General features: G+C 38.8%; 10 protein-coding genes and 1 long non-coding RNA gene across 21 annotated transcripts in view; 4 read left to right on the forward strand and 7 right to left on the reverse strand.

Moving 5' to 3' along the window:
* The first annotated feature begins 18,158 nt into the window (after positions 1-18,158).
* atp5if1a (ATP synthase inhibitory factor subunit 1a) lies at positions 18,159-20,857 on the forward strand. Its single transcript, XM_077590683.1, has 3 exons — positions 18,159-18,327; positions 20,417-20,529; positions 20,609-20,857. The coding sequence occupies exons 1-3, from the start codon at positions 18,256-18,258 to the stop codon at positions 20,748-20,750; spliced, it is 327 nt and encodes a 108-aa protein (XP_077446809.1). The 5' UTR covers positions 18,159-18,255; the 3' UTR covers positions 20,751-20,857.
* A 438-nt stretch (positions 20,858-21,295) lies between these two features.
* Positions 21,296-30,269, forward strand: LOC144066762 (heterogeneous nuclear ribonucleoprotein R-like). Of its 5 annotated transcripts, XM_077590071.1 has the most exons (15): positions 21,296-21,463; positions 22,145-22,308; positions 22,382-22,500; positions 22,591-22,701; positions 22,790-22,903; positions 23,308-23,484; positions 23,840-23,975; positions 24,979-25,184; positions 26,117-26,266; positions 26,339-26,460; positions 26,540-27,078; positions 27,815-27,853; positions 29,170-29,231; positions 30,018-30,139; positions 30,255-30,269. In XM_077590071.1, exons 2-13 carry the CDS (start codon positions 22,149-22,151, stop codon positions 29,199-29,201), a joined length of 1,905 nt encoding a protein of 634 aa, XP_077446197.1. In that variant the 5' UTR covers positions 21,296-21,463; positions 22,145-22,148; the 3' UTR covers positions 29,202-29,231; positions 30,018-30,139; positions 30,255-30,269. The 5 variants fall into 5 exon arrangements, with proteins under 5 accessions (XP_077446197.1, XP_077446200.1, XP_077446199.1 ...); XM_077590074.1 differs by lacking the exons at positions 27,815-27,853; positions 30,255-30,269; XM_077590073.1 differs by lacking the exons at positions 29,170-29,231; positions 30,018-30,139; positions 30,255-30,269 and adding an exon at positions 28,100-28,122.
* A 1,954-nt stretch (positions 30,270-32,223) lies between these two features.
* On the forward strand, positions 32,224-37,575 carry dnajc8 (DnaJ (Hsp40) homolog, subfamily C, member 8). Its single transcript, XM_077590075.1, has 9 exons — positions 32,224-32,385; positions 32,796-32,897; positions 32,997-33,053; positions 33,132-33,198; positions 34,960-35,054; positions 35,780-35,851; positions 35,925-36,016; positions 36,086-36,161; positions 37,242-37,575. Exons 1-9 carry the CDS (start codon positions 32,317-32,319, stop codon positions 37,359-37,361), a joined length of 750 nt encoding a protein of 249 aa, XP_077446201.1. The 5' UTR covers positions 32,224-32,316; the 3' UTR covers positions 37,362-37,575.
* On the reverse strand, positions 36,836-40,724 carry LOC144066764 (uncharacterized). The gene is made up of 4 exons (XM_077590076.1): positions 40,600-40,724; positions 40,249-40,513; positions 39,098-39,185; positions 36,836-37,884 (listed from the first exon to the last, which is right to left on the reverse strand). The coding sequence occupies exons 2-4, from the start codon at positions 40,464-40,466 to the stop codon at positions 37,738-37,740; spliced, it is 453 nt and encodes a 150-aa protein (XP_077446202.1). The 5' UTR covers positions 40,467-40,513; positions 40,600-40,724; the 3' UTR covers positions 36,836-37,737.
* Positions 40,725-43,249: 2,525 nt separating this feature from the next.
* clk2a (CDC-like kinase 2a) lies at positions 43,250-52,857 on the reverse strand. 2 transcript variants are annotated; one of them, XM_077590463.1, is made up of 13 exons: positions 52,679-52,857; positions 51,804-52,009; positions 50,316-50,607; positions 48,685-48,775; positions 47,951-48,017; positions 47,281-47,397; positions 46,928-47,094; positions 46,662-46,756; positions 46,335-46,464; positions 46,082-46,164; positions 44,835-44,914; positions 44,652-44,742; positions 43,250-44,570 (listed from the first exon to the last, which is right to left on the reverse strand). In XM_077590463.1, exons 2-13 carry the CDS (start codon positions 52,007-52,009, stop codon positions 44,382-44,384), a joined length of 1,608 nt encoding a protein of 535 aa, XP_077446589.1. In that variant the 5' UTR covers positions 52,679-52,857; the 3' UTR covers positions 43,250-44,381. The 2 variants fall into 2 exon arrangements, with proteins under 2 accessions (XP_077446589.1, XP_077446590.1); XM_077590464.1 differs by lacking the exons at positions 48,685-48,775; positions 51,804-52,009; positions 52,679-52,857 and having other exon boundaries at positions 50,316-50,432.
* Positions 52,858-53,066: 209 nt separating this feature from the next.
* mcm3ap (minichromosome maintenance complex component 3 associated protein) lies at positions 53,067-78,150 on the forward strand. The gene is made up of 29 exons (XM_077590213.1): positions 53,067-53,137; positions 53,237-54,822; positions 55,504-55,751; positions 56,842-56,923; positions 57,174-57,303; positions 58,625-58,803; positions 58,890-59,023; positions 60,288-60,485; positions 61,935-62,203; positions 62,275-62,437; positions 63,006-63,163; positions 64,294-64,511; positions 64,827-65,065; positions 65,141-65,241; positions 66,082-66,213; positions 67,204-67,317; positions 67,397-67,549; positions 67,629-67,826; positions 67,914-67,982; positions 68,071-68,205; positions 68,763-68,913; positions 69,928-70,192; positions 70,306-70,403; positions 71,609-71,999; positions 73,257-73,547; positions 74,184-74,313; positions 74,930-75,115; positions 76,118-76,268; positions 77,423-78,150. The coding sequence occupies exons 2-29, from the start codon at positions 53,325-53,327 to the stop codon at positions 77,588-77,590; spliced, it is 6,249 nt and encodes a 2,082-aa protein (XP_077446339.1). The 5' UTR covers positions 53,067-53,137; positions 53,237-53,324; the 3' UTR covers positions 77,591-78,150.
* Positions 75,657-93,531, reverse strand: setdb1a (SET domain bifurcated histone lysine methyltransferase 1a). Of its 2 annotated transcripts, none has more exons than XM_077590215.1 (9): positions 93,363-93,531; positions 91,647-91,796; positions 89,868-89,971; positions 89,159-89,749; positions 86,825-86,992; positions 86,521-86,716; positions 86,375-86,448; positions 85,813-86,003; positions 75,657-78,859 (listed from the first exon to the last, which is right to left on the reverse strand). In XM_077590215.1, exons 2-9 carry the CDS (start codon positions 91,688-91,690, stop codon positions 78,773-78,775), a joined length of 1,455 nt encoding a protein of 484 aa, XP_077446341.1. In that variant the 5' UTR covers positions 91,691-91,796; positions 93,363-93,531; the 3' UTR covers positions 75,657-78,772. The 2 variants fall into 2 exon arrangements, with proteins under 2 accessions (XP_077446341.1, XP_077446340.1); XM_077590214.1 differs by having other exon boundaries at positions 91,622-91,796.
* LOC144067253 (uncharacterized) lies at positions 82,048-85,750 on the reverse strand. The gene is made up of 3 exons (XR_013297874.1): positions 85,161-85,750; positions 82,143-82,200; positions 82,048-82,060 (listed from the first exon to the last, which is right to left on the reverse strand). It is a non-coding gene; the product is annotated as an uncharacterized LOC144067253 (long non-coding RNA).
* Positions 93,532-95,822: 2,291 nt separating the features above from the next.
* On the reverse strand, positions 95,823-111,394 carry LOC144067003 (histone-lysine N-methyltransferase SETDB1-B-like). 2 transcript variants are annotated; one of them, XM_077590467.1, is made up of 8 exons: positions 111,161-111,394; positions 110,037-110,120; positions 109,639-109,926; positions 105,007-105,174; positions 103,686-103,887; positions 102,681-102,754; positions 101,026-101,216; positions 95,823-100,946 (listed from the first exon to the last, which is right to left on the reverse strand). In XM_077590467.1, exons 2-8 carry the CDS (start codon positions 110,113-110,115, stop codon positions 100,842-100,844), a joined length of 1,107 nt encoding a protein of 368 aa, XP_077446593.1. In that variant the 5' UTR covers positions 110,116-110,120; positions 111,161-111,394; the 3' UTR covers positions 95,823-100,841. The 2 variants fall into 2 exon arrangements, with proteins under 2 accessions (XP_077446593.1, XP_077446592.1); XM_077590466.1 differs by having other exon boundaries at positions 110,037-110,123.
* A 10,447-nt stretch (positions 111,395-121,841) lies between these two features.
* cers2a (ceramide synthase 2a) lies at positions 121,842-139,395 on the reverse strand. Its single transcript, XM_077590739.1, has 11 exons — positions 138,955-139,395; positions 133,094-133,264; positions 132,893-133,010; positions 132,634-132,752; positions 130,953-131,010; positions 130,303-130,353; positions 130,111-130,203; positions 125,108-125,236; positions 123,809-123,915; positions 122,645-122,798; positions 121,842-122,577 (listed from the first exon to the last, which is right to left on the reverse strand). Exons 2-11 carry the CDS (start codon positions 133,261-133,263, stop codon positions 122,431-122,433), a joined length of 1,146 nt encoding a protein of 381 aa, XP_077446865.1. The 5' UTR covers position 133,264; positions 138,955-139,395; the 3' UTR covers positions 121,842-122,430.
* Positions 139,396-140,880: 1,485 nt separating this feature from the next.
* celf3a (cugbp, Elav-like family member 3a) overlaps positions 140,881-142,701 on the reverse strand; it is a 56,863-nt gene continuing 55,042 nt past the window's right edge. For 3 of the 4 annotated variants that reach the window (XR_013297756.1, XM_077590236.1, XM_077590235.1), the window contains one exon: positions 140,881-141,754. The gene's annotated coding sequence lies outside the window, so the exon portion shown is untranslated. Of the gene's footprint in view, positions 141,755-141,862; positions 141,912-142,701 lie in introns of all 4 variants that reach the window. The other variant, XR_013297757.1, reaches the window with a different exon arrangement.

A 142,701-nucleotide genomic window follows, 5' to 3' on the forward strand; every position in this document is an offset into this window, starting at 1 on the left:
CCGGGCCACCCTCTGAATAATTTATTCATTCATATATTTTCAACACGGTGTAGTATTCTGGTTTTGGTGCCTCCCCAAAAGTCAGGCAAATTACATATTATTAAATTATGTACAACATTGGTACTTGAGTTACAAACTTTTGGACAAAAATTCCATTGGACTGTTGCCTCCCAGGTGCACCGACAAAAAAAGGTGAGCAGAAACCTGTATGGGTAATTCACAAATTCTGCTATTGTTATAGTTTGGGAAACTTGTGGTACACTTGTTTTGTTGTCACTGGTTAAATGGGGATTTTTTTTGTTTATTTTATTAAGAATAGTAATCACTTCAGCCCCACCACCACCCCGCCCCCGCTGCTAGCAAATTGATTTTACCCCATTTTGGTGCAATTTTTGCCGTTTCGCGTATGGACGTATCGACGTTCATCGCTGTCTTATTTTTTAAATAATAATCCGGGCCCGGTTCTGATGTCTAAAAAGCTCCAGTATTTGTATTTAATCAATAAATGCTATTTTCGGCTGGATTTTACCCCATTTTCGGGCAATGTTTGCCGGTACGACATTGACGTTCATCGCTGTCATTTCCCGGGAAAATCAACCTTTTGGCCCTGTTGTAATGTCTGAAAAACTCCAGTAATTGTATTTAATCATTAAATGCTGCTAGGAAGTGGATTTTACCCCATTTTTGTGCATTGATTTATTGATTATTTTTTATGTGTCGCAGCTGTAGCTGCAGTTGAGGTTTTATAGCCATAAAATTGGATTGATTCGTTTAAGGCGCTACGAGAAAATGTACGGACCGCCACTGCGGTATACGTTAGGGATTTTGGGACCACCAAAAAAGGGTTGATCATATTAGAAGAATTGAAAATCACCAAAAATGATTGAATTAAAATGATGGATTTGTGTTTGTATTTTGTGACTAGTTTAGAGAAGATGGTGATAAAACAGTAGTGTACATTGATTTGAGTTGATGACTTAAGTTTGTTGACTTTAGTGAATGTGATATCTTGCTCGTGAATATCAGAGAAAATATTTGTTGGATGATTTGTAAGAAGAAATAGAAACTCAGTTGTCAGGAATTGAGAGAGAAGCAGAAAGGGAAGCTGAATGAATTGGGAGAAGTGTGATTTGATGGAAAATGGAAAGGAAAGTTGAAAGAGAGAAGTGTAGAATTTAGTGTTTTGCATTTTCACACAGAAGATAGGATATAATTGAATAATGGTGAAACAATAAATAATTTATGATTTGTTTGTAGTGGCATATTCAGATGTTTGTATATGGCTTATTCATCATGCATAAAAATGAGGCTTTACCGCATATGTGAGTTTTCTTATCCTGTTCTGAATTGAATTGAATCAAATGCTTTTATTGTCATTATACAAGTATAATGAGATTTAAAGCTTTCGCCACATAATGCACTGTGAAATATATTTAATCTTGCACCTTTCTGCACTTCTAGAAATTTAGTTACTAGAATAGAATTTTTACTGACACCTACAGGTCAAGGCCTGTCATCACTTTGTATGTACACACCCCTTTTTTGTGTGCCCGCCTAAAGTTTGTCTCCGCCTAACTTCTATTAAATACCACCCTCGACCGAGTGAACGGCGTATCTGGATGGGAGGCCTCGAGGTGGTCGCTTGGCTCTGTCCGTCAGCTGACCCCTTCTTAGGAAGGGTGGGGGCTAGCCAAGGGGGCTAGCCAAGAACAAAGAGAGAGGAGCGGGCGGCGACCATTTTGAGAGCCATCGAGATGGGGCCTTCTGTCCAGATAACCTCCATTCGGCCGGGAGCTAAAAACTACCACGTGTTTTGCTGCTTTCTCTGTATGAAGATGATTGTCGAGGCAACACAGCTTTGACATTTTGGTGCCTGAAACCCGAGATTCTTCTCTGCTTTCCGGCCACGGCAGATCGACAGAAGGATGGATGGCTTGACGTCGGCTACTCCAGCCTTGAGAGAGGGCGATCTGGCCTGCTGGCCCGGGAACAGATTACGAATTATCCTTTCGTACAGAGGAGGCACCAAAAAATGGTAAGGCACTTTTTAAAATTAATTTGTAGAATCTAACCCACCAAGTCCCCGTTTCCCTTCGAGGATGGGAGATGCTTAAAAAGAAAAGTTGCGTATACTCTTCTCTGTGTGTCGGAGATTCTTCTTTCTGTGTGTCGGAAAGACATTTTTCTGTGTGTCGGAATTATGTTTTAATAGTATACAGCACGATAAAAGGCTGTGTGTCGGCCTCTGCCTGGAAAGCAGACAAAATGGGAGGTAGCGCCTCCCCGCGAAGGGACTTCGAGGGTTGTGTTAAAAATATAGAAGAAATATATTGTCATACAGTGCCAAGATAATGAAAGAGCTCGATATAAAGAAAAAAAAAAGAAATAGAATAAAACTATAAACGCATGCAAGTAATCTTCATATGAATAGATATATAGATATATATAAGTACGCTATGACGCGTTCATAAACGATATAAGTATGATTGCCGCGAAAAATAGGAGTTTAATCGGCGAAAAAGAATATTTAGACGGATAAAAATAAGTATTTAAGAGAGGGTGAATTGGAACAGGATGGTGGGGGGGGTTGAAAAGCAGACCACATGTGAGAGGAAAAATGGCCGAGCCCACAGACAAAGAGAAAAAATGGCGGCGAGCCAACTGAAGTTAAAACTGCCTTTCTTCCACAGCCCACGTTTCCACTAACCCAGGAAGATATATATATATATATATATTAGGCCTGTTCAGAAACAGTGCCCCCCTTTGCTCAGCCCACTCTTCGTGCCAGGTCCCACTCGCAGGGGCCAAGAGCACGAGGGGGGGGATTGGGGGACTGGAATGCAAGAAATCTCAGGTTACATCTCACATTCCACACGATGAGCAAGGAGGAGGAGTGATGAAGAGACATGAGCAGAGAGAGTAATAGAAAGAAAAGAAGACAGTTAGAGACAGAAAATTGACAATATAACATATTAGTGACAAATTATGGGTCCTCTAATAAACACTGAAATTTATCATTAGGAAATGATTAAGAAATTGCTAAGTAGAAGGTTAGTTTCTCTAAATTTTAATCGTGGTAAGAGTGAGCTACAAAAAATGGCTCTTATATTAAATAAACACAATCTTGGAGCAGAATAGCAATTCAACAAGTGCAATTTAGCTATCTTAGCAAATAGAGAGGGATTTGCGATTTAGACTTAAGGATTAGGAATCATCCAAATTATTAATGATATCAAACATGAAGACAATGCAGAAATGGCATTGATCCAAATTATTAGGTAAAATGTAGCTGGCAAGTTTAGATAAAATAATTAATTTAGGATAGGCATAATTTCGCTGAGATGCAATAAACATCATGACTTGTCACCAGTGCACGGGTGGCAATTCATTGTTTTGCCCATCAACAGGTGGAATATGTTTTAGCGTGGTTCATATTAATGACCATTAGAATATTAATTGCATTAGAATCGAACAATTGATGCCAACCAAACAACATTGACCTATTTCCTTTTAGAATGACTTGCCATGACACAGCGAAAGGTGGTTAGCTGCCAAGAAGCCCCAGGACTGGGGATGGCGCTCTTCACCAGTGATAAAAAAAATTTGCAGACCACGGATGTCTGAAAATGAGTGAGCGTGAATGGTTGTTTGTCCTTTTGTGTTTTTGATTGGCCGACCACCGAGATATGATCAATCGGTTAGGTATCAAGGTGGAAAATGATTTAGCAAATTGGAATCGATTTCAGAATTTGCCAATAAGCCGTTTCACGGATGGCAACGCCAAATTATGGAAAAATATTTCGTCCAAGGAAATTTTTAATGAAAAAGCAGCAGTACTCCAAATGTGAAATTTGAAGTGGAGAAACAAATCTGCTATGCAAAATTTGGGAGCACTGGGAAAAAACAGACAGTGCTTGATACCAAATTCCAAAGTACTATTGATTTATTGTGATAATGGCATCCAAATTGTGTTAACAGAATAATTGACTGAATTGAAAAAAGGTTCCATATTTCGTTATGAAATCATTGCGCCTACATAACGAGGTCAACCGGACAACAAAATATGGACATCCTATTTAGTAGACCATACCAAACGCCATTATTCACTACACGATTGGAACTAGAGGATGAGGCTAATCTGGCTATCTGCATAAAAGAAAAAAACTTTAAAGGAACACACTGAATTTGGGTTAGCAGGAGGAGACTGTGCTTCCTAACAGAAAACAGACTGGACCAACGGCGGTCCCGGGAGCCTGGGTGCTCAACACACGCGTTCCTGACCAAGAGCAGACATGAAAATAGCGGGATCCATTTTGTGCACTATAAGAAGGTTCTCTCAGTTGAAACGTTTATAAGAGACAGGTAAGATAAAATTTTTGACGTAATCAGACGAAATGGCAAGCACTCAAATATTGATTGGAAAGATTATTGCTCGGGGAGCGATGCTGTAAGCCATGAGGAACTTTTTATATTGGTTTTATTGTCTCCATAAAAAAAAAATAAAAGCGTTTCAATTGAGACTAAACCTTCTTATAGATAGTTAAAGTAAACAATTGAGATTAGATCTTCTTACAGATTTTTAAAGTAAACAATTAGAGAGAAAATAAACTACAATGGATAGAAATGTTACTAGATTTTAATTTTATGCCTGACTATTGAAAAATATTGATTAAGAAAGTTTTATAGGAGATGATTGACAAACTCCAAAGACAATTGAATGTTACATTTGATAAAAAGACTACTAGATTGGGATATTTTGAATTTCAAACAACTGAGTTAATATGCAACGCAATGCACATTGTTAAATGAATTGGGACTTGATTAGTATGCATTTTATAAGTAATGAGTTTTAATTGCTTTAAAGGATACAATTATGCTACAATATTAACCTTGACAAACAAGGGGTGATTACAATTTAGTGGGTTCAATTATATTCAGAATTATAAATGTGTGCATTTTGTTTCTGAATATTAATTTATGTGAATCTAAACTGTTACAGAGAACGGGAAAGCTGTTTTCCTGAGGAGAAAGCAGCCTGGTTTACTTTTTGTGTTTTTCCTATTTTTAGTATGATTAGTTAATTTGTGTAATTAGAGGAAAGGGAAAAACAAATATGGTTCTTGATCTTAACAAAGAAGCAGTGATCATAATAGAATACCAGCTAGCATATTTGATTTTGACTGATAAGGCATTTAAATTTTCACAAACTATAGTGATGGAATAAGTAAGATTGTTGCAATTTTTGTTCATTGGGGTATTAAGCCCAACAAAATAGCCGTAAGCAAATGTTAAGCACGTGTTAAAGACAACGACAGAATACAGCAGCTAAAGCAGCAGCGCAAACACTACACAGCAGCATACACAACAACAAAACTGAGCCGATCTCAAGAACAGTCAGCAGACGAACTGTACAAAGCTAAAGGCCTACCGTGCCTACCAAAAATTATTCCAAAATTGAGCCATAAATGCCTCAAAAGGGAGGAAGATATGATGGACATCGAAATACCTACTTTTAAAATTTTTGAAGGAACTGTTTAATTTGTTATTTTATTGATCTGTAAAGAACATGGGATCTCCAGAATCAGCTGGAGTAACAATGGAGCTCATTTTGCAAACAGCATAGTGCAAAACATGGCAAAACACCTAAGTAGAGCGAACAAATGGTACGATAAAACCAAGGCTTAAGAAAACCATGGGGGAGATAAATAAGCCATGGCCAGAACGCCTAACACTGGCCAAAACGTATATGAAGATAGTACCAACTAGCTCGGGATTAACACCTTTTTGAGATAGTTCATGGAAGACCATTTCAACTTCCTCTATGGGAAGAGTAACCATGACGAGAGACTAAGGAAGGAGAGAAACTTATCCAAAGAACATGTAAGCTGCCGTGATCTTTTTGTCTATCTTGCAGGAGGTGGTGTAGCCAGGTGACTGGATCCTGATCCGAGTCATAAAAGGAAGTCCTGGTTCTCTCCACGATGGGAAGACCCATTCGTGGCCCAACTCACCAACCTCCACAGCAGCAAAGATCACTGAAAAGTCAAAGTCGATTCACCAAGGTCGGTTCAAGGTCGTTCGAGACAGGTGACTCTGAGTGGACTAAGTCGGACGGTGTCAAAACCCTTGTCCGTGAAGAAACTCATCTGACGTCTACTCACCAGCCACGAGCACCCCTCACTTAACCCTGACCTCCCATAGACTTTGCACCTCTATACAGAAGCCACAGTGAAAGCTGTTGCCACCCACATCACAGTGACTGGACTGTCAGTGACTGCACTGTCAGTGACAGCCTGGGCGTGTCTGAACGCCCCGCCCACAGAGACTCGAGTTGGAAAACAAGTGCAGGAAACGTCCTGCCTCATCACTGGAAAGGCAGAGCCAAGCGGTCCGCTCTTGGATGGGGACCCAACCTACATCAACATCGGGGTTCCCCGCAGCATATCAGATGAGTATAAACTCGCTGACCAAATTGCACGACTCCAGAACAGGACGGAGGAAAGGTTTGCAGCCATCCATGAACAGAGCTGATGGCCTTCCAGAACAGAATTGCTGTTGACATGCTCCTGGCAGAGAAAGGTGGCGTGTGCTCCATCTTTGGCGACCAATGCTGCACGTTCATCCCGAACAACACAGCAGCTGACGGGAGGTTAACCAAGGCCCTGGAGGGTCTTCGATCCCTCAACAGCAAGATGAAAGAACAATCTGGAGAACTACTATGAAGAAGACGTGTGGTATAATTTCATGGTGTTCCAGAAAAAACTGATTGTTGCGAATGAAAGTTGTTATGTGTGTAGCCGTATACCCATTTCCACAGATCCTGACATCCTGAATTCACTGGGTCGAGGCGTCACATTTAAATCTGCAGTCGTGCAGATGGTCTAAGATGCATTCCTTTTAAGGAGAGTGAACATAACAGTAAGATATCAAAATCAGTGCAAAATCAGTGCAATTCAAACCACGTGATTCAATCTGGGGCGATGATGTTCCTGTTGACCAAAGGTTGTGGTCCACCCCCCCAGAAAATCATGTGTAAAGACATTGAGCTGTTACATGAGTGTTCATTAACCAAACTGTCAAGGCCCTACAGGGTATAGCAGATGATTTAAAAGCCTTTAGGGAAGTTGCAGGACCAATAGTCCTGGATCTGATAACAGCCAAAGATGGAGATGTGTGTGCCATGATGGGAGAACACTGCTGCACCTTCATCCCAGATGAAACCAGTACATTACTCGTGCCATAGCTGAAATAAAGGCCCTAGTCAACACCATGGCCCAGGATCATTCAGCCGTAGGTGTATCATTGTGGTCGTGGTTAATAACCGGGTCATGATTCTAAATTCTGTTTAAAATTGCAACCTTGCGGTTTTTGCTACTGTTCTGTATTTTCTATGTGTGTAATCCCCTGTATGAAAGTTATGATTCAAAACACAATCCAGCACACGCTAGTAGCTTATAGTGACACAGTATCACCGCATGACAGACCATACTGGAGATTATCGCATTCTTTCGAAGTGTGACGAGTCCTCTATGCAAATGTGTTTGTCTTGATTTAAATATTGGGTTCGCTCATTAAGAGGGACGTAGAGGAATTTTTACCACTGATTACATCATTTCTCGCCTCTGCTTTGACATGTGATTTTGTTATTTTCCATACCCTGTTGAGTAACTGTCAATGATATTTGTATTCTAGAACCTGGAGGGGAGGGATACAAATTGATATGTTTAATGAAAATTCTTTCAAGTTACAACAGGGGGGAAATGTGAAATATATTTAATCTTGCACCTTTCTGCACTTCTAGAAATTTAGTTACTAGAATAGAATTTTTACTGACACCTACAGGTCAAGGCCTGTCATCACTTTGTATGTACACACCCCTTTTTTGTGTGCCCGCCTAAAGTTTGTCTCCGCCTAACTTCTATTAAATACCACCCTCGACCGAGTGAACGGCGTATCTGGATGGGAGGCCTCGAGGTGGTCGCTTGGCTCTGTCCGTCAGCTGACCCCTTCTTAGGAAGGGTGGGGGCTAGCCAAGGGGGCTAGCCAAGAACAAAGAGAGAGGAGCGGGCGGCGACCATTTTGAGAGCCATCGAGATGGGGCCTTCTGTCCAGATAACCTCCATTCGGCCGGGAGCTAAAAACTACCACGTGTTTTGCTGCTTTCTCTGTATGAAGATGATTGTCGAGGCAACACAGCTTTGACATGCACAAATAACAAATAGACAGACAAATAAATAATCAGGGCGGCCCGGTGGAGCGAGTGGTTAGCGCATCAGCCTCACAGTGGGGGAACCTGAGTTTAAATCCAGGTCAGAACACCTGTGTGGAATTTGCATGTTCTTACCAGGCCGACAAGAACTGAGTGCTCAGGTTTCCTCCCACATTTCCAAAGACATGCATGGTAGGCACCCTAACCAGAATACTATACGGTTTTGAAAATAAATGAATGAATAAATCATTCAGAGGGCGGCCCGGCGGGCCAGTGGTTAGCTTGTCGGCCTCACAGTGGGGGACCTGGGTTCAAATCCAGGTCGGTCCACCTGTGTGGTGTTTGCATGTTCTCCCCAGGCCTGCGTGGGTTTTCTCCCACATTGCAAAGACATGCATGGTAGGCTGATAGGACACTCTAGATTGCCCCTAGTTATGAGTATGAGCATGAATGGTTGTTTGTCTCCTTGTCCCCTGCAATTGGTTGGCCACCAATTCAGGGTGTCCCACGCCTCTCGCCCGAAGTCAGCTGGGATAGGCTTCAACACCCACCACGACCCTAGTGAGGATTAAGCGGTTTAGAAAATGAGAGATAGTTTCTTCTTATATTTGACCCACTTATGAATCTTCCCACCAGTTATAAATAAAATGTACTATAGTTTACAGCAACAATAGGCAGTTTTGTGTTAAACAATCTCTATGTGTTTTTTATTAGGCTTTTGAGGAATTGTTAATTGAAAAAACACTGATATTGTGATTATCCATCTTTTGCTCATTGCATTTATTCAAACATTTTTAACAATAGTTCTCCTTGTCAAGGTGGCTGGAGCATATCCCAAGACTGATTGCCAGTCAGTCACAGGGCAACCATTCGCACCCACAATCGATCCCACGCTGCACCCACCCAAATCCAACAAAATAACCACTGCACCATCAGTTTATCAAATTGAAATTTGTACATGGGAAAACCGTGTCCCTGTAAATTGAATGATAGCTTAAAAGAAGAGAATTTATAGAAGAGACACAAAAATACTGATTATGCATTTGTAATCTTTTTAATAGCCATATTAAAGCCTCTGGCAGCATTTCTCGATCTAAATATAGTCATGATTTGTTACCAAAAAAGCAAGCCCTTTATTTGATGAAAGAGCAACTTTCTTCTGTTCTATTTCCATGCTTTTCAAGGAGGCCAATCATTACAAAAGAAACTATATCTACAGTCCAAAAAAACAATAGAAGGTAACCACATTTGACAACAACCTGTATTGAAGCCTGCTTGGTTTGCACCATTATTACTGCAATATTCATCATCATCATTTTCTGAACCACTTACCCTCACAAGGGTCATTGGGGGTGCTGGGGGCATGGCACAAGGAGACGGAAAAACATTCACGCTCACTCAAACCTAGGGGCAATTTAGAATGTACAACCAGCGTACCCGTAGAAAACCCACACAAGCTCGGGAAGAACCTGCAAACTTGACATAGTGAGGACCGACCTGGGGTTGAACCCACTCATCCACTGGGCTGCCGCATTACTGCAATATTTTTAGCAAAATTTATCTGCTGCATTGATTAAGTGAGATTTTCAATGACCTGTTTACTTCCCTAGAAATACCAAGAATTTTAATATAGTTTTGGGGAATAGCTATTGCTTATAGTGTGTTTGTGAAGTGTGGGTGTGCTTATTTTTTCTGAAGATTCTGAAAGTGCAAATTATATTGACATGGTAACAGAGCAAAGCCTATGTTGACTATATGGCCTAGTAAATCGGTCTGAATGAAGATAATTAAATGATTTATGTAACATCATTATCTTCTTAAATAAATGGAAATGCACTTTGCTAACTAAGGAAAAAAAGCGTTTTGGGATGTGGGAGGAACCTGGAGTACCCGGAGAATACCCACGCAAGCCCAGAGAGAACATATACTCCACATAGTACGGACCGACCTGGGATCGAACGCTCGAGCCCATAACTGTGATGCTGACACGCTAAGCATTCTTCCACCGGGCCGCACAAGTCTCATATCAAATTGTGCTTAATACTACATTTAGTGGGAACTAATCTATCTATCAGGATTAATCAGGAGCATATCAAATCATGACTAGTGAATATGAGGCATTAACCCTAGAATTATCCTCTATTTCAGGGGTTACCCTTCACGCTTCTGAAATAGAGGGTTACCATGGTTACCGGGGGGAAAGAATGGGTCCCAAGCAAGACGGTGCAATGAAGGGTACCCATTTTTTTCCCCGGTAATCATGGTAACCCTCTATTTCAGAAGTGTGAAAGCAAACCCCTGAAATAGAGGGTTACCATTCTAGGGTTAAACACCCCGAATAGGTTCTAGCAACTTGTTTGCAGGTTTGAAAATGAATGGTTAAGTTGAGTCACATATCACATCACAAGACGTGTGTACATAATATACTTCTACAACACAAAAAGGGCTGTGCATTGTTTCTTTCTTATGTTTTGAACAGGCTGCAGATGTCATCTAGCAAGAACATTTTTGTGATTTCTGCTGATTTTTTCACCAAAGTCTATCTATATACTTGGATGACAAGCAAGGCCCTTTGAGCCCGTTTTGGAGCATCATAAAAAAAGAGTTTCTAAAATAAACTTAATGAGCTGTTGAGAGTCATTATTTTCTTCTTTTAAAGTCATCACTTGCAGATGACACATTCAGACAGTTGCTGGTAGTGAATATGATGTCAAGCTGACTGACAATCACACTGCTAAACACCGGGGGTGCTGGAGCCTATCCCAGCTGACTTCAGGCACCAGGCGGGGGGTCATCCTGAATTGATGCCAGCCAATCACAGGGCACAAGGAGACTGACAACCTTTCATAGTCACATTCATACCTAGGGGCAATTTAGAGTCTACCCTGCAAGTTTTGGGGAAGTGGTAGGAAACTGGAATATGTGGATAAAAGCCACGCAAGCTCGGGAGAACATGCAAACTCCAAACAGGAAGATCGGACCCGGGATCGAAATCTTGACAGACCTGTCAGGGTGACGCACTAATCACTTGGCCCACCAGACCACATGCTAAAGAACCATGGAAATAAAATATGAAGAGGGAGAACAATTGATGCATAATTGTGTTACACAATTTATGTAACTGGTCTAAATATGCACATAGACACCAGGTATTAAGTCTTTCTTAAACCCTAATCCCCATTCAACACCACTAATGTGAAATGCATTATCAATTAGCACCTTGCTGGCATCAGGATCTTGGGTTGATCTCAAATGAAGGCAGTTGCTATGGAAACAACAAATGCCATCTGTGAAAATCAGGCAGCTTTTAAAGAAGATTTTTTTTCTTCTTTTAATTATTATGATTTCATTTTTTGCACAATGAGAGAAATGTGAAACTGATAATAATAATTGTATTGGCACTTCCAAATTCAGTTCACCTTAGTGATACTGGTTAAAATCCTTGTCAAAGGCCCAAAATGTCAAAGATTTTAGAGAGGAGCAAAATATTGTTTGATTAAACCTTAATTAAAGCAAGAAATAAAATTACTTATATCAGGATCAGGATATATTATTTTGTCCATATCACACGGCTCTGTACCGTACACATGTTTGGTCGCCCGGACGTTTGGTCGCCCGGACCCAAACGTCCGAGTACCAAACAACATGGTCTACGCATCAATCAAAGCCAACAATGACCCTGAGCAGTTTCACTGAGCGGACGTGTGAGTGTATGAGTGTGTATGTACATGAGTTGTCCCTTTAGTAAGGGACGTCAGTCAGGGTCTTAACAAGTTCTCCAGCAAAACACAATATAGGTCACATAAAAGTACGGGAAATTTGGAGCTTTTCTTTAGCCTAATAATTAATAGGGCATTAAGTATGACAAAATAATAATTTGCAGTTTGTACTTAGGGAATTTGAGCAACAATTTTAAATGGTAATTATCAATAACCTTCCGGGCGACCAAACGTCCGGCGACCAAACGTCCGGCGACCAAACGTCCGAGTACCCTATACTCAGGGTGTTACGTTGAGTAAGTGGAATGTTGCAGTAGGACCCAAATGCAGAGAAGCAATCACAGGGACAAAGACGTGGAGTGCTCTAACAACATTTTTAATAAAACGTGGCAAGGTTATCACAAAAATAACAAGGACTTAGCATCAAATAACAAAACCAAACCTGATGGGAAGACACGGGGAAACGAGCAGCATGGAACTTGGCATGAAGGAAACAAGGGGGACGATCCCACCAAGACTAACGTCCAAGCTGCATCACCGTACCTCGCCAGGGACATCCAGCATCTGGAGCGGATCCAGAGACTTGCAACGAGGATGGTCCGCGGCCTCAGCACAATGTCCTACGAGGAAAGATGCCAGCGACTCAATCTTCCGACCCTTGAGGCTAGGCGTTTGCGAGGGGACCTGATACTGGCCTACAACATCCTCCACGGTAACTACAACATGTCCCGCGATCTCTTCTTCACGCCCGCACCTGATCGAAGTCTGAGGGGTCATCCATGGAAGATGTATCCTCGCAGGTTCCGGTTAAATCGGCGGAAGGCTGCTTTTTCGGTGCGCATCGCCGGACCTTGGAACCGGCTTCCGCAGAGTGTGGTCGAGAAGCTGACGGTCGCTCAGTTCAAGAGAGCTCTGAATGACATGTTGGCCGTGAACCAGTGACAACACCGTGTTTGTTACACACTTTTATCTTCTTTACATGGCCTTTAGCCTTTGTGCTTTTCTTTCGCCAATAAATTGAATTGAACACACACACAGGGTTTAAGTACACAGACAAGGGTTGATTACTAAATACACACCTGATCACACGGGGGAAGGGAAACCATGAGGGACATATTAGGCGAAAAGCAAACAAACCAACCAAAACCCCAACTAACCCGAACACACTGTCGCAAGTTCAAGTTGTAAGGTAAAGTACAGCATGTTCCCGTTTCAAGCTCTACCTCCAAGTGCCCTCTCCACATTCTTAACTTTAAGCACCTGACCCACCAAATATCCCTGCAGGTCCCTGAAGGATTTCATGCAAGAATAGTCAATTTACAGTTATTCATATATACAGCCAGCAAAATCTCATCAGAATTTTGTTTCAGGCATGTTTCATTTAGAGCTGGGACCGCAGTCCTCAAATATTTAAAGGGCCTGAAGAAATCCCCCATGAGCAACCATTTGGCAACAGTGACAATGAAAAGCATAAGAGGAGGAAATGTACCTTGATGAAGCATTTAGGGCATGTGATGTCAGGTTAGGGAGCACTGATGGACTGCTGGCATCCTTCATGGCTGACTTACTTGGTGCAAACTAAGTGATTTTAATTGCAGTCAACCTGCTGGTGAATCTGTTAAAAAATGTATGCCAGATGTTTCTTAGCTAAAACGACCTTGTGTGTTCAGAAAACAAAGACGGGGTGGACCCCGATAGCGGCACTGATGGTCACCATGGCAACACCGAGGCAACTCTGGAGGCTATTTCAATAAGTGAGTCGCAGCACCAGCTGTCATATAAGCATGTGCGCAAAATGCATATAAAGTTAGGAGCTAATCAGGAAGGTATAGCAGAGTTGATTTTAACAATTTTACGTCAATTTAACTGTGTATATAAGACAAATATCATTTAAGAGTATTTTAAATATGTTCATTCCAATTTAATACAATTATAGCCATATGCAATGGCACTTTTCATTACAATTTTCCAAGACAAACACAATGCTGTGCAATCCTTTAAAAAAGACAAGGCGATAACCTTCCCCAGAGATATTAATACATACCACATTGTACTATTTTGAACAATGCACTGGCATAAAGAGGCTATATAATATTAGTGTTGTGTTCTAGAAATCTGTTAAATTGAGCAATGTGATGTAAATTTATTATTGCATTATATTAAATGAGATACTGTAAACTGTAAGCACATGGATGGGATCATGTTATAACTGTACATTTCAGCAAGCAGAGATTATGAAAAGGAATTAATTGAGATCAAATCTTGTGTGCATGACCTTACCTTGTCTTTGCACAGGTTAGTGCTGTTGCCAGGATACTATTTCCTATGGCAACACTTGAGCAGTTGAGGTGCAAGGATGCAGGTAACTGGCTACTCTGTATCCTGTGAACTGGAAGTCTGTAAATGGATGCCCATTTAAGCATAATGTAAAAAATAAAAAATCCAGACAAACAACAAAACAGCATTGCAACGGATGTTTTTCCCCACCTTAAATAAATTGAAGGGAAATACTGTTTGATCCTTGTGCAATTTCCATTTCAACTATGTTTTTATTGCGGAGTGCAGTACCCAGAGGAAAAGGGAAGAGCTCCCTGGTTTGTAACGTATTACCACATTGATTTTTTTTTCCGTATATATAATTACAATAGTAGTTTCTCACGTTAAGTCATATGCATACATTAAATCAGGTAAATTGGCAAAAAAATATTTTGAATTGATGACTCAATTTTGAGTGAAACATCATTTAATCATGTTGAAGTGCTCAATTGTTGAAAGTGAAAAATACTAGCATCATAAATGATATATGGAGATGTATATTTATTCACATCATAGTAGTTTATCCACTCCAGAACTGAGGGAATGATGTTTTCATCCTTGCAAGTATACTGCCACCATTTGTTGCAGGACTGTTACTACTATGCTTGCAATAACTTAAATAAAACCTATTTATTGTAAGTGGGTCAGTACTTGGAAAATTGGGTTCACAACTCAAATGTTTACACTGATTATGTCTCTGCATTTCCATCCACAGTGGTCATTGCAGAAAAAAAAGGTGAATTGCAGAACTGTGGTAAAGTTATAAATATTTGCTCAGCATCTGTTTTTTACTTTGACAAATTGTGTATGAGGTCCAAAACTGCTTGATAAAATGCTATTAGATACATTTTCCTTTGCCACAACAGGTGGGATGGGGCTGTTAAGTATTGTTTTTTTCTAATACATAGTGTAGGTTTAATTTGTTATAAATGGGTGATTTTATATTCAATTTAAAGGGCATAGAATATTTACAGTTATGTAGGCTCCGGGACAAGGAATCTATAGTTAAAATTGATGGGAAGATGAATGGTGCCAAATACAGGATTCTAGTAGAAAACCTGTTGTTGTCTGGAAAAAGACCTGAGACTGGGATGGACATTTATCTTCTGTTACTACTCCCAGTGATGGTAAGATATACCAGGGAGTCACAACTACCACAGCAGAAAGATTCAGTCAATGACAAGCCAGACACACTGCAAGTAGCCTTCAATGATAATTTATTAACAACAAAGTCCACCAAAACCTGGACTACGGGATAACATATGGGAAGCAAAAGATACTAAAGTGGCACCCTCAAATAAAAACAGTAAAAAATCCACCCTCCTAGACAGGTGTTCGAATCAACACCCACAAAAATACAGGAAAGAAGGCCTAAAGGTGCCACTGTCAAACTGATGTAATAAAAGTCTATACAGGGGAATAAACTACATGTATAAATGCAACAAACTATATGTATACCCCGGGGTGTCTAAACTTATCTCAAGTCCCGCTATGCAGCCCAAAATAATTAACTTTATCAACATATATACTCACTATAACAATGAGTAGCGTACTGGCAATACCAGGTGAAGCTGGGGCAAACAAAACTTACTTAACTCTAGACAATAAGTGCGATCTTTGAGAAACTAAGGACTCCACTACCTCAGCATCTTCAATCACAGGCAGTCAAGGGAGTCGAGGGCTGAACAGAAAAATAAAAGGGTTTAAATAAGGACAGGAAGTGGATCCTGATTGGAGGATGGATGATTGGGAAGTAGTCACAGCTGTGTTGGCCTGGCCAAGTGGATGGAGCCACAGCTCCCAGAAGAAAAAGAAACCACACACAAAACAACACACCCTACTATAGTGTGTACCCAGGCTGACAGCCGTAACATCTTCCAACAGGACAATGATCTTAAACATAAAGCCAAATCTACAATGGAATGGTTCACAAATAAATGTATCCGGGTGTCAGAGTGGCCAAGTCAAAGTCCAGGCCTGAATCCAATTGGGAATCTATGGGCAGAGCTGAAGACTGCTGTTCACAAATGCTCTCCATCCAACCTCTCTGAGCTCAGTGGCGGGCCGTCAGGGCCTTAAGGCCTTCTCTGCTGGCCTAAGAAATATCTGAATCATATATTATATTTTGTCCCTCAATACTTATTAAATAATTCCAAATTGTCTGTTAGCTTCCTTTCATTGTTTTCCCCCTAGTTGCACTGCTTCCAGATGTGTGTTTTCATATTGAAGTATTTAACCAATCACATTTCAGCCATTATTTGTTGCCAGGGTCAGAAATCTGCCTCAACGCCTTCACAATCAGTTCTGCGGGCTCTGCTGCATTAAACAAGCGTTGATAAGACTGTTGCTTTAACCAATCAGATTTCGAGTTGGCAACACCACAATGCCTTGTCGCAAGCGTAGGGATACGTCATTGCCTTCTCGCTGGCGTATGGATATGTCATCGCTTTCACCAACTTTGATTGGCTGGTGATAGAGTAGGGGGGCCAAAGCTACAAAACTGTATCTGGAGCGAGGTGCACAAGCAAATATATTGTTGTGTTGATTTAAAGCCATTTTGAAGATGGACTTTTCAAGAGAAAAAAGCTGGACAACATTAAGAAAGGTCGGACAACTCCAAAGCAAGCAAATCTGTCACAACCGGCAACGAACATTTTCAGCACTAAATCGAATAAAAAAGTATGCCAGAAATACAACAGGACAGGCTCGACTTTCAGCATTAGCTTCGATGGCGATAGAAACGAAGGAAGAAAGAAAGGAGGATGGATATTGTGTACAGTTAAAAAGGATTTTTGGTGAGTAAAATATGGCTATATTCCTAAATAATATTTTAATTGTATGAGGTTATTATTGACTATTTTTATGTGTCGCAGCTGTAGATGCAGTAGAGGTTTTATAGCCATAAAATAGTTTTTGAGGGTTGGATTGAAGGTGTCGCTAGAAAATGCACGGACTGCCACTGCCTGAGCTCGAGCTGTTTTGCAAGGAAGAATGGACAAAAATTGCAGTCTCTTGATGTGCAAAACTGATAAAGACATACCCCAAGCAATTTGCAGCTGTAATTGCAGCAAATGGTGGCTGTTTATATTGCAATGAAAACAAAAATGGAAAGTGGGTCACGCAATATGAAATGATCGTATAATTAAGCTTTGACAAACTAGAAGTCTCCTTTTAGAATTTAATAGGCCTAAACATAGTGTTGAGTGCAGTGCAGTCATGTTAACAGCAGTGAGTTGTGACAAAGTGTGAATACTTTTCTTCAATTCTTTGTACTTTTTTCTGCAGTCTAGATTTAAGATTATACATACTAGTTGGGTTTTTTTCACTGCCACCCTAAATTTCCATATTTTTACTTATTTTATCAAAGATGATTGTTTTACTTTTGAATGCTTAAATTGTCATTTTACAGGTATAATGAAATTTAAATATTTTACCGCGGAGTGCACAAATAATAAAAACCAGTGGCAGGCCGTCAGGGCCTTCGAGGCCTTCTCTGCTGGCATAAGAAATAGCTGAATCATATATTATATTTTGTCCATCAATACTTATTATTCCAAATGGTCTGTTAGCTTCCTTTCATTGCTTTTCCCCCTGGTTTCACTGCTTCCAGATGTTATTTCACATTGAAGCATTTAACCAATCAGATTTCAGCCATTATTTGTTGCCAGGATCAGAAATCTGCCTCATCGCCTTCACAATCAGTTCTGCGGGCTCTGCTGCATTAAACAAGAGGTTTTATAGCCCTAAAATAGTTTTTGAGGGTTGGATTGATACATTGAAGGCGCTATGAGAAAATGCACGGACCGCCACTGATAAAAACTCAACACAATTTTTCAAATATGAAGTGACTTTTTTAAATTGAAAAACAGATCTGCAGTTCTCATTTTGGCCAGATAGAGGCAGTAACATCCAGACTTCCGCCCAGATGCGTTTACAAGTTTCCGCAATTTTGGCGAGACCACCAGCGTCTGTAAAACTGCATCGGTGGCAAGGTCTGCAACTGCGAGCAATATGTCAAGGCATTTATTAAGATTGAACCCCAGGGTCTTCATCTCATCTCAGATTAGGATGGCATCCGATCAGGTACACCCGTGTTGGATTGTTGACTTAACGTCATTATTTACAATTAGCTTCATCTTGCTAAAGGTTTTAAAACAACCTTGGAACTTTGACTCAAAGTACATCCGGAGGCAGACATGTCGTTATAGCAATGTAATGTGAAATGACTTACACTAATCGAAAGAGTATGACTTAAGTGCAAATAATACTGGTTGTTCTGGCATCATGCCAACAAATACTATACGCCGTTTAAACATTTGATAAGTTTAGATAAACAACTCTGACAGGAGTGAAAATAAAAACGAGTTTAGGTATAATACAACCGCATTACATTTTTCTAGTTTTGTTAAAAAAAATGGATTGTACAACACAAGGGTGTGGGATTTTTTTTAATTTAAAAAAAAGTAAGAAATAAATTTCCAGTCTAGTTATAGTTATAATTACTGCGTTGGCAATCAAGGGGGATTTAATAAATTGGCAGTGGCTCCTTAGCCGGTAACCGGTCAAATAGTCCCAGGGGCTATATAGCCGGTAACCTATTATTTAACATTGAGTGAATAGGGGATTTTCTAAACCATTCAACCAATCTTATTGAAATTTGATGTGTTATTGCCAATGGATAGATTTTAACATTAGGTTAATAGGGATTTAATGACTATTATTTAGGCAGTGGCTACGTAGCCATAGTTTCTTACTATTTACCCCACACAGAATTATTACCGGCTAAATAGCCATATGGGGCCATATAGGCTATTTGACCGGTTACCGCCTAAATAGCCCCTGGGACTATTTGACCGGTTATCGGCTAAGGAGCCACTGCCGTTTTTTAACATTGAGTGAATAGGGGATTTTCTAAACCATTCAACCAATCTTATTGAAATTTGATGTGTTATTGCCAATTGATAGATTTTAACATTAGGTGAATAGGGATTTGATGGATTAAGTATTAATACAATTTTAATCAAACAGGAGACATCTTTAACATACATTGATTACAACTTGCAAGTGAAAATCACTCCCGATTCGTCTTCATCCAGGAGGATTCTGAAGAGCGGCATACTCTCCATTTAGTCGCGCCATACTCAAAACATTTAATGTAATCTGATTCAAAACAATTGCATAAGCTAACCGAATAACACCATTAAGGTCAAAAAATAACTGCTCATATTAGATCGAAACCAAAACACCTGCGTAAGAATTTGCAGTACAAGCATAATAATTTCTTTATAAGGTAAACTGCCGGCGTCCAAGTCAAAGCAATTTATGAGTCCTTCGCAGATCTTCATTGCGAACTTGCATCTGGGTGTCTGGGTTGCATCGAGGTGTATCTCCCCGTAAACAGTCCTTGGAGCCGAGGATACGGTGAGGTGTTACCTCAACAAGCTGGAGCCACCTCGAGTTTGCCCCAGTCTCAAATTAAAGACACTCTAATACAAAAGTAATTAAAATGCATACATCTATAATATTATCCAGGATAACCCCAACATGATTTAATGACTATTATTTAGGCAGTGGCTCCATAGCTGTAGTTTCTTACTATTTACCCCACACAGAATTCTTACCGGCTAAATAGCCATATGGGGCCATATAGGCTATTTGACCGGTTACAGGCTAAATAGCCCCTGGGACTATTTGACCGGTTACTGGCTAAGGAGCCACTGCCTAATAAATTTGGGGTCCCAGGAAAGGCGTAGAAACACACCTTGCAGATAAATATTTGAAAAGAAAATATGTTATTGAAATTTCATGATTTTGTCTGCTCCACTGGATCTCTGGTTATGTATTTTAAAGCGTTCCTACTTTGTAAACACCAAATTCATCTGGAAAAGGATTATTTCATGATGAATTTAAAAGCAGTCTTCCCCCGATTATCGCGACTTCACTTATCGTGAATTCACTTCTTTGCAATTTTTTTCTGCAATTAATTATTTTTTTAAATGTGAAAATCCACGGTGAAAGTCGCAAGTGGAAGTCACTCCCCTGTCTTCTGCTTGCTACTAAGACTCGGCACTGAAGAAATGAGTAAGCTGGGTTGGGCTCCAGCACCCCCCGCAACCTTACTGAGGATAAAGCGGTTCATAAAATGAATGAACTTTAATCTATTCCATTCCAGCTTGGTGAACTTGGCAAGGGAGCAGGAAAAGGTGGAGGTGGGGGAGGTTCTGTGAGGGAAGCAGGAGGTGCATTTGGAAGACGACAAGCAGCAGAAGAGGAGCGGTACTTCAGGTGAGACCCTTTTTCTTCAAAACATTCTTCCCTTTCACCTTTCTGTTGGTCGTTTACCAATGTCCTCGTACAATCATAGGCAAAAGGAGAGGGAACAGATGGAAGCCCTGAAGAAGCATCACGGAGAGGAGATTGAGCATCACAAAAAGGAGATTGAGCGCCTAAAAAAGGAGATTGATCGCCATAATGGCAAAATTAGGCGGCTCAAGCATGATGACTGAGCAAACATTTTAATATCAAAACAATATCAAATAATATTTTACCCATATCTATTATAACATCCTTTAAAATTTAAAATTTACCAATAAACTCAGATCAACAACTCAAATTCAGTCTGTTTTTTAAGAGAAAACTTTTTCAAAATGTGATTATAATTGATTTAATTACAGTCCAATTTTCTGTTCATGTGAAAACAATAGGTGGCCCAGTAGACAAGTGGTTAGCGCGTCTGCCTCAACGTTTCAGGGTTGAGAGTTCGATCCCAGGTCAATCCTAACTGTGTAAGGCCCCACTTGTGTATTTGGTAGCTCATTGATTGTTGACTTTAGAAATTAAACGTTAACTCATTGACGGCGCCAGACATCCAATCCATTTTTATTGGGCTAAAAAGCATTCACAGCTGTTTCTACAAGTTTAAATATAATGGGCGTCTGTCGTTGTCAATGGTAGGAAGTTTATTAAGGACGCCGTTTGTTCCGTTTCTTCAATTGAAAAAAAAGGGAGGGACACGCCCATCCAAGTATTTCATGCAGTTCTCGCGATATTTGCCTAGCGTTGTTCACGCTCACAGACGACGAGACTCTTGTCTGAAAATTTGACTCGTGGGTTCGACACAAAAACATTGTTCTTCGAGTATTTTTTTTATCCCTTCGCCAGAGACGTTAGGTTTTCAAAATTATAAAGCGCGATTGTGTCAATTTCCGGAATCAACTTGGTAAGTGTTGCTAAGTATTGTTTTTGCAGTCTTTATGGCTCGTTTATGTTAGATTTTGAAGGTATCTATTGCAGAGTGCGGCCTACCTACTAGCTAGCATCCTCAAACCCTACTCTTCGGCCTGAAAAAATGATATATTTGAATATCTAGATAGAACTCGAATATGCTTTCATGAACGTGATAATATGTTTTGGCTATATGTCCGTGGATTTTGTCAAAATCAAGCATTATTCATCTCGATTATTAATAAGCGAGTCGCGAGGGGGGCGGGACGGCTAGTCTGCTTTGGTAAAGAGATGCAAGTAGGTTCCAGTATATTGTACTAAACCGAAATCTTTCCACCGTTGTGTTAAGGAATCGTTTTTAATGTAATAATAACTGATATAATTCTGTAGGGAAATATTCCAAGACAAAATTCGCATAAATGCCGCGCTTCATTGTCATCCTGCCGCTGCCTATAGGACGCCTTTGAGTTTCCATATTTTTTAAGCTATAAAAATAGCCTTGTTATATTGCGCATATTATTTTGTTTTTTTAATCTGGCATTTTCTAAAAATATATATTTAATCACCTTTGAAGTACACTCTGAAAATGTAATATTTTTGGAACATGATTCTTACAAAACACTGGGGAGAGAAAAGCCCTCACTGAAGGAACCCCATTCAATCAACTTTAAATCAGGAGAATGGCTGCCGCTGAGGTGAACGGTAGTTCTATCGTGCTGAAGGAGGACGAAGAACCCATGGAAGTAGTAACAGGACAACTCACGGAGAGCTATCAAACGCTCGTTAACTCAGGACTCTCACAGACTGTTGCTGAAAATCTAGATAACATCTTTCAGTCAGGTAAGCGGCTGTCCTGGTGGTAAATCTAGCTTTTCTCGCAACGGGATGGAACTAACTTTGCCGTTTATTTCAGGCTTGGTGGCATATGCTGAATTGGATGAGCGGGCCATCGATGCGCTGCGTGAGTTCAGTCAGGATGGAGCACTCGCTGTGCTGCAGCAGTTCAGAGAGAGTGACCTATCGCATGTACAGGTACTGAAAAAAAGTTTAACCCCTGTTTACTTTGCTACTGTCTTTTTTTTAAATGGATGTGCCTTGTTGATGGTGTCCTCTTTCATGTAGAACAAGAGTGCTTTCCTTTGTGGCGTGATGAAGACTTACCGGCAGAGAGAGAAGCAAGGTAGTAGCAAAGTACAAGAGACCACTAAAGGCCCTGATGAGACAAAAATAAAGGTATAGGAGTGTCCTTGTTTTTTTTGTAGAAGTTGAGTACATGCTATGCAACCAATTTCATGTTTTTGTTTTGTTTGTGCCTTTCAAGGCCCTTTTAGATCAGACAGGATACACTTTGGATGTTACCACAGGGCAGAGGAAATATGGAGGCCCCCCACCTGAAGAAGTTTACAACGGTGTACAGCCAGGGATTGGGACAGAGGTGAACAGCAAATGTCCAACAAACTAAAATATTGATGCCATTAATTGCCTGAGGTTTTGATGTCATTTCATGCTTCAAAAAAGATGATATTCAAATTCAAAAATATAAAATGCAGTATTGGGGTGCGTTTGTAGTTTTGTGAGCCTGATCTCCTCCTTTGAAAATCCCCCAACTAGGAAAACATTCTACTTAATCCTTAGTTGCTCGGCAAAAGAAAAAATGTTACAAAGTAACGAGGTTGAATCTTTAATGTTTGTTGAATTGCACAACAACAGCATTCCAATGGAAAAGTGTCATCTTTTAATTTGTCCGTTGTGTCACATTTGTGTTGGTTACCCAATTCAACTGATTGTTAGGTTTGTTTTTTCTATTTTTTACCATGTCTATATTTGTGACTTTGTTAGGTCTTTGTGGGGAAGATCCCAAGAGACTTGTATGAAGATGAGCTGGTGCCACTCTTTGAGTCTGCTGGACCCATTTGGGACCTAAGATTAATGATGGACCCACTTTCTGGGCAGAATAGAGGTTATGCCTTCATCACATTCTGCAATAAGGACGACGCACAAAAAGCTGTGAAGCTTGTGAGTATTGAGGTTGAATCCTAGGGGAAATACAGCAACTTTGTTGTAAGGACAGAATCTGCAAGGTTTGCTAAATGTCTAACCTTTAAGGTGAACTACTTATTGTTATTACAATAAAATAAGATAGAATTAGTGACATGGATCAAGTTAATTATCAAGTACAATTACGTACAAAGGCTATAAATATTGGTAAAATTTCTTATCATTGTGAGCTTCAAATACGAAGTTCGCTTCAAAGGCCTTCATATCCAAAACTGCCTTACATTGTCAAACTTTGTTATTCTTACTCCAATATTAGTAGCCAAGTTTTGAATGAGATGTTTACTTAGTTGTTGACATTTTTTTCTGGTTTCAGTGTGATAACTATGAAATCCGTCATGGCAAGTACTTAGGAGTGTGCATATCTGTGGCCAACAATCGTCTGTTTGTTGGCTCTATCCCAAAAAACAAGACTAGAGAAAGTATATTGGAGGATTTTGGTAAAGTAACAGGTCAGTTGAGGATCTTTGTTGTGATACAAAGAACTACCGTATTTACTCGCATATAAGTCGCATTTGTTGGACAAAAAAAGATGACCGAATCGAGGGTACGGCGTATATGCGCATAAAAAGACGACATGCCCGAAACTGCAAGGTAACAATCCCATAACGCCATAATGCCATGACGCAAGACAATGCGGCTGATACGATCATTTATTTACAAATAGAGAAAATATAAACAGATAAAACGCTAAACAACATTTATTTTGAGCTCTATGAAAGAAATTAAAGATTTAAAAAAAAAAAAGAACTCGTGCCTGTCGCTGCTCACTCAGGGCGCCGCCATCTTACCTAGGGCCGCCATCTTACCTAGGGCGCTGCCGTCTTACTTAGTTAAACGTGCTCTGACTGGCCAGACGCGAATAGCCTTGATTTTTGAAATAAAACAAAATTCCGCTTTAATTTTTTTTCCCGTTCTCTTTCTTGTTCGAAAGTGACCACTATTGCCATAATATATGAACCATCGAAATAATTGAGATATTTTGATATTAGAAACGATATGGCTGCCACAGCATCTTAAACTTCTGGTAAGAAAATAGTCATTTCTGTCATTAGAAAGCATTAGGTTCTCATCAAGATAGACTTATTTCTTTTTTCATATTGAATAATTTGATATTTTGCATTTACAAAGACCGCCATACTAACTTTATGATATTGACCCTAATAATGTGCTTTTGATTCATACAGTATCTCAGAAATACCACTTGTGATGGTTCTTAAGATTTTCCCTTCAAAGTAAAACATTTGTACTCCCTATTAAAACCATGAATATGGAGGTGAAGATTGTGAATCGGGGGCGGCTTATACGCGAGAAATTGTAAAATTCAACAATTTTAAGGCTATTCTAAGGGTGCAGCTTATATGCGAGTACATGCGGTATTCTAATCAAAGGTGACATTGTGGTAGCCTTGAAACCTGACGTGTTTTTTATTTTATTTATTTTTTAATCTTACAGAGGGTCTTCAAGAAGTGATCTTGTACCACCAGCCAGACGATAAAAAGAAAAACAGGGGATTCTGTTTTCTGGAGTATGAAGACCACAAATCAGCCGCGCAGGCTCGTCGCCGCCTCATGAGTGGCAAGGTCAAAGTTTGGGGGAATCCAGTAACTGTGGAGTGGGCTGACCCTGTCGCTGAGCCCGATCCAGACGTCATGGCAAAGGTTACCCAGTTTTATTTTCCCTCTTTGAAACAGCCTAACACAAAATAACAGAACAGTAATCCCTCGCATATCGCGGTTTATGTAGACCAGACATGACCGTAATGATCGAAAAATCGCGAACTAGGGTCACCCCTAGTATAGCTGCCTGTTTTTTTTCTCTCCTTCAGTGCTGAGTCCTAGTAGCAAGTGGAACTTACGAGTTTCATCGTGGATTTTCACATTTTTATGAACATTAAAAAAAAAAAAAGAATAAATAATAGCAGAAAAAATCGCAAAGATTTGAATTCGCAATAAGTGAAGTCGCGATAATCGAGGGAATACTGTAGCCGATTCAACTTAACAGCTATGCTGCAAATTTTGCCATAAATTAGCTACATTTGTGATGCTACTGCTTTAATGCACATAATAGGCCAGGGGTCGGGAACCTTTTTGACGAAGAGAGCCACAAACAATTCATATTTTCCAATGTTATTCCTTGTGAGCCATACTACCAATTTAAAAGTCAAAATACATACATGTAAACAAGTGCCTTTTCAATTTTTTGGGGTAATTTCACCACTTTTAAAGTGGAAAAAAAAACTGAATATTTTTTTAAAAGATTCTCAAGCTGTCGCTAATCAATGAGAGGATGCATTCCCGAAGAGTCTACTGCAAAAAAAATGAAGATTAAAGCAGTTCTAAATGTAATATCTCAGTTCTGTCAACAGCGATTTCCATATTTTAGCTCACAGGTTGGCAAAGAGCCAGATGCACCCATCAAAAGAGCCACATGTGGCTCCCGAGCCATAGGTTCCCTACCCCTGTAATAGGCGTTGTACTTGTTATTCTCCTTTCCTCCCCTGATTATACTTGCATATCTTGGATTTTTGGGGACTGAAATTGATTTAGATCCTATGTTGACTGATGTGGTGACAAAACTGTCTGTGGTGCAGGTGAAAGTGCTTTTTGTAAGGAAGCTAGCCACGGCAGTGACCGAAGAGCTTCTTGAAACGACTTTCTCTCAGTTTGGAAAGCTGGAACGAGTCAAGAAATTAAAAGACTACGCTTTTGTTCATTTCGAAGACCGGGATGCCGCTGTAACGGTGAGTTGGGTGTCCTTAAACCGTGACTGCCTTAAGAATTAAAGTGAGATGACCTCCCCTAATTCTGAATAGGCTATGGATGAGATGAATGGGAAGGAGCTTGGCGGAGATGAAATTGAGATTGTCCTGGCCAAGCCTCCTGATAAAAAGAGGAAAGAGCGCCAAGCAGCTCGACAGACCTCAAGGTCTACAGGGTGAGTTGGAAAGGGGCGGAGGAGAAAGATGTCTGACCGGTTCTCCGAATGCAAAACCTGACATTATTTGTCTTTGTAGGTATGACGACTACTATTATTACCCACCTCCACGCATGCCTCCCCCAGGGCGTGGTAGAGGGCGTGGTGGCCGTGGAGGCTATTCATATCTCACAGATTACTATGGCTACGAAGACCAATACGATGACTACTATGGCTACGACTATCATGACTATCGTGGTGGTTACGAAGACCCATACTATGGCTACGAAGATGTATACAGCAGTAGGGGGCGTGGCAGCCGTCCTAGCAGGGGTGGGCCATCACCTTCCAGGGCCCGCGGTGTGCCTACCACCCGAGGCAGGGGAGGCTACTCCCAGAGAGGCCCTCTCCTTGGAGCGCCGAGAGGTAGCCGAGGCGGGCGTGGAACCCCATTCCAGCCGCAGAGGGGCCGCGGACCTCGCGGGGCCCGGGGCAATCGTGGGGGCAATGTCGGAGGCAAGAGGAAGGCGGATGTCTACAACCAGCCCGACTCCAAGCGCCGCCAGACCAACAACCAGCAGAACTGGGGGTCCCAGCCCATCGCCCAGCAGCCTCTGCAGCAAGGGGCCGACTATTCCGGTAACTATGGTTACAGTAATGACACCATGGAGTTTTCACAGGATTCTTATGGCCAACAGTGGAAGTAAAGACACCATAAGATTTTGGCTATGTGAAAAAAATGATTTGGCCGTATTTGTTGATTGACTTTTTATTCATTACCCCCGATTAATTACATTACAAAACCTGTGTAGTTTAAGTTGAAAAAAAAGCACCCACAATTGGCTTGATATGAGTACTCATATTTTGAATGGTTAAGTTGTGGTGAATAATTTAAAAAAGGAAAAAAAAACCAATCCTGTTTAATGTTACTTTTTCTTCCTGATTACCTAAAATCCAACGAACATTACCCAAAGTGGACATTCATTGTCATTGGTCTGAGAAGACATCCAAAACAAAAAGACATTGCCTTGCAGGACATTGGTGTCCATCTCCCTTCCCTACTCTCTCTTGTACTCTCTTTTATTTGTGCTTCTTGTAGCAAAAAAAAAATCACCAGGCACGTAGTGGCAGGACACGGTTGTAATTGAATACATCTTCCATTTTTAATAAAATGGACTCACTACACTACGCAACACAAGTACATGCTACTCTGGACTAGTGTTCCAAAGAGGAAACTAGTCCAAAAGTGATGGTGTTTGCTGTGTATGCTGCGTATGTGCCTGGTGTATTTTAAGCATCATAGTTGTTTAGGGACTTGCTTGTATATAAATGCCTATGGTTAGAGCTTCAGAACTCATTTTTTGTTTTCGCAAAGGTGGAGAAAAGAATCCACAGAGGACGAAATCGACATTTTGTAAGTGTATGCTTAGCATTTCTAGACTCCATTCAATTGTAATTTTTATTTTGAATTGATACCGTCATTTCCTGTTTTCTTTCAAATTGCCCAATAGAATTTGGTTTGGCTTACCTTAAGAGCCAATAGCCGTTTGTTCTCTGATGTTATTTGTATTTATAACTTCTACATTTGTTCCGTTTCAATAAAACTCAGCTGAGAATCATTCGATTGTCAAATTTTCAAATTCAGTCTTTTCCCATTCAGCCACATGATTAAAGCTCAACCTCAATTCTCATATTGGATGAAGATCTTCAAATTCTTTTGCCTCAAGGAGAATCAGAAACCTGCAATTGGTATGCAAAACCGGACAAGAGAACCTAATTGTGTTTGGATACATCTTTAAAGAGGATTTTAACCCTTTATTACTGCCGTCAATCTTTGTGCTTAAGATTTTTTTTCTTAGCCCAGTTCTTAAACCATCAGCGTCCTTTGTGGGCACAGATGTACAGTGTATTTAGTGAGCTTATTTGACTTGGTACCAGTGTTGAATTCAAAATTCTTTGGATAATAAAAGGCCACAGCTATAGTAATCTATAATTGCACTTTTGAAGTTTTCAGTAATACTGCCAAATTAAAGCAGATCATTTTTGCTGTTGACTAATTGTTCTAAAAGTTCGCTGCGCCAAATGGATAATTATTACAAAAGTTGAGTACTATTTAGTTGTACAGTACTGGTACATCTAAATATACTTTAATATTTTTGACAAACAGTTGTCAAATCAAAACTCAAATCTTGATCTGGACAGCGTGTCAGTTATTTTTTAAACTTCAGAAATCACAATTATTTTGTACTCTTGTCTTATCAAAACTATTATCCCTGATTTACAGATGAGTACATTTTATAATTGAACCGTGGAAATAAAAGCTTCTCTAATTTCAAATTTATTCAGGTGAAGCTACATGCGGGAAAGAAAGTAAAAGACTGCTCTAGTAATCAGATACATTATGCAGTGTGAAACAATTCTTAATGTAGGAGGACAGTCCCTTAAAGGAAATATCATTGGAAAATATGCATTTCAATACTGTACATCTGTCCACAATGGCAAGTTTTGACAAGTTCATATTTAAATACCCATTGATTTTACCTTCATATGAGCTTATCCATTCCCTTGAAGACACCAAGGATCTGACTATGCCAAAAAGGGTTAAAATTCTTCAAATTCACAGGTTTTCAGAAACAATGCACTAGTGAATGTTTGCGTTTTGATTATTGTGGGGACCCACCATTTTTTCTTTTGTTTTACATGACTGTCCTCTTATTCCAACTTACCCAGGTGGCGGAGCAATGGGAAGGCTGCGCCGCTAGAGCGAAGGATTCACCGAACGGTACTCCAGGGTGAGCTCGCCGAGTCTCCCCTCCTGTACCTTTTTACTGTACACTCGCAATCATGCTTTTTTCTTCCCCTTTTTACTCTTTCTTGCACTCTTTGAAGGCTTTTTAATTTTGGAAATCAGTAAGTCTGTTGGGTTTTGAAAATCTGGGAAAATTATCTTACCCACCAATGAGAATCTAACAGTAATTGAGACCTAAACAATGTTAGCAACTGTAATTATGAATGAGGTACAGTTTAAATAGGGTGGCCCAGTGGTTGAGTGGTTAGTGCTTCGGCCTCGCAGCTCTGGGGTCCTGGGTTCAAATCCAGGTAGGTCCACCTGTGTGGAGTTTGCATGTTCTCTACGGGCTTGTGTGGGTTTCCTCCGGGTACTCCGGTTTCCTCCCACATTCCAAAAACATGCACGGTAGGCTGATTGGGCACTCTAAACTGCCCCTAGGTATGGGTGTGAGTGTGCATGGTTGTTTGTCTCCTTGTGCCCTGTGATTGGCTGGCCACCGATTCAGGGTGTCCCCCGCTTCTGGCCCGGAGTCTGCTGGGGATAGGCTCCAGCACCCCCCGCAACCCCAATGAGAATAAAGCGGTTCAGAAAATGAGATATGAGATGAGTTTAAATGGGGTGAGGTACTATTTTCTGTCTTTTGCCGCTAGGGGAAGCTGTTTAACAGGCAATGCTTTCATTGTCCCTTTATGAGATGGTGCATTTGCTGTGCGTCTTCAATTCCGGTTATACAATGATTTATGTGCTCTTAATATGAACTAAATAAGCTGTTCTTCCATTTGCTCAGTTTCCGTGCTTAGGATTCTTGATGAGAAGGGGCTAAAATGGAGTCCGTGTGAAACAGGATGTAGCTCAAGATGGTGGTTGTTCGCTATATTGCCACAAGATGGCATAAGTCAGCTGCACAAGGTAAGGTTCCTTTGGTGCCAGTGTAACGCGTAGCTTCACATGTTTTGTTGCTGTTAAGGTCATATCTCCTTTTAAAAAATGGAGGAATTGTCTTTTGTATGCTTTATGCCACCAGGTAAAAGGAGCACAACTTATTGGACCTACATGGAGAAGTTTATATTAAAACAAGTGAGCAATGGGTAAGATGTAGTCTTGATTTAGACTGCAGTTTTTTTGGGCCCAATTCCATTTAAATTGATATATACACTCCTGGTTATGTAAACTCAACCGACTCATATCTGATGTTGCTGTTACAGTACAGGTTATTAACCAACCTGCAAACCTACATGCCCACCTGGCTGTGAATTTTGCATAAGGTACTGAAAAAAAACATGTACGTACACAAAAGCCAGATGGTAATTTATCAATAATATAAATAATCAATGTTGCATATTTTTTGTTAGTTCAGAGCCATCCACCAAACAAGCATATGCATACCTAATTGATTTTAAACTAGGGTATCCTATAAATTACTCTGAATTATCTTCTAATTAACTGATGCATGTAGTACATCTAATGTCGTATAATTACACTGTTGAGCGCAACAAAGGTTAGATTAATTTGCATTAGAGGAATATATGAAAAACCTTCAGACTTTAATCTGAATCTAGAAGAGGCTTGATTCTTTTATTTTTCTAGACCGTTTTTGCATTTTTGTCTATGAAATTACAATGACATCCCGATTGTCCCACTTATGTCAAAAGTCAAAAATAAGTTGGATTCTCACTTCAACCAAGCGATGTAAATCCAGCGTCAGACAGCGAGACCCATGTTGATGTAAATTTATATTTCAGTAGTGATTAAAGTATACCTTTTTTTGTAGTGGAGAATCTCCGCAACATCCAAGAAATCGTCATTCTTGACAATATGTGCCGCTAATGACGGTAAGGTAAAATTATGGTAAGGGAAAAAATGCTGAAAATTGTGATAAATGTAGCTTTCTACCTTTCTACCATTTAAAAATATTTTATCCACTATAGTCATAACTGCGGCCCAGCAACTTGAGTGGTTAGCACGTCGGCCTCACTGTTTTGGGGTCTTGGGTTTGAATCCAGGACAGTCCACCTATGTGGAGTTTGCATGTTCTCTCTGGGCCTGTGTGGGTTTCCACAGGGTACTCCGGTGTCCTCTCACATTTCAAAAACATGCATGGTAGGCTGCTTGGACACTCTAAAGTGCCCCTAGGTACACCCTCAGATAGATTGTTTGTCTCATTGTGCCCTGCGATTGGCTGGCCACCGATACAGGGTGTCCCCCGCTTATGGCCTGAAGTCAGCTGGGATAGGCTCCAGCACCCCCCGCGACCCTACCGATGACAAAGCGGTTCAGAGAATGATTGAATGAATAGTCATAACCATTTTGTGTATCCTGGCTGTCTTTAGGGTCACAGGCAAGCTGTGGCTAAGCCCAGGTGATGTACACCCGTGATTGGTCACCGGTGCTGTCCAAGCAGCTTCTGCAAAGTGCAATCATCTTGTTAAAATGTAAATACTTTTTTCTTATATTTTGACTGGATTAAACCGAAATTTATTTTGTCTCTTTTGTATTTGTGCCACTTATACTGACTAGGTATTCAAGTAAAAAGAAATTGCGCTAATATTGTTAATTTTGTAAAAATATCTGTTAAAAACACAGGCCTTCACTTTATCTTCACGTTATAAAAGTTCTGTCCTTTCTGCTGTTCAAAAAAATTGTAGGCAATTGCAGCAAATTAGGAATCCAGATACCTCAAAATGGCGAGTTTACGTTTGCTGGCCAGCAGGAGGTGCTACACCTGTGTCTTTAGTATGAAGTAGTTTCAGAATATTACTGTTTTAAATAAATTATTTTTGAAAAACAAGAGCAATGTATTTATTAAGAAATCTAGCATACGCTGGTTTGGAACAATGCTACAAACAGAATGCAGGACTGCCTTGCTGTATTCGTAGTTCTATTGTATTGACGCCACGTGGTGTAAAAACATGCTTCATAATGTGTGTTCAACATCACAATACGGCTCATCTCATGTGGTTGGAAGAATAAATCGCTAGTCGTTTTGTTATCGACGTAGAACCGCCATGAAATGCTAAATATGGACAATTTGGGGCGGGAACGTCGTGATCATGTGACTGGTACGTTCAACGTAAATCGAAGCAAAGATGGCGGCGAGCGGTGGCGAGTCTTCTCAGGCTGTGTCCGATGACTTATTCCAAAACTTTTATACAGAGGTACGAGGAAACAATGAAAATATATGCGTTATTTCGTCGTTTTGATAAAGTAAAACACAAACCAAGTTGAATTGTTTTGTTTTTAATTGGAAACCAGTGGGGCGTCGGGTAGGCATGAGAAACCGCTAGCGACGAGCTAAATATTGCCAAAGGTGGAGTAGTATATCATCACAAATCAGCGTTACACCAGACTTTTGTGCAGTTTTTTTTATAACGCACTCTTGCTGATTTGCGTCTTCAAGTCTGTAATCAAATGAAACCGCGCAAGCTTGTTTAGTCACGTTGATCGATGACTCAGTTCAGCGTTTAAAAACAGTCATGTTTTGGGATAGCGTGTTGTTTGTGCTGCGTCTTTGTACTCTGAATTACTCTGTTTTTATGTCAATACATGTTTGTGTGTTGTATCACAGGTGAAACAGATCGAGAAAAGAGATTCCGTGTTAACCTCCAAGCAGCAGATAGATCGACTGCTTAGGCCTGGCGCGTCCTATTTTAATCTGAATCCCTTCGAGGTAAACCTTCGTATTCATTTAAATTGCCTTTTGAATGGTCCATTCTTCTTTTTACATTTCACCCAAATTCCCCATTTGTCTGTTAATTGCTGTGTTTAGGTCCTGCAAGTTGATCCCGATGCAACAGATATTGACTTGAAGAAAAGATTCAGAGCGGTAGGTAAAATACTCTTGCATTAGGTTTGTAGTATTTCAACAAGATGCAATTCTGCACATCTATTCTGTTTTCTGCAGTTATCCATTCTAGTCCATCCAGATAAAAATCAGGATGATGTGGAGAGAGCACAGCAAGCATTTGAAGGTATTCAAATACAGTAATATAGGAGCTTAATGCGTTCCGGGACTGAGTTCGTGTGTCAATTTACTTGTATCTCAAATTAATTTTTCCAATATAAGAAAACTAAATAGGGGAGGCCCGGTGGCACGAGTGTTTAGCACGTCGGCCTCATAGCTCTGGGGTCCTGGGTTCTAGTCCAGGTCGGTCCACCTCTGTGGAGTTTGCATGTTCTCTCCGGGTCTGTGTGGGTTTCCACCGGGTACTCTGTTTCCCCTCCCCACATTCCAAAAACATGCATAGTAGGCTGATTGGACACTCTATTGCCCCTAGGTATGGGTGTGAGTGTGCATGGTGGTCCGTCTCCTTGTGCCCAGCGATCGGCTGGCCACCAATTCAGGGTGTCCCCCGCCTCTGGCCTGGAGACAGCTGGGATTTGCTCCAGCACCCCTGCGACCCTAATGAGGATAAAGTGGTTCAGAAAATGAGATGAGAGAAAAACTAAGTACAAATTAATCCGTTCCCTCTTTCAAACACCTAAAATACAATATTACAATGGAAAAATATGTTTTTATTTTTTCTAACTCACCACCTATGCTCACAAAGCAACAAATACCTATCTGGTGGTTATGATTTGCAATAAAATGTGACATTATCATGTACAGTATTGTATGGAGTTCTTACCTTTGAAACAGACAGTAGCAGCTAACGGCGGAGGAGAGATATTTAACACGTTCAGTTCGCTTCACTTTTGTCACACTACGTAACATAACATAAACTTTAAATTTAACTTAAATGAACTTTGTATACACACACTTAAAATGGATGTAACCTTGTGCTATGACCGGGGCAAAGGTGTTAATGTATCCCGAGTCAGAACTAGCTGCTTCCCCATGCCTCACAATTGAGTGTATCTCCAGTTTGTTTTTTAAAGTTACCGAACCAGCCACGACCCGCTTTGAAGGTTTCGGCTGGCGTCGAACTATCCCCTTTCTCATCTGCTGGCTTTACTTTCAAGTCCTCGCAGATTCCGCTAACTGTTTCTCCTTTATCCATATTAAAAGAAACCCCCTCCCTCTCGTCATGAAAATTACTATACAGCTTGGACCGTGTGCGGTTGATTGGTCGCCGGTCTTTTGGTCGCCCCGACCGCGACAACGGGCGACCAAAAGACCGGCGACAAAACAAGGTAAAACAACACGGTCTACGCATCAATAAAAGCCAACAATGGCCATGAGCAGTTTCACTGAGCCGATGTGTGAGTGTATAAGACTTTGTATGTACATGCGTTGTCCCTTTTAAGAAGCTACGTCAGTCAGGGTGTTAACAAGTTCTCCAACAAAAAACAATAAAAGTCCGGGAAATTTGGAGTTTTTCTTTAGCCTAATAATTACTAAGGCATTAAGTATGACTAAATAGTAATTCGCAGTTTGGATTTAGGGAATTTGAGCAACGATTTAAATGGTAATTATCACTTACCTTCCGGGCGACCAAAAGATCGGCGACCAATCGACCGTGTACCGCTTGGACCACCTAGCTAGCGGCCGCATCATATGCTTGTATGTCAAATTTGTCTCGTATCTCAGGGCAAAAATGTGCTTGGAATTTTCTTCGTATCTCTAATTTCTTGTATGTTGGGACACTCGTATGTCAAGGTATTACTGTATAAATATAAAATATTACATTTTTCATAATCCTTCATGGTGCACATATTTTACTTGGTGTGTTAACACAGTGTGTAGCGTCAATTTTAACAGCTGTACATTTTTATCTTTGCTTGTTTATTAGCGGTGGACAAAGCGTACAAACTCCTTCAGGATCCAGACCAGAAGAAAAGGGCTTTAGATGTGATTCAAGCTGGAAGGGAATATGTGGAGCATAATGTGAGTGGCCGCCATAATGATTTATTGTGCACAGTGTTACCTTTACTTCTGAAATTAATTGGTTCCAGAACTTGGATTCTTTGTAAGTAAAGCTACATTTTACATGTAAATTTATAGTTCGTTTCTCTGTCTTCAAAAAAAAAAAAACTATAACGCTAAACCCTTTTAAAAGTGATTAGTGTCCCAATTTTGTATGAAAGATGTGAGAGAAACACAATGATAAAACAATTATTAATGTATTAAAATTAATAAAAAAAATGCAAAATTATCTCTTTGTGTTGAAGGGCATGTGCATAAGTGTAAGGGGTAAGCTAACATTAGGCGACAGACCAACCATATAAACATCTAAAAACAACTTCAAATTATGAATTCAAAACCGCATTACATTTATGAAAAATCTTTTAACATTTTTCTGTTTTCAGAATTTTTTTCCTTCTCTTAATTTTTCACCCATTTTATTTCCACTGCATTTGACCTTTTTAGCTTTGTGTTCTTCTTCACAGCTTTTTTTTTTAAATAGTTGACTCCGTCTTCTCATTTGGTGACTTTTTTTTAACTCAGAGAGCCCAGTATCTAACAGTAATTTGCATATCAGTGTTTTGTAACCTGAAATTTTCATTTATTGAAGCATTTGTAAGTAGAGGTACCTCAGTATATTCAATCAAATAATTCTCCTTAACAGTTCTTAATCTAAAAGGATGACTGTTTTTATTTGCCAAACACAGGTGAAAGAGAAAAAGAAACAGCTGAAAAAGGATGGGAAATCTCAGATAGTAGAAGAGGATGATCCTGAACTTGTGAGTACCAACTATCAAATTTATGATTTTTAAATCAGTCCTCTTAATGTTAGTAATACATTTCCCCCTCCAGTTTAGCCAAGCTGTGTATAAGCAGACAATGAAACTGTTTGCAGAGCTTGCTATCAAAAGAAAGGAAAGAGAAGCTAAGGATATGCATGAAAGGTAATTCAGTCAATGCCACTTTCTAGAGAGGGAGAAAAAAAATTCAACACTTTTTCTCGTCACCTGCAGGAAAAGGGCGAGGGAGGAAGAAATTGAAGTAGCAGAGAAAGCAAAGCGAGACAGAGAATGGCAGAAAAATTTTGAGGTAATTTTACAGTTTGATAGGTTACCGTATTTTCACGACTATTCGGCGCATCATATTTTTACCTGCAGTGTCAATAACGAGTGCTATTTCTGTATTTTACACACACAAAGGACGCACCGTTCTTTTAGACGCAGCCAGGCATGGCATATATATTATTTATGGAGGATTTTCGAACCATAATAGCGCTGTCTAAGGAAGCAGCCCCAGACGCTATTTCCGGTGCGCAGTGACTGCTGGGATATATAGTCCTTTTGTCAATACATCCAGGTTGACGGCTGTGATAACTTTGCACTAATAGTATCAATAGTATACTACAACGGCGAACACACTAATCTGGTGCTACATGCACCAAATGCACGCTAAACCCGCACGCTAAAAACACGTTTTTAAAAAGGCAACAGAAGCAAAACTGAGTTCGGTTGTACTTTATTTAGCCATTTTACAATGAACTCACATCATCATCACCCACAAAACCATCAAAGTCCTCATTTTCTGTGTCTGAATTAAACAATTCCCCAAATGAGTCTTCCAAAACACCGGGTCCCCTCTCCACTGCTCCCATGCTGCTCGCAACTTTGCTTTGAAAGCCCGGTTGATGCCAAAGTCCAGCGGTTGTAGTTCTCAAGCCTCCAGGAATGACGGCAAGCACTGAGTTAATATATATAATATATATATAGTTCGCAGTCTAGCTTTGAATGCTCTGTTGACGCCAACATCTGGCGGCAGGATTTCTTTTGTAAACACAGCCGAAATGACGGCGAGCACCAAATTAGTGTGCTCGCCGTCATACTGGGTGTATTAAGAACTCTATATCCCAGCAGTCACTGCGCAGTACTTTATCTACGGGAAAATAGTAGAGTTGGGGGCTGCTTCCTGTAGATGTCCTATTGACTGATTTATTTTATTTTATCGTGATAACAATTTTAGTATTGGTCCATATATAAAGCGCACTGGATTATAAGGCGCACTGTCTATTTTGGAGAAAATTTAAGACTTATGTGCGCCTTATAGTCGTGAAAATACGGTACTTGACATTGTCCTGTGCTTTTCATTCTGGTAATCATTTCAAAACACTCCAAGGAAACAAGAGATGGGCGTGTGGACAGTTGGAGGACGTTCCAGGCTAAAGGCAAGAGCAAGGAGAAGAAAAATAGGTCATTTCTCAAGCCCCCCAAAGTAAAGATGGAGCAGAGGGAATAATGTAAAAACGGGACTTGAATAACTTAAAACCATGTGTACCCTTCCTTGTATTGTATCCCTTACTGTCTCATTTTGATGTTTTTCCATTCACAATTTTGGATTATGCTGCCTCATGTAAGTAAAGTATCTTCCATATCATACAAAAGAAGCAAACGGTTTGTGACTTTTTTTTTTATTGCAAAACACAAAATAAAAGTAGGTTTTGAGATGCCAATCTCCTATGTGTCCATGTCATCACTACATGTACATGTCAGCTACTCATCAATGCATATTTAATGTCTTCTCGCAGCAGTTTGGCATTTGTTTAACTGACGTCAGGCCAGACGAGGTGGATTTTTTTGGGTCCTCTTTTGGAGCAAAAAGGATTGTCTTTGGGTTACATGATTTTGCATTGGTCTCCTGAAGCTACTGCAACAGCTGATCCATTGACACCTCCAATCACACCATCCAAACTGAGACCCTGGAATGCTCCAAAGAGAGAATCTTCCTTCTTTGACGCTGGCTTTCTGGTGGTGGTTGTTTTCTGTGTGTGAAAGAAAATCTTAGGAAAAAAATATGGGGTGCACAAAAGGTGTTTTTGTTCGGTATATTTGCTCTTCCAATGTTAGGTGGAGTCATTTTTAGAAAGCATATTGGTTTATAATTATCTGTGGGTGATTCACCCACATGCTCTTAAGGCTACTACTGTATTTTCAGAACCATAAATTGCACTTTCATAATTTTGCTGCACCTGTGATTAATACTCAGTTGCAACTTATGTTCCCCCCCCTGAAAAAAGAGCCATTTTTGGCCAGTTATTTGAAAAAGCTATGATAACTGATGCTTATTTAGCCATTTTACCAATGTTACTTTAACGTATGTTTGTTCTTGGTTTCCGATAAAATATTGCCCTCCCCCCAAAGAAATTGCGACAGTACTGAGTTATATATACTTTACTTTGTTCGTCTTCATTTTGTGGACTTTAGTTAGTGCAATTTATGTTCCAAAAATATTAAGTTATATATAAATGTTTTTTTCTAATGACCAAAAACAGTCACTTCTCTATTTACTCAACTTTTACATGGCATATTTTCTCGCGTACAAGCCGCACCCTTAACATTGCCTTAAAATCGTTGAATTTTACATTTTTTTGCGTATACGCTGCACCTGATTGACAATTTTCACCTCCATATTCATGGTTTTAATAGGGAGTACAAATGTGTTATTATGAAGAGAAAATCTTAAGAAAAATCATCACACATGGTATTTCTGAGATACTGTATGAATCAAAAGCAATTAGGGTCAATATAAGGAAGTTAGTAATTCATCCATTAATGGTTGTTTTACTGCAAAACAGAAAATAACCAACAAATAGTAAATGTTACTTTGCCTGAAATCTACTGGTTAAAGAGTATAGCAACACAGTCTTGTTCGCATATAAGCCATACCCTTGATTGAGTCATCTTTTTTTAGTTACAAATACAGCTTATATGCGAGAAAATACGGTAGCTTCATTGTTAAAGTGACCAAACATTTTTTTATTTTACTTTTAAGCAACTTTATGTGTTTTGAATGCTCCTGCAAACAGGACGATTTCCCGGGAAAGTGGTGAAATTGGCTGATCAGAACAGACTTGGAAGAGTCATAGAAAAGATCAAACATTTGTTGTACAAAGAAAAGTGCAAGTTATGCTAAATAGCACTGAAACATTTGAACAGTTGAGTTGGTGAAGAGCCATGCAAATAATTCCCACGTACCCGTGGCAGGCAGTGATGACTCCTGAAGTGAGTTTTCCTGACAAATCGCTCAGCGTTCTTTTTGGCGAGCACGGCTTGCTGTCGTTTCCTTTGAGACAAACAGCAGCATTAGGTACAGCACGTGGCCAAGGGGATTATACGTGTGAGCAAAGACCTTGTTAGGCTAAGACTGTCTGGCCAAAACATTTAGCCGAGTCAACAAATATAAATAACCTAAAGCTTGTGGAAACCGCAACTCGGCAGTCACTCAAATGCGGCTAAGGGGTAAATTTTCTGGAATGCTTTGGTCTTCCTAGGAATTAATTGGACCTTGCAGTCACGTTTTTTTGTTGTTGTTGCTTAAAACACCAAAACTACAGATTAATACTTTTAGAAGCACTTGATTGAGTAATACACACATTTTTTTGTGAACAATGTGTTAATTAAATAAGGTTTCCAAACCCACTTTTTTGTATATCATGTAATATCAGAGGATCAGACAATTACGTATATGGTTTCGCAGTTATAATGACTCAGTGGCAAAACGTGGGACAAGACAAACATTCATTTTACATCCATTTTAGAAGGTTTAAATATTAAAGAAAACATTAGATGAGACAGTCTCTATACTGTAAATTATCAATTGTGAGTTTTTAACTTTATCACAATTATAAACTGGGGATTTACTGTAAGCAATTTTCTTTTGAGGTACCTTTACTATATTTTAATTCGCCCGTCATTCATTTTCTGAACCGCTTATCCTCAGATTACAAACACCTAAATTCCACCAGCAACTGTGTTTAAAGCAAAGTGGAGTAATTGAGGACTACAATAAGTACATATGTCCTCTATTTAAATAACATTGGAATCATTTTAAAATACTACACAATTACGAGCAGCAATAACAACACCCGATTTATTGATTGGGGACTTGAATAAGTTAAAAAATGCAGTAAAGTTAGAGGAATAAATTGTATTTATAACATTTGTTGTGGTGATTTAATATTTTATCTCCATTTTACACACTCCTGTAAAGTTTCTTAATCAAGTTATTAAATTATTCTATTATATTTAAAAAGCTGAAGTTCCCCTTTGGGATAGTTGATTTTTTTTTTCTTTCAAATTTTCATTTGCGACATGATCTTTGGTTTAAACATGTTGAACCACTTTACCTCTCTCTCTTCAAGTCAGCCTGGTAAACTCTTAACCAGTGTGAGTCTTGAATTTTCTGGCCTCCGCAAGGCAGACTTCGCCGCCTGCTGATGCTTCTTCTCCGAGTGAAGCTGCTTCTGCGGCCCATGTCTACTTTTGGCGTCGAGTTGCTCTTTCCAGGCGTATTTGTGCTAGCGAATTGCTTGAAGGGGGAACTCAGTGACAAAATGGAATCCATTTTCAACTGTGTCTGCTTCCCAATCTGCGTTTCAGATTTTTTGGGACCTGCAAAAAGGCAAGCATAGGAAAGAGAACACACATTTTCAAAAGTGGTTTCATTACAACAACACAAATATAAAGGGTATGTTTACCGTCTCATACGCTATAGTCAATGTAACTGAACTGAAACTTGTCCATTACAAAGCAGTCCAAGGATTGAGTGTGTGTGTGTGAACGTGTGCAAGTATCCTTTTAAGGATTCGACCAATAGCGTCAGTGTGTCTTAGTGGCTTAGCAGAAAAAGCAATCCTGCTTATCCAATTAAACAGCATGACAATTAAAGCAAAAGCATTCATGGCACGGTGGATGAGTGGTTAGTGCATGAGTGGTTAGTGCATGGGCCTCACAGCTCTGGGGTCCTGGGTTCAAATCCAGGTCATGTCCAATGGGGTTTAAGTCAGGACTTTGGGGAGGCCATTGGAAAACCTTAAATCTAGCCTGTTTTAGCCATTCCATTACCACTTTTGATGTGTGTTTGGGGTCATTGTCTTGTTGGAACACCCAACTGCGCCCAAGACCCAATCTTCGGGCTGATGACTTTAGGTTATCTTGAAGAATTTGAAGGTAATCCTCCTTCTTCATCATCCCATTTACTCTCTGTAAAGCACCAGTTCCATTGACAGAAAAACAGCCCCACGGCATAATACTACCACCACCGTGCTTGCCGGTAGGCATGGTGTACTTGGGGTTAAAGGCCTTACCTTTTCTCCTCCAAACATATTGCTGGGCATTGTGGCCAAACAGTACCATGTAGTTTATAATTACATACAATTGTTTGCACTGTTGCTCTTGGGACCTGCAGCTGCTTTGAAATGGCTCCAAGCGACTTTCCTGACTTGTTCAATTCAAGGATTCGCTTTTTCAGATCCATGCTGAGCTCCTTTGACTTTCCCATTGTAGCGTTTGTGGGCGTTTGCATCCAATGAGCCCTATTTAAATGGCCTCAGAGAAGTCACCAGCTGTAGTCAGTCACTCATAATCACTCACAAGAAGTTAAGAAGCCATGCTATGAAGCTCATTTCACTGTCACAACTTTATAAGTCACCAAAATTGCTAATTCGTGTTGCTGTATGTATATTTTTGACCCAGCAGATTTGATCACTTTTTCCGTTAACCCATATTAAAGTCATAAAAGAACAACACTTCATGATTTTTTTGTGACAAAGAAGTATCTGTTCCAATCACTCTATCAGAGTTCTAGAAATAACTGGAAACTCAAGAGAGCCATGACATTATGTTCTGCACAAGTGTATGTAAACTTTTGAGCACAACTGTACATATATACGCACACAACACATATAGAACCAACCACCTATACACACACAAGGAAAAATGGGGGCAGTGGTTGACCTCATTACAGCGTTGAACTGACAATGTAGCAGATGGGAAAGCTTACTTGAAAGCCGCACCTGTCCAAGCAGATCTTCTTCCTATATTGAAACTTCCGGTGCTGATTAGGTGAGAGCAGTACCTTAAAGACGTAGATGAGGCAAAATTAAAGAGATGTAAAATGGAGTACTCTGCAAAGATTATCAGTTCACCCGAATACTTGTCATGTTAGTGAATGCATGCAGAAAATAAACACAAAAAATGTTAGTAAAACTTTGGGAATATGATTTCAATTCTGCTGAGTGGAATACTGGTCATTCTGTCTCCTATCTTGACGGATTAAAATGTATATGTAATAGTTTTTAATGTCTGTTAAAGGCAACCTTTGTCTCATCTCACTTTCTAAACCACTTTATCCTCATTAGGGTTGCGGGGGGTGCTGGAGCCAATCCCAGCTGTCTCTGGGCCAGAGGTGGGGGACACCCTGAATCGGTGGCCAGCTGATTGCAGGGCACAAGGAGACGGACAACCATGCACACTCACCCACACCTAGGGGCAATTTACAGTGTCCAATCAGCCTACCATGCATGTTTTTGGAATGTGGAAGGAAACCATAGTACCTGGAGGAAACCCACGCAGGCCCGGGAGAACATGCAAACTCCACACAAATGGACATGATCTGGATTTGAACCCAGGACCCCAGAGCTGTGAGGCCGAAGCGCTAACCAGTCGCCCCAACGGGCTGCCCAGCAACCTTTGTGTACTAATAAATCCAATTCTCTTCTGTTAGACTCTTGAAACTCCTTACAATAGTAAAACCAATATTCACGCCTGACGCCGTACTTTGAGGGATATTTCTATTGTAAACATTATTATTTAAAATTTAGTAAGAATAATAGAGCCAATCTTGACACTGAAAGTTCTTAGAAACTAATATACAGTGCAAAATTTCCCTTTTATCTTCAAAAAGCAAACCACAGCAGAGTATCACTTCCTCCCTTAGGGATAAAACTAAGGAAGTTCCCACATTAGAAAAATAAAGGAGAAATTATTTTGAAACTACAGAGTAAATGTTAGTCTCACAATGACAACGCAAATTGCCTTTGAAAAGGGTCGCAAAATTAATATTTTTTTCCACCTTGTTCAATAAATTGCTTCCTAATCTATTAAAGCGATTAGTGTGGGCATGATTTATTATACTCACAATAAAACTAAGATATTTTGCCTACAAGTGAAACCCTAAAATACACTGCAACCTATTTTAACGTTCCGTACACCTTTGACCGCACAATTTCAAGTCTAATAAAATTTACCTATAATTTTAGTTTAATCCCAAAATGTTACCCCAAAGCAAATATGACCAGTTTTAAATGGGATTAAGACAAGGTCATCACAAAAAGTCCCCAACAGCAGTTTACCTTTGCAAAGAAGGACTTTCACTTTAATCCTACATCTTACATATATACAATTTTATAGGCTTTAATTTCATACAAAACAATATGTGTATGTGTATGTGTGTGTATATATTTAACATATAATATATATACACACACATATATATATGAGGCAAGAACAATGACCTTTTTGAATCCCACCCACCAAAACATACAGAAAAAATAAATATCAAACAGTTGTGTGCGGCTCATTTGGACACCCCACAGGACATGTGCTTTGCTTCAGTGGGGAAAACCAAAGAAGGCAATTGAATTTTTAAAAAAGTATGGAGATAATCCCACATTTAAGGATGCATCTAAATGCATCATACCAGGCGCACACGCAACCATACATCACCATGTCAGAAAGCAATGCATAATGTAGAAACAAACCAGATAGTCACACAAAAACAAACAGATGTAACAAGCATTACCTTCAGTTAGGGTGGAGTAGAGTTGACAAACAATGGGACTAAATCAAGTGTCGACTTTGTCTTATTTGGAAATAAAGACTTTCATGGGGGAACATTTGTATCCTAAAAATATACTGCCAAATGTCAATTTGATGCGAGTGTTCACTTGAACGCCTGGATAAGTTGAAAATTCCCTGCGAAAAAAATGTTGATCAACTTTGAGAACGGTAACTACATATTTAAAGATGCTTTCTAAAATGGCTGGTTCTTGTGGGTGATGTCATCCAAATGATGACTTGCGACTGCATGTTTGTCCCGACCCCTCTTTTATCGCCCTCCACAAGAAAATGCCATTCCTTCTCCGTAAATGGCTTCAGGTGGCACTGACTTCCTCCAAAAAGTCTCAGATGTTCCCTCAAGAAAAACCGTAGTTGGACGGAAAGAGGGTACTTTCCAGAGGACGAAATGAGCTGCCGGAAGGGCTCCTTTTGCGTCATCTGTTCGGCCTCGTTGTCCTCTTGAAGCCTTGACTGTTTGGAGATTCCTACATGAGACCTCAACCCATTCCTGAAGAGATCTCTACACCAATCCCTGAAATAGCAGGAAGGTGTCCGTGCGTATACAGAAACAATAAGAGTTCACAGGCCCCGTGTATAAAAAAATACTGCTGTAACCAAACTATGGAGAAGGTGCTCCGGATCACCGGCTAATGTCTCTATTTGCTTCCCAGCTCTTACTGCAGGTAGCTTCGCCACTCCCCCCAAAGTTAAAGAACGGATGCTTGAGGGAGTCTGCAAGAGCCAGTCTCTTGGATGGCTCGTACTCCAGCATGCTTTCTATCAGGTCAAACAACTGATGATGCTCTTCTGCTTCTGAAAGCAAGTACCTCTGAGAACGCATGGAAAAAATGAGAAATAAAATTATTACGTTAGAGTCTACACTTTTCCCCCCTCCACCTACTCCACTTACCCTCAGAGGTTTACAGTTTTCTCTAACGTATTTCCCGGCTGAGGAGCACTCATCCCAGTCGAGACGGCCTCGATAGAAATACTTCTGCTTCCTAAAGAGAAGGGAGTAAATGTTAGGAGTGTGGATTAAAAAGATTTTGACCCAGATATTAGAGTATGAAAGGTGTGTGCACAGAACACTCACCTCGTCTTGCGGATCATTCTGGAGGGGACAGGTCCAAGAATTCTCTCCATCATGGCCAAATGCTCCCTGTTGTCATGTGTCTGATGGAAACAGATTTTAAGTAATGGTTCAGTCATTTTGATGATTTTTCTTCGAAATATATGAAATATGTTTAAATGCTGAGAACAGCTGAGAAGAAATGCGTTGAATCTCTGAGTTAAAGCCAGAAACTCTTTGTCTGGATTTTTGCCAGGATTTCTTTTAGGCAGATCTAAAATTGATTTAAGTGTTGTCACAGATCCATAAGTCGCCATGTCCTGCTATAGCCTAAGCGCGCCACTGTTGGCTCCTCCAAGATTAGTCAGTTGGTGTTCCTTTTTAACTTTTTCCCAAAATGTCCGTCAACCAGCAATGCAGAAAGGGAAGTTAAAACCAAGCAAGGTAAGAACTAATAGCGACTAATAAAATTACATTCCAAAGAAATCATAAAACGTTAATATTTGTTGTTTATTAATGTTGCTAATGTTGTTGTCTGAATTCTTAATGCTGGGTTTATTAGATGCGTGTTCATGTGTTCGCGTGGTCTCTCTATGTTGCCCACCGTTAGCTTCCTCTTGTTCCCCTGTGTTTCAACACGGTTAGATTTTGTATATACTTGTTATTCATTTTAAGGCATTAATAACTCATTTTATGATAATTTTCTCTCATTTGTGTGTTTCTCACATCTTTCTTACAAAATTGGGACATTTTGACCAATCTTAAAGGGTTTAGTTAGTAGTTGTGTGAGGACTGTGGAACGAATTAGAGAATTTACATATAAAGTACTGCTCTACTTACAAAATTTTCAACTTACAAAATAAGTTCTGAAACCAATAATTTTGTAAGTAGAGGTATGACTGTATTTCAATTTTAATCTCATAATTTTAGCATGTTTTCTCAGAATATTACAATGCATGACACACTATCTTCTTCAGAATTGTATTCTGGCTAAGATGGTTCAAACATGCTTTGTGCTAAAATTCATAATTTGCCTGCCCTTCACTTATGGACAAAGATTCCTCACCCTAAAAAAAAAAGACTTCTCTTACCCAAACATTTGCAGTTAACTGCAAGTTATTTCAACTAATGTAGAAGACTCAGCCTTCCACGGTTATAACTATAGATTGGATTATTCCGCGATATCCAGTTTTGATAACAGTGAAGATGGCCTAATACTCTGGTCTTCATAGTTTACTTGTAACCAATAAATTGTGCAAAGTGTACCATACCTGAAATAAGGTGAAGCCCAGGTAGTACTCAAACAGGATACAGCCAATGCTCCACACATCACAGGGATGGCTCCAGCCCATTTCTAAACGATGAAAACAGAGTATAAACAATGTATCCCAGCGCATACATAAACTCGAGCACAAATGACTACTCAGACAAACTCAGTCATCTTCCCTCGTGGATATCATGACAGCAAATTCAATTCTACAGAACTTAATGAATTTCAATTATTTTCATAGCAGTCACACTTACCTAAAATGACCTCGGGGGCACGGTAATGTCTGGTGGACACAATAGTGCTGTGATGCTCGTGGTCGAAAGTGGCACTGCCAAAATCCACCACACGTACTGCTGTGCTTTTAACTGTCCTTTCTTCTCGTTTCTGGAATAACAAAACATTGTGTTCTGTATTTTGCTGACCAAAACCTGAATTTCAAAAATGAACTTAAGTTTGCTTTCACTATATAACAGAAAGGGCAACATCTGATATTTTGTTTTTCTACAAAACTCAGATTATTCTTACCAACAGTTGCTGGTCAATTTAAAACAAAAATGAAGTCTTATTCTACTATGTCTTACCTTCTCCACATTGTAGGACTGGGTGAAATCCGAGTTGACGAATAGGATGTTTTCAGGCTTTAGGTCTGTGTGTGTCAACTTATTGTCATGGAGAACTGTGAGATAGAACAAAAATGTGCTCTTATGTAAGATAAGAATCAAATTTTAAACTTAGTTTATGTATCTAAAGACAGCATAATAGGCCCTAGCTCACTCGCATTATAATAAACGGTATAGAAAATGGATGGATGCAAAAGGTGGGGTTTATTTTAGTTATTTGAACTCACACTTTACAGCTAGACAGACTTGGTAAGCCATGTGTCGGACTTGACCAATGGAGTAGGGCAGGTAGTTGTTTTCTTTGAGGAAATCGAACGTGCTCAGAGCGAGCAGCTCAAAGGAGATGCACATGTGACCATGATAGTCAAACCAGTCATACATCTGCACACACAGGCTGCAAGACAAAATGGATTAAAAGACTTCAAAAGTAGATCATTGATGGCAACAATGTTTACAATTTCTGAGAATATTCTGAGAAAATGTGAAGATTAAACCACAATTATTCTGATTAAAAGCACAAAAGAGTTTTGCTTAAGCCCAATGACAATTTTGTAGTTGTTAAAAATGCTGTTCAACTTACAATTTATTGTCAGGATCCTTCTCGTTAATCTTCTCAAGTACATTGATCTCAAGGCGAGCTGCTTCTTTGTACTTCTCCACATTCTTGATAATTTTCAAAGCAACACTTGCTGCTCCCCTTGAAAAAAAAAATCAAAAAATTAAATACAAAATCTGCATTTAACATAATTCATTATTAATGTTGTTTAAGTTGTTGTCTGAATTCTTAATGCTGCATTTATTAGATGTGTGTTCATGTGTTCTCTCTACGTTGCCTACCGTTAGCTTCCTCTTGTTCCCTTTCGTTTCAACACGGGTAGATTTGTTATTTATTTTGAGACAATAATAACTAATTTTATGGTCATTTACTCTCATGTGTGTTTCTCACATGTTTCTTACTAAATTTGGACATTTTGACCAATCTTAAAGGGTTTAGTTGGTAGTTGTGTGAGGACTGCGGAACGAATTAGAGAATTTACATAGAAAGTACTGCTCTACTTACGAAATTTTCAACTTACGAAAAAAAGTTCTGGAATCAACTAATTTGTAAGTAGAGGTATGACTGTATGTTGCAGAAAACCAGAGAGGCGAAGGTCTATTTCTCATGAATTTTGAAGACAAAATGCCCTCCAATTCTGGAATGACCCAAATCGAAACATTTGTATTAAGATGTGAGGTCTAAAATGACAAACCTGCGATGGTCAACACACTGCATCACCCTCCCAAAGGTGCCTTCACCCAAAGTACTGACAATTTCATCTGCATCATAGCACAAAAAAAGAAGGGGAAAAGGGAGCAACAGTGAGGGAAGAGAAAACAGGAGAATTAGACAAGGGATCTACTTAGGCGAACACATCCTAAAACCTATGCTGTTTTCACAGAGCTGCTTATTCAATTGGGAAGTCTTTAAGTAGAATACTCTATTATAAATAACTATGCGATACAGAAAGGGTAAAATGGGGGGGTCGGCAACGTGCCGCTTTGATGACCCTTTTGCAGCCATCAAAAAGTGAGCTCCGCCCCCTTCTCAAATTGGAAATATAAACTAAAAAATAAGTTTTTGAAATTCCGTGTATGTCTACTAGAAGTGTTAATTTTTGTTAAGAAGGAAAATATCTGAAACCACCTAAAACTAGCTAGCTTTCCAATTCGACAGAGAAACAATTACAAATGAGATTCTATGGGTTTTTTTCCCCCAAAGGTAACCTGTGAAACATAAAAAAATGCTACACATCTTAAATATCCAATAAAGAAAAACTCCAAACTAAAGTCCCTCAAAGAATCTTCCTTCTTGCAATCCACCCTAATTCCACTAGAGCAATGAGCTTTCTAGTATTTCATCATCATCAGGCACGCCCAGTTAAATGCTCTAAGCTTTAATACTCATTATGGAGAAGGGTTACGATAGAGTAGTGGCAGTGAGTACATCTCTCTTGCAGGACGTCCCCACTCCGACAGATCAGGTGCCCTTCCTCGTCGTCCCTCACACTCAGTGCCCGCGTCCGGCTGTTGCTCCGCTGTTTTCACACCCAAACCGCCATCAGCAGGTCACGACACAACCAAGGGGAACATGGGGGTATTCAGGGGCAGCCGAGGAGGGCGTTGGTGTAGTTGTTGGTGGGTTTGGTGGTCATGGGGCGATTCACGCATGACACCACGTGAAGAAAATATATAACGATAGGGATATATTGCAAGGGAACAAGTCAAAGATCACATGATGTCCTCTGCTTCCCCCCCCTTCTACGTTTAAACCACAGCTGCTTAGAAACAAGTAAGCAACTGGTACATCTATCCATTCATTCAACGCAAAGCCCAAATAGGAAAACATTGAAATCAGAGCTTATTAGCTTGACTTGTCAGCTTTCATAAGATGGTAAATAACAAGGAGGGGACCAAATGCAAGTGAGTAGGAAAGTTACTACTTGCTCACTTGAAATCTAGATTGTTGGATAGACGTGTGGTGATATAAAGATGACATTTAATAAATACATCTTCAGGACCAATAAGTCCAAAAATAAGAACATATTGAATTATATTCAAGCATTTGTATTTTTGGGTGGAACATTTTCACTTTTTTGCCCAACACACAAAACATCAAAATCTGTGAAAAACTACAGCCACAAATTTCCACTTGACTTAAGCCCAAAAAATGATTTTGTAAAAATAAAAAATAAAATGCAAAGGTTCATTATTAGCTAGAAAATAAAGCAATTTGTCTAAAAACTGCATAGGGAATGCACATAGTCATGACTGAATATGAGGTGTGTCGAATAATGCAGAAATACATTAATGTAGAATGGTGAATAGTAACGCTCTGAATGATCAACAGCACTGGACACTTAAAGTACTTAAGTGGAAGTATGGCAAAACAGAATGGTACTGGTCTTATATTGTATAAGTGGAGTGAGAATCAAATAACTTTAATTGATTGAAATGATTTAGAATGAATAATGTAGAAAAATTATAAACAGTAAAAAAATGTGAATGAATTATAATTAAAATGGTCAAATAATGTTGATTGAGGTCAATTGAAATTAAATTTGTGTTGATTTATGGATGAATTTAACCCGAGTATCCAAAATCCACCATTCAAATGTACATGTTTTCAATTGAAAAATGTTAAATAGCATGAAATGTACAAATATATGAACTATAAGTGGAAAATACACTTTCTATGGTGTCAAAATGAAGCTGTAGAAGCCAGCCAAAAAGGCAGCAGAAGTCGTATTATCATAATAATTTGGGGAAATAAATATATGTACAATAGTTTTTAATTAATTGCATTCCAGCAAAAATGTGTTAAGTCTTTGTGCATTAAAATGAAAATGTTCTCCCAAAGTGAACCACCTAAATAAAGAGAAAACAAAATAAAAAGCTTTTGGCAGAAATAAAAACAAATCAGAAAGATTGCACTACTTACCAAGTCCAGGGGCTGTGAAAAGCAAATGGTTAAAAAAAGAAAGAGGGGTAGAGAAAGCTGAGCGCAAGAGACAGAAATAGAAAAAAAAAGCAGAATGAAGAGACTAGAAAGACCCTCGCAGGTCTGGCTGTACTCACCGAGGAGGATGGGCTATAGGACCTGGTTCTACGCCGCCTTCGTTTGTGCTTACGCCTGCTGCCCTTTCGCCTGTACGAATCAGCCCGCTCCCGTTCCCTTTCACGGCCCCGTCGGTAGTCGTACATGTTTGGCGAGGCGTCGCGTGGATAGTAACTTTCGGCAGCTCCATGTGGCTCCCTTTCTCTGTCATGGTCACGATCTTTATCTCTGCTCGGTTCCAATCGTCTGTATCCCTCGCAGAATCTTCGGTCAAATGGGCGGTGATCTGTTGAGCGATTGTCGTAGCTCCGACTACATCAGGTCACCAGAAGAAAAGAAAAAAAAAACAGATGAGTGACTACTAAATTTGAAGAATAATGCTGCGTTGCGTTTAGGATCGGGACTGGATTGGATAACTTTATTCATCCCGTATTCGGGAAACTTCATTGTGACAGTAGCAAGAAAATGCATAGTTATAAGTTAGACAGTACAGATGTCCCGATTACCGTATTTACTCGCATATAAGCTGGTTTTGTCGGACAAAAAAAGATGACTGAATCGAGGGTACGGCTTATATGCGCATAAAAACACAATATCCCCGAAACTACAAGTTGATGACGCCATGACGTCACGACGCAATGACGCAGGCAAATGCGGCCGATACGGTTATTTATTTCAAAATAGAGAAAAGATAAACAGATAAAACGCTAAACAAAATTTATTTTGACGTGTATGAATGAAATTCAAGAAAAAAAATGTACATATCTTTCATAAAACATGAAAAAAAAACTCACATTCCGGTCACTGCTCGCTCGCTGCATAGCCATCTTACCTAGGTCCAAATTGTAAAATTCAACAATTTTAAGGAAATTTTAAAGATGCGGTTTATACGCAGGGGTGGCTAATATGCGAGAAAATATGGTAATTGTTGCACGACTCTAACATTATGAACGTGGACTGATTTTCTATCATGGGTCAGAATAATGAGTCACTTGCATGGTTTGTAAGGCACTGATTTTACACTGGATTCTCCCCTAGGCAATGTTCCCTCTAAGATGCGTGCGTGCACAATTGCGCACTACTCTCGTCTTCTCTGCGCACAGCAAATCATATGGAGCGCACAAAATAAAATCCCATTATTATTTTTTATTTTTTTTAGCTGTGAGGCCGACGCGCGAACCACTCATCCGGCGGGCCGCTCATTCATAGATATTAATCATTACATTTTATTATTACTAAATCATTTATGTGTAGTAGACATGCTTATGGCAGGTGTGATACTGGTGTGTGCCCATAACAAGCAATGATGATGTTGCTCACACCGGTACTCAGTGTGCTCAGGGAGGTTGTCTTTCTGCCCAGACAAACAAAAAATTAGAGGGACCGCACTGATTTTACACTGGATGCTCTCCTAGGCATTTCATCCTTTATCTGGGTTTGGGACCAGCTATATCTGTGTGGATAGGCAGCATTGGATACACTAAAAGAAGGTCCAAACACAAACATACCTCCTTGAGCGTACATAACTTGCATCCTGTCTCTGAACTCGTCCTCTTCGGTCCCGATCCCAGTCTCTGTCGCTGCTTGAAGAGTACGTGGGTGATCTTCGGTGTCGGTGTCTGCGCCATCTATCCCTTTCTTTCTCTCTGTAACGATCATGATAGCTGCTGCCGCTGTCTCCCTCAGAGGACGTGTACCGTCTGGTGTGAGGCATCTGGTAGGTATTTGAAATGACAAACATCTGAGGAGACGGGCCCACTTAGCTCAACACTTTGAAACCACAGCACATTCAAGTTAGGTAAAAAAATAAAGCAATTGATTTACTAAGGAAATTTATATTTTATATATAATGCAAAAATAATGACAGTTTTTTTCCTCTTGTTATTCTGAGGTGCAAAATAGAAGTAACTTTTAGCAAACCTATCAGAACAATAAAAAAAAATATCAGCATGCACGATGTGCATTAACATTAAAATAGACAACACAAATGCACAATCACCCACGGACAGTTAGATCTGGTACTAAAAGTCCAAACAACTAAAGCTAAAAAGACTCGTTTGCAAAGAAAGTTTGGATTGCATGCTGTGTTTTAAGCTACATTGTAGGACGAAATGGCATTTACTCACGATAGAAACACTGCAAACAATGACTCCGATATTTTAATCATGTCTGCCAGATATGCATATATTAGTAATTTGGTCATCGAGCAAACAAGTATGGAAATGGGAAAAGGTATTAATGAGCAAATCAGCGAACAGCTTCTGCCCATGTAAATAATTTGACCGCCATCTTAGCAGCTATGCTTGAGCACTTTAGCATTTGTGCTAAACATTAGGACTGGACGTTTTTTAACCACACATTTTTTCCCGAGATCAAACCCTACCGTTTTAGCAGCGAGCCCAGTACGTTTGTCCCACAAGAAGTCCGTGGTGCAGGCGTTCTTGTCACATGTATAGTTTCACTAATTCGATATTCCAACCTCCTTTGCTCCCAAATAGCTTTATGTGAGTCCAGCTAGTTCTAGCTGCGAATAGTGGAGCAAATGCTGAGTTCCATGAAACTGGGAAAATTGGCTAACCCAATTATTCACAGCAACAACAAAAAATGTATTGGCTAGCCGAAAAGATGATTTGCAACCTGAATTCACCGATATTTAAAAATATGACCATAACAATTAAGTATCTTAAGGTAAAACTTGATTAAAATAACCCATGTCTTGTTTTCCCGGAAATTTTAAATTTTCCAACTTCTAGAAGATTTGAAAGCATCGCTGGACCGGAACCGGATGTTCAATATGTGTTTTGTTTGTTCGAAGTTGAGAAGGAGCTGATTCTTCACTTGGGTAGGCGAAATAATTAGATGATTTTTGAACAGCAAATATATAATGCGATATTTGCTTTTTTGATCTTAACTGTAACTATGGCACATGTTATTTTTTCAGTTCGTCTGATCGGCGCCAAGCGGGCTTCATCGGCGTTTAGCGTGTTGTAGTTTTGAAGAAAAAAAACGGGACACAAAGTGTTTTCGACATGAATCCATCTAACCCATTTGGAAACCCACAAGGATTTCAACCGACAAACAACACTAACACTAGTTTGTTCCAGTCATTCGGGCAACCACCCTCCAGCAGGCTTCCTCAGAATGTGGGTGGCTTTCAATCATCATCGTTTGGCCTACCCACACCGTCAAAGTTGCCTGGGAATACAATGTTTGGACAGAGTCCTGCATTTGGACAGCAGACAACACAAACATCATCAATTCCCAGCCACACTCCAGTTTTTGGACAGCCTACTTCGGTAGGAAGCAACTCTGGCTTCGGTAACAGTGCAGGACTAACGTTTGGATCAGTTAGTGGATTGAGTCAGACTTCCTCTTTTGGACAGACACCTGCCTTTGGACAGCAGACTACATTTGGTCAGGATTCAAGTTTTGGGAAGGTTTCTTCAGTCTTGGGACAAAAGCTCACAAGCTTTGGACAGCAGGCTCCAGGATTTGGAAATACCCAATCAGCTTCAGGAGCAACAATTTCTTTAGGGCAACCCCAGCAGATAGGTTTTGGACAGTCTGTATTTGGGAAACCAGCAACTACCACTGCTGCTAGTAGTATTTTTGGTGCAACTCAGACGCAGAGTAGAGGATTTGGATCTGAATTCAATTTTAAGCCAGCCAGTGAAGTTCTTTTCAAACCCATTTACAGTGCCAGTCCTGAGCCAATTAATTCTCAAACTATGTCATTGTCAAGCTTACCTTTCAGCAGTACCCCTGAAAAGACGAGTTCAAGCACTACTGGTAGTAGCACCATCACTGGCTTCTCAGGGACGAAGGCAGGGCCGCTGGGCTTCAGTTATTCACAGTCTGCTTCTACTCCATCCATTCCCATCACAAACAACTTACAAACCACTGCCATCAATAGTGGCCCCACCGGTACATTGAAATTCACCTTTTCACAGCCTGGTGCACCCTGTAGTTCAAATACCAATGATACTATCACCCCGCCCAAAACACCTTCCACTTTTAGCTTTTCAACCAAAACTCTCCAACCCCAAACAGCACAACTTTTTGGAGGAACCGGGATTATTCAACCGTCCGCATTCGGTGGCAATAAACCTAAAGCAGAGTCTCCTTTGGACGATAAAATGCCGCAGGATGGTGACACGAATATATTTGGGCAATTTCGTAAAGGTATGAAACGTAAAGAAGAAACTGCAACAAAAGATTTCAATGCTGTTCCGGAAGCTGTGGCAGAGGAGAAGGAAACGACAGAAATGTCTGCACCGAGACAGCCCCAAAAGAGAGCTTTGTTGGGCGGTCGTGCTCCTGCAGGTTTATTCAGCAAAGCACTAAGTGGACTGCGAAAAGGTTCCACTCCCCCAAATAGAAAAGAGGCAAAGGACCCTCTGGGACAGAAACTACAGCCACAGGAACTGAAGGCCGAGCATCCCCACGTACAGCATGAATACGTAACTGCTGCCGCATCTGTCGCACTATCCCCAAACCCTGAGGTCTTGGAAAAAGCTAAAGAGTCAGGTGAGATTTAACATTGAATAGCATTTTCTTTTGCAATGGTTAAGGTTTTAACTCGTAAATCATAGATTGCTCATGAAATAATTACCGTATTTTCTCACATATAAGCTGTATTTGTAACTAAAAAAATGATGACTGAATCAAGGGTACGGCTATGCGCACAAGACTTATATTACATACCTAAATTAACATTTGCTATTTGTTGGTTATTTTCTGTTTTGCAGTAAGAAAACAAACATTACCAGATGAATTAGTATAAAACCGTTTTTTTTTCTGTATGCAGACGTATTTGTTTTTTGTGCCTATATTATTTTTCTGTAAATCCGCATGTGAATGAATATATTGCTTTTCCATAGTCCTACATATTTGATGTTTTAAACAAAAACAAATTGTAAACAAATGGACAATTGCAGTTTTATCAGGTACGTCTAATTCAATGTCTATTGTTGTGGCTGGCTAATAAGAACTACGCACATGTGCGACTTTAACATACGACATCACATTGTAAGTTGCTGTTTGGGGAAAATAAACGACAAAGATTAAAAAAAAGGATAATTGTGTATTTTCCCCAAAAATATTTGCACCTTATCTTGGAAACTGAGATTAGCACTGCAATATGCTGTTGTGTCACTTAATATTGTCATATAACAAGAAATTCATAATGCCTACCAATCCGCATTTTAGATTTGGCACACCCGGATGAACTAATGGGTGAAATCAAGACGCCAAGGAGAACTGCTAGACGAAGTGAGAGCTCGGACAGCCTCAGTGGAGAATCACCTACTGATTGCACCATCATTCAGTGCCGAAATATCCCTCCAGCCCTCAACAAAAGAGACATCATCGTAAAGCATTTTTCCCGTTTTGGCAAAGTGTGTAAGGTTATCTGCCGACCTGCAAAGAACTTGGCAATCGTACACTTCAACAATCACGTGAGTTAAATCCATTTTGACATCCCCTGGTGCATTCCTTCCATTAATGCATAAATATAAAAAACCTACAGCTGATTTATGCATCTAAACATTCGGTTTAATTAAAATATATTCATGTGGATTACTTTGTGATAGAGCTCTCCCATTCTTGACAGCTCTTGAAATAAGTATCTTTTTGAATTGAATGGTTTTATCGTCATTATACAAGTATACAGTGGTACCTCTACATACGATCTTAATTCATTCCGGGACTGAGCTTGTATGTCGATCTCCTCGGGGGACTTTATCCACGGCAAAGCACTCGTATCCGAACAAACAAATTTAAATTAACTTGGATTAATATATACAAACACACTCAAACATACATTTAATGTAAATTTACACAAAACTGAATTCTAATTTTGTTTTTTTTGTTTTTTTACCTTCGTTCTGCGGGTTAGCCGTTTGCCACGCCTCCACCCTCACGTTTGCTAGCGATGGGCTGTTTGCTGTTGTATTCCCTTCAAAATATTCCGAAAAGGATGCACACAAATGTCCTCACAATAGGATAACGCACGACCACTTGCCAACAAGAAATCGTCTTTAAAGAACGATCGCGGGAGCTAACAGGCTAAGGAAGGAAAAGCAGGAAATGCAACAGCTCAGCCTACCCACGTATTGATTGTGGGTAATGAAGTTTTATTCTGAGAAAGGGTGCCATTGGCTATCGGTGTTTTGTGCACGAGTATACTTCATTACCCAGAAAGCCCTCCTTTTGCCTGCGCATGTGCATTGTGCGTTTTCTTGTCCATCTGTAGGCGACAGAAACCGTTCAGTGCTCGTAGATATCTGTTATACACGAAAGAGATGCGACAAAAAAAAGACAATGCGCTACAATGATAAACAGCCTCTCATGTCATGGCCACCTGCCTTTCTCGCATCTTGAAATTTTTCTCGTATCTAGAGCGAATTACTTGCTCTAAATTTTTCTCGTATCTAGAGCGAATTATTTGCTCGAAATTTTCCTTGTATCTCGAGCATCTCGTAGGTAGAGCTGCTCGTATGTAGAGGTACCACTGTAATGAGATTTAAATGTATTTTTTTCCAACAGGCATCTGCAGCCAAGGCAAAGAAGAGAGGGAAACACTTACATCAGCATGAACTCCTTCTCTTGTGGCAGAAAAAGAGGCAAAGTGCGTGTCAAACCAGAATAATAAACAAGTTCATTAATAAATGCTACGTTACAATATTTTAATGCTTTCCTCAATTGGCACAACATTATTAAAAGTATGGATCCACAATTTAAATTGGATTCCTATTTTTTTCTTCAATTGGCACAACAGTATTAAAAGCATGGATCCACAAATTAAATTAGATTCCTATTTTTTTTTTTCTTACTTAACCCTGAAATAATTTGAACTATTTTCCCCCCCGGTGCATCAGGTTCAGGGGACAAAACCAGCAGACCTGTGGCAGGAAAACAGGAGGATGAGAGTAAAATCGAGGATGATTCAATAATCAAGGTTCCATCTCCTCTAAGACGGCCCTTACTTGGCAGCAATTTCAGTCACTGGTAAGTGCCAACACAAATATTATTTTTGCTGCAGATAGTTAACGTCAGATGTAGTGATTTCTCTTAAAAGTTAAGAGAAACGTGAAACGATACAAAGAATCACAGTACAAACGCTCCCCTACTTACGAACGAGTTACGTTCCGAGCGATTGTTCGTAAGGTGAATTTGTTCGTAAGTTGCTCAGTGCTATATTTTGTATTATAATTTATGTTTAAGGCCTATATAAGTATATTGAAGGTTTATATAAGTATGTTTAAGGCTTGTATAGGTAACACACAGTATGTACATGTACGTAATAAGATAAATAAAATGAAGTTGAACTTACTTTTGGAAGATGTACTCGATGCTTAAGGAGATGATGGAGGAGGGCGAGGATTTTATATCATGAGCGGGTCTTCGTCGTCTCTGGAATGGGCTTCAAAAGTTACTTCCTCCTCCGTAACTTCAATGTAGGAAGAAGTTGAGGGTCGAGGAGAAGAAGATGAGGGTTGATGAGTAATCCTTGGAGGATTTACTAGAAACTGGCCGAAAGAAGCGATCTAACGACGATTGCACAGTTTTCTTCTTTTTTTTCATCATAAATGATGAGGTAGCGCTGTATGGCATCATTCAATTGATTTGCAACCTTTGTGCAATGTTCAATATTTGGGTCTTGCTGCTCGAAGAGTGCGATGGCTTTATCTATGAGCGAAAACCCCTCAGCCAAGAGTTTCGTCTCGAATTTCTTCATGGGGACAGGCGTTTCTTCCTCCTCCTCCTCCTCGACACGTCGCTGAGCCTCCTCCCTCTCACAGCGCCAAGCGTCGGTATTAGCGGCGGAAAGAAGCACTACTCGGAAAAAGGCGCGCAATACAAAATCTAACTTACAGCATCTCTTTCCGAACATTTTTCGACATATGCCATATGTGCAGACATGTTCGTATGTACCGTTGTTCGTAACTTGAATGTTCGTAAGTAGGGGAGCGTCTGTATATACAAATTTTATAAGAAGCAAAGAGCCGCATTCAAGGCTAAGTGGTACGGATAATGAATGAATAAAAAAATATTTGACAGGAATTTTAAAATAATGAGTATTTATTTTGACCTTTTTTATTAGAAGCAATTTATTAACAATCTAGAGTCTTACACAAAGGCACTGTCTTGAAATACAGTTTTAACAACTGATAGACGTTAAGTTTTAGCATCTCCATTGTTAGACAAGATAAGACATAGTTTTAGCCCAACCAATCACAAGCTGTAGTTAAATAAATTAGCTTCACCAAAAGCTCTGCTAGGGAATGATTTGATGGCTCATTTGTGTGATATTTTGTGTTTCTTTTAGCTCTCCAGTGAAAAAGCCACCAATTGGTAAGACTTTCCAGTTTGAATCTGAACTTCAAAAAGAGAATGCCACAGCGACTCAGACCTCTGAGTGCCTTGTCCCCCTCATTGGTATCTTGGCTGAGACATCTGAGGACAAGTATCGACTCCTAGAGCAGAGGGACAAAATTCTGCGGCAAGGTATTTGTCGCTATCCTTCACCAATCTGTTTATTAGCTTCTTCACTCAGATGCAAGCAACACAAACGTCTTCTAAATGCCCACTAGGTCGACCTACGGACATGGACCTCTTAAAGGTGTTTGTGGGAACATGTCCTGACATGTGTCCAGAGAAGGAGCGATACATGAGGGAAACAAGAAAGCAACTCAGTTTATATGAAGTCCTCCCCAACACAGACATGGTAACTTTGGCTATACTATACTATGATATTAAGAATACATTTGAAGTACAGACGCTCCCCTACTTAAGAACGAGTTAGGTTCCGAGCGATTGTTCATAAGTTGAATTTGTTCGTAAGTTGATTCAGTGCTATATTTTGTATTATAATTTATGTTTAAGGCCTATATAAGTATATTGAAGGTTTATATAAGTGCATTTGTATGTTTAAGCCTTGAATAAGTAACCTGCATTGGTTTGTACTGAAAAAAAAACATTTAACGAACGATCGTCGAACGATTCAAGTTGTATGCCCGTGCAACGCTCACCATTTTCTCACCCGCATCAAGCTTCTTTATTATTGCCACTTTCGTTTCAAATGAAATGGCTTGCCTCTTCCTTGCACTACCACCCTCACTAGAAGCCTTTCGCTTTTCACCAACCATATTGAATAATGGATGCACGAGATATTTAATGATAAAAATGTTCTTTGCGCACTGGAGATACGTTCACGCACTTACTCACTGCAACGAACTGGGCAGAGGAAGGTGGATGCTGGGTGAGCTCTCACTGCACCATCTTGGGAATTTAAAAATATATATATATATATAAAAAGGAAGAAAAAAATGCGCAGACATGTTCGTATGTACCGTTGTTCGTAACTCGAATGTTCGTAAGTAGGGGAGCGTCTGTACATTATATAATTCTATAGCACTCACCGTTTTCACTTATTTCAATATACTGACAAATACACCCAGAAAATTAATGAAACTGATTACAGATTAAAAAAAAATCACTTACAACAAATGGTGTTGATATTGCAAACTAAGTAGATGATCAGTTCTAAAAATAAATTTTGCTGAAAAAGTTTATCCCTTCTGATTTGGTGCCAAATCTACAATCTTCTGTTCACATTTTGAGCCACAAAAATATTGCAAATACCAATAAATCTGCTCCAATATCAAATTTAATCTTCACTCATCCAACAAGTACACACATTTGTTGCTCTGCTTTAAAAATATTGTAGATACCAATAAATCTGCTTCGACATCACATTTAAACTTCATCTATCCAACAAGTGTGAAAATATTTTCCTCTCTGTCTTGAGGAAAATTTAAAACACAAAACTTAGTGATACCCATTGACCTTTTCGGGGAAAAAAATGGTTGCATTTTTTTGTGTATTTCTGTTATGAATTTTGTGAATTTATTCATGTTGTTAGATCAGGAATGAATATATTGATGGGTAATTAAATGGCCAATTAAAACTGTTCAAATTGACACATCTAGGTGGATCACACAGCAGCCATCAAAGAGTACAGTCGTTCATCTGCTGACCAGGAAGAGCCCCTTCCTCATGACTTACGACCCTTGCCAGTCCTAAGCATGACCATGGACTATCTGGTCACTCAGATTATGGATCAGAGTGTTGAAAACCTCCGGGATTGGTATGATTTTGTCTGGAACAGGACTCGTGGCATCCGAAAGGTAGGAACTGATTTGGACTTGCAGGCTTGGCAAAAGTAATTTACAGAATGATTGAAATGACCAAATTACTACATCTTTTTATAGTCCCAGAAGTCCAGAGAGCAAGAGTAGCTTCCATTTACGAGTTTCAGCGAGGATTTTCAAATTTTTAAGAACTCAAAAAAATACTTATATATATATATATATATATATATATAAAATTATTTATATATACACATACACCACACACACATACACGTGTGTGTGTATGTATATATATATATATATATATATATATATATATATATATATATATATATATATATATATATATATATATAATTATTATTTTTTTTTTACTTCAGTGCTGAATCCTAGTAGCAAAAGTGGCTTCCGCTGAATCCACACTGAAACTCGTAAGCGGAAGAAGCCACTCTTGCAACTAGGACTCGGCACTATACAGTGGTACCTCGAGATATGAACTTAATGCATTCCGGGACTGAGCTCGTATGTTGATTTACTCATAACTCAAATGAACGTTTCCCATAGAAATGAACTAAAAACAAATTAATTAGTTCCAACCCTCTGAAAAAACACCAAAAACAGGATATTGGATTGGAAAAACATTTTTATTTGTTTTAACAAAGTAACAAATAAGTGGTTTAATAGTAGTAAAATGTGTTTAATACTATTAAAATTAGACGGATTTCGCGGAGGGGAGAGAGAGGGGGAGACTTTTTGCACGGCAACGCGCTCATAACATAAACAAATTTAAATGAACTTGGATTATGACGCAGACACACTCAAAAATAAATTCAATCTAACCTTACACTAAACGTATTAGTTCATTAATTTAGTTTTAATTTTTTATACTTTCCCTCTTCCAAGTTGGCACTATTTGACCCACCTGCACCCTGACTTTGGGATGCAACCTATCGAGGGTTGTTTGCTTTTGTCTTCCCTTCAAATTTTTCCAAAAATGATGCACACAAATGTCCTCACAATAGGATAACGCATGACCACTTGCCAATTTGCCCGGGAAGTAGTACTCATCTCATATTAGCGAACAAGCTCCGCCATTCGCACTGACTAACGGGGGCGAAAACACTGAAAAAAATGCAACGCTCTGCCCAGTGCTCGTACAGACATTACACGAGGGAGTTGCGACCAGAAAGACAGTGCCCAGGATGTTCTTATGAGCGTCAGCTGTATGCTCGTATATCAAAATGTATCCCGTATCTCAAGATAAATATTTGCTTGAAATTTTACCCGTATCTCAAATTGCTCGTATGTCGGGGCACTCGTATGTCGAGGTGTTACTGTAGAAAAGAAAATGTATTAGTATTTTTTTAAATAGGGGTGACCATACTTCGCGATTTTTTGATTATCGCGGCCATGTCTGGTCTACATTTACCGTGATATTCGAGGGATTACTGTATATAATTTACCCAGTCTCCTCTTTTACCATAGGACATCATCCAGCAGCGTTTATGCTGCCCGGACACAGTCTCGTTGATCGAGAAGTGCACACGCTTCCACTTGCATTGTGCGCACCATCTTTGCGAAGAACCAATGTCTGTTTTTGACGTTAAGATCAACAATGAGAACTTGACAAAGTGCCTGCAGAGCCTGAAAGAAATGTACGAAGACCTGAAGGGCCGTCAAATGTACTGTCCCCATGAGGCCGAATTCCGCCAGTACAGTGTGCTGCTAAAGCTAAATGATGGGGACATCCTACGGTTAGTGAACAAAATCACACTTTAGAAAATTCTGTGTAATTTTTCGAATAACATCCGTGTTCTCTTCACAGTGAGGTCCAGCAATTCCGTGATGAAGTGCGCAACTCCCCAGAGGTTAAGTTTGCTGTGCAAGCATTTGCCGCACTTAACAGCAACAACTTTGTGCGTTTCTTCAAGCTGGTTGATAGAGCGTCTTACCTGGCTAGTTGCCTCCTCCACAGATATTTCAATCAGGTAGGTAATGATTATATTTTTATTTATCCAATTTCTATTCAGTTTTGATATTGTACTCTTCTGCTGTACTCCCAAGAATTGATTTAAATGGACAAACAGCACCTTTACTATTTGAAAGAATCTTGTTCAATAGACTGAAAGGAAATAAACACAGAACTTCCTTTATTGTGATATTTAATAGTGAAGAAAACAAATAAGACAGTATTTTATGGAAGCTTTTGTCACTTGCATGCTTAGATACTTAGACACTCGACAAAGCTCACTTATTTTTCTTAGTTTAAAAATAATGTTTTCTTTTTTTAGATTCAAGTTCTTAACGGCGAGTCGCACCAGTGAAATAATAAATGATATAAAGGGGAAAATAAACATACAAGATGTAATAGTATTAAGAAAGCAATTAAAGTGTTCATCTTGAGTAGCAATTCTGAACAACTCCAAAAGCATGTTCTTAATGTGTGAAAAAAGGTAGAAGTTGAACGTGACTACAAGTTGCAGAACCACACATACTATGAAAAAAAAAGTTTAAATAAATTGCTTTATTCAAATCATTCTGTCCATGTTTCTCCAGGTCAGAGGAAAGGCATTAAAAACCTTGAACATTGCTCACACTGTGGGGCCAAGGATAACTGCTTTTCCAGTGGAGGACATTGTTCGGATGTTGATGTTCTGCAGTGCTAAAGAAGCAACAGATTTTATCCAGCAGTATGGCCTCAACGTCAACGAGGGGTAGGTGTCAGTGCGTTTTTTTCTTTACCCAAAAAATGAATACACTCGTACCTCTACTTACGAAAATAATCAGTTCCAGAACTTTTTTGGTAACTTGAATATGTCGTAAGTAATACTTTATATGTAAATTCTCTCATTCGTTCCACGGTCCTCTCACAACTACCAACTAGAAAACCAATTAAAATTGGTCATAGTGTCCCAATTTTGTATGAACGATGTGAGGAAACACAAAAATGAGAGAAAATTATAAGAAAATGATTTATTAATGTCTTAAAATGAATAACAAGCACACAAAATCAACCCGTGTTGAAACGCAGAGGAACAAGAGGAAGCTAACGGTAGGCAACAGAGAGATAGCACAGTGTGTGTGTGTATGTGTGTTTGCTTTTTGCCTGTTATGTCCCTCCGGGCTTCCCTTGCACCACGGAGGAAGGAAAGCCCAGAGGGACATAAGAGGCGAAAAGCAAACACACACACATCCACCCAAAACCCTAACAAGACACGACAACCACACAATCAAATGAACACACCTCATAAACGCAACATTAAGAATTCAAACAACATTATTAACAACAATAATCAACAACAAACATTAACGTTTCCAAAGATGATTGCCGTTGACGACTTTTAATAATGTTTCTATAATGCAACAGACAAACGTCGTCAAAGTGGGCGATCGCAAGACTCGTGAACACTTTCTGGATGTGAAACGCAATGTTTGGTTTTAAATAAGTTTTGCATTTTGCACGTTGTCAAAACTTTCAATTAATTTGAAAGTTAAGTAGCGTGCATTAGGCATGTCCATAAAATGAAAACATGAGTAAATGTTGATTTGCTGTTTGTGTTTTTTATTTATTTAGTAGAATTAGATATTGAAAAAAGGAAACTGTAAAGCAATAGAAAATTACATAATGAATATTAATTTTGTATGCATCGCTGGTAAAGGGGGTCACAAAATTTGAAAATTATTTTTCCCCACTATGAAATATTTTTTTTGACATTTGGTAGAAGGGGACCCCTTCTCTCATATCCACTCTTACTGCAAATGATATCTACTAACAAACAGCATATGTGTTATTGTTCTGTAGCTAGCAGTGTTGTTAATGTATGAACCTTTTTTTTGTTAACAGAGTAGTCGAGCTGAATCGGGTATTCTATCAGGAACCAGAGCTGTTATACCAGAAAAAGTCTGAGATCATTCAAGCCAAAAAAACAGCTTTGACTGGTCAAGTTGTGAATGGAGGTCCCATCCCCACGCCTCCCCAGCATGAACCTGTCTGCACCTTTGACTCCCAGAACAAGTACAAAGGAGAAAACCTATCTGAGCGTACAGTCAATCAATATAAAGGTATTCTGTGATGATATCTGGTGTGCCTCTTTAAATATAATGCATGTACGTACCATAGTCAACGCGCTCGTTTCATAACATAAACTAATTTAAATGAACTTGGATTACTATGCAGACACACTCAAAAATAAGTTTAATCTAACCTTACACTAAACTTAATTCTAATTTTGTTTTAAATGTTGATACCTTTTCTTCTTATTGGAGATATATATATTTTTGGGGTGCCTGAGATCAATGTGTGAATACTTTCTGGACCCTTATCTTACCCTTTTCCTAATTATAACATCTCACTAACCATTTTTATTCATCTTTCAGTTATCGCTCCCAAAGTGGAGGTGAAGGCGCTCTCCAACGTCCAGTTACCAACTCAGGTTTTGCCAGTCAAGCATCCTGACGTCCCCAATGTTTTGGTAGTAAGAGCGAACGTTCCTGAAAAGACAGAGACCATCGATTCCACCAATTCTTCCCAACATTCCGATTCCCGGCAGCCCGTAATACAGCCACCACCTGTCAAAGCACCATCACCTGAACCTCAGTCTGTCTTCAATGATGAGGTGCAGAAGACTTATTTTAACTTGCTCACATTTTAACTTCAACGCTGACATTCTTTGTGAACCCCCCCTTTCTAGGACATCATGGCTGAGGTAGACATTTTAATTGATGAAGTGGTGGGGGTGACGGCGAGGGAGGTAGCTGCAGATGGAGCCAGTTATGTCACAGCAGCTCTTGTGTAAGTTTGTATTGTCTGTCAAGGATCCTTCCAAGTGTGCTTAATATTGCTGATATTATTATATATAATATACAAGTGTTTAGAACAATAAGAGCGATTGGAGGGCATTCGGGCTTTAACAGTCATCTTCACTTTTCTGGTTTATTGCTACACGTTCATCATTAGTAGGCTTGTTTTGCTCAGCTTACTCATCAATGGTAACATTCAATTACATTTTTTTTTGTCAAGTTAACAATTTTTGTGCATATTCGCTGTGTACTAATTTTAACGTTGCTAGCTGTTTATCTAGCTAGCAGTTAATGGTGACTAAGGGGACATAGTAATCTAAATGGGTCATGAAAATGTTTTCTTAATGTGATTAGGGATGTCCCAGTGCTGATATTTTTTTAACGTTCATTCACTTATTTTCAAGCTATGTATTGACGATGGCCATATTTTAAAACCTATAAATATTGATGCAAAAAATTAACGTCAACAGTAGATGGCAAATCATATTTTTTGTATTAAAGTGAGCCCTGCTGGGTTCACATATATATATATATATATATATTAAACAAAGCTTTAACATCATTAGAGAACTAATCCCACTCAATGGACATCTTTGCCTAGTAGTTTGGTTTACAGGAGCCAAAATGAACAATCGTACGGAAAGCACATGACTACTGGTTCGGATTGGATTTTGTGAAAAGTTATGAGTTTAAGTTTAGTTATTTAGAGGGTAGGATAAGAAAAACAGCATTATTGGACTGATCGGTTCTTTAAAAATATCTATTTTTGAGCATTTTCTTTTATGTATGAATGCACAATTTTGATAGTAAATCTATTTTTTTTCCTCCCAAGAGAGAGCACTCATCAGGCAGAGTCAGTTCTGACTGAGGTTCTCGGAGAAATGTTGCAAGAAATGTCAAGCACCGAGTTCCACGTTGAACAAGAGCGGCTAGCTGAAGTGAAACGCAAGATTGAGGAAGCAAGGTATGTCTCTTGAATTTCATTTAATTTACACTTTTACTTTTTGACTGTAACAATTTATTTGCCTATACAGTTGTACATCTACTTACAAAATTAATTGGTTCCAGAACTTTTTTCATAACTTGAACATTTCGTAAGTAGAGATGTACTTTATATGTAAATTCTCTAATTCGTTCCACGGCCCTCACACAACTACCAACTAAACCCTTTAAAATTGGTTAGTGTCCCAATTTTGTATGAAAGATGTGAGGAAACACAAAAATGAGAGAAAATTATCAGGAAATGATTTATTAATGTCTTAAAATAAATAAAGCATATGAAAATGTGCCCTGCACCGCTGAAATAGTTCCCTCCACAGCTGTTATACTGGGAGATGCAATACCTGTGTTTGTCCGCCAGATGGCAGCAAGAGCCGGTTCTACCAGGGCCGAAAGCCGTCCACTTTGTAGTACATTTTAGACTTTTACGTGTCCCCTGTGCGTGTGTGTGAAAATATGTGCCGTGTTGCATTTGTACGTTTTTTTTAATCGCTTAATAAGGGCAATTGCAATTATTAATAAGGGGAGCATTTAGCCTAGGTGGACAGGTATGTAGAGAGAATCTTGAAACATGGATAGTGGTTGTTGTGAGACAGCCAATTGAATTGAATATGAGATAGAATGAGGGCAATGAAATGAGAGCCCAAGAGAGGGTAGCAGTGTTCTAAAGTGAGAATCAATGCATCCGCAACAATATTTTCAAAATGAAATAATGGATAAGGAAAAAGCTTTTACTTTTGGGGGGATTTCGTAACTTGGATCTTTTTCGTATCTAGAGTCACTCATTTGCATATTAAAAAAATCGTAACCTGAAAATTTCGTACCAAGAGGCACTCATAAGAAGAGGTATGAGTGTACTTGAAGACTACACACATCAACCACGACAACCACAATTCGGATTTAATACAGTGATTACAATGAAAATGAATAATTGGCTCACCTCTCTTTATTCCAGGAGGAAAGAGGAGCATGAGGCCTTTTTGGCCCAATTCAAACTGTCTTTATACACAGAAATCATGAAGGAAGTATTAGAAGAGATTATGACAGAAACTACTACCACAGTGTTACAGTAAGGCCCGATTTCCATTTTTGTGATTGTTTAATGAGATGGATTTTAAAAAAAAATAGTGAATGGTTGAACTTTTCAGGGAAGCTTTGGAGGAGAGAGCACGTTGTGTGGCTAAATGTTCTCAAGAGGTCTGCACTAATCTTATCGAGGAGACTTTAAAAGCAGACATTTCACTTCTCGTCGAAGAAATCCTTACGGCTCAGCTGCAGCGTGCTCACAAATACATTAAAAGGTAGGCAACTAAGCTTTGAGTTTGGAGTAATTGGTGTTGGAAGTGTGAGAATACACATTTTCTTTATTTGTCCAATCAGGTGGCGTAATGTGGTAGCAGTGCGGCGACAGTTGAAGAGACAAATGAGAGGCTTCCCAGCAGCACCTTGCTTCGTGGACCCACGCTTTAAGTTGAAAGCGTTGGCTCCAAGTGCTCCGGCACAGCAGTCCATCGAGGATCTGACTCGTGGAATGGTCGATCTGGGAAACGCAGGAAGATTATCGCTCTCCAGTACCAGGTTTTGTCACACTGCCTTGGTCATGGTTTTTTTTGTACATACTCCATTGCGTGAATCAAATGCTCCATTCATTTATTCAACTTTCAGGGTTTTGAAAATGAGACGTTCGGCAATCCATCAAATGAAAGTGCAGTACTACTTTCAGCAGCTTCTTGAGTAAGTCATGATTTTGTCTGCCAGCGTCTGTTTATTTTCCAAACATGATGATATGTAATCTAATATTGTTTTAAATTGTTTGTCACAGGGAATTAGTCTGGAGACCACTCGACCTGCCATCTCTAGTGGTGGAAAATCTCCACGATCCACCCAATAGAATCTTCTGGAAAGCTGTTGTCCTGTTACCTAGTGACCATGAAAGTGTAGCCAGTCTGGCAGACAGGTATTACCGTATTTTTCACTCCGTGGTGGTCAAAGGTTTAATAAAGAAATCAATCTTCATGATTGTTTTTTTGTGACAAAGTATCTGTTCCAATCATTCTATCAGAGAAAAACAGATTTGTAGAAATAACTGCAAACTCAAGACAGCTATGACATTATGTTCTTTATAAGTGCTTGTAAACTTTTGACCACCACTGTGTTTAGTCTATGATTTATTATGGAGTGAAATTTCAGAATGCAAAAGGTAAATTCAGTTGACATTCTCTGCAGTTTTAAAGAAGTAATACCAGATCTCTCTTGTTTATACAGTGGTACCTTGAGATAAGAGCTTAATGCCTTCCAGGACTCGCATGTCGATTTACTCGTATCTCAAATCAACGTTTGAATAAAAGCAGCCTCTCGCGTATGCTGTATGCTCGTAGATCAAAATTTGTCTCGTATTTCAACATCAATATATGCTCGAAATTTTACTCTTATCTCAAATTGCTCGTATGTCAAGGTATTACTGTAGAGCTTGAATGAAAATAATTATTTTTGTTATCACCATTTCCTGTCCAGGATTCTGTCCGATTGGCTAGAAGTGAAGCTCGCTGGAAGTCGGATTTCAAAGTTCACGGAACAGCAGGATGGCACAATGCAGACCCTATACTTCTCCAACACAGTCATGGAGAATGGACATCGAACCCATAATGTCCATGTCAGCATTAAGGTTTGTTTTTTTAATTTATTTATTACTGTATTTTCCAAACTATAGGGCGCACCTTCAATAAATGGCATACCTTAAAATTTGTTTCGTATACAAGGCAGACTGGATAAGACGCAGTGGTGGTAGAAGTAGTGGTATTTGACAATTTCTCGCCCCCTGATTCACAATTTTCACCTCCATATTCATGGTTTTATGAAGGAGTACAAATGTGTTACTTTGAAGGGAAAATGTTAAGAAAAATCATCGAACGTGGTTTTTCTGAGATGCTTTATAAATCGAAAGGATCTTTTGCTGGGTTGCACATTCCGAAATGATTCAAAAAGGAAGTCATTATCAGAGGGGGGACGTGGAATAGCAAGTTATTCATTCACATACAGATTTTCAGAAAAATAATATAGGCACCAAAAAACAAATAAGGATACATACAGGAAATAAACAGTTTTATACTAATTCATCCAGTAATGGTTGTTTGCTTACTGTAAAACAGAAAATAACCAACAAATAGCTCATGTTAATTTGCAGACATCTACTGGTGAAACCGAGTATAGCAACGCTGTAAAGTTGTGCGCATATAAGCCGTACCTTGATTCAGTCATATTTTTTGGTTTTAAATACAGAACCTTTCCTTTCCCTCCAGGCAATGTTCCCTCTAATTTTTAGTTTGTCGGGGGAGAATGTAAATGTAATGATTAATATCTATGAATGGGCGGCCCGGTGCATGAGTGGTTCGCGCGTCGGCCTCACAGCAAAAAAAAAAAAGGGACTTTATTTTGTGCGCTCCATATGATTTGCTGTGCGCAGAGAAGACGAGAGTAGTGCGCAATTGCGCACGCGCGCAGCTTAGAGGGAACATTGCCTCCAGGTATTTTTTGTGCATGTTTTTAAAGCTTGGTTAGAATTGGTTTGCGCCAGAACTTTTTGTTTATTACTACATAAGTTATTGTATTCTATTGCGGATTTACCTTAACTAAGTTAAGCACCTCGAATGCTCCATGACTTATTCGAGGCATCTTGCAGGTGTCCAGAGGTCCCCTGACTGACGACGGCTTATCTCAAGTAGAGGAGGGTTTAGAGCTGCAGGGGGTGGGAGCGCTGATGATGTTACTCCCCGCGCTGCCCGTCTCGGAGCCGCAACGATATGAGCGAGACGTCCCTCTACTGTCGGCCCTGCTCCAGCTCAAGCAGTTGCAGCAAGTCAGCACCTGGCATAGCCCACTTCCTCTGGTTATTCTAGTGCCGGGCCCTGAGCGCTCTATCTGCAACACTCAGAAACTCGAAAAAGGTAAATTATATACATTTGTGTGCATAAATTTGACTGTTAACTCATTTGCTGCCATCGACAATTCATCTCTTTTTAGTGTTTGGTTTAACTTGAAACTATTTGTGCCCTTACAGAACTTAAGCTGCCTATGCTAGTTAGGGATGGCCTTATATCGGAGTACACATTTTTGTTCATACCAGAAACCACGACTGATATGCAAGGATCAAAACAGGTACATTTGCATGTTTGCATATGACACGGGTGTCAAACTAGCGTGTTGGGGGCATATCTAGCCCAACTTTATATTTTTCACTAACATGAAAAAAATTTCTGTCTTCTCAATGAAAGATCAAGAACTCCAAATATTGGGAAATAGTATTATTATTATTTATTTATTTTTTTAAACAAAATAAATGAACAAAATTATAAACTTGAAAAAAAACATGTGGAGAATATTTTCTTTTCTGCCCTTTTTATTACATTAAAATTAAAAACCGAAATGATTAGTAGCTTTTTGTTTCTTTTGATTAATACAATGCAAATGAGTAAAATCAAATTTAAAGTTGAACAGATAAGTTTCTTTTTTATATTTAAAAAAAAAAAAAAAAAACTAACAAATAACATTTTACTGTTCACTTTTTTAAAGGGAAATAAATGACATTGATCGACATTTAAAAAAAACGTATTAAAAGGCTCAAAAAATAATTTGGAAAGTTTTCAAGTCAGCTATGTCTCTACATGATTCATTTGCTAATCAATGAATTGTCAATTCATTGTGACAGCGCCGCTTTCACCGCAATTGATGGTATGAGATCCTCAATCTCTTTTGAGAGGAATGAATGACTGTTTATTTGCCCCTTCCAGTAAAAATTGATGTTTCGCGTCAATTGATTTAAATATTCCGAGTTGGTCGACATAATGGGTCCTCCCAAGGAAACCCTAACTGCAATATGGCCCACACCAATGTTCCCTCTAAGCTGCGCGTGTGCGCAATTGCGCACTACTCTCGTCTTCTCTGCGCACAGCAAATCATATGGAGCGCACAAAATAAAATCCCTTTTTTTATTTTATATATATATATTTTTTTAGCTGTGAGGCCGACGCGCGAACCACTCATCCGCCGGGCCGCCCATTCATAGATATTAATCATTACATTTTATTATTACTAAATCATTTGTGTGTAGTAGACATACACCTGCTTATGGCAGGTATGATACTGGTGTGCGCCCATAGCGAGCAATGATGATGTTGCTCACACCAGTACTCAGTGTGCTCAGGGAGGTTGTCTTTCTGCCCAGACAAACAAAAAATTAGAGGGAACATTGGCCAACACCATATTTTTTGACAACTCCATTTTATGTGTACTTAAGTATCACGTCATTGTAAACAACAATGCTTACAATCTCAAACTGATGAAGACTTTTTCTCTGATTTCAGCTAAGCCTCACTATGCATTGGCTTGTGCCCCGCACTCCCCCACCCATTCCACTGACCTGCCAGACACTGGCTCAGCTCGTCGAGGCTAGCTTGAGTCGCGAATTCAGTCGAAGAGTTTCAGAAGACCGCCAGGAGCGAGTCACCGCCGGCCTCGCACCACAGGATCCCGCCGCCATCATCGAGCTGTACAACGCCATCATCAGTCACGTTGCTGACAATGTGTCGTCAGAAGAACTCTCCAAAATATCGTGGCCGCCGGGTGAATTCTGCGAGTCCGAGACCGGAGAATTTCTGCCACATTTGGGCTGGAACACTGGCCCGCACCTAGCCTGGTTGCGTAAAGCTATCCTAAATTTGCAGTTGCCAAAGTGGAGGCAACTTTCGACTACAGGTCAGTAAATCTTAATTATTACTGTGGTTGAGGCACAAGTTAAATTTTAGTGTCAGGGAGAGGTTAACCTGTTTTTACATTAAATGTTTCCTATTCAGTTAAAAAATAAGATTTTTGATGGTAACAGTTACTCTTAAGCTAATTTAACAAAAGGCATCCCACAAATGATAACAATAAACTGAATGTTTTTGTGGGGAGGATTGATTACTCACACACCTTAACAAATACACAACAGAGTTGGAACATACACAAAAACGTGCGTGATGCAATAAACATTTTACCCCCTGAAAAGTAAAGGTTCCACCACAAGAAATTCACACTTTTCTCAATTCTTTAAAATCAAGGTTGTATTCAGTTTTTGTAAAAAAAGAAAAGAAAAAAATACAATACTTTCATTCTTTTACAACAACTTCCATTCATTTCAAACAGACATTTTTTTTCCACGAGTGGACATTTAACACCCATTAAAGACTCACAAAAACATTGTATCCACAGAACAATATCATTAAAGGACCCACAAAAATTTGTAGGTTTAGACCCAAAGTCCACGGGAAGTCCCCCAAAATTAAGTCACTCAAGACTCCCCAATATGCAACAGGAAGTAACACAAAATAAAAACCCACAAAAACATTTCCAATTACTCCTACTGATTTTCAACTCGCTCCCAAAAATTGGAGGACTTACTAAGTCACCCACAATTCATTAATTAATTATTCATTAATAACAATTAAGGTCGGAACTCGATTATCGCCATCTGCTCCGGAATCCAAGTCCAAGCAATTTAAGAGTCCTTCGCAGATCTTCATTGCAAACTTGCATCTGGGTAAAGGGTCGAGGTGTATCTCCCAGTAAACAGTCCTTGGAGCCGAGGATACAGTGAGGTGTTACGTCAACAAGCTGGAGCCAGCTGCCCTGGAGAGTGACCTTGAGCTCGCTCGGCGATCACTTAAAATATAGCCCAAATTAAATTATAACTTCATTACCTATAAAATGCTTAATGAACTTATACTAACATCCCAGAATAAACCCATCAGAATTAAAAAAAAGAGGAATTAAACGTGTTGCCCTGAATAAACAGCAAGTGGCCCAAAGTTCACAAGATTATACCAACCAGCATCAAAGCATTACAATCTAATTTCTCTAGGCTGCATTTTATAGGTTTTCCCATATCCCCCTCCCCCGTTTTACACAAACACTTTCTAAATCCATTCAAATTGCTTTTACATTCCTAATTGCATTGTTATATTTTTCCTGCAGATACCTGGTCTGAGCTGTGCTCAGGAATCTATCGCTATACGGATCAAATCTTAGGGACGCATGCAAGTCAGCCCCTCTTCATGTCGCGTCTGGAAAATCTACTCGAGCGGATCAGATTCAATGCGAGCCGCAGGAAAACTTATGCTTCCGAGCGAAGCTGTTTCTTCTTGGATGATACACTACATGCCGTATCCTCAGCATATAATCAGATCCCTTGGGTTGACGTGCTGGTCATTTGCATTGAGCACAAACTTAAAGACTGGCAGCTCCCTGGACCACCGACTTGTGAAGGTGGGAGTGCTGCCTGTTTGTTTACCCATTTAATGCTTGACGCTTACCGTATTTACTCACATATAAGCCGCATTTGTCGGACAAAATAATAATGGTGACCAATGTTCCCTCTAAGCTGCGCACTACTCTCGTCTTCTCTGCGCACAGCAAATCATATGGAGCGCACAAAATAAAATCCCTTTTTTTTTTTTGCTGAGGCCGACGCGCAAATCACTCATCCGCCGGGCCACGCATTCATAGATATTAATCATTACATTTTATTATTACTAAATCATTTATGTGTAGTAGATATGCACCTGCTTATGGCAGGTGTGATATTGGTGTGCCCATAGCGAGCAATGATGATGTTGCTCACACCGGTACTCGGTGTGCTCAGGGAGGTTGTCTTTCTGCCCAGACAAACAAAAAATTAGAGGGAACATTGATGATGACTGAATTAAGGGTACGGGTTATATTCGCATAAAAAGACGAGATGCACCAAACTGCAAGGTAACAAAGATGAAACACCATAACACAAGATAATGCGGCCGCTAATACCATTAGCGAATTAGCTTTATAGGCAATTTTAAGGGTGCGGCTTATATGTGAGTAAATATGGTACTAATCATGACATGAGGTGTATTTTTTTTTCTTAAGATGCTGTCACAGGAGATGGGGAGATCCTGGTTTACTATCTCAGCGAGTCATTGAAGGGCTTTGAACCGCCTAAAGAATGGAATGAGGCTGTTAGAATGACCCACAGAGACAAACAGCGAGATGATAAAGGGTACAATTCTATAACGCCCCCTTCCCCTTTTCCCTACATTCACAGGGGGGAAAAATTGTATTACCAACGCGCATAATGTTTTTAATGTACCGTATTTTCTGCGCTTCGAAATGCAACTAAAAGATTTCAATATTCTCAAAAGCTGGCAGTACACTTTATAATTCGATAGGTTTAATAAACGGATCATTATTGGTTAATAATTGTATGAATGTCCCTTTTTGATGTATAACACAACTCCTAACCACCGCTACCAATTCTACAGCTCCCTCTAGTGGATGTTTAGCACAACCCAATACTACGACAATAATACCTTAAGATACGAGGTTATTGCGTTCCGTGACCGAGCTCATATGTCAATTTACGTGTATCTCAAATTAATTTTTCCCATTGGAAATAACTAAATACAGTAATACCTTGACATACGAGTGCCCCGACAAATATTTCTACCACCACTACTCCCAATGCATTTTATAATCCGAGGCGATTTATATGCAAAACAAATGTTAAGATGGGTCATTTATAAAAGGTGCCTCTTATAGTGCGGAAAATACGGTATATTGCTTATTTTGGAATATTATCAAAGCCGGGTTAATGATTGCTTTCTCCACCCCTAAAGGAGAAGTACAATGGCCTGCGCATCACCCAACAGCCTGTCAATCAAGCAGCGGTTGTTTTCAAGTATACTGGATCCTGTTGAGGCCCGTGAAGCCCCTCTGGACATCTCCCATTCTTCCACAGCGGTAGAAGGTCTCACCCACAAGGTGTTCCAGACTTTGGAGAAAGAGAAGGCCGAAAGCTTAAGGTAAAATTCCTATTCTGGTGTATACAGAGCTGCCAACTTCTCCGGAATTTTCGGAGCATACCCGAAAAAGTAACACAAACTCCAGGACCTCCCTAATCTCTGGAATTCCCCCCCCCAAAAAGTCACTTACATTTTTTTTAAGCAACCATTTTGGAAAAGTACCAAATTTCCAATTTAAATGCCTGGAAATTCACACCATCGCTACGGCTTCCGCAACTTACTTCCACATTTGATTCAACTGCAATGTAAACTCGATGAATTTGGTAACACGAGTGCATTGTAAATCATCTGAGTTACAAGTTCTGACAAATGATTCATCCTCTGCAACTTCAGCGTCAATTGCATAGGTAGCGTCTATCGCTTTAACATTTTCAGAAGTATTATTAAGGCCAACTAAACCACCAGTCTTTTGTTTTGAAACAAATGCGATCATTTTCAGGGTTGTTCTAAAGGAATTAGGAGTACTACACAGCAATATGCCTGCTGGGATAAGTGCAGAATGGATGGCAATTTGGATGAAACTTCTAATAAGAAACCCAGACACTAGCAGATGTTTATTGTTCGTATTCGACAAAATAGCTCATGTTGAAGCTATCACCAAAAGGACCGGCATTTGCACATTGCACAACAACTGTGAGTTCAGCGTGACACATGGTGGAATTACTGACTGTAAAACGCACGTAGAAGGACCCAAACATAAAGATAAACTTATTTTCATTATGCTGTACTTTTTCAATAGTTTGCAAAACGCAATATTTCAATTAATGCAAAAACATGATAACAGTTTGATTTAAATTGTCCCACATTATTTTATCTTTTTACATTCTATATCGATTTTGCGTGAATTGCATTCACTCCAGAAAAACTCCGGAAATGGGTTCAATGGAGGTTGGCAGCTCTGTATATATGTCCCGGACTACTATACGTTAACATTGAAATTCAAATGTTTAAACTGTACACTGAAACTTAACTCACAGGCATACAAATTGTCACTTTGTGCAGGAGTACACAACAGCTCCAGCGATGGCTTGACGGTGGGGACTGTTTGGACAATTGGTCTGACACATCACTCCTTCTCCCTTCCTCCATTCTGCTCTCCATGCCCACTCTTCTTGGACCCACACTCAAGTCTTCAGATACTGCTTTCGCAAAGGTTTGACGTCTTTTTCTCTTTATACAGTAATGCCTTGTTTATAGCTGTAAATATGCTGCAATAGGTTAAAAACCGCAATGTACGGAAGGTTTTTTTATGGTTTCTATTATTATTTAAACTTTACAAAACCCTTTATGTACTGTCTTCCACACTATACAGCGCAACTAAAGGCCCGTTTAAAAAAAAAACCCTTCCTACTTTGACATTTTTCAATCCACTGCCGATTCATTCAGAGTAAATTATCGTGTCTGTATGCCGCAACTAAGGCTTTTTCTCAAACTAAGACAATTTTCCCAAAAGCTGGCAGTGCATATTCTCATCCGATGCGCCTTCTATATGGATCAATATTGGCAATCATTGTATAAAATTCCCTTCCCCATCTAGTTAATGTATAACACAACTCCTAACCACTGTTATTATTACTACAAATACTACAGTTCTATCTAGTGGATGTATAACACAAGCCCCAACTATTACTATCACCACCATCAATGATTGTTAAATTAATGCTAAAGTATGCTGTATTTTATTTTTGAAGGTTAAAATTAACCAAAATTAACCAAAACGTAGGCTAAATTAATTTATAAATATTTTAATTGGTGGATACTATGTCATTTATAATTATGTATTGAATTACTATTATTAATAATAAAAAAAACACCATCAATGATTGTAAAATACATGCTAAATTATGCTGTATTTTATTTTTGAAGGTTAAAACGGTCCTAAAATTAACCAAAACGTAGGCTAAATTAATTTATAAATATTTTAATTGGTGGATACTACGTAATTTATAATTATGTATTGAATTACTATTATTAATAATAAAAAAAACACCATCAATGATTGTAAAATACATGCTAAATTATGCTGTATTTTATTTTTGAAGGTTAAAATGGTCCTAAAATTACCCAAAATTAATTTATAAATACTTTAATTGGTGGATACTATGTCATTTATAATTATGTATTGAATTACTAGTATTATTAATTTAAAAAAGTTGTTGAAATGAACTGTGTATGTATGGGGCATGGTGGGTGTCAGTTGTTGGGATAGGTTGAGGTTAGTGGGTCAATATACATTTGGGTTACAAATACAATGTGTTTCTGTAAGTATCAAATGAAAATTAAAGTTCTCTCTGGCCATGTTCACAGGAGGCACAGAGATTTCAGCCAGTGGAGAAAGACGAGTGTTCCCCGAGGAGTCGATTGTCATTGAGCGAGAGATTAAAACACCTTCAGCAGCAGATTGGAGCAAGCCGTGAAGAAGAATTGGCTTGCAAATTAAAGCTGAGTGCAATGATGAGCATTGTTGAAGACTGAATGAACAAGATACTTGTATTTATATTTATAGCTAAAAGACTACTTTATTACTATGTGACAGATGGCATGAGTAGCTAATGCTTTTGCTAATGCATTTAATGTTGGTGTTTCATTTATTATTAAAACCTTGGACAACTGTACACACTCATCCATGCCTAGGGTCAAATTTAGAGTGTCCAATCAGCCTACCATGCGTGTTTTTGAAATTTGGGAGGAAACCAGAGTACCTGTATGAAACCCACACAAGCTTGGGGAAAATATGCAAACTCCGCACAGGAACCTCCAGAGCTGTGAGGCTGATGCGCTAACCACTCATCCGCCGGGCCGCCGTTTCTCGGGCTACTATTTTTTAACAAATATAAGTGACAAAGACAAGTTCAGTCAGTTAGGGAACATTTGAGTGATGTTCTTTGTAGCTAGGAATTGCTGGATGATGGCATTGAAATCAGTTATCTCACAGTAAAGAAAAAAAAGGGTTTGTCAAATGTTTCTATGAATTTCCAGGAGCATAATGATTGCCTGATAAGACGAATAAAATTCTAGATTTGAATGAAGTTGAACAGGCCGTCTACATTTATTTGGAATATATATTTCATTTTGTTCAGGGTGTCCTCTTTCTGGTGCCTGTCGTTGGGATAGGATCTAGCACCCCCCCCCCCCCCCCCCCCCATGACCCTTCTGAGGATAAGCGATTCAGAAAATAAATGAATGAATCTTTGTTCCCTAAAGGGTCAATTTTCATAACAAAAAACTATATTCACAGCCGAAAAATTAACTACATGGGACATGAGCAGCAAATGTGACACAGTGATAATTACGATTCTCCAAGTCCACAAAATTTCTCACTGTTGAATGATTTTTTTTTCACACTTGTAATGGTATTTGTGAAAGAGCCATCAAAATAGCCCTCGAATCCTAACTTGCAAGGGCTCATGTTACGGTGGCACCTCTCATATAAAACGTTTTTGGTACCAATTTACTTTTACTGCAGTGGAAAGTCCCACACTGTTCTACTGCGCAAATACCTCCTCCTGAAAAGCAGATAGAAAACAGTGGTCTCCATCTCTCGTATGTCACAGAAATGCTCGCGCTTTAAGTCATTTCTTTGGTCTCTCAATGGAAAACTGTAAACTTCAGGTCCGAGGATGCGTGTGGATTGCATTGCGCTTCAGTCCATTAACATTAAGACCCAACTTGCAGCTCCTTCATTTTGGCCATGTGTTCCAAGCGCCACGACCCTCTGTAGACCCACTCTTTACGTTGACATTCCTAAAGATAAAAAAAACAATGATTAGAGGACAAAAACTTCCTTTAATAATGATTGGAGTTCAAATAAATATGACATTGAGATGTGGTTTGAGTATTTGCGAAATCAAAATAGATTGATACTACTCGGCTATGAGGAAAAATTCCCACGATGAAAAAAATATCACGATAACTAGCATAATTTTTCTTTCAGATTTGACACTTCAAACTTCTGTGAATAAATATATACATTATCTTCCTCGTTATCCAATTATCAACCCTGGTGCAATTTGAAACTATTACACTTGAAAACTGCCATATGTAGCCATTTACATTTTGCTATGTAATAGAAATACCTTGTAGACATCTGGTATGTTAACAATCATTACTAACTTAATGTGAAGTTTGTAAGCTGACTTTTCTGATAAAAATGCAACATCGGTATGATAACAGCACAATTCTCTATTGCGAAGTGCCTTATCTGGCAACTCAAAGTGAAAGGGATTCTGTACGCTTCTATTCATTTTACATTGGATTAGCATAATTCGTCCCACGATCTTTCGTTTTTGTTTCATTCCCCTAAGCCCTAAAAGATAAAGGTATAACAATTTCATGAGATACGTATGCGTATGTATGCAAAAAAGATAAGAAAATGATCTATTAAGCCATTACAATAAGAAATGTGAAAACATTTTCCAATGCAGTAGAATTGCGAGCGGTAGCTGCGTAAACATACGTACATGCATGTAAACACAAATTAACTTAAGCAAACTCGAAACTACTCTGATGAATGAGGGTCAAAGGCACAAGAATCATGCCATGGTCCTTCAAAAAGATGAAAAAGTGCCGAGAAAGGGGGCTTTTGGTCAGAAGGTTGCATTAAGGTTTTTTTTGCCACCAGCCTTATTACATATTGCCCCTGTAACAACCAACATTCTGTTACACTTCTCATGTTTACCACTAGATGGAGATACAGACGCTCCCCTACTTACGAACGCAATTGGTTCCGAGCGATTGTTCATAAGTTGAATTTGTTTGTAAGTTGATTCAGTGCTATATTTTGTATTATAATTTATGTTTAAGGCCGATATAAGTATATTGAAGGTTTATATAAGTGCATTTGTATGTTTAAGGCTTGTATAAGTAACACGCATTGGTTTGTACTGAAAAATTTTTTTTTAATAAAATGGAGAGAATATGTACAGTACTGTAGAGAGAGAGAGAGATTTATGTATTAGAAACTGGCCAAAAGAAGCGACCTAATGACGATTGCACAGTTTCCTTCTTTTTTTCATCATAAATGATGCGGTAGCACTGTATGGCATCATTCAATTGATTTGCAAACTTTGTGCAACGTTCAATATTTGGGTCCTGCTGCTCGATCTTTCTGTTTATAAATGGTACTGACGGTCGAACGATTCAATCCCCGTGAAACGCTCACCACTCTCACGCGCATCAAGCTTCGTTATTATTGCCACTCGTTTCAAATGAAATGGCTTGCCTCTTCCTTGCAACTCCCTCAATAGAAGCCTTTAGCTTTTTACCAAGCATATTCAATATTGGATGCATGAGATATTTAATGATACAAATGAAAAAGGTTCTTTGCACACTGGAGATACATTCACGCACTTCCGCACTGCAACGAAGAAGAAGGTAGATGCTGGGTGAGCTGAGCTCTCACAGCGCCAGGCGTCGGTATTAGCGGCGGAAAGAAGTACTACTCCGAAAAAGGCGCGAAATACAAAATTGGACTTGCGAACATTTTTGGACTTAAACGCAATTTGCAGACATGTTCGTATGTACCGTTGTTCGTAAGTTGAATGTTCGTAAGTAGTGGAGCGTCTGTATATAGTAAGGCTTTTTTCTTTAAAAAATCGACATAGTATAGTAAGGCTAAGAAAGTCGGAGAATAAATCTGACTTCTGATTCTTCTCCTAGTTATTGCTGTGGTCCAGTGGCAAAAATATTGGTTCAGAACTTGAGGTGGGAATCAGGAGTGAGTTCAATTCCACTCTTTGCAATTCACAAATTGTTTATTGAGGTAATGAAAAGGATAAATATAACTTCCAATCACTTCATTTCAGAAGTCACTGTGGTCCAGTTGCAAAGACAAACGGTCAGAACTTCTGGTGGACTCAAGTTCAAATCAGGAGTGAGTTCAATTCCACTCTTTGCAATTCTCAAATTGTTTATTGAGGTAATGAAAAGGATAGATATAACTTCCAATCACATCATTTCAGAAGTCACTGTGGTCCAGTGGCAAAGACAATGGGTCAGAACTTCAGGTGGACTCAAGTTCAAATCAGGAATGAGTTCAATTCCACTCTTTGCAATTCTCAAATTGTTTATTGAGGTAATGAAAAGGATAGATATAACTTCCAATCACATCATTTCAGAAGTCACTGTGGTCCAGTGGCAAAGACAATGGGTCAGAACTTCAGGTGGACTCAAGTTCAAATCAGGAATGAGTTCAATTCCACTCTTTGCAATTCTCAAATTGTTTATTTAGGTAATGAAAAGGATAAATATAACTTCCAATCATGTATAGGTGGGCCGTCTCGTGGTGTAGTGGGTAAGTCACCTGCCTGCGACGTGGGTGTCGAGGGTTCACGTCCCGGTGTCGCCAGTCAACGACTGTATGGTGTCGGCAGTCGGCCGAAGGCCGACTGTCGAACACCACCAGGAACCCCCCCTCCCAACTGTCTTCCGGTCAGCCGAAGGCTGACCGGAAATATTGTTTTGCTGAAAAAATTGACTAAGTCTTTATTTGAATGAAAAAAGGATTACCCATTTACTGAACTACTAGTGTAGTGATTAGTCAAACGAGAGCGGGATTCGAACCCCATCTCCCACATGGCAGTCAAATCCACTAACTTGAGGTCTGTCTGACCCATTGTCTTTGCCACTGGACCACAGTGACTTCTGAAATGAGATGATTGGAAGTTATATTTATCATTTTCATCACCTCAATAAACAATTTGAGATTTGCAAAGAGTGGACTTGAACTCACTCCAGATTTGAACTTGTGTCCAACTTCAATTTCAACCCATTGTTCTTGCCACTGGACCACAGTGTCTTCTGAAATGATGTGATTGGAAGTTATATTTATCCTTTTAATTACCTCAATAAACAATTTGAGAATTGCAAAGAGTGGAATCAAACTCACTTCTGATTTGAACTTGAGTCCACCTGAAGTTCTGACCTATTGTCTTTGCCACTGCACCACTGTAAAGTTGGAAGTTGTATTTATCCTTTTCATTACCTCAATAAACAATTTGAGAATTGCAACGAGTGGAATTGAACTCACTCCTGATTCCCGCCTCATGTTCTGACCCAATGATTTTGCCAGTGGACCACAGCAACAACTAGAAGGTGAAGAATCAGAAGTCAGATTTATTCTCCGACTCTCTTAGCCTTACTTGCTGTCATTTTTTAAGAAAAGAAGCCTTACTATACAATATTGTTTTTTAAGAAAAAAAGGCTTCCTCTACTATGTCGTTTTTCAAGAAAAAAAGCCATGCTATACTATGTCGTTTTTTAGGAAAAAAAGCCTTACTATACTATGTCGTTTTTTAAAGGAAAAAAGCCATACTATACTATGTCGTTTTTTAGGGAAAAAGCCTTCCTCGACTGTCGTTTTTCAAGAAAAAAAGCCATGCTATACTATGTCGTTTTTAGGGGGGGAAAGCCATACTATACTATGTCGTTTTTTAAGGAAAAAAGCCTTACTATACTATGTCGTTTTTTAAAGGAAAAAAGCCATACTATACTATGTCGTTTTTTAAAGGAAAAAAGCCATACTATACTATGTCGTTTTTTAGGGGGAAAAGCCATACTATACTATGTCGTTTTTTAGGGAAAAAGCCTTCCTCTACTATGTCGTTTTTCAAGAAAAAAAGCCATGCTATACTATGTCGTTTTTTTAGGGGGGAAAAGCCATTCTATACTATGTCGTTTTTTTAGGGAAAAAAAGCCTTACTATACTATGTCGTTTTTTAAGAAAAAAAGCCTTACTATACATGGTCTTTTTTAAACAAAAAAGCCTTACTATACATGGTCATTTTTTAAGAAAAAAGCCTTACTATACATGGTCTTTTTTGTAAATAAAAAGCCTTACTATACTATGTCGTTTTTAAAGACAAAAAAGCCTTACTATACTGTGTGGTTTTTAAAGAAAATAAGCCTTACTATACTATGTCGTTTTTTACGAAAAAAAGCCTTACAATACTATGTTGTTTTTTAAGAAAAAAGCCTTACTATACTATGTCGTTTTTTACGAAAAAAAGCCTTACAATACTATGTCGTTTTTTTAAAGAAAAAAGCCTTACAATACTATGTCATTTTTTAAGAAAAAAAGCCTTACTATACTATGTCGTCTTTTAAGAAAAACGCTTTACTGTACATGGTCGTTTTTTTTAAATAAAAAAGCCTTACTATACATGTTCATTTTTTAATAAAAACCCTTAATATACATGGTCATTTTTAAAGAAAAAAGCCTGACTATATATACATAGTATTTATTTTTTAAACAAATAAAAGCTTTACTTTACATAGACCACTTTAAGTCGTTTTTAAAGACAAAAAAGCCTTTATGTCGTTTTTAAAGACAAAAAAGCCTTACTATACTGTGTCGTTTTTAAAGAAAATAAGCCTTACTATACTATGTCGTCTTTAAAGAAAAAAGCCTATACTATGTTGTTTTTAAGAAAAAAAGCCTTACTATACTATGTCGTTTTTTACGAAAAAAAGCCTTACAATACTATGTCGTTTTTTTTAAGAAAAGAAGCCTTACTATACAATATCGTTTTTTAAGAAAAAAAGGCTTCCTCTACTATGTCGTTTTTCAAGAAAAAAAGCCATGCTATACTATGTCGTTTTTTAGGAAAAAAAGCCTTACTATACTATGTCGTTTTTTAAAGGAAAAAAGCCATACTATACTATGTCGGTTTTCAGGGAAAAAGCCTTCCTCTACTATGTCGTTTTTCAAGAAAAAAAGCCATGCTATACTATGTCGTTTTTTTAGGGGAAAAAAGCCATACTATACTATGTCGTTTTTTTAGGAAAAAAAGCCTTACTATACTATGTCGTTTTTTAAGAAAAAAAGCCTTACTATACATGGTCTTTTTTAAACAAAAAAGCCTTACTATACATGGTCATTTTTTAAGAAAAAAGCCTTACTATACATGGTCTTTTTTGTAAATAAAAAGCCTTACTATACTATGTCGTTTTTAAAGACAAAAAAGCCTTACTATACTGTGTCGTTTTTAAAGAAAATAAGCCTTACTATACTATGTCGTCTTTAAAGAAAAAAGCCTATACTATGTTGTTTTTTAAGAAAAAAGCCTTACTATACTATGTCGTTTTTTACAAAAAAAAGCCTGACAATACTATGTCGTTTTTTTAAAGAAAAAAGCCTTACAATACTATGTCATTTTTTAAGAAAAAAAGCCTTACTATACTATGTCGTCTTTTAAGAAATACGCTTTACTGTACATGGTCGTTTTTTTTTAAATAAAAAAGCCTTACTATACATGGTCATTTTTTAATAAAAACCCTTAATATACATGGTCATTTTTAAAGAAAAAAGCCTGACTATATATTCATAGTATTTATTTTTTAAACAAATAAAAGCTTTACTTTACATAGACCACTTTTTTTAAAAGAAAAAGCCTTACGATGTCCAGCCATTCAAGTCATTTTGCATGCCAGCTTTACGTTTGTACCAAATCTCGGGGTATTCTTTGCTCAGTTATGAAGCACGTCTAATAAGATGAATAAATATTTGACATTATCGTCGACAAGGAAAAAGAGTGTCGCCAAACTTTCGTCAAAACATATACAGACGCTCCCCTACTTACGAACGCAATTGGTTCCGAGCTAGTTCATAAGTTGAATTCGTTTGTAAGTTGATTCAGTGCTATATTTTGTATTATAATTTATGTTTAAGGCCGATATAAGTATATTGAAGGTTTATATAAGTGCATTTGTATGTTTAAGGCTTGTATAAGTAACACGCATTGGTTTGTACTGAAAAAAAAACATTTAATAAAATGGAGAGAATATGTACAGTACTGGAGAGAGAGAGAGAGAGAGAGAGAGAGAGAGAGAGATTTATGTATTAGAAACTGGCCAAAAGAAGCGACCTAATGACGATTGCACAGTTTTCTTCTTTTTTTCATCATAAATGATGCGGTAGCACTGTATGGCATCATTCAATGGATTTGCAAACTTTGTGCAACGTTCAATATTTGGGTCCTGCTGCTCGATCTTTCTGTTTATAAATGGTACTGACGGTCGAACGATTCAATGCCCGTGAAACGCTTACCACTCTCACGCGCATCAAGCTTCGTTATTATTGCCACTCGTTTCAGAAGAAATGGCTTGCCTCTTCCTTGCAACTCCCTCAATAGAAGCCTTTAGCTTTTTACCAACCATATTCAATATTGGATGCATGAGATATTTAATGATACAAATGAAAAAGGTTCTTTGCACACTGGAGATACATTCACGCACTTCCGCATTGCAACGAAGAAGAAGGTAGATGCTGGGTGAGCTGAGCTCTCACAGCGCCAGGCGTCGGTATTAGCGGCGGAAAGAAGTACTACTCCGAAAAAGGCGTGAAATACAAAATTGGACTTGCGAACATTTTTGGACTTAAACACAATTTGCAGACATGTTCGTATGTACCGTTGTTCGTAAGTTGAATGTTCGTAAGTAGGGGAGCGTCTGTACTCAAACTGGCTCTCCAAGTAGCTCAGCAGTCAAACCCTGAGATGCTAAAATCAATGTAACATTGTAAAATTGTTCTGCAACCTCTGTTTCAGTTGTATAAATATATCTTGTAATATCGCCATACCTTTAGATTATGTTTTGAGGTCATTCACTGCCATTGGCAGTTATTAACATCAAATCCATTTCAACTAGGAAGGCTACCAGATTCACTGACATTGAACGTAAAAGAATCACATTTTACTTACCACGAAGAGGACCTGTATCAGGTTACCGTCAAGCATCTGGACCATACACTTCTGCTGAACTCCGTCAAGCTCCACATTAAGACACTGTCCAAACTTGCAGTGGGCGATGGGAGGGCAAGGCCAGACCTTTAGATATTCCTCCACAAATTTCCTATGCGAAGCATTCGCAATATCTTCCATCGGATTTTCCACTGCGAACGGAAGATGATGACAAACGGAAGAGCTTTGAATCTAGATTTCTTTGTGATGCTTTAGGGTTGGAAACAATGTTCCCTCTAAGCTGCGCAGGTGCGCAATTGCGCACTACTCTCATCTTCTATGCGCACAGTAAATCATACGGAGCGCACAAAATAAAATCCCTTTTTTTTTTTAGCTCCGAGGCCGACGCGCAAACCACTCATCCACCGGGCCGCCCATTCATAGATATTAATCATTACATTTTTCTGCCCAGACAAACAAAAAATTAGAGGGAACATTGGTTGGAAATGCAAAATTACCCACTATTTTCAGATTTCTGTTTAGTAAAATAATTGCAAAAAAAAAAAAGAAGATCCAAACTTACAAGGTTTGCACACCAGGTGAAGACAAGGTAAACCAACATACAGTGACGTCTGATCATCAATAAAGACCAGAAACCTATAAACATGTAGAGTGAAGTCATTCTAAGGGATCCCAAAGATAATAGGACAAGCACACTATGTAATATACCTCTGATGGTTCTTTCTGGTCGGGAGTTCTGCCAAAATGGCGGGCTGGAATAAGTTCTCTGTCTTTTGGGCGACCACCACTCGAGCACCGACATACATGTTTTGCAACTTGGGGGTTTTCCTGAAGGCAAGGTGGTGCGCGGGGACGAAGTATTCAGTGTCATCTTTAAACAGGACTGCATATTTCAGTACGCCATCTGTTAGAAAAAATAAACATTGATCATTAGCTTGACCTGCCGTGATTGTTAAGGAGATTGATCGGTTATACCGTGCCACGTCTAAAATCAGAAGGAAATTAGCCTTACCCTTTTCGAGAATTTGCTTCACCCTCCCAAACTCCCAAGACATTTCCTCCCTCTTGGCCAAGACCTTCGTATTGACTAAAATCTCAGCATGAAACACTTCAGAGGGCTCCTTTGATGACAGCACTGGTGACTGGGAGCATGATGATATTATGCACACTGTAGATGGTTCTTTAAGTGCAAGGGACAAAAAACATTAATAAATAATTTTGAACACAACTGTATAAGAATGGTAGCCTGACAAGCCAACCTGACTTTCTATGGAATCAGATTTATGTCAAAAAAAAAAACTTTGCATGTTGCAACTAAAAAATGATTTTAAGCTAACCCGTCACTTGTCTTTTTGCTTGTGAGATTTCTCTCTCTCATTGCCTCTTTTTAAATGTGGTCCACATTTTCGCGTTTGATTTTTGACACAAACTTTATGTGTGGGTGGGCTTTATGGAAAGTGCGACCTCAAGGGTCAAGTAGGTTTCCACAGCCCCCCAAAGCCATTACGGGTTTACCTTTGTTTACCTAAAAAAAAATCGACTTATCGTATTCAATACCTTACTAACTACAGTCATACCTCTACTTACGAATCGCTCTAGGTACGAAATTTTCAGCTTATGAAAACTTTTGAGATGCAAATGAGTGCCTCAAGATACAAAAATAGACCCCAGTTACAAAAACTTCAATATATTTCCTATATACGTTATTTTATTTAGAAAAGTTCGCGGATGCACTGCTTCTTGCTTGACAATTTCCCTACACTCTACTGGGCTCTCATTGGCTGTCTCACAACAACCCTCCATGTTTCTTTGACCGCCGTTGTCTGCTTAAACTTATTTTTGCCTAACGTTAGCTTCCTGACACTTGTGCACATGCACTTCAACACGAATAGATTTTTCATGTTTATTCATTTTAAAGTCATTTTCGCTCATTTTTGTGTGTCTTCACACTTTTCCTACAAAATTGGGACACTTTTATGATTTTTTAAGGGTTTAGTTGGTAGTTTTGTGGGGAGTCGAGGGAATTAGAATATTTACATATAAAGTACTGCTCTACTTACAAATTTTTCCACTTATAAAAAAAGTTCTTTAACCAATTAATTTCGTATGTAGATGTATGACTGACTGTACTACATTTATGATTATAATCACACTTCACAAAGGTTAGCCTGTGAAACGACAAGCAGATGATTTTTTTAGCACCACAAAAAATATACAAACATCGAAAATCATAAACGCAAAAACTGGGAGCGCAAGAGAACAAAACAGGCACATACAAAAAGACAGGTGGCACTAGCGAGAAAATTTGGCCTTGGGAGCAAAAGTCAAAGGTGCGAAAATGTAAAAGAAGGGAATTGTAAACATTGTAAGCACCAAGTTTTACTTTTCACTCGAATTTCAATATTTTCCCTCGTCTTTTTTTTTCTTGCAACTTGCAGTTTTGCTTGATGGCAGAAGTTAAGTTTGAATTTTTAATGACAAATCAGATTTGAGAACTTTGCCATGAAGAGGATAAATGGCAAGTAAGCCCGGTATTTTGTGGTTACAATTGGATTTCAATTCCAGTCCAATATCAACAATATGTATTTTAAAAGGTAGCCCAAAACACAGAATACCTGACAAAGTAGACATCCAATCCATTTGAAGTGGGAGGGTTAGCAGTTAATATGATCAGTGAGTTAAGCAGTGTCAGACCAAGCCATGGTAGCAATTTACACAGAAGTAAATATGCAGTAATATAATATTGAAAGGGATTTTTTTAAACGTGGTCTCGGTACAGCATCGGCTGGTACCACACAGCCTGGTATAACAATGAAAATCAAATTTTATCAGTGGGATATACCATATTTTCTCGCGAATAAGCTGCCCCCGCGTATCATCTGCACCCTTAAAGTCGTTGAATTTTACAATTTCTCGCGTATAAGCCGGCCTTTGATTCCCAATTTTCACCTCCATTTTCTTGGTTTTAATACAGAGTACAAATGTGTTACTTTGAAGGGGAAAATCTTGAGAAAAATCCTCGCACATGGTATTTCTGAGATACTGTATGAATCAAAAGCACATTATTAGGGTTACTATCATAAGGAAGTTAGTCATTCATGCAGTAATGGTTGTTTTCTTACCGCAAAACTGAAAATAACCACAAATAGTAAATGTTAATTTGCCAAAATATATTGGTGAAAAAGAGTAAAGCAACACTGTAAGTCTTGTGAGCATATAAGATGTACCCTTGATTCAGTCATCATTTTTTGAGTTACAAATGCGGCTTATATGCGAGAAAATACGGTAAGTATACGTTGAAAGTCAGGCTGGCGTTGTGGATCGTGCGTTAAATTTCCACCTTTACCTGTATGCGTTGGTGCTGTTTCCTTTGTCTTGCCAACAGTCTCAGTTTTTACTGGATTGATTGGCCCTGAGGATGAATGTGTATCCACATTTTTAGTGCTTCCCAGAGCTTCATTTGGTTTTGGGTTGGTTTTGTCTTCTGATTTTTTCGCAACATTTGTCATTGCATTTGCTGGTGGGTTTGATTTATTTGTTACTTGAATCTCGCTCCAACATTTTTTACTCACACGGCGTTTTTTAGGTGATGATGGCTCCGGGATATAATCCGAATCGCTGTCACTGTTGCTCGGGTAAAAATCACTGTCACTGTCGTCACTTGCTTTAGGTTGTTCAGCATAACGAATTTTTGGACGTTTTTTGCTGCCCCTTTTTTTAACTTCTTCCATGTTGCCACTAGGATTCTCAAAACATTTTGGAGACAAAATCTGAATTTTGTTGACAGAAAGATTGTTCAAGGCCACATTTGACTCTTGTTTTGAAATTACTTGGCCGTCAGTGCTATTGGAATCATCTGTTGCAATATGAACGCCACTTGTTGACGGACTATTACAAAAATCTAAATCAGAATTGGGTGGCGAGTAAGTGGGTGTTCCTGCAAAGCAAAAAAAAAAGTACATGAATAACAGAGATGAAATCTATTGGAATGGTCGCAACTGAAGCAGCTCACTTAATGGACCGTAGGATTTGGATGAATCAATGAACCAATTTACCATCACTTATTTCAATGAGATCCTCATCATCATCTATGTCTCTGTATTCCCAACCCAGTAAAGTGTATTGTTTCTTCACAATGGCCTCATATGCTGCCACAGAGCTTTGGGAAACGGAAGTGCAAAGGGGAGAAAGGGGAAAAAAGAGCAAATGGTGAAAAAATAGAAGAAAAGAGCATTCTACATGTACATACAAGGACAGAATTATACCATTGTCTACAGTGCATTGCATTGTTTGTTAGCACTGCGATAAAATGACTATCAAAGCAAAGCTACATGATTTTATGTTGTCAAGGGACTTTCAACTAAATTGTATTCACTGCCCCCATGTTTTTCTTGAACGGCTTATATATTGTCTTCTATCACAAAACACCTAACCTGTAACAAAGAATGCATTGTGCATGCATGCATGCTTCATGGCACTTTTTCTACAAGGTATTTTTTTTACTTAAATGTGCATGTTTTTCAGGTTTTGGAAGCGACTTGTCGTCTATACAGTGGTACTTCTACTTACGAAATTAATTGACGCAAGTTTTTTTTGTAACTTGGATTTTCTTAAGTAGAGGCATAGTTTACATTGAATTTGCATAAGTGGTTCCCCATTTTTTTTAATTCTAGCCATTCGAAAACCTTTCAAAATAATAAAAGTATAACAATTTTGTAGACTTTTGAAATATATGTATGCAAGTCAAAAAGCTCACAAATATAAGGAAACTATTTATTAGCCAGTAAAATAATGGCACAACACCGAACCAAACAAAAACAAATTGAAAACATCTAAGTTCAAACATGAAATCACTAAAGTGGTTGGTCTAGCGCAAATCTCACTCTCTCTCTCTCTTGCCCTCGCTCTCTCTAACGTCACTCACTCACCCAATGGATTGTGGCCTGAATACATCGACATCAATACAGATTGAAGAAGCATGGAAAGCACCGTTGGAAAAGTTACGCTAGCTGCCAGCTAGCTACTATTTGCGAATGGTTTGTGGCCTGTATACATCGACATCAACACAGCATGACGAAGCATGGAAAGCACCGTTGGAAAAGTTACGCTAGCTACCAGCTAGCTACTATTTGCGAATGGATTGTGGCATGTATACATCGACATCAACACAGCATGACGAAGCATGGTAAGCACCGTCGGAAAAGTTACGCTAGCTACGAGCTAGCTACTATTTGCGAATGGATTGTGGCCGCCTGGACGAACGTATAAAACTCAGCGTTTTCGATGACTAATTTGGACAATTGTTCAATTCGGACACAGAAAATGAGGACTTTGATGGATTTGTGGGTGATGATGACGTGATTAAGTTGTAAAATGGATAAATAAAGTACAACCGAACTCATTTTTGCTTCCGTTGCCTTTTTAAAAACGTGTTTTTAGCGTGTGGGTGTAGCGTGCAAGAACTATATATCCCAGCAGTCACTGCGCACCGGAAACCGGAAAAGCAATCTGGGGCTGCTTCCGGTGGCCAGCGCTATTGCGGTTAGATATTCATATGTAATATATGCGTCTAAAAAAACGGTGCGTCCTTTGTGTGTTTAAAATACAGAAATAGCAATCGTTATTGACACTGGGGCTAAAAATACGATGCGCCATATAGTCGTGAAAATACGGTAGTTTGTTGTTTCCTAAATTGGACAAATTATCGTATCATGAAACAATAACGTGCAGATCAAAGTGTTTCGTAACCTGAAAAATTCATATGTTGAAGCATTTGTAAGTGGAGGTACCGAATTCACCAGACACTCACTTTCTGAGTTTAAGCAGTTGGTCACCTTGTGTCTTCCACTTTTCCATTAGCTCCTGCAAAATGTTGCATTGCTCCAGTATTTCAGGAGGAATCACAATCATATTCTTCACGGTCTCTGAAATCCAAATCGTGAGTTCATCTTGGGTTATTTCTATCCTATTGTCCTCCATAATCACTATAAACACACAAGAGTACATATTAGTAATTTAGTTGGTTACTGACATAATAAGGCATTGCAAGCAAATGATAAGACTTCTTTTTCCTTTCAGAATTTGTAACATTTAAGCAAAAGACGCATCGTTAATAGGTGTAGCAAAACATCAAAAGAATGAAGGAGCCTGCATATATTCTTGAAAGTGTTCATTTTTTAATCTTTACTGAAAACTGACTCACTGAAATCGTCCGACAGATAATGCATATCGTAATGATCACGTGACATATTGTCACCACATATCTACTCATTCTTATTCCAGAATAAAACACGTCAAGCAAAACAAAGCAAGAAACTGTGCGAAAGTCAATATTCGTCAAAATTAATCAAATTTATTTTTTGGGGTGTCCCAGATACACCAGGGAAAACTGGAGGTTTTAAATTTATGGTAGAAAATATCCTTGTCAGAGGTAATAAAGGGTGTATATTGCATTTCTGTCCATAAAGTGATCATCCTACAAAATGGGGAAAGGTTGTCAAATTATTCCAGAACACTCAACATGGCAACTTTACCAAATATATCTGATGCGAACATTTCATCCAATCATTCATTTTCTGAACCACTTTATCCTCACAAGGGTCACAAGGGGTGCTGGAGCCTATCCCAGCTGACTTGAGGCACGAAGCGGGGACACCCTGAATTGGTGGCCAGTTAATCGCGGGGCACGAGGAGACAGATATCCATTCACAATCGCACCTAGGGGCAATTTAGAGTGTCCAACCAGCCTACCATGCATGTTTTTGGAATGTGGGAGGAAACCAGGGTACTCAGAGAAAACCCACGCACACCCAGGGAGAACATGCAAACTCCTCACAGGTAGACTGACCTGGATATGAACCCAGGACTCCAGAACTATGAGACCGACTCGCTAAACACTCACCCGCCGGACCACCCAACGTGAACATCAAATTTAAAAACAATTGTGGTAGAGGACATTTGAGGCAGAAGGCCTGACAGGGGCATATTTTTATAGTAAATATTTGTATAATAAATGGCCCGGTGGATTATTTAAAAACAACTGCTAAAATAAGCTCAGGGCTCAAAGGGTTAATACAGGAATCATTTGGTGGCTCCCAAATTTTTCCAGCAAAATAGTGTCTATGTTAACTCATTGGATGCCATTGACGGCGGAATTTTTTTACCTAAACTGCCAGTTTAAATGAAATGGACGTCTAGCGTTTTTAATGGCGGGCAATGGGTTAAGAAAGACACTTTTTAAAGCCATTTAGAAGAGCAGCTTGTTGAAAATACAATTATTTTGAACCTTCCATTGTCGCAAGTGTTAAAAATAACTTCATCAAAACACTAATATTCTAACCTTCTTATTACCTTAAAATTTATGAACAGTGAAATCAGGTCTGAAGTAGTTACATTAGGTTTCAACGATGGAGAATTGTTCAACTGATAAAAGAAATACAAGCAACGTGCGAGCGTTTTATGTAAACTAAATTTGACTGGTAAGATTTTATACTATCGACCAAACTAGAAAATGGCGGTTGATGTTAGCCAAAATGTATAGGGATACTTACATTATTTAAAAACGTATTTTTCTCGAAAATTATGTCCATATGCTATTCAGAGAACGTGCATCATAGCTGCGGAGCAGGTTTAAAGGTGAATTTTCACAATGGACGTTTGGAAAACAATCCGCGTGAGATGCATTTCTTCCTCGTTGTTTCTCATACAAGCTAATGCTGCCCCTTGTGGTCATGAACAGAAAATATGTCTACAACACACGAATTTCCGTTCAATTTTATTAAGGTGCCGTAAATGTTGCGTCATACAAGAAAAAAAATAACACGAACGAACGTAACACGAATTGAAAAAAAATAACATACAGTTTCATACAAATTTTCTAAATGTATAAACTACAATCATGAATCATTAAAATAGTCGATTCTCAGTTTGCGGCCCAAAACGTTGGTTTCCTATTAAACTAAATTCATATACAATTAATAATATCACCTCCAATACCTATACAAAATATTATATAAATGTATAGCGTTTAATCAGTTAACTCTCCTGTTCTCCAATTGACAAACGTCTTATCCTTGTGGTACACTTGTGTTGACTCTCTGGCGCCTCCATTAGGCCAAACGTGTATTTTCGAATAAATACCATGGTGTATATTTAAACATTTTCATCCAAATCTTCTCAGAATTACTGGCATTTATGAAATAACTGTTATTGGTGATGACTTCACCTTTTCCCAAGCGCCAGATTTAGGTAACACTTTCACTTAGTGCTTCTTCAATATAATATTCTTCTTTTTTTTTTTTATTTGAGTTGGAGACCGTGCCTTTTAGAGAATTAAAAAAACATTTTTGTGAGATCAAACCCCTTCCGTCACCCCTTCTGTTTTTCTATCATAACTTGGAACTGGCAATGGCAGAGTTGAAGGGTTGTTGCTATTTTATTTTATTTTTTAAAAATTTTGTTTGGGGTTTATGAGGGGTAAAATTCATCCCTTAACGCAGGGGTCGGGAACCTTTTTGATGGAAAGAGCCATAAACAATTCATATTTTTAAAATGTTAATCCTTGAGAGCCATACTCACAATTCAAAAATCAACATACATGAAAATGTGTGCCTTTTTTAGTCACTTCACCATTTTTAAAGTACAAAAAGTCTCTGAATTCTTTTGACAACATTGTTACGTTGTTGCTAATCAATGAATATCAATGAGAAAATCCATGCAAGAGTGTAATGAAAAAAAAAACGATTATAAGGCGCTGGGGTAGTGTCAATGCCATAATACCAACGTAACGCTCCTATTCCTGCGCTTTCTCACCAGCAGTTTCCATAGTTTACCTCATAGGTTAGTGGAGAGCCATATGCACCCATCAAAAGAGCCATATGTGGCTCCCGAGCCATAGGTTCCCTACCCCTGCCTTAACGGTTTGTTTGACTAGCTCCACTGAACACAGAATGCAGAGTGTTGTTATTTTGGCATTTCGTACCACCAGGTTATTTGTCTTTGTCTCACAATAGTTGTACCAGCTGTTGACACACCTGGAATATCATGTTTTAGATTTGCAGTAGCGTCAAACTCGCATTCTGTCACAGGCCACATCATTGTCACGGGCAATGTTCCCTCTAAGTTGCGCGCGTGCGCAATTGCGCACTATGCTCGTCTTCTCTGCGCACAGCAAATCATATGGAGCGCACAAAATAAAATCCAATTTTTTTTAGCTGTGAGGCCGACGTGCGAACCACTCATCCGCTGGGCCGCCCATTCATAGATATTAATCATTACATTTTATTATTACTAAACCATTTATGTGTAGTAGACATGCTTATGGCAGGTGTGATACTAGTGTGTGCCCATAGCGAGCAATGATGATGTTGCTCACACCGGTACTCAGTGTGCTCAGGGAGGTTGTCTTTCTGCCCAGACAAATAATAAATTAGAGGGAACATTGGTCACGGGTTTCCTCAGAGGGCCATTATAACCGTAATCCCATATGTATTCAAATGTTTTATCACTAGAGTTGAGATCTTTAGCCTAAGCCAAAACCCGACCCGGGCCTAAAATGTCAATCATTACTTCAGGTTTGGGTCAGGCTTCTCTTGCCGAAAAAGAAAACAAATACACATACTAAAACGATCTCTCTCGCTGACTTTTTTTTAAATATATGTATATAAAAATGTATACTAAAAAGATGTGTGGATACTAAACTAAGGAGTACTTGTTATAAAATAAATACATTGGATAAAAGAGAAGACGCTGCAATGTAATTGCAATTGCAATTGGAGTCGCAGAGCATCATGCTTTGCGCACGTCACATCAACGTCGCCCTCTTAATAATCTTCCCCTCCTCCGCAAGTCTGCATCTATTTTGACCTGGTATCCCCAATATGGAGGAGCAAGAAGTTAAGGATAAACTAAAGACAGGAGAACTGAAAAGACAAATATGCACCGATAAGAATAAGGTGTAAAAAAGCTTCAAATTGATTGTTGAATATGCTACAGAAACATTGGCTTCTGAATATAGTCAATGTAGCGCTTTGCTTTAATACGAGAGCAAAAAGAATGGGACCTCGACAATGAGCAGGCATTCAAACAGCTGCACTGGCAAAAGTGATGATCGTCAAACATCTAGATTATCATATAAAAGATGTAAATGTTTATACAGTCTTGTTTAACTTAGATTTCATTACAAAAGACAGGCTTTAATCTGTTATCACAAATCACCCCTTCTTCTCCCGACTCAGGAATACCGAGTCCTCACAAATAAAATATGAAGTTTCAGGTTTGGGCTGGACTCTAATACCCGCGGTACGGGTTGGGCTGGATTTTTTCGACCCTTACCTCTAATCATCACCTATATACACTACAAATTGAATGTTACATGCTTTTCAAATCAGAAACCTTATGTTAAACAACAACATATATTTGAAAAAAGGGATAAAAATGTTTAAAACATCCCAAATTTACAACTATCTGCAATTTTGATATTTTACCTAGAAACCTGGAGTCGGTTCACGTCTTGCATTTGCTGGGCATAAAAAATGTGGTGGGTGTTGGAGTAATTGCACGTCTATGTAACATTTACCGTTATTTTCTCACATATAAGCCACCCCTTCAAACTGCCTTAAAATCATCTAAATTTACAATTTCTCGCATATAAGCTGCCCCATGGTTTAAATATTTTCACCTACTTTTTCATGGTTTTAATAGGGAGAACAAAAGTGTTACTTTGAAGGGAGAATCTTAAGAAAAATCATTGCATGTGGTATTTCTGAGATACTGGATGAATAAAAAGCACATTATAGGGGTCATTATCATAAGGAAGTTAGTCATTCATTCAGTAATGGTTGTTTCCCTACTGCAAAACAGAAAATAACCAACAAATAGTACATGTTAATTTGCCGACATCTACTGGTGAAAAAAAAAAAAGAGTATACAGTGGTACCTCGACATACGAGTGGCCCGACATACGAGAAATTTTAGATACGAGTAAAATTTCGGGCAAATATTTATCTTGAGATACGAGACAAATTTTGATATACGAGCAGACAGCGGACGCGAGAGGCTGCTCATAAGAACATCATGGGCACTGACTCTCTCCCCGCAACTCCCTCGTGTAATGTCTCTGGTCGCAACTCCCTCTTGTAATGTCTCTGCGAGGACTGGGCGGAGCGTGGCATTTTTTCAGTGTTTTTTTCCCCGTTAGTCATTGCGAATGGCGAGGCGATCGCTAATACGAGTTATAAATGTTACTCGTTGGCAAGTGGTTGTGCGTTATCCTATTGTGAGGACATTTCTGTGCATAATTTTCGGAATATTTTGAAGGGAATACAAAAGCAAACTACCATCGATAGGTTGCATCTGAAACTCAGGGTGGAGGCGGGGCAAACAGAGCCGGGAGAAAAAGTATAAAAATTTCAAACAAAATTAGAATTAAGTTTAGTGTAAGGTTAGATTAAACTTATTTTAGTGTGTGTCTGCATCGTAATCCAAGTTCATTTAAATTTGTTTGTTATCTTACGAGCGCGTTGCCGTGCAAAAAGTCTTCCCCCCCTCGCTCCCTCTCTCTACCCTCCGCAAAATCCGTCTAATTTTAGTTCTATTAAACACATTTTAGTATATTAAACCACTAGTTATTTGATACTTTGTTAATAGATGGCGAATTAGAACAAATAAAACATTTTTTCCAATCCAATATCCAGTTTTTGGTGTTTTTTCAGAGGGTTGGAACGAATTAATTAGTTTTTAGTTCATTTCAATGGGAAACGTTCGTTTGAGTTACGAGAAAATCGACATATGAATACCAATTAAGCTCGTATCTCGAGGTACCACTGTAGCCACGCTGTAAGTCTTGTGCGCATATAAGCCATACCCTTGATTCAGTCATAATTTTTTTGAGTTACAAATACAACTTTATTTACAAGATGAACCGAACATTGGGCTCATGAAATAAGAGCTGATATCACTAAGATGCTCCAGGAAAATTATTCTCCCTTTTCCAACACCAAGGAATGCAAAATGTATACACACAAAGGAAAATGTCACAAATGTTTTTTTTGTGATCAGTTGTCCCCATCAAATTAGGAAAATTGAATATAAAAACCGAATGCAATGATGTGGAGTTGCCAAATTTCAATAATTTATTCAGATTATAGATGGATGTAAAAAGTTTAAACTGAGAAAATAGATTATTTTAAGGAAAACTTGCCAATGGATTTAATGTGTGCCATGCAGAAAGTGATTAACACTGCCCAGAGGATTGTCGGCTGCTCTCTGCCCTCACTGGAAGACATTGCCAGCCCTCGTTACCTCAGCAGAGACAGGAACATCATAGGGGACCCATACCACCCTGGTCACAATCTGTTCCAGCTGCTGCCCTCTGGCAGACGCTATAGGTCCCATAAAGTACGGACAAATAGGCTTAAGGACAGTTTTTTCCCCACATCCATCAGAACTCTAAATTTGCGGTAACACAACACACATTCCCTTCTGAGGTAATATGAAAAGATGTTTGGGTGGTGATCTGCCTCCTACTAGCTGACTAAAGGTAAGTGAAAGACAGTGAGAGGTAAGTGACCAGTATCCATAACAGCAGAATGCCAAATTACAAGTCCGTAACTATCACTTATTTATGTCTTTTGCCGAGTAAACGCAGCTTATGGAGAAGCACTACCAATTTCATCATACGCAGTTTCTGGGTGTGATGACAAGTAGGCTTTTGTTGTTGATGATGACGACAGGGCCTATGTCCGATTATTATTATTATTAATTCATCTTTTTGCAGCCACCTGATGCTGTGGTGGTTGACCCGCCCGACTTTGATGCGAGCATGCGAGGCATCAATTCCCGCTCAGTCGTGTGTGTATTATGACATATTGGTGACAAATTGTGGCTCCTTTATTAAACACTGAAATTTGTCTTGTGGCCTAGAAGGTTATTTTCTCAAATTTACTTATTGTAGATTTTAATTGTGGTAACAGTGAGCTACAGAAAATGGCTCTTATTTTAAGTAAACATCGTCTCCTTGGAGCTGGTGAGACGAGTCAAATAGGAATTCAATAGGAATTCAGCTAGTGGATGTTAGCTATTCTTGGGTGGGTTAGCAATATGGGGGTGATTAAGAATTATTTGGTTGTTAATGATATCGAACATGAAAATAACAATGCAGAAATAGCATCCATCCAAATTATTAGGTAAATTGTACCTGGCAGGTTTAGAGAAAATAATTAATTTAGGATAGGCATGATTTCCCTAGGACTGAAGAGATATGGAGTGTTTTCAGTGCACGGAAGACATTCCCTGTTTTGTCCTGAGCGGGTGAAATATGCTTTGTCGTGTGTCATATTGATGACTAGTAGAATATTACGGATTGCATAAGCATCGAACAATTGATGTCAACCAAATGATGTTGCCTTCTATTGCTTTAAAGGCATACAAATTAAGAGAACTTTAGCCAAAAACGTAAAGATTTGGCAAATAAAGAGTTGATCACAGCCACTCGCACGGCAGTCGCTCATGCTGACTGACTAGGGCGACGAACGGCGGAAATTGAACTTCCAAAACAAATTTCTATTTGTAGATGTGTGGCACGCATATCTCATACGTTAATTACCTATTTCCTTGGGTAATGATTATTGCTAATAAGACAGCAAAAGGTGGTGAGCTGCCAAGAAGCCCCAGTTGGGATGGCAGTCTCCACCGGTGATGAAAACTTGCAGACCACTGATGTCTGATTATGAGTGTGAGCGGGAATGGTTGTTTGTCTTTTTGTGTTTTTGATTGCCCGACCACCAAGATATAATCAATCAATCAAATATCAAGGTGGAAAATGATTAAGAAATTTGAAATCAATTTCTGAAATCGCCAATAAGCCATTTTCTTTCTTTTTTTAGGGATGGCGATGACAAATTATGGAAAATCATTTCGTCCAATGAAATTTTTGATGAAAATGCAGCAGCAGTACTCCAAATGTGAAACTTGACGTGGAGGAACAAATAAAGTGCTCTGCGAAATGGGGAATTTGGGAGCACTGAGAAAAAAACACACACAAAAAACAAAGACAGTGCACGATATGGAATTCCAAAGAACAATTGATTTATGCTTGTGCTCTCTTTCTGCAGAAGCGTCAAAATCTCACTCATCTGTCTTGGCGTGCTTACTTGTGTTCAACCTTGTGAATGTTCATCGTGGACCGGACAATACTCTTGAGAGGATGCGCGGTACGGATAAATAAATGTTTTTTGAGCAGTTTGTTAAATGTGCAATTGACCTTTCCAGGCTCGTCACTAAATGTCCCCATTGTTTTATTTTTTACATTTGTTGAAACAGATAGAATCAGTGTGTTGCGTATGGTTTTGTCTCATTGCGCCCTGCAATTTGCAACGAATTCAGGGTTTTCCCTGCCTTATGGCGGTAATTAGCTGGGATAGGCTCCAGCACCCTCGCTACTCTCTTGAGAACAATGGCCGTGGGAACTTAGCATTGAAATTTGGCACTTCCACATCCTTTTCACCTTTTATTAACAAATTGTAGTTTAGGGGGCATTTTGTTTGTATTTTCTTTTTTAATGATGAACAAAAAAATGGGTGAAACTGACCACAAGGATAACATATAAAAATGCACAAATCATTATAAATTCTTAACTGCGAATGTTATAATTTTTATCTTCAATAAAACGTTTGCATTTAATAGCACTACCCAAGATACACTTACTAACCTCTATTATTACTGGGTTCCTCCAGTTACATTTCCAACAATGCCAATGGTTGTTACAAGATGGCTCGTGTATGATTATACACACAACTTGCATCTTAACACCTAAAGGACTAAGCAATGGAGAAAAACAAATTTAACAAATGTTTACATTGAAATCTTAGCAATCTATCCAAACCAGTAAATCAAACACAGATGTACAATTTGCTGTAAAGAAATCTAACCAAAGAATCCAAAGAAAAGAAGCCAATAATGGCCAAAAATGTTTTCCAAAGAAATTCCAAGTTTGCTGTTATACAGTTGCTGGAGCTGTAAATGCAGCCAGATTACTGTTCACCTGCCTCAGCTTCTCTTCTCCTCAGTTCCAAAAACCTTGGCATATGTGACAGCCGTAAGGAGCCACGATGAATCCACTCTTTGTGCTGATTACACTGAGGGTGCGACAGAATAAACACAAAAGCTCATGGCAATTGGTATGATGAGGTTAATCAAGTAATAGATGGGACAAACCTCAGAAACCACCATTATCAAGCTGCAGTCCAACATCTCCACCTTGCACCTTTGCTGAACTCCATTGAACTCCACTGAGGCGTGTTGACCGGGCTTGTACTGAGTTAAATGAGGGTGAGGCCAGTCCTTTATGTACTGCTTCATAAAGCGTTTGTGAGTGTCGTCTTGAATGTCATCTGTGGTGTCTGGTACTGATGGGTGACAAAGGTAATACACTGTAATCAACACTTAAGTGGGACTTTACTACTGCGTTAATATAAGTGAAAGACAAACATGAAATGTAACTTGGAAGAAGAAAAAAAAAATAAGGTTTCAGCATACCCACTAGAACAAAAAAAAATCCCCGGATTTCTATTGTTGAAATAACAATTACGTTATCTTTTAAAATACTAGGAAAATAATAATTATACAGTACAGTAATACCTTTGTCATAAGAGTGTCCCAACATACGAGAAATTTGAGATAAGAGGAAAGTTCAGAGGAAATTATTCCCTTGAGATATGAAACAAATTTGAGATACATAATGGTTCCCGATGCAGCCATGCGGGTGGCCGAGTACGCGAGAGGCTGCTTACGAGAACAGCTTTAAAATTGACATACGAGCTCGGTCCCGGAACACATTAAGCTCGTATCTCAAGGTATTACTGTAGTTTGAATAAGGATGCCACGATCACATATTTTCACTAGTCCAAATCGGAGTCTATTCATTTTGAGGATCTGCAAATACCAATTCTCGATATCATACCCCCTTACTTTTTACAGCATGTGCGAACAAGTATTTCTGAAACATTTTTTTAAAATGACATTGCAAGCAAGAATTATGCACGGAAAAAAAGAAGTGGGAGACCCGCTGGATGAGTGGTTAGCGCGTTGGCCACACTTGAGATTAAGGGTTCAACCCCGGGTGGGTCCCTACTGTGTTAAGTTTGGATGTTCTCCTAGGGCTTGCCACGAGTTACGTGACGATTTAGAAAGGATTGTAGATGCCTGGGCCAAAGTGTCGGCGAGCACTGTTGTTTGAGCTTTTGTGGAACGACTGTTACGAAATCCCACAGCAACAACCCTGACCCTGAAAAATTAGTTGGAACCCAGCATTGTTGGCAAACTGCCCACTTGGCCGAACTCTATGTCAGATGCAGAAGATGAGTGAGACAGATTTGTAGATGTTTGAACGCTTTGACATACATTACCGCGTATATACAGTTTTGCTTCTGTTGCCTTTTTTAAAAGATACGCTAGGATGCATGCGTAGGTGTCATGCTAGCACGACTGTTGCAGTGAGTCCATTGAGCTGAAGGGCCTTTTCTATGGGCAAAAAAAAACTGAAATTGCACTTGGAACTGAGACAGCGCCCTTTCAGTCAGTGCACCCTATAGGCGTGAAAATACGGTAATTGCTATTATGCTTGGGGCTTATTTTTTGTTTTGTTTTGCCGTCGTGGACGTCGTTCGTGCACCGACGCCACCCCCCACACAATTTTGTGTCGCCCTCCCCCATTAGCCTTTCCACGACAAAATAGAAAGAACTTTAGTCCGCGGTGAAAAAAAGGTTGGGGACTACTGGCTTAGACAGTTAACTACTGACTGATTTTAAATAAAAAAAATCAGTGCAGTTTTGTGAAACGAGCTATGTTTAAGAACGAATATAAAACTTACATGGTCTGGCCACCAAGTAAAATAATGTTAAGCCAACATAGACGGGTCTGTGGTTATCCAGAAACACCAAAAACCTGTAAATTGAATACAAACTTTAGTGATTTAAAATGACATTTACCCAGGAGAACATTACTTCAAGCTCTTGACCAACATGCTTGTGTAATGACTACATTTACAATGTACCTCCCGATTACATTCAATACCTATATTGTGAAACTATACATCACAACAGAGTATAAGTCACAGGCCCAAACAAACTATACAAATAAAAAGTGCTACTTAAAAATCGAAAAAAAAATGCAATACAAATCAGAGAGCAATTCTACTACCAATTTATCAGTTTTACACTTGCATTAAAGCAATCATTCATTCATTTTTAGGACAGCGAGATACACATACATCTACAAACACAGACACACACACATGGCAATATAACCAAATACTGTTTAAAAGTGCATTTTATACGTGTGTGCGTGTATGTGTACGTGTACGTACATGAGTCAACATGAGTTATTATGCTATTGCTGTCTCACGAAAATACTAATACTTTAACCTCGGAGAAAATAAAAAAAAACTGTTTTTTATTCATGTTGGGAGTGAATGGAGTTGTCAGAAAGCTGATTTGTAATCTATTCATAAAGTTTGGCTGAACTATCTGACTGTTTTGTTGACATTCCCTTTAGCGCAGCACCATCTAGTGGTAATGCTGAGCGGTGCGGCTTTAAAACCGGTGCGTCCTGTGTGTGTCAAATACAGAAATAGCACTCGTTACTGACACTGCGCCTTTAAATGTGATGCGCCATATAGTCGTGAAAATACGGTATATGCATATGCGTGTGCGTGTATATGTATATATATATATATATATATATATATATATTAATACACAATAAAATGTCTACTTTTAAACAGTATTTGGTTATATCACCATGACTGAATAAAAATGTATAAAACCACATTAAGAAAAAAAATGCAAAACATTTTTTGAATACTCGTTTCACAAACCTCAGGCGGTTCTTTCTGCTGGGAAGCTCTGCCAAGATACCAGCCCGGTACTGAATTGAGTCTTCTTGACAGTTTACCACCACTCGTGCACCAACGTAGACCTGCTCCAGCTTCGGTGTGTCTTCAAAAGCAATGTGGTGTCCTGAAACCAGGCTCCTTCCTTTTTCTTCAAACGTAACTTTGTACTTTAATCGCCCATCCTCTAAAATGGCAGAAATAAACAAACATTATATTGGTGTATCAAAATGTTTTGGCACTGCACTCCTGACAATTTGCATTATTTTTATTTATAAGAAATTGTACGTTTCTTTTGATATATCCAAAACTAATGGCCCCAGCAATTATTGGGACTGGTTCATTGGAATCCAAAACTGACATGTGACCTTATCAAACCTTGAACCCCATATTAAGATTCATGCAATCATGAGGAAATGGGTTGAGGGTGCTCAGGGTGTACCCAGAAAAATGAAAACTTCCCTTTAATAATTTCATTTTCATTTCCGTTATCAAATGGTGGGCAGAAAACTGAAAAAAAGATTTTTCACTTTAATGTCTCAGTAATCCCCACTTTGTATATAAATACAATGTTAGAGCAATTCTCCAATACTTGACACTAGAGCTGGGCGATAAAACAATAACGATAATTATCGTGAAATAATTTTTGTCAACGATATTTAAAAAAATAAAAATGAAAATTCGATAATTTTAAACTCCAATTACACCATCCGACCACCACCCCTTTCTGTGAGGCTAAAAATAGTCTGCTTGCCAATGGTAATGTCTTCAGTTTATTTATTTCATATTGCACAGCAACTTTTGGTTTGAAGGTCAATTTATAAAAATAAAGACACCTGTCAAAATTTCTGCAGGTTTAATTCTTTACTTTTACTAATGTAAGGAGGGCGTTGTCTTATCTATATTTCACAACAGAACAACAAAAATTCTTTAAAAATCATATTTCACATTTTCTTTTCTTATAAAGTAAGGTAACATAGTTACTGTCATATTTGAATAAGGATTAAAATAAATTATTTACTGATTCACAGAAGTTTGAAGTTTCAAATTTGAAACAAAAAAGATGTGATAGTTATCGTGATAATTATCTATACACTGTGATAACACTTTTTGTCATATTCCCCAGCTCTACATGACACCCAAAATTCCCTCTTGAATCACTCCAAACAAAATATGTATATCTTGCTTCATTGACCTCCATAAAAATGGCACGTTAATAACAAGAGGAACTGTCCCAGCATGAGACCAGCTGACACCAACACAGGATATCACGACCTTCCTAATGTGAGTTTTAAGTAATTCCCACCTTTAGTAACAACCTCCACAACTTGCCCCCGTTGCCACCTTAAATTCTTCTTCCTGGCCAGCACAGTCAATCCCACAGTGATTTCCTCCTCAGGTAGATCTGGGCGCGTTTTAGTTGTTTCTTGAGGTGTGTAAGCAAATGCTGACGAATCAATAATAGGCGTGTGCTCTGTGGAAATTGGAGGTTGCAAAAAATTAGTAATGCCAATCCTCTGTAAAGTTTTTTTTCCTTCCAGTTCTATGAAAGACCGGAGGCGCACCATTCTTTCCATGTGCCCTTGCTGACCGAATACAAAACACAGCAGATATGGAAGTCTCGATCTCAGAGGGCAGTAAGGAGGTTATGCTAACCAATGGTACACCAAGCCACCTCCAGAAAGGTTAGTCTGGTTAGCAAATTTAAATTAGAATTAAAAAAATAAGTGTGTGGTAAGCATGTGTCATTATACATTTTAGTTAAGAAATTATTTTAATTCCATTCAGCATGAAATATGCTTCCTGTTATAGCTGTTTTTCTGTCATTTGTGTTGTTCTGAAGTATTTCCCAATGAACAACAGCAGGCAATGCAAAGGTTTCTCAACCAGTTTTCATTGAAGCTCCTTGAACATCTCATAGGAAAGATGCGCTAAAATTACTATATATTGAGTCGCGTCAGGAGGACATATTAGAAAATAACTAATTACCTTTCACATTGTAAATTATATAGCAGGGGTCCCCAAACTTTTTCCTGTGAGGGCCACATAACCTTTGCCTTCTCTGATGGTGGGCCGGTGTCAGTTTGTAACAGAAAAAGTGTGACGATCGTAGGAGAGCTTAAATTTTTTATTGTTTTCCAGAAAGCCGCACATAACCAAATAACCCTTTCCAGGTTCTTTACAGAAAACAAGTCAGGAAACAAATAATAACACTATTAATGAAATAAATAATAACTAAATAACCCTCTCTGAGTTCTTCACAGAAAAAACAGGAAATAAATAACACTATTTATGAAATAAATAATAACTAAATAACTCTCTCTGGGTTCTTCATAGAAAAAAAAGCCATGGAACATTAACTTTCTGTTGTGCCATGCACAATCTTAACAGATAAAAGTTCAGCTCAGTTGTCAGAGCAGAATCTCTCTCACGCCAACACTTTGCAGCACAGTGCTTGCTGGTGAATTAGGCAGTGGACTCGTAGCGGGGCGGTGAGACCCCTTTTTTCCAACTCACGGTTCATGCGTCCCATTAGACCGCGAGTTTCGCCCACCATGCTAGGAGCCCCGTCAGTCGTGATGCTAGCTAGCTTTGACCAGTCCAGGTCCAACTTCTCCATGGTTTGGCACACTTTGTCAAAAATATCCTCTCCCGTTGTAGTCCTTGAGACTTTGGAGGGCTGCCAGATCCTCGCATATCTCAAAGTTTGCGCTAACTCCACAAATAAAAATGAGCAGTTGCGCTGTGTCTTGCACGTCCGTGCTTTCATCCAGTGCTAATGAAAAAAAGTCAAATTCTTTCGTCTTCTGCTGCAGCCCGATTTCTTCAACGCGTCTGGTCATTGTACTCGCCGACAGACTTACGGCATTAAATGCATCTTTCTTCTCGGGACACACCTACTCCGCGACAGCTTTCATACATTTCTTAACAAACTCTCCCGTCAGTGAAAGGCTTACCGCTGCTTGCTATCAGTTTAGCAACCCGAAAGCTGGCCCGAACGGATGCCTACAAATATATTTTGCTGAGATAGTAGTCCACTTTTTCGCTTTGAGAGTTTGTCTGCTCATATTTGGCCTTGCAAGCTATCGTACTTGTCTTTGTGACGGGATTCATAGTGTTGGCAAAGATTGTATTCTTTGAAAACCGCAACCGTCTCTTGACAGATGAGACAAACAGCCTTTTCTTTGCATTGAACAAAAAAATAATCGTTTGTCCACTGCAGGTTAAATACCGTGCATTCTGAATCAATTTGTCTCTTACCTAACTTTTTCGCCATTATTCCGTTCTCAAAGAGGTTGCACAGTTTTTATATGCTTGAATAGTCCGCGATGGCCCACTCCCAGGGCTCCGCCCTCACCTGCGATCGTCCAGATGTCTCGGTATCACTGTGCCCGCGTGCATCAAAGTGAAACACTCCTCCCGCGCGTGTCACCAAAGAAGCAATGCGAAGCCCCGCTTCACTGGGATGATTTGTGGGCTCAGCAGGGGTGCAATGAACCAAACACAAGATTAAAACGTCCCAGTCTTCAAGGCCAAATAGGAAAAAAATCCGATAGCGTCTCTGGTATTGTTCAGAGGGCCAGTCCAAATGTGCCGGCGGGCCGTATCCGGCCCGCGGGCCGTAGTTTGGTGACCCCTATATAATATATAGGCTTGTCAGTCACTAAAGCAGTGGTTCTTAACCTGGGTTCGAACGAACCCTTGGGGTTTTATTAAAAAAGTTTTATTCTACACTTAAGTAGGGTTCAGTGAATGCGCATATGAAATTAGTGGGGGTCGGTAGGTCCAAAAGGTTAAGAACCACTGTACCAAAGCCTTGCATGAGGCAATTCCCTTAAACCAGAGGTTCCCAACTCCGGTCCTTGAGGCCACCTATGAGTAGGATTTATTTAATAAAGGACAGCATATATTAATGAACATATTCATATTCACGTTAATGAACATATATAGGTAAATATGAGGGCTAATTTTTATCTTTAGTCCCTTGTAAAGGTTGAAGATAAACAATGACACATACTAGACACATACATACACCCAGCTAAGTTTTAGACAGCGTTGTGATTGCAATTTTGTATACGTCTAATTGCCAGGCTTTAAGATGATTGGCGAAGAGGTTCAGAAACCGGAGTTCACGTATGTTAATTGGTATTGAGTTCCAGCTATGTGCGGGACAGACAGAGAAGGTGCTTTGAATGAAAGCACTGTTTTTGAGGGGAACTACACAGTCACATCTGGAGCTTGCCCTTGTTGATGTGTTGAATTTTTTTTGTACAAAATCTTGCAGTGGAGGAGGAGCTTTGTGATGGAAGATTTTGTAAGTCAAGAGTGATTTCGTGGTATTTAAATTCTTGGACTACATTGTTTTTTTTCCCTTGGATAAAAACGTTGGGGTCACTGTTATTTGTCGCCATTTTTGTGAAATACATGCAGACAGTCTTAGATATGTTTAAGTGTTGTTGGGATTTTTCAAAACAGTTATTCACCTTAGTCAATGAATCCGTGAGTTCCTATGCAGCATATTTTTTGTCTTTCACGTGTACATATTGAATGGCATCATCGGCATACATTTGGCAGGTGACAATTGAAGGACAACAGCTTGGCAGATCATTTATGTAAAGACTGAAGAACAGCGGACCTAGCACTGACCCCTGCGGTACCCCAAGATTGTTATTCTGTGAAGTAGATTTTGTATTTTGTATTCTGACGCAATGTGATGTATCCAGTCGTTTTTCCATGTCTCCCTGTAACAAGACACCTGAATCAAATAATCAGGATAATCAGGATCGCTATCAAGCGCCTGAACAGATTGCTGATGAGTTCATCATTTGATTCATGTGCTGTAGAGGAGGAAGAAATTAAAAACAGACTGGATCGGGGCCCCTGTAGAGCAGTTGGGTGGGAACCCGTGCCTTAAACCAACTTTTTATCCTTACAAAAATATGGTGGGCTTTTCAGTGGGCGAGTGGTTAGTGCATCAGCCTCATAGTTTTGAGATTGAGGGTTAAATTCCAGGTGGGTTTCGACCTTCCTGTATGGAGTTTGCATGTTCTCCCCAGAGTTAAGTGGGTTTTCTCCGGGTAATCCGGTTTCCTCCCACATCAAAAAAACATGCATGGTAGGCTGGTTGGACACTCTAAATCAGGGGTCGGGAACCTTTTTGACGAAGAGAGCCATAAACAATTCATATTTTCTAATTTTATTCCCTGAGAGCCATACTCCGAATTTAAAAGTCAAAATACATGTAAATGGGTACCTTAGTTTTTAGTAATTGCACCACTTTTAAAGTGGAAAAAAACGGATACTTTTGACAACATTCTTATGTAGTTGCTAATCAATGAGTATGCGTTTCAGAAGAGTCCAATGCAAAAAAATGAAGATTAAAGCAGCTCTAGATGTAGTATCTCATCTCTGTCACCCGCGGTTTCCACATTTTAGCTCACAGGTTAGCGGAGAGCCAGATTCACCCGTCAAAAGAGCCATAGGTTCCCTACCCCTGCTCTAAATTGACCCTAGGTAATAGTGTGAGCATGAATGGTTGATCTTCTCTTTTTGCCCTGTAATTGGCAAGCCACTGATTTAGGGTGTCCTTGTATATTTCCCCTAGTTGGCAGGGATAGGCTCGAGCATCCACCATGAACCTTGACAGGATAAGCGGTATGGAAAATGAATGTATGAATGGTGGGCTTCTCTACGACGAGGCTTTTGTATGTTTTCGGCACCAAAAACCCCGATTCGGTTTTCAAATTTCTGTTAGCAGTTTAAAAAACATTTTTAATTATGACTAACATAATTAATTAGTAAATTAATTAATTAACCATAATTAACATTTAACTAACAAAAATATTAATATTACGTAATAAAGAAAATGAATAAAAAACATGCCCCTGCCAGGTCATTTTTGCTGTAGATAGTTATTTGCAAGAAAAGAAGTGCTTACCCATATTGTCCGTTGTTTGATTTTTTTTTTTTTTGGATTTCTTTCCTGCTGGAGTATCTGAATCGCTGGATTCCCTGTGCTTTGTATCAGAATCCGAACTGCTTTGAGATTCATCTTCGCTGTAAAACTGCAGAGGCGTGGGTGGTCGAAGAGCGCTGATCTTATAATCAGGAAGCCTGATCAAGGACACCTCCACTCTTTTTGATAACCCGTATTCCATGCGTGTCCTTTTGCACAGAAATCCACTCGTGGAAGGTTCTGATTCACATTGGGATTCAGCCAAGTTTTCTTTAAATGAATAAAAACAGTATGTAACAAGTAAATGAAACACCACAGTATTCACATTATTCTTAACCAAACAGATACCATTTTCACAATGCGACCCAACGACAACTTACCAAATTCAAATAGTCCCCTCTTTGAACTGGTTTCCTCTGATTGTGACATTGTTACTTCTAATTGATCATCCATCTCCATGATCTCTACTAACAAATACAGAATTTATCAGTCAGAGAAAAAATAACAATTGTTGCTATAAGAACTAGAAACGGGGGTGTTAACACCAAGAATGAGCTTATCAAAATCTGGCATTGCATATAAAAGAGCAATAGCGTTGTTTTTCTATTCGCTCAACTTACTTAGGTGTTTTTAGGAAAGCATAGCTGGCTTGGAATACCTTAATATCTCCTACAGAAATAGATTTTAAAAAGAAGAACATTTCATTAATTTCATTATTTGAATTACTATACAGTAGTAAACTGGAATAAATTGACATAAATCTTCAATTATCCATTTGATTATTTTATTTAATATTAATTTCATTTATCATAGGCATCCCGGTGGAGCGAGTGGTTAGCGCGTCGGCCTCACGGCTCTGGGGTCAGTCCACCTGTGTGGAGTTTGCATGTTCTCCCTGGGCCTGCGTGGGTTTCCTCTGGGTACTCCGGTTTCCTCCCACATTGCAAAAACATACATGGTAGGCCGATTGGACACTCTAAAATTGCCCCTAGGTATGGGTGTGGGTATGCATGTCTCCTTGTGCCCTGCGATTGGCTGGCCACCAAATCAGGGTGTCCCCTGCCTCTGGCCCGAAGTCAGCTGGGATAGGCTCCAGCACCCCCCGCGACCCTAATGAGGATAAAGCGGTTCAAAAAATGAGATGAGATTTATCATTTACTTATTGATTTTGACTATTTAAATGGTAATATTACGGTAAAGAAAACGGTTCGAAAAAATACACAAGCTACAAAAATTGACAGCCTTAACATGCACATTTTGAGTACAATGAAGAAAATCTTATTTTTTTACACTACCATCGCCGTTTCTAGAAAGTGCGGCATCATTAAAATTCGAGGAATTGTACGTGACTCTTTCTTAACTCGCTACAACGGTCAGAAAACGACCTTTAAAATGTCTGCGATCAAAAGATAATGGTGGGTGGCTGTCAACGCCACAGTTAAAATTACCTAACATGCCAAGTATAAAACGATGCTTTAGCATGCAGTAGATTTGACTAGCTTACCTCAGTTAACGGTATGTTCGCCTTTTGAGTTGATATGACTACACGTTTGTAGCAATGATGAAATGAAAAGTTATTAAAAAAGATTCAAATGTTCGGCGTGACTGCCAACAACTACTAAAATATCTAAAAACATCAATATTATGAAAGCGGGAATGATTCTCAGTTGCCGTCGTTCTTTTTCGGCTTCTTTCTTCTTCGTTGTCGTCGTGGGTTTCCGCTTCTTCGTTATTCTTCTTTTTGTTGTTTTGATATTGGGTGGCAAGAAACGTTAAGCGCTATCGCCATCTAGCGATATGGAGCATAATGGCTCGACTACACAGTGAATTTCCTATTCATAACTAACATGGCTTTTGTTGCATTTATGTATCGATAAACATTTTTTCCATAATGAATTCCAAATTCATTATTATTTTCTCGCCCCCCACCCAAAAATCATTTTTGTTCCTTGTTTCTTATGCAATGTATTGTTACATCTATTGTTGCTTCTCTAAAAATAACACTAATATGTTCCTATTTCATAAAGCATCCTGTTCAACCCATTGTGCGCAAATCTAATTCTTGCTAATACAGTAGCACCAAAAATATTGACTTTCGTGCAATATATATAGTTACATATTCAATTGTTGCCTCATCTCTCCATTTACCATTAACATGGTGAATGTGTCACAATACCTTAAAAAAAGTGAATAAAGTGTCCGCATTTGTGTCTGATATTGTATTTTCACATATTTTCTGAACCGCTTAATCATCACCAAGGTCGTGGGGGGTGCTGGAGGCCATACCAGCTGACTTGACCCTGAATCGGTGGCCAGCCAATCGCCTGGCACGAGGAGACAGACAACCATTCACGCACTCACAGTCATACCTAGCGGCAATTTAGAGTGTTCAATCAGCCTACCATACATGTCTTTGGAATGTGGGAGGAAACCGGAGTACCCAGAGGGAACCCACGCAGGCCTGGGGAGAACATGCAAAGTCCACCCAGGTGGACTGACCTGGATTTGAACCCAGGATCCCACAACTGTGAGGCCGACGCACTAAATATTCCTTTTTTGGGAGTCAGTCATATTGACAAGGATCCTTCTGTTCATAGGAGCAAGCAGAAATACCGAATAAAATAGCTTTAAAAATAACATCCAAATTGTCTTATAAATCTAAGAAAATTTCATCGAATTTCAGGAAAAGTAATCACATAAAAATGCAAGGTTACCTGAGCTAAAGGATTTCGGGCAATTTCACAAGGGACTAAAGATAGAAATAAACCTTTGGTTACAATCGGACTTATTTACATATATGTTCATTAACATGAATATGTTCATTAATATGTGCTGTCCCTTATTAAATACATCAAACTCAATTAACAGCTGTTTGTATGGGTGAAAATCACTTGAAGATACAATACAATAAACGGTCATAATACTGTCTGCCACAATTTAAGTCAAAGACCTACAATCAGTTTAACATGACATTTTATATACATTTAATACATTCAGTTACATTTACACTGGGGAATAAAACAATTTTGATCATTTTGACTTGAATTTGACAATTATGTTGCTGACACTGCAGACATTTCAAAGAAATTCAATTGTTTTAACACAATGATTTATTTAAAAGGTTATGTTAATTCATTTCTGTATTTTCAATTTCATCCAATTGCACTTTAGCAATTGAGATATCAATTGATGAATTGTCTCAATCTTACTAGTATTTAATGAATGTGACAACTACCTATATTTTGAACGAGGGGCTTTTGAGTAGAGTGGCAAGACATAAGGCAGGGGTGTCAGACTCGGGTTGGTTCGGGGCCCGCGTTAATGTCAACTCGATTTCATGTGGGCCGGACCATTTTAGATATAATATTTAGATTTTTTTTAATAAATTGATTAAAAGAACTGGATTAAAATCCCTGAATATTCAGTTTTTTATAGATCTAAAACAATGTTTAATTTAGCTTTTTTAAATATATATATATTTAGATTTTACAAAATGATTTTTGACCAAAAAAACACAGAAAAATGGATTAAAAAATTACAATTATTGATTTAAAAGGGGGAAAATCAGGAAATTTAATATACATCTATACTCTTCATTTTAATTTGATCCTAAAACAAAGTCGGGACTCATGATTTACTTTCGGGCCACACAAAATGATGCGGCGGGCCAGATTTGGCCCCCGGGCCGCCACTTTGACCTAGTTTTTTTTTAATTGGAGTTCACAGTGATGCAAAATTGAGTGGCATTCTACCATCATGAAAAAAAAATCATTTTATGAAGCACCATAATGTACACTAAATTCAAACACTAAAATACCCAACATTCACACGTGTGCATTTATATTTTATTTACTGACGAGTCCTTCGCAATTAGCCATGCCTTCAGGTAATTTGCTCCTCTTGATAGGTGGAAGTGGAGATGGAACCGTAGGGGTCGACCACCATCTGGGCACAACGCACCACCGTCACCAACAAGAAGAAACACAGGAGGAAGAGGAAGAAGAGAGCAAAACCCAGATCCACATCGACCTCGAACGGGGGAGCAGAATGTGTCCCATGGTCCATCTGGTTCATAGAAGCTGGTGGTCACACTTTGATGAAATTGATTCCTTCCTCTGTCCATTTAGATGACACCAATGGCTTTCGTGCTACAATAGCAACAAAATTGAAGATTATTTACTGTTGGTTCATGCTACAACCGCAATGAGCTTCCCCACTGGCATCTCCTATTTCGGGTGGTTCTGGCTTGACTCTTCACCCCCTTAGACCATTTTTCTCTCGGCAGCAGGTGATATTACCTTCAAATTACTATTCAAGATCCCCGAAAATCATCTTTGCCACAATTGGATGTTTTAACAGGTCAATGACCCCATACAAAATAATATAAGTGGTGATAGAATTGTTGAATCAGGCTCAAATGAAGATTTTATTAGAACTATGTTTCCAAAGTCCTGATTATACCTCATTCAAAACGTGTGGACAAAGAAGAAACATGTCCATGTCAGAAAGCCATCAAATTAAACTGAAAACCGCACTCATTCTGCCAAGAGGAATTGTCAAAAATTCCACCATAGGCTTGCCAGAAGCTTGTGGATGACTATTGTTGGAGTAATCATTATTATAAATGTGTTTGCAATGAATATAAAGCCTTATAATATACATGCTTACTATATTAATCAATATATTTGCTTATTAGGAATAGTTATTCTCATCCTAAATGTGTAACTATATTAAACAATATATATATATGTGTTAATCGCTTTTATGTTAGAGTTAGAATTAATATGTGCTTTCAACGAAGACAAACGCTTACTCCAAGGTCACTCTCCAGGACAGCTGGCTCCAGCTAGAGATACAAGTTCGCAATGACTTAACAATACACTGAGTCCTTGCTCCGAGGACTGATTACTGGAAGATACGCCTCAACCCTTTCCCCAGATACAAGTTCGCAATGAAGATCTGTGAAGGACGCTTAAATTGTTGTTGATTCAGCGGATGGCTATCAATCATTGTTTTAATTTGTGACGCTAGGTTTGACGCTAGGTTTGCTTGATTATGGAATTGTTTTGTTTCTTGCTTACGCAATTGGATCGAATCGATAACCTTGTAATTGTTTTGATTTGAGGCCTTAAATGGGCAGGACATAATGCCGCTCGACAGAATAATCTTGACCGGACGAGCGGGTGGATGTATTCTCTTCTTGCAAGAATTAAATGGTGATGTGACTACAGATGCCTTTTTTATTGAAAGCTGAATTTGGAAATACCTAAGGATAAACCTAACATTGGATAAACCTAACAACTATCAATAGCGCCTAATTGAATGGGGCATGGCTGTTTGTATATTTTTGACCCAGAAGATTTGGTCACTTTGTCCTTCTACCCTACAATAAAGTCGTATAACAATCAAACATTATATCTTTGGTGAATCAGAGAAAAAAAAACTGTACCTCTAACTCAGATAGCTACTCTAATTACCGCATTTCTCGCATATAATCCGCACCCATAAAATTGCCTTAAAATCGTCGAATTTGACAATTTCTCTCGTAATAGCCGTCCCCTGATTTACAATAAAAACCACAGTATTAGGGTCAATATCATAAGGAAGTTAGTAATTCATCCAGTAATGGTTGTTTTCTTACTGCAAAACAGAAAATAACCACTAATAGTAACAGAACCTAATAGTAATAGAAACCTGGAGTAGGTTCACGTCTTGCATTTGCAGGGCATAAAAAAATGTGGTGGGTGTTGGAGTAATTGCGCGTCTATTTAACGTTTAAATCAAATCAAATCAATAGCCTTTATTGTCATCATACACAGCTGCGTATAACGAAATTGGTGGTGCTACTCCAAGCTTTTCAAAGTGTGTTTTCCCAGTTAAAATAAACATAAATAGTAGTGTAAAAGTATAAAAAGTCACATCCCGGCTAGGTGAATTCTAAAGTATTGCACATAATTCTAAAATATTGCAGATTCTGAAATATTGCACATATTCTAAAATATTGCAGATTTCTAAGATATTGCACATTGTTATTGCACACCCGGAAGTTATTGCACAGAAGGGATTGTGTGTCGTGCTACCTCAAGTTCAGAGTCCTGATGGCTATGGGAAAAAAACTGTCCTTAAGTCTATTTGTCCATGCTTTGTGAGACCTGTAGCGTCTGCCAGAGGGCAGCAGCTGGAACAGCAACAAGGTGGTATTGGTCCCTGACAATGTTCCTGGCTCTGCTGAGGTAGCGAGGGCTGGCAATGTCATCCAGTGAGGGCATTTACCGTATTTTCTCACATATAAGCCGCCCCGCGTAAAAGCCGCACCCTTCAAACTGCCTTAAAATCATCTAAATTTACAATTTCTCGCGTATAAGCTGCCCCATGATTCAAATATTTTCACCTCCTTTTTCATGGTTTTAATAGGGAGAACAAATGTGTTACATTGAAGGGAAAATCTTAAGAAAAATCACTGCACGTGGCATTTCTGAGATACCGTATGAATCAAAAGCATATTATTAGGGTCAATATCATAAGGAAGTTAGTAATTCATCCAGTAATGGATGTTTTCTTACTGCAAAACAGAAAATAACCAAAAATAGTAAATGTTACTATGTGCATACAAGCCATACCCTTGATTCAGTCATCTTTTTTTTGGTTACAAATGTGGCTTAATAAAATATAGCCCAATTAGAGTAGATATCTGAGTTAGGTGTACGCTTGATGGAGTAAGAGATATAGCAGTAGTAGATGGATGAGTTGAGATGAAAGCCACATCCTGACATTGCGGTGTACATAGATTAAAATATATATCCAGATATATAGCTAGTTATAACTCTAGATAAAAGAGAAGACTGAACAACTAAGTATATGTACAGCAAATGCATACTAAACAGTCATTACACCATTTGCAAAGTACAAATCAGCATTTAATGTTGTGCATAAATATTCACTAAATTATTCTTGCATTCTGCTGGTAGAGTAAAATTGATATCTAACTTACCACATGCAACTTCCTGCTGCAATGTCTCAGCTGGTATCCAAACTTTTCAAAACTTGCATATATCGGCGTTCTCCCTCTGCTTCTTCTTTAGAATGTCTCTTTTATAAGAATGTCATTGGCAAGAGCATTTTTTCACGGTTACTGTCTTCCCATGACCATTACATGGGAAAATGAGCAGCCTAGCTACTGACTCGCACACGCCTCAGAAAACATTACACTGTACTAAGATAGCATTGTATGTGTGAACTGATTTATGTCCCTACAACTCATGGGATATTGGGTACTGGCACTCCTGCAAGATTCATGGCGTTCACTCGCATCTTGTGGCCTTCCCTGGGTTTCTAAGCTCTTATTAATACTTAAGTAGGAATTTCATAAGTCAACAGCGTGCAAGTGAATCAAACATCCCACACGCTTTTGTTCTACTGTCAAATGAGACTCGTCTTTGTCACCGATCACCCTACTCCCGCTTCAAACGTAGGTGATAATGTTTAACGTAAGGGTAACAAGGTACCACAGAAAACAGAAAGAGTTTAGAGATTTCGGAGGAAGCAGGATAATATGGGCAGGAGAAACAAGAGATGCAATTGAGATGATGAGCCAAAGGGATAGAAATTGACCCAGCATCAATTAATTGAACAACTTGATGACCTTGTTTGTAAAGTGATAAGCTATTGTGTGTAATCAGTCTAGAAGGCCTTTTAGGTTGTGAGCCAAAACAAGGAGGCAGGAAGAAACCAATTCTGTTTGTTACTCTTGAAACACTAACCACTTTCTGATAGGTCTGAAAAATAACTTCAGGAGCAGGTTAAGAAAGAGGGAGACCAATTTAAAGGAAATAAGTTTATTACCAGACTGCAGAATGCGGAGAGCTCGAACAGCGTGATCGCTCACAGTCTGTTGTCCTTGCAACTCTCTCCGAATGACCAGTGAGTGAGTCTTAAATACAGGCAAAACTGACAGTTGTCAGCATGACTTTGGACAGATACGTTTCAGTCATTTGTAGGGCAAAGATTGATTGATCAGTGTCGGACAGTTGAGAGTTTGTGCTGACATGTCAAATCAATCACAAGACTAAGATTGATTAATCAGTCAGACTGTTGAGTGTTTATGCTGACATGTCAGCCATTCACAGTTTGTATGAGAACAATGCTTTTATACTCACAAAAACTGATATAATCTTACACTTTTGTCTTTCTCCAAAAGTATCAAAAGTCATTTCTGGTGAATGAGAAAATGTTTGATATTCTCCTTATCCAGTGTGAAGTTGTATTCCCTGACTATTAATAGAATTCAATGCCCTCAACACTGTGTCCTACTATGAATGAATCAGAAGCGATTCTGAACAGCCCAAGTTTTTTTTTTAAACTGCAATCACCACTTTTCTGTCGTCATGAGTGTCATTCTACCAAATTAGCATTTCTGTCAATTTTGTGACATCTTGTAGGACATTGTTGGTTAAAGAAGATTAACACCATGCATTTTTTTATGTGCATCCAAGAAGGTGGGACGGCTAAAATTGGTAATTTTTTTTCACACTGAGCATTAGTTAAATGTCAGTCGCATTTACCTGAATATTCTTGTTCAAATAATGACCGTTCGTTCATTTTTTTAAACCGCTTATCTTCACAAGGGTTCCAGGGGGTTTTAGAGCGTATTCCAGCCTACTAAGGGCACCAGTTGAAGAAAGCTTACAGGGTCTGGTATTCCTAAGCAGTCCCTCAACGAAGTACTAACTCATCCTGACTTTGACTACCGAGAACAGACGAGATCGGGCGGTTCAGAGTAGTATGGCCGTAAGACCAAACATGATAACAATTGATGAATTTACTTTTATCTTTAAAGTACTATTCATTGATTCATCTCCCATACCGTGTATCCTCGTAAGGCAGTGGTTCTTAACCTGGGTTTGATCGAACCCTAGGGGTTTGGTGGAGCCTCTGCCATGGAGGTCAAGACACATTGACTCATCATGTCTATACACGATAGCATGCCCCACTTGGCCATCACTGGCTGCAGATGATCACGTGACATTGCTTGGCCAATCAGTCCTGCAAGGAATTTATATATCTTGAATTTGAAAAATAAATAAATCATGTTTTATCTTACACTAAAGTAGGGTTCGGTGAATGCGCATATGAAACTGGTGGGGTTCGGTAGCTCCAGCAAAGTTAAAAACCACTGTCGTAAGGGTTGCTGGAGCCTATCCCAGCTGACTTTGGGCCAAAGGCACACAGCGCCCAAGACTGGTCGCCAGTCAGCCGTAAGGTACAGAGACAGATGGCCATCTGCACACACAATCATACCGCCATCAGCAGGAATCCAGACTGCGCTTGCCCACAACGGAGTCAGGCAAGGGAACCTCTACAGTCTACACCATCAGGCAGCCATTTTCAGGTCACAGGGTGAGCAGCTTTAAAAGGGATGCCCAGACCTCCCTCTCTCTAGCCACTTCATCCACCTCTTGGGAGTGGATCCCATGACAGCCAGATTGACAGTCAGCCCTAGTGTGTCATCTGAGTTAGCCCCTTAGTCTCCTTCCAGTAGGATGAGCCCGGGAAAACCTCACCGGAAAGCCGTCCAGGGGACATCCCAATCAGTTGCACTAGCCACCTCATCTGGATCCTCTCAATGTGGACGAGTTAGGGCTCTAATCTTGTCCTACCCCCGGATGCTTCACTTGATCTCTAAGGGAGAGCCCGGACACCCTACAGAGAAAACGGTCGGTCATCAGCCACTTATATCTGGGATCTTGTTCTTTCAGCCATAATCCAGAGTTCATGACTGTAGAAGGGCAGGAATGTTTATCGACCGGCAAATTTATCTTCACGAAGATGGACCAATCATAGTCCGCTCCGATCCGCCTGGTCTCTCGTTCCATTCTTCCCTCACTCATGAACCAGACCCCGAGATGCCTTAAGTCCGCCACTTGGAGAAGGATCTCATCCCTGACCGGGGATGGCACCTATTGCTGACTGAGGACCTTAGTCTCAGATTTGGAAGTGTTGATTCTGGCGTGCTTCACATTGATTCACGAACTGCTCCATTGAGAGTTGAAGATTGCGGCTTGATGAATATAAAGAACTACATCATCTGCGAAAACCAGAGATGCAATTCTGGGGCCAAAAACAGAACCCCTCAACACTTGTAATATCTACGGCTGTGCGTAGATATTATATCTCTCCAAGATGGCGCCATTCACGTGGGAGCCAGTGGGGGTAGCTCTGTACACTCATGTTTTTCGTGTTTTACAGCCCTTCTATCTTTTTTTAATTACATTTTAATATTTCTTAATACATCCCTTTTTACTTTACTTTGTACTTTATACTTTTTACTTTAATGTTTTTACAACTTTCCTTGTTCTGTTAGCCTGGCAGAAGTTCCCCATCTTGTGGAAGACTTCCTGTGTGATTCCAGTTTTTGTCCAACTTTACGTCTTTATGAGTCGATCCGTTTTTGCTACCGAAACTCGTAGCTCGTTGTGTTTTTGCTGCTTTTCTGTCTTAATGATTTGGTGATTCTTAATGATCCCATTGACTTTGATTTGCTTTGTACTTTGTGCTTTTGCTTTGTTGTTCTGCGGCCTTTGACTGTACTGTCTAACTTATAACTATGCCTTTTCTTGCTACTGCCACAATGAAATTTCCCGAATACGGGATGAATAAAGTTATCCAATCCAAAAAAGTTATCCAATCCAATCAATACAAGTTATGAACAGGACTGGTGACATAGGGCAGGCTTGACACACTCCAAAGCTCACGGGAAACTGGACCTCAAGAACCCTGCTGAGGGTGTAAAGCTTGTCTACTCCTCTGCGGCCAGGACAAAAACCACACTGCTCATCCAGAGGAACCATCCTCTGCAGAACCCCTGAATAGACCTTGCCAAGGAGGTTGAGGAGTGTGATTCCCTAATTACTGAAACACACACTTCGTTGCCCCTTTTTCAAATGGGGGACCACCACTCTAGTCTTCCAATCAAGACGCATTGACCATGATGGCCACAGGATTTTGTCGAGACACATCAACAAAGATAACCCCACAACCTCCTGCCACCATGGATGTTTTTAACCACCTCATTGACTACAACTCAAGAGATAGGAGAACCCACCTCCGAGTCCCCAGGGTCTATTACACATGGCTTGCTGGTAGAGTTGAGGTCTTTACAAAGTATTAGGCCCACCAATTCACAACATCTAACACTATATTTCAAGAATAAAATTCGAATAAATAGGTCAAGAATCAATTCATACATGTTTTATCATCATTATAATGTTACAAATCAGCAAGACATGAAAAAGGACTAAAAACACTTTTTGTAGGCAAACCCTTGGACGAAGCAAGAAACAACTGGAGTGAGCAGTAGCCCAGAGCACAACAGTGTTTATTGCATAAGGGCACAACAGATGGCATTTATTAGCAACTCACAATCCAAATAATAAGGGCACTTGTAAACCAGACTTTGGTGACAGGTTCAACTAAACATTATCAGATTAAGCAAATTAAGTTCTTTACTAAATTATTGTGTGTGTGTACGTGTGTATGTATGCGTGTATGTATGTATGCATGTATGTATGCATGTATACATACATGTATACAACTAAACATTATCAGATTAAGCAAATTAATTTCTTTACTAAATTATTGTGTATGTATGTGTGTGTGTATGTATGTATGTATGTATGCATGTATGTATGCATGTATACATACATATATACATACATATATACAACTAAACATTATCAGATTAAGCAAATTAATTTCTTTACTAAATTATTGTGTATGTATGTATGTATGTATGTATGTATGTATGTATGTATGTATGTATATATACACATATATATGTATATCTATATGTATATGTGTATATATATATATGTATGTGTATATATATGTATATGTGTATATATATATATATGTATATATTTATATATATATATAAATATAAATATATATATATAAATATAAATATATATATATATATATATATATATATATATATATATATATATATATATATATAATCCAAAGAGGAACCCATAAAGTGCATATTTGGTTACAGAAAACACTGTAAATTAATGTTATTGACTCCATTCCATCCTGTCAAGAAATATAATACTCAATTAAGGCTCAGGTCACTCCGAACTGTCTTTTTTCATTTAAACAGGGGTGGAGAAAATAAAATATAAATCAAATAAAATCACAAAACCTAAAATATATTTTACACAGACAAAAATAAACATTAAAAGGATTTTGGATTGTGCTTGCGTGTTTTGTTGCCAAGAAGGCAAAGGAACTCCATTTACTTCCATGAAGGCACAATTAAACCTTGGCAACTTTCTTTTGCAAACTATTAAAATTTGCCACAGTATTTTGCTTTGATAACACTGCAACAAATTTATATTACCTGCCAGTAAACTGACCTAAATTAGGAAATGGCTCTTACAGAGATCTGCCTTTTGTGTACCACTGGCCTGAGAGTAATTGAGGAGTGTTAACTGGGGTATGTCCATCCAAACTGCAGTAACTCAAGGGAAAAATGCTAGCAGTAACAAGCCATTAAGCTACAAAGCAGTGTGGAAACATGTTATGTGATTTAGTGAAAGAAGAGAACATGAGCCCTAAGTACTTGATCATTTTCTCCTATGTTTCTCAGTCAATTTCCAGTGAACTAATTATTTATGGGTAATTGTAAAAACGTTTTTTTTGTGCCATATTCCGATTCTTTGGCTTCCAAGTAAGGAATGCATGTTTTCCCCACCTCGCACTGCTCTCAATGTCCACTCAGTCCAATTTTTGGCGGTTGTTGTTGAGTGGAGCATGGCCGTTGTGAATATGACCATTTTTCAATGTTCTATTATGATCGCCGCTGCCGTCTTCGTCTTCCGACTCGGTCTCTTCTTTGTCGCTCCGCTCGTCTTCAACTATGTTCTGTCAAAGTAAAAGCAATGGTTTACAACTGTGGCAACGCTTTACTTGAGACCGCAGTACATCATACATTTCCAGGGAGGAACTTGATGATCATGCGTATTATAAGCCCTGCCCAGAAGATATGTAGCATCAGCAGCAACAACAGCAGACCGTTGAAGAAGTAGAAGCCAAAGAAGGGTTTGTAGAGGGTCATAGGGTACACCATCGTAGCATGTATGATGCTGCAAATAAGAACAAAGCTCACAGTCACAACTAGCCCATTGAACCAGGCTAGGGTTGCGAATAATACATCTATTGTTATGATGGCAATTTCCTTCTGAATCCACCAAGTATATGTTACTCAAATGGCAAAATCCCAGATTTTTTGGACTGTAAATTGCAGTCTTTTCTCTTCAACGATTGGCTGGGCCTGCGACTTACACTCTGGTGCGAATGTATAATGATCAAGTGTAGAATTTAGCATTTTAAATACTACCCATAGCCAGCCACCAGAGATCACTCTTGGATTCAGATTAGGAAGCACTGTGTAGTGAGTTTAAATAGGGCAAAACCGTATGTTAATATTTAAAATAATGATCAAAAACAGTATACGAACAAATAAGCAGGACTATTTAATTTAACACATTAACATTTTGATTTAACTTATCAAGTTCTGTGAGTGTTTTCCGTAGATTGTTTCTGAAAGCCCGGTAATTGGCTGGCCACTAATTTAGGGTGCACCCCGCCTGGTGTCCGAAGTCAGCTGGGATAGGCTCCAGCACCCCCCGGCAACCTTTGTAAGGATAAGCAGTACAGAAAATGAATGAATGTTTCTAAAAGCCTCTACTCCGCTAGTGTCTTCTTGTTTTTGTAATCCTTTCAGAGTGTTTGTTAAATTACACAAAGTAATAACAAAAGCCAAATCAATTATAACATTATAAAGAAATAATTAATCTTATGGGACTGTCTGCTTGCAACAGAAGTTGAAAAAAAACCCAGCCAAAATTGACTTCTATTTACCAGGAATGCTGAATTAAGACTTCATGGTTAGGGAAATTCATTTTTTGGTGTTTAACATGTTGTTATTCAAGCTGTTTTATGAAAACGAACACGCAGATAACCTTGATGATTAAAGAGTTAACAGATGATCCAAAACAAATGTCCCTTCAACTTGTCAGTTTCATAATGATCTTACGCACTCAATGTCTGATAATAGAACCCAGAAGAAAGTCTTGTGCAATAGGATCTTTACCAAAAGGGGAAAATGACAAGGCGGGTGATGATGAAAACAACAGCAAAAACAATGAATATGAAGTTGCACGTCCTCTTCCAACCTGCATAGTTGAACATCTTGGCTGACTGAAAAGACAGAAAACACCACAGAGTTAACATAACCATTTTAAACCTTTAGAGGGCAGACTCCACCCAACACGGGGAGAAAGAAAAGGCTGCCAAATTTTCAATCCTTTCACCAGGGTGAAAATGTCACAAAAATATACTTGGTGTGTAAAAGTTTAAATCACCAAGAATGTGGTAAATTGAAGAAAGTGTGGTGCTGTTTCTTAATGTTAAAACAACAGCCATTACAGTAATACCTTGACATACGACTGTCCCAACATACGAGACATTTGAGATACGAGGAAAACTCAGAGCATATTTTTGTCTTGAGATACGAGCATACGAGATGGTTCCCGGGTGTGGCCCTTCGGGTGGCCGAGTATGCGAGAGGCTGCTTATGAGAACAGCATTGCCGTCTTTTTCGCCGCTTCTCCCCCGTGTAAAGAAATCTACGAGCACCGGGGCTGTACAGGTGGCATTTTTTTTACTGGAGATAGTGTGACCCAGTCGATAATCTGCGAAAAAGCCAGCGGAGTCTACATGGACTTGAAGGCAAAGCAAGCATCTGAAAAAGACACCAGCGGAACCCTTCAAAGGGAGTCGTGGCTGGGTCGATAATTTAAAAAAACGAACTGGGATACATTTGGTTCTGAGGCATGGAGAAGCAGCAAGTTCCGACTGGAAAGGAATGGTGGAATAAATTAACATCTTGGCCTCCGTTATCACACAAGGTTTAAATTTAGCCTGATGTAAGAATAAAAAGTATTTTTCTTTGTGTGTATATAGTAATCTAAGTTCATTTAAGTTTAATTTAAAGTTTTTGTTTTAGTAGAAGCGTGTTTCCGTCCGCCAAGTCTCTCGCCTGTCATTTCTCTCTCTCTGTCTTGTCCGTGCACTCCGCGGCAAGTCTGTACTGGGTAATGTCACATTTTAGTATTGAAGAGCATAACTACTAGATAGGTATTTGTTACTTTGTGAGTTGTTGGTGAATTAGAACAAATACTAAAAATATGTTTTTTTCCATTGTAATATTCTCTTTTTTTGTGTATTTTCAGAGGGTGGGAACGGATTAATTAGTATTTAGTTATTTTCTATGGGAAAAATTGATTTGAGATAAGAGTAAATTGACATACGAGTGCAGTCTCGGAACGCATTAAGCTCGACTCCCAAGGTAATACTGTATTATAATTGAAAACTGAGCAGGGTAAAATACCTCCATGAGATAGTCAGCAGCATCATGTGCTAACATGATCAAAGTCCCTCCCCTGATATAGTTGACCAGCCAGGAGAAACCAATGAGCACAATGGTGGCAAAATGATGAACTATTTGCTCTTTAAAATCCTGCAGGGAAGAAACAAGGAAAGCAAATAAGTTAATTGTGCGGTGCCTGGTGACTTATTGATCAAGCTGTAAAGATTAGTCACTGATGGGTAGTTGACTGATAGTTTTTATTAATGATTAATTTCAGCAAATAGACATGATTGTGGATTACACAGCAGTGTTGAACACTACCAAATCTACCTAAAATGAGGAAAAATTATAATAACCAAATAGTTGCTAAACCTGCTTGATTACAGTGGCATGCGAGAAAACCACAGAACTGTAGTTCTGTGTACTCATAAGGAAATACAACGTCAAATGCCGCAGGGTCTGAGAACACAGCCCAATTATGTCACTAGGAGGAAGTTCAATTGTCATGAGGCAAAGTCTTAAAGAGAAAATTTCATTGTCAAAGCTATCCGTATCGAGCACAATCCAAAATGATGTCACTATTTAAGTTCAACCTGTTTTATTTTGACTTTGCTTTCATACATTAATCTTCTGTACTGTTTAACCGCACTAGGGTCGTGGGGGGGGGGCCGGAGCCCTTCCCAGTTAACTACGGGCACCAGGCGGGGAACACCGTGAATTGGTGGGCAAGGTGTTGGACAACCATTCGCACTCACACTCATACCTACGTGCAATTTAGTGTGTTAAACCAGCCTACCATGCATGTTTTTGGGATGTGGCCTGAAACCGGAATACCCGGAGAAAACCCACAGAACCGGGGAGAACATGCAAACTCTACACAGGAAGGTTCTGAACCTCAAGTTTGCTTTCAGATTAATGCATTTAAATTCAGTTTAATTCAAAATTCTTTTTTGGCCTAAATGTTTAATCAAATACATTAGCAATGAATATAATGTGTAGACATTCAAATTTCATTCCAGCAGTACATTCAAATTAGATTTAAATGTTCAGGTGTTTTGGCTGCCTTAGCTTCTCATCATTTCTCTCTTTAATTGCACAGGTAACTAACATAGGAAAACAAAATTGCCACTATATTAGGAGATGAAGAATCTCCTGCTTACTACTTGCCGATAAAGAAAACCTGGACATCCACAAGGTCTACATTGGACTTTTAAGAATGGAAGGATTTTTTTTTAAATGGTCAAATTTGTCAGCTTGCCCCCTCCTAAGATCCAAACTCTTGCAAGGCATGCATTTTTATTTTGTCTTTGATATTTAGGCTGATTGGGACCTGATGAGTGTAAAAACAAAGAATTATCTTTTTACATGATGTAGTTTCTGAGAAAAATTATGTCGACATCATAAGTGGACGCCAGGCCCTTGTAGCCCAAAATTTAACATTGTAGTCTTTGACAACCAAAAATGTGATGTCCTCACATGTGGACGCCTGGTCAAAGGAGATTAATCTATTGGAGCAGGTACATATTTTACCTGCTAAAGGCAAAACTTCAGGCAGAAATGTCCACATATAAACACCAATTAAAAACTTCTGTCAAGGGTCGCGGGGTGTTGGGACCTATTCCTTATGGGCAGTAGACGAAGTACACCCTGCATTGGGTGCCAGCCTAAAATTCATTCCTTGGAATGAAGGAACTGTTAAACTGCTTTAGCATATCCAATTTACCTGGAATGTTTTTGTTTAACCCACTAAAGTAAAACTGACATTTTTAAAATGGCACATAATTGTTTCATTCTAAATTCATAATAGTACTGTTCAGAACTAGATTTGGGACAAAACAGATTTTGCCGACATATGGTTACAATAAGCATAGATTGCGATAGACTAAATTCAGTCTCAAATTGCTTCATTCGCTCACGTGAGTAAGCGGAAGAACCAGTTTCGACCTACTTAACAAACAATAACATGTAATTGTATGTAATTAATTCAAAGGTCGGTCAAACTCACTGTTTCAAAACTAAACTAACCACATAACACTAAATAGTAATTAATGAAACAATTGGAACAGTACCGTAAGAACATGAGGTTTAGTTTGATGCGTAGCGCCGCATTGAATGCAGTGAGACATGGCACGGGTGGCAATATGTTGTACGACAGCAGCGTTGACAGCAGGTGGTAACCGAGGTTCCCTGTCAATCCCAAGGGAAGCGAAATATTGCTTGAACAGCAAATGAAGCTTTGGAGCCAATTGGTTTGTTATTGTGTGATTAATTCTTATTTAGAAATACTGTCATCCTTCACCACTTCGTGGCTTCAACATTTTCGGCTTCAGTACATTTTTATATTAGGTATCCAAATCAAAAATGTTAAAAAACGTCAAAATTCAAGCTGGAACTTGCAAGCGGAAGACACTTTCCTGTCTTCCGCTTAGCACTCAGAAAAATGGTGGAAGACAGAGGACTGTCATTCAACTCATCTCCGAAGAAGAAAAATGGCAGGCAGCAGGCGGTGGCCATTCCTTTATTCCGGAAATAGAGCTTTCTGAGCGGATCGGTCGGCTGGGAGCCTCGGTGAGGGTGGATTTTTTCAGAAATGCGAGCCCCAGGTGACCTTACGGCGGACGCCATCGCCCTTAACCGAAAATAGAGCTTGCTGAGCGAAATGGATGTCCAGAAGCCTCAATGAAGGTGGACGTTTTTATTTATTTTCTTTTTTTTTTTTTAGAAATGCGAGCCCCGGGCAACCTTGCGGCGGACGCCGTCGCCTTTAACTGAAAATAGAACTCGCTCACTGGATTGGACGTCCGGGAGCCTCAGGGTCGCAGAGCTGAGGGTGGAATTTCTCAGAAATGTTTCATAGTGCAAGCTCCGGGCAACGTTACAGCGGATGCCGTCGCCCTTATCCGAAAATAGAGCTCTCTGGGCAGGTAACACGGTTGGATGGCGTGGAGGAACAAAGTGGAAGTTTAATTTCCCCCAAAACAATGACAGCAATAAAGATGAAGAACGTGGGCTTAGTACTTTGAGAAATCGGCAAGAAACTTTCAATATGGCTCACAGTTTAAAACAAAGTGTCCCAGAGATTGATGAATCGAATGTAGCAAACGCTTTGACAGTGTCATGTCCTTGTACAAACGCACATCTGTACCAAAAAGGAAACAGCGGTCACAACTAATAATAGGGGACATCCTACTTTGTGGTGTTTCGATTATCACGGCCATGTCTGGTCTACATTATCTACGAAATTCAAGTGATGACTGTAATAGCTGTTCCAGTGTTTTGCTTTAAACAGTTTCTTTTTTTTGTATTTCCCTAGATATAAATAGGCGGCCCGGCGGCTTGAGTGGTTAGCACGTCAGCCTCACAGCTGAGGGGTCCTGGGTTTGAATCCAGTTCAGTCCACCTGTGTGGAGTTTGCATGTTCTCCCTGGACCTGTGTGGGTTTTCTCCAGGTACTCCGGTTTCCTCCCACATTCCAAACACATGCATGGTAGGCTGATTAGACACTAAATTGCCCCTAGGTATGGTTGTCCGTCTCCTTTTGCCCTCAAATCGGCTGCCCACCGGTTCAGGGTGTCCCCCAACTCGGGCCTGAAGTCAGCTGGGATAGGCCCCAGCACCCCCGTTACGCTAGTGAGGATAAAGCGGTTCAGAAAATGAATGAAAGAATGGATATAAATAGCATTCTTTCTTAGCTGGAAATCAACAAAACGTGAAATGACAGGTGATTGCGTGTTTTGTAGCCACCTTATACTGTTGCCTGTACCCCATTTGCATATGCAACTGAAAAACAGCTATAATTACATTTTTCTTTCCCTATGCTTTTTTATTTTTAAATATCGTATCATGACCGTGCCATACAAATTGAGGTGCATGGTGTCATGAGATTAATTGTATCGTGTCATCCCTATTCAGAAAATGTGCTCTGAGCATTTTTGGATCCCACAAACTACTCTAAGACATTCCACCTAAATTTAACTGAGAGGTACAATACAGTGCCCATTGGTAATCAATGACACGCACAAGGACATATTTTTAAATTCAGTCTACAACTAACATAACTTTTAAACTCAACTCAAGAACACCACACCCAAGAGTCAGTGTGAATGGCGGAGCGATCGCTAATATGAGAGGAGTATATACTACTTCTCGTTGGCAAGTGCTCGTGCGTTATCCTATTGTGAGGACATTTGTGTGCATCATTTTGGGAATATTTTGAAGGGAAGACAAAAGCAAACAACCCACGATAGGTTGCATCTGAAAGTCAGGGTGGAGGCGGGGCAAACAGAGCCAACCCGGAGAGGAAAGGTATAATTTTTTAAAAACAAAATTAGAATTAAATTGCCGTGCAAAAAGTCCCTCCCTTCTTCTCTCTCCCCTTCGCAAAATCCGTCTAATTTTAGTACTATTAAACACATTTTAGTACTATTAAACCACTACTTATTTGTTACTTTGTTAATAGATAGCGAATTAGAACAAATAAAATTGTTTTTCCAATCCAACATCCTGTTTTTGGTGTTTTTTCAGAGGATTGGAACAAATTAATTTGTTTTTAGTTCATTTCTATGAGAAACGTTCGTTTGAGTTACGAGTAAACGGACATACGAGCTCAGTCCCGGAACACTTTAAGCTCGTATCTCAAGGTACTCCTATATAGTTATAACATACTACATTATACGGTTCAACACAGAACTGAGCTATTTCCAAGGGTTAATGTAAAAATGTCACTAATGAACCACTAAATTGTTTTAGTGTCTGTACTGTGCAAAAATTGCAAAGCTGTCAACTGCACAGTCAGTTTTCCATGCCCTGCTCACTCCAGTCACACATTAACTCACAAGGTACCTCGTGAAAAAGAACACATCACCAGCCTTGTGTGGCCTCGCATGACTCCAACCAATTTATATTAGGTAGAAGGCTTTTTTGAAATATTAATTAGCTTAGTATACTCAAAGTTAACAGACAACATTTCTATGTCGAAATCTCTACTTATGTGCTGTACATCTAGGCGGGAGTGACACTCTTACCTTCCGCTTGACATCTGATGCAACGCTCACAAGCAGGGACACATAAAAGCCCAGTTCAATCATGTAATACCAGTACTGAGATGGTAAGAGTGGCTAGGAAGAAAGACAAACATCGATGCACGACTGATAGAAATATAAATTATTGAAAAAAATAAAGTAAGGAACTAACCAGCCCATAAATTATTCACATACCATTTTTGGGAAGTTATCCCACATCCTCTTCATATTATAGAACCATGGTTTCTAAAATGCAGAGAGACAACTGTTACGATCTAGTATAACCTGCTTGATATATGATGCCGCTGTTCTGTCACATTTTGCTCTCATCAGACTTTCCCAGCCAATATTTTTCTGATAGATGCGTCTATGAAATTTTGCTACTTTGTTAAATTTTGCTACCACTGTTTTCCTATGTCTGCGTCCATTACAGTTGTGAGCATCAAATCACAGTAACGTTACTAAGTAAATAAATATTCTTACTTCTGCTCACGGGGATCCATATTTTAATAATTCCAATGCACCCATCAGAAAATGCTCCCGGTACACAATACATCAATAGATCAATGATATTCAGCTCAATATACCCGCGACAGTAATCACAGCTACTTTGGATGTGTTTGTAATTGTTACTTTTCAGCGGGAACATATTTTGATAGTTGCATTGCATCAAATACATCTTAAAAGCTCTGGTCACTGATGTTAGAGCTTTTGGAGATAGGGAGCAAAAATTATCGGCTTAACAGAAATGAAGCAAGCGCGTATGCGCAGAACAGCAAATAAGCAATTTCTGATGGGTAAGGAAATTATGACAAGTTTTTCCAACAGTATAATTTTCGACTTACATCTATCAGGGTTGCCAGGCCAGCAAAGAAAGCAAAAAAGTAAAACGTAAATCTCCAACTGAAAGAGAAAATAGTTGTCATACAAAAGATTTTCATTTCCCACAAGGCATAATTTCATTATTAGAATTTTACTGAAAAGGTATGGCATGACCATAACCATCTACTATTTTACAACATAAGGGAAAAAAGGTCATTCTAGTATATCGACAAATAACCTTTATGTAAAGTGATGGATGTTCATAGTATTTAAGTATTATGCAAATCACAAATTTCTTCTCTGACAATGGAGAAAATTATGTTTCAACACAAAAAAACAGGAGGGCAAGAGTTATAATGAAGCACATAAAAATTGACAGACATGACACAAGTTGATGGGATGGTGGGTATTACTGGCCTCACGAGAAAGCTGGCAGTCTAGGATAATCACATTTGATTGGCTAAAATAATTCCTGCAACAATAAAATGTCTGTCCGCATTGAGGGCAATTACTTCCTGGAGATACTGATTTAAAATTTTCTAAGATAGCATGGATCTGAATAAATTTGGTGCTTTAAAAAAATAATAATTAAACAAGATAATTTCTCCCGCACCCTTGTGAGGATAAGTGGTCTGGAAAATGAATGAATGAAGATTATTCCTAACTGTATGCATAAAGAAAATGTGTCACATGTACCTATAATGTATGTACAAAATGGTAATGATTTTCTTCAAACATTTTTACTTGATTCCAATTAATGATTTTTGGTTATTTAGATTTTATTATCATAAACATTTCCATGAAAAATATTAAATTTATGTTTAATATTTTTTGTTCCTCTTTAGTCTTAGATCATTTTTGAGGAGTAGTTTTCTCCTGATATCACAGTTGTTCTTTTTTTAAATTACGGTAAAATATGGCTATGAGTGGGCAGCCAGGTGATTGAGTGGTTAGTGCGTCTGCCTCACAGTTCTGGAGTCAAGGGTTTGATCCCAGGTCGGTCCTCAATGTGTGGAGTTTGCATGTTCTCCCTGTGTACTCTGGTTTCCTTGCACAACCCCAAAACATGCAGAGTAAACTGTTTGAACACTCTAAATTGGCCCTATGTATGAGTGTGAGCGTGAATGGTTGTGCGTCTCCCAATGCCCTCCGATTGGCTGCCCAACGATTCAGGGTGTACCCAGCCTGGTGCCCATAGAAGGCTGGGAGGAGGGGCTCCAGTACCCTCCGCGACCTTTGTGAGGAGGATAAGCGGTTTGGAGAATGAATGAATGACTACGAGTAATTGTATTCCTTTTCTACATAAAATTGAATTTCTTGCAAAATTAATTCCAGAGTACAATCTCTGTCTCATTTCTGATGAGCACTTAACACCAAGTATTTTTAATGAGTGTTAAATCCAGCTGCTATTTGTCTGTACGCTACAAAAAGGAAGTAAGGATTAGTTGCTTTTACATTGATGAACACAATGTTGTTGGTCTAACAAGAAATTCTGCAACTTTGTTTGAATTTTGGGCATGAAGACTAGCCCCCATGTGAAAAACAAGAGGAGCAAGGGAATAATTAAAAAAAAAGATAGTGTCACCGAGGGCAAATTGATTCGATGTGAATTGACAGACAAAGGACCACTCAAAAACCTGTGTGATGAATAAAATGTCTAATGGTTATGTAATTAACAATATGAATTACAAGTGTTCTAGGTACCTTGCTTCTTGAAACTTTTTTATCTTGCTGGGTCGGTCTTGGTTCCGTCGCTGCTTAAACCATCGTTGGACCTGTCGAACTGAGAAGTCTGTCTGTTTACTTAACTTTTCTAAGGAGCTCTGTAAACAAATGTGAGAGATGAAAAGAGTTGTGTGCTGTTCTTGACAGTTTAGAAACATGGTCACAAACATAGCGACAATGTAGAAAATTGTGTTGCTGCCAAAAAGAAAAAAAAACATTGCTAGACTCCTTTGTTTACCTGTGTGGGATGCTTCGACGAACTGCAGTAGTGGGCCTCCAGTAAGGGATTCAAGTGAGGACGAACACGATTTTTGTCCCTTACTCCCAGCAGAGATGCCAGAGGAATTGCTACGCACCTGCAAAAAAATCCAAAAGAAGTACAATGTATTTTGTCAGAAAGCTAAACTAGTAATGGTGACAAACACTGACAATCCCTTGCCTTTCAAATATCGGTCTAATGGCGACGAAGAAGATGGCAACAGGAATGAAAGCCCAAAGATCTGGTAACTGAGGTAGGATAACATCGGGATCCTTGAGGTCCATCCAGCCAAAGCCTTCCGGAAACCAAATCCAGTCTGCCCATAGACACTCGTTTAACCAAGATAACATCCTGGAGATTGAAGAACAAAACAAGTTGCGACATGATATATAATATCTGCATCCAAAATATTCAAAATAAGCAATCTAGTATGAGTGGTCTTTTGTGAATGGAAACAATTCTGTCCAGATGCGTGACTGGACGATTCGCCGAAAGACATTTGGCCGACGGACGTTTGGCCAACGGACAGTTCGCTGAACGGACGTTTCGCCGAAACGCCCGCCCCGCCCCCGGATCGTGTGTGTACATGTTTTTCAACCTCGGCCCGTTACAGATAACATTCATTTAGGAATAACAAGGGCATGTAGAGCCCCCCGCTGGACATTACAATGTGCTGCCAATTTTTTTATTTTTTTTATTTTATCCTTGCATTTAAAGTAGTAGCCATTTGGAGATCACGCAGAACAGTACGTGACAGAAGAAATAGAGAAAATAAAGTAGTAATAACAGTAAGTACCACTGTAATGAAATTGTAAATCCAGAAATCCCACTCCAGAAAATTTACACCAGCATAGAAAACGTTGAGATTAATCTTTGAATTAAGGTTCTCAGCAAATCATTTTGAATATATATTTCCTAAAATAATGGGAAATTATTTAAAATTAAACTAGAAGTAAAAGTGTGTTCCATGGCATTTTCAGGTATTGTTCTCTAAGGCATCTAGTCCTCTAGTCTGTCCAAGGCACTTAGAATTTCACATAAGTCTTCTAGTGTTGTTTTTTCTCAGTGTCAGACATCAATCCCCAGCTTTGATAAATTACATTGCGTGTCCAAATGGCTACTACTTTAAATGCAAGGATAAAATAAAAAAAATAAAAAAATTGGCAGCACATTGTAGTGTAGTACGTACTTATATTTAGAAATATGTCCAGCGGGGGGGCAGTACATGCCCTTGTTATTCCTAAATGAATGTTATCTGTAACGGGCTGTAAATGGCCCGCGGGCGGATGTTGAAAAACATGCACACACACGATCCGGGGGCGGGGCGAGCGTTTCGGCGAAACGTCCGTTCAGCGAACTGTCCGTCGGCCAACCGTCTTTCGGCGAAACGTCCGAGTACCGTCCAGATGCATACATTTTTGTCATGAAAAATTAATTGCCTTGTTCCCAAATTATTATGGAGAAGGAAATACTTCCACACTGAAATTTATAAGCCTTTTAAACAAATGCAAATCACAGATTGTAAAAATATAAATTGTGATTATATTTACTGACAGATTTTTTTAATAACAGAAAAACACAATTCAAACTTATCTGGCCTTGTCTGAAAAATCAATTGCCCCCTAAATGTAATAATTGTTGTAGTCGAATATAAAAATGCAATGCAAATATATTGAAATATCGGTGTGAGTTGTGCATAATTTTGTGTTTCTTTAAAAACTTATTTCAATTAGAGAATCCTAAAATTATGACTTGCTATCAAAAGAGTTTAAAGGGATTTGGAATATCAATACGAGATGGCCTTGACTAAAATATTTCGTGTTCTTGATACAAAAACCTTTTCCAACATTAAATGAAAAGAATGTCATATTGGCTCGAAAAACTTGGTTTTAATGGTTGAGTCTATCTGTTGAATGCCAGTAAATCCTGTTATGACCTATTGACATAAAAAATGAGGAAGAGACACCATGAGCAAACAAAACGCAACTGATTTCGACTGACAGTAGTGCTTTCCTGTAACAACTTCTCTCAGAGATGACAGGCTATGACTATTCATTTGGGTATTTATGTACAAACTAGCATGACGTCATATACTATTACAAAGTCGGATTAAGATTTCATTTTTTGTTTTTGACCGTGGGCTAAGATGTACTCTACTCAGTGTTGCAGCACAATAAAAGTTTAAAAGTATCACTCAAGTGCAAGTGTCGCAATTTACACCTAGTGCAACAGATTACACATTCGTTGGCTAATTGAGGTCAAGGTACAGATTTATACAGCTCTTAAGAGCGAGTTTTTGACAGAGTAGGAGTACATAGTATGGAGCACAGCAAGCTCGACTTTTGTTTGGCAAAGTGTACACATTTTTCACCTTCACAAAAAACACCACCAACAATGACATGAAACAGGTCTTTTTTCTCTGAACAACAACTAAGCAAATTACAAGACTAAATTTTTGAAATTTATTTGAGTGAAAACCCCTACCCTCAAAATTTGAAGTCATGATATCTCTTTATAAAAATTCACAAGTGTTTATTATATATTTTTGAATGTTTCTATATTAATGTTTGAACATGTATACAAGTCTACTATTAAAAACAATAATTCTCATTGCAAAAAATGTGCTTTTTTTTACTACAATACTACAGTATTATTAATCTTACTCATTCTCTTTGCTCATGTTTGAAACTTAAGACCTGCATTTTTTATAGCTATTACATTTTATGAATTGAGGAAAAAACACTTATCAGCACAGGTACAAAGTCCCAAGTACTTTCTGTACTTGTTAAAATGTGAGGGAGAAACCATTACTCCCAGTGGTCATGTGCACCACACCCCATTTTTTGAAATATTTGAAGAAAAATATTACAAAAGGCAAAAAAAGAAAACAAAGCTTGTTCTAACTGGTGTTGAAGACCCTGACATGTCACAGCGTACTTCACACTTTCAGGCACAGTGGTCACCACATTGTGCATCTATCCAAAAGTTGTCACTAAGGAGCTTTAACCCTTTAAAAAAATAGTTTATTATGTTCTGGATTAAACAATTAAACCTTTTGTGTAGCGTTACTTGAAAACATAACTGCAAAATTTTTACTGCACATATTGAGGAAAAAAAACACAAAACAAAATAACTTGAACATATCATCAGAAATAATGTCAAGTTAAATTCCATAGAATGGCCAGTGTGTTAAATAAAAGTATCGATACATGGCGGGAGCACCTCGATAATCCACCGGGTTGTTAATTTACCTCCTGACTACGAGTAGTTCAAATTTGGAGGACATTTGTAAACCTAAATATCTCCCACCCAGTGCATCCAATTGCATTAACTTTAAGTGCTCTATAGAGGACATTCAGAGCTTCCAATGATACCAAATTTCTTTTGCAGTACTTCAAGTACTTCACACAGATTGGGGAATTTCAAAATAAATGTGATTGGACAACATTTTTTTTCCTGGTAGTCAGGAGGAAATAGCGATATATCGCCATATCAACATATTGTCACACCCAGAGCCACAGTGGTGTGCAAATACGACGCTCCCATTGGTTGGTGTAGCACAGGGGTGGGCAAACCATTCCACAAAGGGACGCCTGTTGGAAAGTCCGAGTTTGAGCATCCTACTATACTGACTTTCTCATCTACACCCTTGGTGTAGCAGAACTAGAGGTATTGTCGGTGTCACAGTGGTGTGGCAATACAACGCTCCTATTGATGCATTCAAGATCTCTCACCAGCGGGTTCCAGATTTTACCTTAGAGCAAGGGTGTCAGACTCGGTTTGGTTCGCGGGCCACATTAACGTCAACTCGATTTTAAGTGGGCCGGACCATTTTAGATATAATATTTATATATTTTTTAATAAATGGATTAAAAGAACTGGATTAAAATCCCTGAAATATTCATTTTTTATAGATCTAAAACAATGTTTGTTTTAGCTTTTTTTAAATATTTTTTAGATTTGGCAAAATGATTTTTGAACAAAACAAAGAAAAAAATTCATTAAAAAATTACATTTATCAATTTAAAAGGGGGAAAATCAGGAAATGTAATATACATCTATACTCTTCATTTTAATTTGATCCTAAAACAGAAAGTCGGCACTCATGATTTACTTTTCCGAGTCACAAAAAATGATGCGGCGGGCCAGATTTGGCCAGCGGGCCGCCACTTTGACACCTGTGCCTTAGATGTTAGCGCGAGTGGTGAACACTTAAGACCAGTAACCTTTTATAGGCCAAATTACTATTGTTGGTCATTGAAAAAACATAAATTAAATAGCCCTTAGTTTTAGTGTTCATTCGCCTGATTTTGGGGCAGGCAGCATTCTTTCCTACTCAGTGGCAGTGTGATTTTGAGTAAAAATAAATAAATTTTATGAGGTTATCATTGATATTTTCTATGTGTCGCAGCTGTAGCTGCAGGATAGGTTTTAAAGCCATAAAATAGTTATTGATGGTTAGACTGATTCAGACGTAGCACTACTGAAGGTCTAGGTGTGAAATGCACAGCCCGCCACTGCAATATCTGTTGGAAAGTCTTACGTAGTTCGGGCATCCTATACTGCAGGGGTCGGGAACGTTTTTGACGAAGAGAGCCATAAACAATTCATATTTTCTAATGTTATCCCTTGAGAGCCATACTCCGAATTTAAAAGTCAAAATACATGTAAATGCGTTCGTTTGTTTTTAGTAATTTCACCACTTTTAAAAAGTGGAAAACAACATTGACAACATCATACCTGTCAACCTGGGCCAATTCCTCCCCGTATTAATGATTGGAATTCCCCGTATTAAGCAATAGAAAACCGTACAAATGCAACGCGGCACATATTTACTCACATAGGGTGCACGTAAAAGTGTTATGGTCGCGCCGCGTTGTCGTGACGCGACCGTGAATGTATTCGGACCCAAGCGCTATGACTCATACCTGCTTAAATAACGAAACAGGAAATGATTTAATCATTTCCTGTTTCGTGTGAAAGGGGAATGCGTGTGCGCATATCATGCTTAAAGCATGACAATATTAGCAGTTGACGATGACGTTTTCGTCTGCTACCAGTGACCAAGACGATCCGGATTAGAGCCGAAATGCGTAAAACGAGATCAGTTTTACAAAAACCGTACTTAAAAAAAATCCTGTACAAAAGTTGTTATACGGCGTACACAATTTGAAATGATCAAAAAACGTATAAAATACGGGAAAAACGTATAAGTTGACAGGTATGCAACATTCGTATGCAGTTGCTAATCAATGATAGTATGCATTCCAGAAGAGTCTAATGCAAATTAAAAAACACAGTATCTCAGCTCTGTCACCAGCGGTTTCCATATTTTTGCTCACAGATTAGCAGAGAGCCAGATGCACCCATCAAAAGAGCCACATCTGGCTCCCGAGCCATAGGTTCCCTACCCCTGCTATACTGACTTCTTCGTCAAATCTATCCTTCCTGTGCCTGTCACTCGTTTCTACGCAATTTGCGTAAAGTCTTTGGGAGTGGCTCACCCCACAGATACTCAACACACGTACGAACCTGGCGTAAATAGGGAGTCTCCCACCCGATACGTAGCGGAACCACAAGTTGAGAAATGAGAGGCCACACTAAAACAAGTTATCTACCTTAAAAGGCCATGTCACGTGAAAACACACGAAGCACTTTAGAACAGTACGTTAACGCTTAAATTGGAAAAGTTTTTACGTCCCAATATGAATGAATATACCCGGGCTATTTTTCTGGAACCAACAAAAAAACTGTTTAATGTTCTGGTTAATGATAACAAATCATACGTTCGTAGGTGCTTTATCGTAGATCTTCTAAACATGATTACAAGAGGATAAGATCGGGCCTGTTAGCTAGCTTAACTTTGATGTTTAGCACTTTTCCGCTTCATGTCAGTTTGCCACATGGGAAGGCATTTTTCGAGCAAAAATAAAATAAAACTGACAGCTACTACTCATTATGTTAGCAGGCCTTTCTTGGTATATTGGTTTTAATCACTGCAAGAAAACGTCCATCGTGTAACGGTGCTGCCGACAACTTACCTCGAGACTTTACGGAGTCCGGTTCAGGTAGCGTTGTCTCTTCGTCGGCGCTTGTTGCTGCTTGTCCTCTTTTTTTTCTTGTTCAAGCCAAGTGAAATTCATATACGTTTCGCCATTTAAGACAATCCACTTTCTGAGCTTTCAATAATAGGCCAAAAGCCCGTTTCCCTCTCTGTTGCAGCTCAGGTTTGCCTCATTCTCGGGGGAAAATCTGTCGCACTTCTAATCCACAACACGGCTCCTTTGAAATGGGGATTTCATATCTATCAACGAGGGGAGGGTGACGACATGTTTACTTTTTTCGTAATACCACAGTGGTCACAGATACCTATCAAAGGAGCATAAGTGACAGAACGATGTGAATATTACGGCTTGTGTTTAATATGTTTTAACTGGAGATAGGGGCGGGCAGCAGTGTCTTGTAAGTGACGTGATCCTTGTATGAGGTCTAAAACGGACTTCATGTTTTAGCCTCTGGAGGGCGCTAGAAACAATAATACCACCCTAACCCCTATGCCTGAGTATATACTCTTTAGTGTACTATATAATGTTATATTAATTACTATCTGTCAGTTTTCAGTCACTTTTCAAATGTTACTAGTATCACCTATTAAATTACTATGCAAAGAAAATTTTCATGTAATCGCCCAGATAATGAATAAAAACGGGCTTCATGTTGTAGCCTCTGGGGGGCGCTAGAAACAATAATACCACTCTAACCCCTATGCCTGAGTATATACTCTTTAGTGTACTATATAATGTTATATTAATTACTATCTGTCAGTTTTCAGTCACTTTTCAAATGTTACTAGAATCACCTATTAAATTACTATGCTAGTAAATTTTTCATGTAATCGCCCAGATAACGAATAAAGAGAATAACTACCGTTTTATATTTGATGTATAAGCAGTTTTATTTGAAATCAAATAAATTGTATATTCCTCCAAAATTCGTTTTCTTTTATTTTCTTAATGGGAAAAAAAGGTTTTAACATTTTAAAAATTAAATGAGTGCCCCTATAAAAAGTGAATTGAAAAATCATCCAGTTAGTTAGAAACTGTCCAGGTATGAGGAGTACTATACACTTTTGTATTAATTACTATCCATTCGTGTTCAGTCATTGTTCTATTTTGAATTGCAAATATTGACTCCATTATTAGCATGTTTACCTATGTAAACAAAATGTAACTTAATCTGATGGTTGATGAAGCCTCTAATCATTTTCTGTAACTTGTTAGTCAAATTTGATCATCTCACTATTTACTATACATAATACAGTGTACATATTTGGAATAGTGTAATTATACATCATCTACTGTTTCTATGTGCACAGTATTTACCTAGATATATTTCTCATATATTTGAACCTATACCTTTTAAAAGACATTTTCTGTCATATCCACCACAAACCAAAAAATATGTCACTTTTTTGTATATTTGCCACAGTAACCCACTTTCAGTTTTTAATGCTGGATTTTTATCCAGGTTTAAGACTGTCAGTGGCCGGAAATACATCACCAATGTACCTAAACAAAGCTCACATAAAAGCATACAAATAGTGACGTTCATATTTGTTATAGCAATGTAAAATTCACGGTCCTATTCCCCTTTAAGTTCAGGTAATTTCGAGAGAAGCCAAAGAAATGAGCATGTTTGGACACATCGGGCCAAACCCAGATTGCTTTGTCATCTGCAAACACCAGCTGTCAATCCAACTTCCCCATCTACTACGCCGTAGTCATAAAACATAGTCATTGACTCACAGTAAGATTTAAGTTTTAGATTCAATAGTTTGCTTTAAGATCACAGTACACTGCAGTCTTATTTGCTTTATTGTGGTTGTCTTCCACTTTTTTTTTTAACATTGTCTGCAGAACAACAACAGTCAGACTTCAATCTTAGTTTAAAAAACATGAACAAATGACATCTTTTCTTCTAAATTGTACTTTATTTTTCTTTTGTTTTAAAACAGCGATTGTAGAGAATAAATAAACAAACATTTTTTTTTAACTTCCTTACATTTACAGTATGCCATTTAAAACTCTATAAGTGTCTTCATTGTTTTAAAGGAATGAGGAGTCATAAATTCTTAAATAAAAACATAAAACACATCGCTCCCCTTCAATTCATTACCGAATAAATTAAACGTGAAAAATAAAGATAGAAAATTCCCACCCACTTTTTCCACCTTGTAAAGCTGAAAAGTAGTGGAAGCAAAGAATTTGGAAGATGTTTTGACTCATCCCCAGGATTCCTTAACTAAAGTATGTACAAAGTGGGGAAATCCATCCAATTCTCTTCATAATATTAATTTACGTATAAATAATCAAACTACATCTACTTAACAAAATTACCATTGGTAATCATACAGAATATATTTTCTTTTCCTGCCGACAGTTTAGAGTCGACCTTCTAGATCACAAATCACACTATACGTACAGCAGGACCCTGTTTGGTAAAATCACATCAGTGATATGCTTTTTTTTGTCTTTTTTTTTTTTAAACATGGATATTAGAACTTGCCAGTAAATTATGTACATCATAAAACAAATCCAGCAATGGAATGATAGGAACTCTTGGAGCACTTCTGATACGTTGCCTTATATTTTGTCAATGTATATTCCTTGATATTACAGCAGTAGCTCTTGTTTTAATAGGTGTATATAAACCATGTAATACTGTTTTTTTTTAAAGTATGTGTGTGAAGTGTTGCTCCTATGTGCTATTATAGTTGGTCAAACAACCAAACAAGGCTGGGACATCCCAAGGTGGTTTTCTTGATTGAACTCCTAAATTGTCCTGAAAGTAAAGAAGTTGAGAGGAAAAAAGACAAAAGATTAAAATTTAAATGAAACTGTGACATTTTCATATTATTGAATTTTTAAAAAAAATGCATTTAATACCCACTGTATTCAATTACGGTGACCATGCAACTTAGACAGTTACAGTCATAGTGCTGCAAATGTAAACATGTTTGAACAAAGGTTTTTCATATCTTTTGCCAGGCAAATAAATTCAAAACATGCACATTAGGAATTCTGGCGCCTATTGAATCCAATATTTCGTCATATGTTATGGACAATCCAATTTCTGAAAGTCAAATCATCAACCAGATAATATATACATGTATCCATCATATACAAGTAGTATATAATGTTCTCAGGAAGACATGGTTTTTAAATCAGGAGCCACATTTTCTAAAAGAATCTTTTTGTTCAATGCGCTTTTTGTGACCCCACAATTTTATTGTCCATGTATAATTTGAACAAATATGTTAATAATACTAATCGTCATTATGTAAGTCTCAATTTCGTCATGCCAATTATCGTTTGATTGTTCTATTTTCTAAATCTAGCAATATTATTCGATCTATTCAAATCTAACAATGGAAAATATACTTTTTGTAATGGTTGAGTTTCTGATGTGCCTATCAATCTGTATGAAATTAATTGGAAAAGTAAATAATTTGTCATTTGATGTTTTCATACAGACAATTTATTGGCTGTAGACGAAGAAAGCGAATCCATTTCCGTTTGGCAATGAACATCCAATAATAAAAATATTCCATATTTTCACAGGCCTAATAAGTTGATGTTAAAAACCAAAATTTAACATTTCATCTGGTTTGTGGCTTGCAGATACACTTTTCCTCAGAGCATGATGTATATAAAAAATATCTGATTGAAATATTAATTGAAAAAGACTTTTTTGGGGGTCGCCAGAATTCCTAAAGAGGACTGCAGCTC

The sequence above is a fragment of the Stigmatopora argus genome, chromosome 21 (genome assembly GCF_051989625.1).
Source record: "Stigmatopora argus isolate UIUO_Sarg chromosome 21, RoL_Sarg_1.0, whole genome shotgun sequence".
NCBI lineage: Eukaryota > Metazoa > Chordata > Actinopteri > Syngnathiformes > Syngnathidae > Stigmatopora > Stigmatopora argus.

Coding starts and splice junctions, on each gene's coding strand:
- atp5if1a (XM_077590683.1), top strand. CDS start 18,256: ATGTCAAGGCATTTATTAAGATTGAACCCCAGGGTCTTCATCTCATCT. Junction 18,328..20,416: donor TTAGGATGGCATCCGATCAG/GTACACCCGTGT, acceptor ATTCCATTCCAG/CTTGGTGAACTTGGCAAGGG. Junction 20,530..20,608: donor GAAGAGGAGCGGTACTTCAG/GTGAGACCCTTT, acceptor GTACAATCATAG/GCAAAAGGAGAGGGAACAGA.
- LOC144066762 (XM_077590070.1), top strand. CDS start 22,149: ATGGCTGCCGCTGAGGTGAACGGTAGTTCTATCGTGCTGAAGGAGGAC. Junction 22,309..22,381: donor AGATAACATCTTTCAGTCAG/GTAAGCGGCTGT, acceptor CGTTTATTTCAG/GCTTGGTGGCATATGCTGAA. Junction 22,501..22,590: donor GTGACCTATCGCATGTACAG/GTACTGAAAAAA, acceptor TCTTTCATGTAG/AACAAGAGTGCTTTCCTTTG.
- dnajc8 (XM_077590075.1), top strand. CDS start 32,317: ATGGCGGCGAGCGGTGGCGAGTCTTCTCAGGCTGTGTCCGATGACTTA. Junction 36,017..36,085: donor GCTAAGGATATGCATGAAAG/GTAATTCAGTCA, acceptor CGTCACCTGCAG/GAAAAGGGCGAGGGAGGAAG. Junction 36,162..37,241: donor AATGGCAGAAAAATTTTGAG/GTAATTTTACAG, acceptor AAACACTCCAAG/GAAACAAGAGATGGGCGTGT.
- LOC144066764 (XM_077590076.1), bottom strand. CDS start 40,466: ATGGATTCCATTTTGTCACTGAGTTCCCCCTTCAAGCAATTCGCTAGC. Junction 39,186..40,248: donor GCTGACTTGAAGAGAGAGAG/GTAAAGTGGTTC, acceptor TTTGTCTCAAAG/GAAACGACAGCAAGCCGTGC. Junction 37,885..39,097: donor GTCATCACTGCCTGCCACGG/GTACGTGGGAAT, acceptor TTTCACACACAG/AAAACAACCACCACCAGAAA.
- clk2a (XM_077590463.1), bottom strand. CDS start 52,009: ATGCCTCACACCAGACGGTACACGTCCTCTGAGGGAGACAGCGGCAGC. Junction 47,398..47,950: donor CAGTGTGTTGACCATCGCAG/GTTTGTCATTTT, acceptor TTTTTTTTCAAG/GGGAGCAGCAAGTGTTGCTT. Junction 44,915..46,081: donor TGGGCTTCACCTTATTTCAG/GTATGGTACACT, acceptor TGTTTCCATCAG/ACACATGACAACAGGGAGCA.
- mcm3ap (XM_077590213.1), top strand. CDS start 53,325: ATGAATCCATCTAACCCATTTGGAAACCCACAAGGATTTCAACCGACA. Junction 59,024..60,287: donor TCCTCCCCAACACAGACATG/GTAACTTTGGCT, acceptor TGACACATCTAG/GTGGATCACACAGCAGCCAT. Junction 62,438..63,005: donor TCCACAGATATTTCAATCAG/GTAGGTAATGAT, acceptor ATGTTTCTCCAG/GTCAGAGGAAAGGCATTAAA.
- setdb1a (XM_077590214.1), bottom strand. CDS start 91,791: ATGGAGGACAATAGGATAGAAATAACCCAAGATGAACTCACGATTTGG. Junction 86,993..89,158: donor AACAGCACCAACGCATACAG/GTAAAGGTGGAA, acceptor TTGCACTTAAAG/AACCATCTACAGTGTGCATA. Junction 86,717..86,824: donor GAAGCAAATTCTCGAAAAGG/GTAAGGCTAATT, acceptor TTTTTCTAACAG/ATGGCGTACTGAAATATGCA.
- LOC144067003 (XM_077590467.1), bottom strand. CDS start 110,115: ATGGAGATGGATGATCAATTAGAAGTAACAATGTCACAATCAGAGGAA. Junction 103,888..105,006: donor TGTGGAGGTTGTTACTAAAG/GTGGGAATTACT, acceptor CTGCCATTTTAG/AGGATGGGCGATTAAAGTAC. Junction 101,217..102,680: donor TTACTTGGTGGCCAGACCAT/GTAAGTTTTATA, acceptor GTCACCCATCAG/TACCAGACACCACAGATGAC.
- cers2a (XM_077590739.1), bottom strand. CDS start 133,263: ATGTTATCTTGGTTAAACGAGTGTCTATGGGCAGACTGGATTTGGTTT. Junction 130,354..130,952: donor GCCTGGCAACCCTGATAGAT/GTAAGTCGAAAA, acceptor TCTGCATTTTAG/AAACCATGGTTCTATAATAT. Junction 122,799..123,808: donor CTTGTCATTTTCCCCTTTTG/GTAAAGATCCTA, acceptor TCTTATTTGCAG/CATCATACATGCTACGATGG.